This window comes from Aplidium turbinatum, chromosome 6 (genome assembly GCF_918807975.1).
Source record: "Aplidium turbinatum chromosome 6, kaAplTurb1.1, whole genome shotgun sequence".
NCBI lineage: Eukaryota > Metazoa > Chordata > Ascidiacea > Aplousobranchia > Polyclinidae > Aplidium > Aplidium turbinatum.
Genome location: NC_137477.1, coordinates 5,414,886 through 5,524,507, shown reverse-complemented (window position 1 = coordinate 5,524,507; position 109,622 = coordinate 5,414,886). Strand labels below are relative to the sequence as shown.

At 37.4% G+C, this 109,622-nt stretch overlaps 5 protein-coding genes across 9 annotated transcripts; 2 read left to right on the top strand and 3 right to left on the bottom strand.

Moving 5' to 3' along the window:
* The first annotated feature begins 12,426 nt into the window (after window positions 1-12,426).
* LOC145772693 (uncharacterized) lies at window positions 12,427-24,596 on the top strand. The gene is made up of 4 exons (XM_082584565.1): window positions 12,427-12,518; window positions 21,556-21,645; window positions 23,225-23,331; window positions 23,841-24,596. Exons 1-4 carry the CDS (start codon window positions 12,464-12,466, stop codon window positions 24,036-24,038), a joined length of 450 nt encoding a protein of 149 aa, XP_082440691.1. The 5' UTR covers window positions 12,427-12,463; the 3' UTR covers window positions 24,039-24,596.
* Window positions 24,597-28,189: 3,593 nt separating this feature from the next.
* LOC145772282 (uncharacterized) lies at window positions 28,190-33,912 on the bottom strand. The gene is made up of 7 exons (XM_082584150.1): window positions 33,715-33,912; window positions 32,291-32,426; window positions 31,788-31,858; window positions 30,895-31,022; window positions 30,138-30,198; window positions 29,661-29,697; window positions 28,190-29,148 (listed from the first exon to the last, which is right to left on the bottom strand). The coding sequence occupies exons 1-7, from the start codon at window positions 33,847-33,849 to the stop codon at window positions 29,054-29,056; spliced, it is 663 nt and encodes a 220-aa protein (XP_082440276.1). The 5' UTR covers window positions 33,850-33,912; the 3' UTR covers window positions 28,190-29,053.
* Window positions 33,913-49,764: 15,852 nt separating this feature from the next.
* On the bottom strand, window positions 49,765-56,688 carry LOC145772144 (uncharacterized). 2 transcript variants are annotated; one of them, XM_082583986.1, is made up of 4 exons: window positions 56,588-56,688; window positions 55,524-55,613; window positions 53,705-53,811; window positions 49,765-52,258 (listed from the first exon to the last, which is right to left on the bottom strand). In XM_082583986.1, exons 2-4 carry the CDS (start codon window positions 55,606-55,608, stop codon window positions 52,061-52,063), a joined length of 390 nt encoding a protein of 129 aa, XP_082440112.1. In that variant the 5' UTR covers window positions 55,609-55,613; window positions 56,588-56,688; the 3' UTR covers window positions 49,765-52,060. The 2 variants fall into 2 exon arrangements, with proteins under 2 accessions (XP_082440112.1, XP_082440111.1); XM_082583985.1 differs by lacking the exon at window positions 56,588-56,688 and adding an exon at window positions 56,410-56,549.
* A 10,623-nt stretch (window positions 56,689-67,311) lies between these two features.
* LOC145772715 (polyprenol dehydrogenase-like) lies at window positions 67,312-73,078 on the top strand. 2 transcript variants are annotated; one of them, XM_082584586.1, is made up of 6 exons: window positions 67,312-67,484; window positions 69,077-69,226; window positions 69,474-69,575; window positions 70,459-70,666; window positions 71,127-71,325; window positions 72,798-73,078. In XM_082584586.1, exons 1-6 carry the CDS (start codon window positions 67,325-67,327, stop codon window positions 72,981-72,983), a joined length of 1,005 nt encoding a protein of 334 aa, XP_082440712.1. In that variant the 5' UTR covers window positions 67,312-67,324; the 3' UTR covers window positions 72,984-73,078. The 2 variants fall into 2 exon arrangements, with proteins under 2 accessions (XP_082440712.1, XP_082440713.1); XM_082584587.1 differs by having other exon boundaries at window positions 72,785-72,974.
* Window positions 73,079-79,213: 6,135 nt separating this feature from the next.
* On the bottom strand, window positions 79,214-108,931 carry LOC145772242 (sodium/hydrogen exchanger 3-like). Of its 3 annotated transcripts, none has more exons than XM_082584096.1 (21): window positions 108,558-108,931; window positions 108,167-108,241; window positions 107,529-107,585; window positions 106,893-106,985; window positions 106,133-106,447; window positions 104,739-104,899; window positions 104,150-104,406; window positions 103,246-103,466; window positions 99,795-99,997; window positions 98,969-99,058; window positions 95,719-95,789; window positions 94,229-94,368; window positions 93,034-93,139; window positions 92,270-92,405; window positions 91,707-91,844; window positions 90,274-90,343; window positions 89,404-89,442; window positions 86,863-86,955; window positions 86,307-86,393; window positions 82,790-82,909; window positions 79,214-81,932 (listed from the first exon to the last, which is right to left on the bottom strand). In XM_082584096.1, the coding sequence occupies exons 1-21, from the start codon at window positions 108,679-108,681 to the stop codon at window positions 81,739-81,741; spliced, it is 2,790 nt and encodes a 929-aa protein (XP_082440222.1). In that variant the 5' UTR covers window positions 108,682-108,931; the 3' UTR covers window positions 79,214-81,738. The 3 variants fall into 3 exon arrangements, with proteins under 3 accessions (XP_082440222.1, XP_082440223.1, XP_082440224.1); XM_082584097.1 differs by having other exon boundaries at window positions 93,034-93,136; XM_082584098.1 differs by lacking the exon at window positions 89,404-89,442.
* Between the last annotated feature and the right edge of the window lie 691 nt (window positions 108,932-109,622).

The following is a 109,622-nucleotide window of genomic DNA, read 5'->3' as shown; positions in this document are numbered from 1 at the left end:
TCTATCTTGAAATCAACGTCAAATCAAATCTACAACCTATTGTTTAAGAAAAATGGGTGGAGCTACTTTTATGAGCTTGCCTTGCAGAAAATATGTTTACAAGACCATTGAAATATCCGATATTTCGACAAATGAAGATATATGCTAACAAGTTATGAATTTTGTGTGATGGGTTGTTGCTGACACAACTTCAAATGCAAGTTGTTTTTCTAACAGTGGATGAGGTGTTCTTTCAATGGGACAATGTGTTAAACAGTGGATTGCGGTATGCAATCTAACCTTACAAACACGCAACCTTGATGCATGCAAATTGCTGTTTGTGGAACTAGGCTATTTGAATACAAGCAAATAATATTTTGGCTATACCTTATGTTAGATTGTTTTAACTTGTTAAAAACTTAATTGCAGTTTGTCAGTCTCGGTGATCGGGCCTGCGTCAGTGATTCAAAGCCTTTACAAGTATGCGAAACTGCCAGGATTAAGCTCTGCAAGAAGCTTTTCCAGTCCGAGGATAAAAATTCAATCAATGAATCAACTTAATAAAAAGTTTAGGCCTACATCGCCAATGCAGAAAATACAAAGTGACTTCTTTCAATTTAGCGATTTTTTAAACATTGTTTCACCAGTGTTCGCAAGTATCTATATTAATATTATAATAATCAGCTTCGTGCTTGTTATTTTCGTGGATGCATTAGTTCATGCATGCTGCAGCATCAGTGTGTAGCATTTATTACCTACAGAGAAAACCAGCTTAAGTAGGCTAACCAGTTACAATTTTGTTGCAAATCCTGTGATGCAATGAAAAATAGGAGAAAAGAAAGCGGTCCACTATTTGTTGATAATCTCTTTTTTTTATCCTGTTGGTATAAAATACAAACTGGTTGACAGTGGACAGTCACTGTAGGCAATTATTTGTAAGCAACGCACCGTAGCGTAATGTTGTCAATTTTGACAAAAACTTCAAGTTTTGTTATATACTGTTACTTAGCCTTGATGCGGCCTTCATGGCTGCCATGGCACAAAGATATTAACAGTCATCGACGTGAAATCTTACTGGTTAAGTCAGTGGTTTCCAACCGGGGTGCCGCGGCACCCTGGGGTGCCAATTGCAATGCTCAAGGGTGCCGCGAGATATTGCAATACGCCCGTTCTTTATTTTAACTTTAACCCGTTAAGTGCAGAATTTATTTATTTCTAACCGAGTTACAGTGCGTATTTAGTTTCGCGTCTCCCAGTTATTCCTGGCTCTTTTCTGGAGAGTCGCTTAGTGGGAAAGTCGCTGGCGGCAAGTAGATAATCCGAGGTAAGCCTTTGTTTTCTCCCTGAGGAAAACAGCGTGAAAGAGATTTTGACTCGTTACTGTGCTTTCCATAAAAACGTTTGAAACGCATCATTATTGCCCTGTTTTATAATTTTATTTTGCGTTTTACGCCTCACAAAGTCAAATTGCAATGATGGATTTAGTTATTGGATTGTGTAACCCAGCACGATTGTTTGCGAACCATTGTAAATCAACCAATTCACACCCAAGCACTGCCACCGCGGGAGATTTACTGGACTCTCATATTTTTTGAATCAAAAGAAAAAAATTAATTGACAGGGTAACGATGGAAATTTTAAGCTTATGCACAAGCAGAAGCCTCTCGACGAGTTCTGGATAAAACCTCAAACTGAATATCCTTGCGTTGGAAAGAAAGCTATTGTGCTTTTTCTGCAGTTTTCCACGTAATATGTGAGAGTGGATTTTCCGTACGGTATTAACAAACATAAAAACTAAAAAACAAGAATGACTGCTTATAGTCGAGGAAGTAATGCGAGTGGCCTTATCGAATGTGCACTCAGATATTAAGGGACTTTGTGCAAGAAGTCAAGCCCAAATTTCACACTGACGTTTGAATAAATAGGCTACATTTATTTACGCGCGCTATACTGTACAACTTATTCTGTGTTATTTCATACAGTTATATGAAATCAGAAACCTCATAAAATTGATCCAGTTTTGCCAGGGTGCCGCAAACTATTTATCTCTTTCATAGGGTGCCGCAAGGTCAAAAAGGTTGGGGACCACTGGGTTAGGTGTTTGAACAAAATGAGGTCGCAAGTTCATTTTAAATACTTCTGCGCCGCAGCTGTATATACTAGGCTACTGTAACCTAAGTAGGCTACTAAGTACAATACTAGGCTACTGTAACCTAAGTACTTAAGCCAAGTACTAGCCAAGTACAATACTAGGCTACTGTAACCTAAGTACTTAAGCCAAGTAGCCTACTAGCCAAGTACAATACTAGGCTACTGTAACCTAAGTCTTTTACTTTAGTGTTTTTCTTTTGCTTTTGTGATTTGGACATTCTTGTCTGATGCAAATAAACAAAAACAAAAATAGTAGGCTATGGCACTTATTGCGAAGTTGATCTGATAAAAAAATTCTTTAATGCAGATTCAGCATCTAAAAATATTTATTAGTAAAATCTTAGCGCTTGTAGGCTACCAGAAAAAGTGTCAACAGCTGTAGCCAAATTGATACCATATCACCTTTTTTATTAGCAGTTTATTACCCAGATAGCAAATCGGTCATTTTTTTGCATTGATTCATTTATTTGTAGGCTATTGGTTGATTTATTTGTAGCTATCAGACAAACATGTCTACATTTAAACCAAAAAAATATAAATACTTAAAAATATAAGACATAAGGGCCTATAGTAGTAGGCCTACACAAGCAGCATCGGCTCAAAAGTAGTAATCAGGACAAATCAGCACAATCACATAGTTCTATAACAAAAGCCTACTGTATAATGCGATCGGTTATGCAAAACTTGATAGACTCTTTTTACATCAAGAATGAAAGCAATGAATGGATGGCAAAGAAAAATGTCACATAGATAGCACATATAGCAACTGTAGCATGTCAGTTGTAGTGTTTGAAATATTTCGATTTATGGAAAGTGTCAGAGAACATTGAAGTTTTAAGTAGAAAATTGAAAGATTTATTACAACGTTGTACAAAGACATAAAGTGATTTTCGCAAGAGAGCTTTAAAAGTTGTAATATTTACTGCACCTTGACATTCCCGTGCACTAGCAAAAAGAGACATATTGGGTAAAATTCGAAACAAGTCATTGCAGGCAGTTGCATGCAGGCAATCCTGTTGAACGAAAAGCGAGCCGTGGCCTTGTCATCTGATGAAGGAGAGTTGATGTGGACACTGGACATCCAAATACTTCAAAAATATTTTCAACAAAATGAATCAATTATAAAAATAGTGGGCAAGCCAAACCAACTTATTTGTTTCGATATCGCCTTATTAGTAGGGCGATTTTTTGTAACCTAAAAAATTCAAAAAAGTAACTTTATTTTTGCGAAAAAGTAACCAAAAAGTAACTTTATTCAAAGACAACCAGAAAGCGAAAGAAAAAACAGCAATTCAACATGAAAAAAACATTTAAATTAGCTTCAATTTGTGCTCAAATTATAGTTGCACATTCAAATTACACACATGTAATGTTTTGTTTTACATTCTCTGGCAAAAAGCTTCTGTCAATCAAACACTTTAGCTGTTGCAGGGAAAACAAGTGGTTAAATATAGTTAACACAATTTGTTTCTGTTGAAAAGGAGCGATCTTCCTGGCGTCAGCACCACCTGACTACTCACTATAGAACAGCGAGCATTGTGTTTCGCTAACCATACCGGTGTAGCCTCCACACTAGCCATCAAGACTTTTCCAAAAAACTAGTGGTGCGGTACTGATGAGCCCAGCCTCATGGGCAAAACACGTGTCTATCGCTGAGTTCCTGCTACACTCGACTGCGGAGAAACACAATTTGTTTCATCGAAAAAATTACTTTACGACTTTTCGGTAATACACGCGATACGAACAAGCATGGGCTCGTGCAAACCTAAAATCCGTAGGCCTACCATAGTAGAAGATAGGCTATATTAAAAGTCTTGGTATTAGGCCTACATAGAATGTAAATTCATCTCTACAGTAGCGATGAAAGATAAATAAATAAGGGAATTAGGCAAAAAAGTATGCAAAACAAAGTGACCTAACAAATGAAAAGTAACCTAAAAACACAAAAAGTGACTTTTGGTAGCTTTATAACTTCTTAAATATTGACCCCACAACCATGAAATTTTGGTTCTACATTTCTTTTGATAATTGATAGCCTACAACCAAAAAAAAGTAACTTTAGTAACAAAAAATCGCCCTGCTTATTAGGCTACAAGTAAATTAAATAGCTGCAAAATAAGTGTCATAAAAGCAGCTTTCGTAGTAAGACTACATTTTCACTTATGCAGGTAGCCTATCAAAATCTCCAAAACAATCCCGAATCTCCATCAAGTTTAAGAAACAACTTTCAAGCAACAATACGTCTGGCATGAAGTGAATGCGATGATAAAATTAACGAGTTAACTTTGATGGACTGCAGTTGCACATAAAAAAACAAAACAAAGAAAACAAATTGTGTCTTTTTGCTGGGCATGCGTCTTCTGCAGCAAAGGATTGATGAAGAAACAAAAAAAAACAATAAATTAATTTCAATGCTTTTAAATTTTTGTCAACAGGTTATGGTGTTTGATATTTCGGTGTTTCTCGGCAGTCGAGTGCAGCGGGCAATGTCAACGATAAACACCGGTGCAGTTTCGCTGACGAGGCTAGGCTGGTCAGTGTCGCAGGCGATAAACCAATTAATTAGCATCGGCAACGCATGGGTAGGCTACAAATGATTGACACGGCGAGGAGACCACAATGAACATAGTCAAAGTCAGGTCAAAGACTTCAGAGAACAGGCCTGCCGCCTGTGACGGGGAGCGGCGGGGAGCGGCAGGTGATGGGGAGCGGAGCGATTTTGGGGTGGCGACACACCTGGCGTGGAAGTCCAGCTTAGGTAGCAGGGCCAGGCTGGGAGTCGAGAGGCCTGTGAAAGAACAGTGTGGATTGCAAACTCTGTAGGACCTCTTCCGCCAAATTTAGAATGGTGGAGAAGGCTAGGGAGACAAGCTTAATTTTACGCAAAGCAAAAAGGTCGACTTAATTAGCCTATGGCGGCCGTGATCATCACCAGTCAGCGCCCACGTCTTCATCACGCGATCATAGCACAGGTAGTCTAGGCCAGTGCTACTCAAGCTTTATAACACCGCGTACCGGCAGAGGTATTGTCATTCGGCGTACCGGTCACGCATTTCAAACGAAAAAACACTGACTTTAACAAGACCAATCCTGGTTTAACAATCTTTCGCTGATATTTCACCAACGGTGTGTGATTTTCGAACTTTTGCAATCCTTAGCACTACGTTACAGGATACACAGTGTGAAGCTTTTGTATGAAAATGTCTGTACATCTGTCTTTGCGCAGCTTTTAACTCGTTTCGTTTCTCCTCTGTTTCGTTTCCTCTTGAAAAATTATTTAGGCTTATTTCTAATTTCGTGTTTTGAATATACCGTAAGTGCTTTGTTTAGATCTCAAGTTTTCATTGAGTCATTGCTAAGCACAACTTCATCAACGATACATTGCGGTTTCGGCATTCTAACATTATCTATTGCTAAATTCTAAATGGAATGTATCGTATTGGGGAACAAAACGTGAACGAAATCGTTTACCACCAACACTTTGCTACTCCCAATATCACTTTTATCGTAATTTGTTGACTCTGAAAGTGGTAATTGTTTCTTATCTATGTACATGCCCATGCGACCACGTGTTGCTGTTTGAAAACTTAAGTTGGGGAAGACGGGGCTAAGCGGGACACTTTTTGTAAAAACGTAATTTCAGCAACAGTGATGGTTGGATTTAGTTAATTTCTTTTTTAATCGAAAACCTTAGTTGGTCAGCATAGTTGGTTCGAAGATCAAGCGGAATCTTTCTACTGTTATAGTACAAATCAAAAAAAAAATTTTTTTTAAATGTCCCGCTTTGCCCCAGCCGTGGGGCAAAGCGGGACACTTCATTTTTGCATGATTTGGTTATTTGGTACTGTTTAGCCGCTTCTCTCAAAGACAACTTCTTGCTTTTCCCATCTTCTATTGCATTCTTAATATTGATAGCCTATCCGTCCATTTACCTATTTCAGTTTTTCTCTTATAGCGACGAACCATTGTGAGAATTAAATTGTGTAGGCCTACCGGTACAATATAAATGAATACTGATACATATTTTACAATCTTGAAGGCTAAAAGAGCTAACAGAAGAACCACAGATACAATCTAGACTTCTAGAGTCTCATATTGCCCTAATGCAGTGTCCCACTTTGCCCTAATACAGCTGTCCCGCTTTGCCCCAAAGTATAGCCTTTAGAAAATAACATCTCTGCTGAAACCTGTAAAGTTTTAGGTAAAAGTTGCTTTTGTTATCAACAAATACTGTCTCAATGTCTAAGATAAAAACAAAGCTACCAACAAATTCGCTTATGCTAACGAATGTGGTAGCTACTTTTCCATCGCTTTTTTATAACAAACCATGCCAAAACACATTTTGCTTCCTCACGACACGCGTTGTGCTCTGCCAGTCGCCATTTTTTCACAGCAAATACAGTTTATAGTTGCCTAACTAGTGCTTCCGGTTAGAGGGAGCCAAAGAATACAAAACGTGAGAAATCGCGATGTCCCGCTTTGCCCCGCGTCCGCTTTGCCTCGCGTCCCGCTTTGCCCCGTCTTCCCTTATAGGCTACATCGCTTTAACGGCATAAAAAATACAGAAATTATGCCGCAAAAGAAAAACAACTTGAGCGTTGTGAAGAGCACATAGGCCTACTGATCAACACAAAACAATAGTAAATTATTTTCAGGCTAATCGCGTACCGGTAGTCAAGTGCTTGCGTACCGGCACCGGTACGCGTACCACAGTTTGAGTAGCACTGGTCTAGGCTACGCTTGACTCTTATAGCCTACCCGGTCTGTCCGTAAATGTATTTAGTCTTAAAACGTATAATTTTTAGAGATTTTTGATGGAAACAGTGGAACATAAGAATAAAACTTCACCAAGAACTTGTTTTCCATGATGAAGTTGCAATGGCAGTGTAGTGGCACTGAAAGATAATATTATTATCAAGGCCATTTTGACTTCACTAGGTAGCCTACTTGAAAAAAGTTTTTTTTGTGGCAGTTGAAGACAAAAATAGCGCGTAATAAAGTTGCGAAAGCGCAGAAGTTACGCCGCGCTACCGAGTAGCAGTAGCGCGTTCATTTTCATCGACTGATAGCTTGTAGCGGTAGGCTACCATTTGGCATAGTCTATTGTAGGCTACCCATAGCGGATTTCTTTAAAGTATCGGATGCCTATTAATTGCCCCCACTAGTGATTATTAATTTAGACTAATAGGCTACTGATGGATCTCGACGATGTGTTTGAAAAGTTTTGAAGTTTTTTACTTGTTTGTTTGTGACAGAGGCTCCCCTCGTAGGGCCGGTTACCGAGATTGACAGAGTGAAGTTTTTGTGTTTGTTGCTGGAGATTTGTTTCATTCAATAGGTGCCGCTGAATGGAGAGCAGTCCTGAAGTGCGTTGCTCAAGCGCACACACCGAGAATCGAACCATCGCCGTGTGATCTTGAGCCGGGCGCGTAACCACTGAGCTAACGTGGCGGACACTGGGCTAACGGTTTAGTGTGAACAAAGATAAAATAAAAAATAATTACTAGACTTTTATCAGGGATATCTAGAGAAGGGGATATGAAGGCTCGCAGCGATTGCCTTATTCTCATGACACTACCAGGGCGGTAGTTTGTAGTGCTTTAAACACGCGGTTCTTTTTAAAATGGTAGAAAGTTTTGTAGTGCAGATGGTACAATGAGCTACAGAAGACAGTTAGCAAATGTTACATAGAGCATATTTAAAGAATACTTGCTTACAAAGACAGTTGAAAAGTTACCAGTTAGCTGTTTTTTTTTTACAAAGCCTTTGCAGTAGGCTAAATGTAAAGCAAGTATATGGGTAGTTGAATTAACAAGCAACCATGAGCATGCTGTGAATATCCAGGCCTGATGCTAATAGCGCAATGCAAGTTATCATAACAATATTTATTGAACTACTATCGGTGCCAATTGTCATTTTACGATAAACACAGATTATTTACGATAAACAAAGCCCTTCTATTGTCAGACGTAATAAAAGCCTTCGTATCCCCTTCTTTAGATATCCCTGACTTTTATTTAATAAAAGACAGAATAAAGTAAAACAAGCAAAATAAGCCAAAGTGAAACATTGTAGTCGATTGCACTACAGTAGGCTACAGTAGTAGACTCTAGTGATGCAAGCCGCGCCGCGCCGCGCCGCGTACGCGGCCGCTTTTGACTTTTTCGCCGCGTGCCGCGCCGCGCCGCGTGGAAGGTTGAAATGACAAAGCCGCGCCGCGCCGCTTGCCGCGTAAACTTTCAAGAAATTAATTTTTCGTAAACGTAAACTTTCAAGAAATTAAACTTTCGTAAACGTAAACTTTCAACTTTTCAAGAATCAGCTATGAAACTTCAAATTTAAATTGGAAACACGGATCAGTTATTTTTCCCTTCGGAAACCCTAAGATGGAAAGCTATGCAAATTGCAAATGGCTTGCAGTTGACAGGGTTTTAGGGCTTGCTTGTCAGGGAAGCTGTACGAATGTTTTTGGTTAGTAGCCTAGCTGATAAGCTCAGTTACCAGGCTATAGGCCTAGCGCAACTACCGCATTATTTACTATATCAGTTAGCCCAGTGAGTTCAGGCTATAAGTTTTACTCTTGTGTGTGTAGTTCATATAGCCACTGGCATTATAATTGCATTATTGCTTACAAAAAGTGTTCAAAAGTCCTGATACTGGATCCAGGAACATTCTATTTGTCTTAGTTTGTATTATGTCTTAGAACTTAGATGCATTGCTGATAAGAGAATATGATCTGGTTAGCCTGGCCAATTAGTGCACAACTGTATTGGTACTAGGTTACCAGTTATATGCCATGGATGCTTTTTCCTACAATTGACTTTCTAAACAATAACTCGTTAAAATATTTTTTTTTAATTTTGTAATTTGCGGTGTGCGGTGCGGTGCAGTGTCAAAGTTCCAGATAAATTGCGGTGTGCGGTGCGGTGCGCGGATAGATGAGTCAGTTGCGGTGCGGTGTGCGGATAAAAATTTTGGGTTCGCTGCATCTCTAGTAGACTCAGTAGTACTGTAACAGAAGTGGCTAAACTAACATTCTGTATACGTGGACAAAGCACTACTGTTGCTTCTCAAAAAGGTTTCTTTATTGATTACCCAGCGTGCAAGAGGATGTCATCAGATAGCCGAGACAACGACGAGCTACACCAAGTTGTGTCAATTTAAAAAGAACGAATATTGCCATGCTAGCGTGTTTTATGCAAGAATCGAGTGCTGCCAGGCGCATTGGAAATGAATTAATAAAACTTGAAACAGTTGAATTATGCTAATAATATAAAAACTTGAAAGTAGACTAAACAGTAGAATTATGATAACTGCACTGCAGATATGGCTGATGACGAATACGAGACAGCAGTCGGTACATACGTTGGCCCCAGTCAAAACGACGTTGAAACGTAGATGAAACGTCGTGAATGACGAAAACAAATTAAGTTATGATTGAGGGTTAGAAACTGAAATTGAATACTGGGGCACAACTGTAAAATCAGCCATGAGAAAAATATTTACAAGCGTTTTTTAGAGAAAAAAAAATTAAGCATGTATACAAACAGGTAAGCGTCCATGGCTGTCCATGTCCCGCCTCCGAAGAGATAGGACCGGACGCCCATGGAAGCAAACCAGAATAGTAAAAAAATTGTATGTAGCCTAACGGTGTACGCGCGTGGTTGTGCGAGACAGAATGTTCTAAAGTCATACTATTAGTTCGAGTATTTCGATGAGGGAGGACGAGACGACAGCATTTGATTTGGAAGTTCGGTGATGTATATGATGAGCACGACAGCAGGTGATAAGCAGTTCAGTTAGTAGTCCATTGATGGATGACGAGCACGACAGCTGTTGAGTTGTGAGTCAGTCGATATGGGACGAATATGACAGGAAAGAGGCCAGCTTGTATAGTTGCAAGCTGTGTGACATGCAGCCATTGCATGTCGAAAGTGGCGCAAAATAGCGGCACTGGTTGGGTTGACGGCGCGGTGTGCTTCTGACGCAGAGAAGGCTTGAATGATGAACGATGCAGCAATTGCACGTCGAAGGTGTGCCGCAGGGAGTAGCGACAGATATGGGGTTAACCATATTGGTTGCGTCGGTGGCTGTGGATAGCCGTATTGAAGGTCATCTCCGTGGAGGCATCTCGTGTTGAGGTATATGATGAGGGACTGTTCAACTCAGTGCAAGTCGTGAAGAACATGGGGTGCTGTGGTGCCATGTTGAAGTGGTCTCATCAGTGAGCTTGTCGTGTCATCATCGTGGTGTTGAATTGAAGTTCCTTGAAGTCTCGCATCAACCTCTCGCAGCAACCGTGTTGATAGGCAGGTCTGAAACGAAATTGATACAAAGTAGCGACCGCTAGAAAGTTACACATAAGCAGTTCAGACACATTAAAAAAAGCGATACATGCGGGGATACAAGTAGTTACAATATGGCAGTGCCATAGGCGGCAGACGCCGGCTGATGATGGGACACATAATGAAAAAGAATAGCGATACATGCAGGGATACAAGTAGTTGCAATATGGCAGTGCCATAGGCGGCAGACGCCGGCTGATGATGGGACACATAATAAAAAAAGAATAGCGATACATGCAGGGATACAAGTTATTAAATTGGTAAGGCATGGCAAGGCAATGCCGGCTGGATAGGTAGGAAACGAGACAAGAAACTATGAGAGTCGTAGTATAAGTACGGAGTAGGCTCAGCACTCATTAAAAAAGAGCGACAAACACGAGCATAAAAAGTAGTTACAACGTCACATGACGTACAATAGTAGGCCTAGTACAACTAAAGTGATATTAAACGAATCGCATTTTGATATAAAATCGCATTTTTCTAAATGCTCACCCGCTGTAAAAAAACATTGTATTTCGTTCTTATTGTATGTCGTTTTACGCATCCCAGTTGTGGAACAAGTTTAGATCTTCTCTAGTATAAAACGATTACGTGTTGCTTACAATGACTCTTTCAGAATACTGCACAATTTGCCTCGTTATGTCAGTGCCCGTGAATATCAAGTAATGAACAATATAACAACGTTTGATGCTTTATTGAGGAAAAACATGTTTTCGTTTATTAACCGTTGCATACACTCTTCAAATCGCTTTATATCAGACCTGATGTCATCTGATTGTTTTTATCGTTCTGAATACTTTCAATTCTTCCAACGCTCATTGTATGTAAATATGTAACAGTAGGTAGCCTATTTAGTGAGCTTTTAAACCGACGGCATCCAAAGTGACTCTCTGTGACCTTTGTGCATTTGCAGTTTGTGTATTATTTCGTTGTTTTGTTTTGGATATGGACAGCTTTGTCTGACGTAGATAAATAATAATAATAAACGCCACGCAATTTATACGAGGGAAAAGAACGCAAGAATGTAATTGAGGTAGTAGCAAAATCAAACTTTTGTACCCTGTAGAAAAAAATGTTACGTTTAGCAAACAAAAGACTATAAAAATCAGAAACAAAAACAAACTCAGTGGCAGCTGATAAATAAACTGAAGTAAATTTTTGAAGTGGTTGTCGAGAGATTAGTTTGACAAAATCTGGCAACACTACAGCTAAATGCTTTAACGTCTCTGACCTGGCTATGTTTATTGTGTTCTTCTCGCCGTGTCAATTATTTTGTACTCGCGCGTTGTTGATCAAAATAAAACAGTTCATCATCCTGTTTCCTGTAATGTACCGCAAGCTCAGCGTAGGTTTGTAGTTCAGTTTGTTTTTATTTCTGACCACAACGAAAAACAATATATGCCAAACATAACAGGGGTCCTGAAAAGGTGGAAGCGACAAAATGTGGACATTGTGGTTTTATTGGCTTTTTTCTTTCCACAAGGATAATAGTTTGGTTGGTTTTGAATCTTTATCCTCAGACTGACAAAGCCTTGATTGGTTATTCCTGGTATTTTAGCATAGGTACCGTACTTGTGGACGCTCTTGACACAGGACCGGTTATCAAGATTGGCAGAGTGAAGTTTTCTGATTGTTGAAGTGTTGTTGCTGGGGAATTATTTCATTCACTAGGTGCGGCTGAATGGAGAGCAGTTATGCAATGTGTTGCTCAAGCGCACACCCCGAGAGTCGAACTTGCGCTGTATGATCTTGACCCGGGTGTGTAACCACTGAGCTAATGGGGCAGACTGTTTATTTGACTGGAAAAGCGGTGGTCGAATAGTAGGCTATTAAGCTACTCTTGTGGCATGAATAAATGGTGCAATACTGACAATCCCAGCCACTGTTTAGGTTTCTTATATAATATATCTTGTACAATATAATAATATAGCCTAATGCTTTTATGATTTGTAGGCTAGTAGAAGAATTGCCTAAGTTAAAACGTAAACATGAGGGTTATGATAGGAGTTGATGCGAGTGAAACAGCAGAGAGAGCTTTTGATTGTAAGTAATTGCTTGGCTGTCTTAGTGTTTTTCGCTTAGTGTTTTTTAATTGCCTCCTCCTTGATTACTTTGTTTGTTGGCTGTAAAAAGTTATATATCATACCGTACAATACTTCTTTAAAAAAAAATGGTTTCATCAATGTCAAGTTTACTTTTAGGCAGTGTTTTTTAGCAGGCAATTAAGTTTGAAGTAAAATGTTTCTGTGTAATACAGCGGTTCTCAACCGGTGGGCCATGGCTCACTAGTGGGCCATAAAAAGATTTTGAGATGGGCCACAGATCTATTTAAAAATTTGCCAGAGTTAGTAAAAAATTTAGTTTCATTTGTGTTACTATAGTTAATTTTACACTTGTGTGTTTTGTTTAGTTGTTTTGATTGTAGCATTAGCAACAATGAATAGTGTTACTGTAATTTGCTGCAAAATAGTACTTTCCATTCTAATTAATGAAATAATAATCTTGGTGGCGGGATGTAATCAATGCCGTCCGTTGTATAATAATATACGAACGTTGATTTTAAGCAACTACAACAGTGTAGTTCTTATAGAGAGCCACTTGGCTCCGTTAGGAGAAATTGAATTGGGAAGAAATGTAAATCAAATGTAAATTTATCTAAATAGGATAATTAGACCGGGAGCCCGCGACGTCCACCCTAGGTGAAAAAGTTACCAATTTCTATTCATACAGCGATGTCCGGTGGTATGTGGGTACTCATAATCTGGAAGTCTGCCGGGCCGCCGGTGGTGGGTGTGGGAATGGGGGGCATTTTTCATGGCCCAAAAAATGCGCTAGGTCATCTGAAATAGTTACCTCTTGAAACTTAGTTGGTTGTAAAGTAAATTGTTTCTAGATGATTGTCTGGTATGTGACAGACATTTTCGGTGGTGGGGGGGCTCTGACAGACAAGTTTTATACCCCCCAAAATTTGCGCTAGGTCAGCTGAAAAAGTTACTGAATAAAACCAACTGATTATTAATCTGTGAGCGTTAAGCTTCACAAAAACATATGTGACAGACAAATTTGCTGGTGGGTGTCCCCTGACAGACGACCTAAAGTAGGCGACCCCCCTAACTGAGCTAGGTCAGCTGAAATAGTTACCGGATAAAACCAATTGAAAATTAATGTGTGAGTGTTAAGCTTCACAAAAATATATGTGACAGACAAATATGGTGGTGGGTGTCCCCTGACAGACGACCTAAAGTAGGTGACCCCCCTAACTTGAGCTAGGTCAGCTGAAATAGTTACCGGACAAAACCAATTGAAAATAAATGTATGAGTGTTAAGCTTCACAAAAATGTATGTGACAGACAAATATGGTGGTGGGTGTCCCTTGACAGACGACCTGAAATAGGCCTAGGTAGCCTAACCCCCAGGTTTGCACTAAGTCAATTGATAGGAGGGATTTGTTAGCTGTGCTTTTGAAGTATGGTATACTAAGTAACAGAACGTGATTTATCTACTTCATTTGTCCACACAAATAAAAATAGTTTCAGTGCAAGGAACTATATCAAGCGTTTTTACATCTGCTTGGCTCACTACAATCTCAGCTAGTAAATCAACCGTTTTGTACATTGGTTTAACGTCTGCAGACGTTGAATCAATTTAAAAAAGGGTTGATTTGCTGTCTGAGATAGAAAAATCCGGTTGTCTTACTTTTAGCGAGTTTGGTGATTGGAATTTTACAGCCCTAGTGCAAGCTGTTAAATTAGTTTGAAAGGGATCATTTGCTTTTGTGTCACAGTGGGCAACGACACATTACTAACAATTCACTCCTTAAAGCGCTTGATCATCTAACTATACCCTAACCATTTAGCTATGTGATAACACTTTTTTCAAAACTCCCTACAATAAGCTACTATATGACATCACAATGATAAATAATCATGTACTCTACGTTTTTTATTCCTCCAGCTCCAAACCGTTATTCCATGAACAAGACTTTTCAAAGAGGCAGTTAGTGACAATTCAGTTTAAGCTACGCAACAAATCAGCGATCTAACGAGTATGGATAAACATTAGTAGGCTAAGTTGAAGAATATGATACAAAAACAGTGTAAAAAGCATCCTTTCGAAGAAAACATTGACAGCAAATCAACCGTTTTTTACATCCATTCAACGTCTGCAGACGTTGAATCAATGAAAAAAAAAAACAGTTGATTTGCTGTCTGGGAGTAGGCTAATTAGTGTACGTTATTAGCCAATACAAGTATTGCAACTATTTGTATAGTTTTGATTTATGTCTGGTGATGTCTGCAATACGTACTCCTAACTTTAGAAGAGTTATCAGGTGGCTTGGCTACTTTATTATTTTCAAGCCAGCAATGTTTTGCCTATCACACCAAGGTTTCATTTACCCATAATTCTAGGAGTTACTCAAAAGATTTGCAAGATTTTTTGTAACAAGCATGTTGGAAAAGCAGCAGTAACTTGGACAGACGTCGAAAGAGTGTTCGAATTTTGGAGTGATATTTTGCAGACAAACAACTATCATACCAAATGGAGGCGTGCGTCATTGATCAGTTGCCTACCATCATCGTAACTCCGCCCACCGATGAGGATGCGCCTAAGGTACCGCATAGTAACTATCACGATAAAGGATGGTATTTCGCACGCGACGTGGAAGCGCTTGATTTGAGATTAACTCGTATACAGTTATATCGCGATTGGCAACGCAAAACTATAGATTAGTAACCAACATGTTGCTAATTTAACTTTACGTTGACATACGTCTAACTCTTTAGGCTCACACATTTTTTTTTTCAGGTCAACTATGAAAGACCTGCAGAACAACATCAACTATGTTTTATTTGCTGTAGCACGACTTCAGACGATGCAAAATGTAAAGTTGTGAATGTAACAATCTGGACTTCATGGAAAAACATTGCAAGCATTCGACTACAATTATTATCATCCAATTGCTTTTCTGTCACCACACGTAAAATCATTCAGACAAGTTCCTCTGCGTTACCCACAGGTGTCTATCATCAGTCATGTCACAAAAAGTTTACCTGTACAGCAGTTAAAAGAACATTTCAACCTAAGGCAGTTGCTTTATCTTCTGCTAAAGTTGAAAAAGATGCAAAAGCTCGCTCCCTAAGTCAGACAAAATAGGTTTATTGAAATAATCCTGCATATTTTGCTGTTGTAAGCCAAAGAAATACAAAAACAAAGAAGAAAATACCGTTAAGGTGTCAACGATGGATGGATGCAAATCACTTTCCAAGAGCAGTGTTTTCTAAAAACGAAAGGATTAAATCACTAATTCGTAGTGGTGTGGACTTAATCGCCAAAGAAGCAGAGTATCACAAGTCTTGCCTGGTTCATTTTGATAGTGAGACTAAAAGCAATCCCCAAACCACCACAAACTGGAATATTTCATCTCGCCAAACTCACAACCTTCCTTTCCTAACAACATGCGAATTTGTTGAGGAAGAGATGCAAAAGCAAAGGCCAATGCTATTTTCAATATTGTTTAATCTTTACAAAGATGAGTATTTGGTAAATGGAGGAAATAATGTTGAGCTATGGTCTAGCACCACACAGAACCTTGTGAGGAAAATTTCTCATAAGTTTGGTAAAGCACTAACAATAAGTAGTCAATTTTATTTACAACTCACTTCTCTCCGCCCAAGAAGAAAAACATGCTCTGATAGGTGATTATAATAGTGCCAATCAAGATGATCAGTTTCGAACAGTGGCACTTCTCCTACGAGGTGAAATATTGAACTTACGAGCTACTCAAAACCAAAACCCCGAATCCAACAATCATAGAGAGCTTGAAGGATATGGCCCCAAAACTTCCCGAATGATTGCAACTCTTCTATACCACACTATTATGCGGGTTGAAATCCAAATTTAGTGATTCTCACACAGACACAATGGAAAGAAAAGTAGAATCAATGTACTCAGATGCTGTGTATAACGTCAGTCGAGGTCATGTAAAGCCATGGAAGCACACAATACTTGGTTTAGGAGCAATGACAGGTTCCAAGTTAACTTTGCAGATACCTAACAGGGAAGGCCACACAATTAACTACAATGATGTGAAAAGTTTAGAGCCGGAATTTGCATACTCCGCTTTAGCACAGGAAGAAAGTAAGAATCACGTTCCGTGAGAGAAGCATCTCATCATATTCAGGAAATAATGGATAAAGAGCCCATCTTGACATGCAAAATGAAGCCGCTAGATATGTATTGGTTCAGCAAAAGTAGAGATTTTGCAACTCCACTCTATGCTGATTTCATGAGCAATAACAGGGAACAGAGTGGATTGTCTACCGCTACAGTGAATATGTTACATGGACCCAATAACAAGATTACCAACCAACACTAACGTTGTTTAAGAAACACTGGCTATAGAACGATGAAGGTTGCAACTGAAATTCACCAACAATATGCCGTGGTGACGTATGACGTAGCTGTTGCACACCCCTGGTTGCACAAAAAGCCTACTCCATTTAAGCCATTGAAGCTCCTCTTTTTGACAATCTCCTCATTATGCTTGGGAATTTCCACATGGATCTTGCATTTTTCGGAGCAGAAGGAACCTTCATAAATGATTGCCATATTGTCGTAGTCAAAGATCATTGCCGAGGGATTATTACAAGGGTTCATTATAAGAAATTTTACAACAGGTGTACTGTACTCGTGTGCACGAAATTACAGCCAAGGTCATGGAAAGAAAGCTATACGATCGATTTTTGACAACTTTAGATGCAGATGAGATTGACAACTTCTAGCAAGTCATGTTCACTATTCCAACTGACAAAGCAGAAGTATGCTTGGCCAATCCAGTCGTCACCGAACATCGGGAAAAGTATGAAGAATGCTTTAACAGGTCCATGAATGGAGTGTTTGGTGAAACCTGTCAGTTCTGGACACTATACGTGTTCTTAATAAACCGACTCTATCGAGAAGTGCAGAGATGTGTCAGGATGAACGACATAAGTGGTTACATGGTTATTGTACCAATACTTCTAGAAATATATTTCGCTCTGAATTGTCTAAATTATGCAAGATGGGAATCGTTGTTCTACAACAAACTAAAAAACGCGTATCCGAAACTTGAGGGCTATACTAGATAATGGTGCTTTCTCATTTAGGCGTACCAAAAAGGATTACTCTAGGACGGCAGTCGACCTGTCTTTAGAGCAAACTGCGAATAGGGACGCTGCGTCGCAGGTACTGTAATAAGAATAATTGGCTTTCGGAACTCGAAAAGTGCCATAAAAAGATGTTGTGTCACAGTTACACAGAGACCTGCTTCTGTAACAGAGTTAACATATCTTGCAGGCTTAGAACAAGCCGAAGATTCCGGCATGCCGTGAAACAATTACGCAATCACAGAATTGTTCAAGAAAACGAACAAATGTCACTATTATGGCTGGTCGAAAACAAATGAAGTTATCATTCCAGACTGATTTGAAGGCGCAGCTATACCATCTGAGCTATTTAGTAAATCCGAGGAAAGAAATGATGAGGATGACATTGAGAATTGTGATGAACAGTGGAGCGGAGATTCCGACTCGCAAGATGAATCTGACTTGGAATTGTTTTTTTAGTCAATGACTCACCACCATTGCCAAACATTTTTTCTTATATAAGCTAAAGCTAGACTGTTCAGTGTTGGCGAAAAATTCAGACAAAAACTTTTCAAGTATCAATAAGCTACCCTTAACAGTGATTGTTATTATAGATCTAACTAACCCTAACCCAAATTGGGTAATTGCTCAATTTGCATCATTTTTATTTCGGTATTCCATTAGTAGTTAAAATGCCTGCGATACGTAATACTTATTTTCTGTTGTGCACACATAAAACAAAACACTTCTTCAAGTTTTTTTGCGGTAACTCCTGTTATTGATTTAGCGCAATACTGGGGGTTACCTAGGCCTACTTCAGGTCGTCTGTCAGGGGACACCCACCATTATATTTGTCTGTCACATACATTTTTGTGAAGCTTAACACTCATACATTAATTTTCAATTGGTTTTATCCGGTAACTATTTCAGCTGACCTAGCTTAAGTTAGGGGGGTCACCTACTTCAGGTCGTCTGTCAGGGGACACCCACCACCAAATTTGTCTGTCACATATATTTTTGTGAAGCTTAACACTCACACATTAATTTTCAATTGGTTTTATCCGGTAACTATTTCAGCTGACCTAGCTCAGTTAGGGGGGTCGCCTACTTTAGGTCGTCTGTCAGGGGACACCCACCAGCAACTTTGTCTGTCACATATGTTTTTGTGAAGCTTAACACTCACAGATTAATAATCAGTTGGTTTTATCCGGTAACTTTTTCAGCTGACCTAGCGCAAATTTTGGGGGGTATAAAACTTGTCTGTCAGAGCCCCCCCACCACCGAAAATGTCTGTCACATACCACACAATCATCTAGAAACAATTTACTTTACAACCAACTAAGTTTCAAGCGGTAACTATTTCAGCTGACCTAGCGCATTTTTTGGGCCATGAAAAATGCCCCCCATTCCCACACCCACCACTGGCGGCTCGGCAGACTTCCAGATTATGAGTACCCACATACCACCGGACATCGCTGTATGAATAGAAATTGGTAACTTTTTCACCTAGGGTGGACGTCGCGGGCTCCCGGTCTAAATCTATTAAAATGGGTAATTTATTTATGACTGAGCAGTGAGCACATAGTTTTAGATCAACGTCCAGTTTTTACAACACTTTATGATGAAATAGACCACTTTGTAATTGCCATCAAGTCATAGCCTAACTGTAAGCGGTAGCCTACTAAAATTTGTGCAGATCTGTTTTTAGAATTTTTTTTGTGAATTATTGTGGGAAGAAATTGACAATAGTTGTGTCTTTCAAAGAAGGAATACGAAATTAATGTTGAGAACCACTGTAACTACAAGTTGGTCAATAACGTTCAGGAACACGCATCTCATTGATGCACGGTATAATCTGTTTTGGAACATTTTCTGCTGTTTATTGGTTTTTAAATCTATTTTGCAGTTTTTTTCTGGCATAAATAATCATTGGGCCATAAGAATTTTTTGTGCAACGAAAATGGGCCACGAAAGAAAAAAGGTTGAGAACCACTGGTGTAATATCTATTTCATACCCTTGGGGATACTATCCCGAGAAACATCGTATGCACCGCTGATTCAGTTGAATGATGATGATTATGTGCCTGATCTGATACAGACGTTGGCGATCATGGTCTTCCAAACTTCTCTGTCATTTGCCATTCGTATAAAATCGTTCGTTTTAACTGTTGTGTTTGTGGCCCATTGATTCAAGCTGTTTAAATAAGTTAATCTTTGTCGACCTCTGCTTCTTTTTCCCTGTATCATCCCCAATAGAGCTAATTTTTCCAAATCTCCATGTCTGTGAATATGACCTACAAATTGCATCTGACGCCTTCTAACTGTTGTTATTAATCTCCTTTCTGCATTTGCCAATTTCATAACTTCGTCATTACTCTTCTTTTCAGTCCAAGATATCCTCAACATCCTTCTGAGAAACCACATCTCAGCAGCCTCTAGTCTTTTCTTCATATCTTTACTTATTGTCCAGCATTCACATCCGTAGGTTAGAATTGATTCTACATATGCTTTTAAAACTTTAATTTTGGTCTTTATTGTCATGTTGCGATTCCTGAAGACTGTGCTCATTTTACTGAAAGTATCCTTTGCTATGGCGATTCTCTTTTTAATTTCAGTGTCACTTTTGCCATCGGAAGTTATAATATATCCAAGATATTTAAATTTATCAACTTGTTTAAATTCAGTTGAATAAAACAATTGAATTTCTAACTTGCCGAGAGCAAAAATGTAATGCGTTGTTTGGAAAACACGATCACATCCTCTTATGACAAATGGAAAATTACCCAGAGAAATTCTCAAATTTCAACAAATTAAAAAAACTCTAAGTTTATTACTCATATTTGAAAAGACATAAAAAATTGGGCTGTAGGCTACTGAAATTAAAAATTGACCACAAAAATGCAGCAGCCTAACGATTGAGTTGCTTTGAGTCAAAATTTAATGTAAAAAAATAAAAACTGTAGCGGTAGACAATCCACTCTGTTCCCTGTTATTGCCGCATAGTATCGAACTCATTTCCTCTTGAATACCAGCCCGAGAAGGATCGTGCGCGCCACCCAACCAGTTGACTAGAATCGCCGAATTTAGAACTTATATAGACCAGCTTTTTTTTCTTCTCGTCTTTTGCTTTGAAAGAGAAAAAGAAAAAAAATGCCTGTATATATATTGATGTCATGACCGGTCAAATAGTCTTTCAGATTAAACAACCAGAGCCGGTTAAATAGCCACTGCCTTTAGTTAATGAATAGGTAAATTAGCAGCTGTTTTGAGTATTTTACCATGCTCTGTTGAAAGCAATGTTAAGTTTATACTGAAGAAAATACTAAACAAATATTAAAAATTCTCATGAATTGTGATAAACAAACAGCTTCGGTTAATGTGAAATTGAAGAATATAATGTGACTTATAAATAAAATACAATTCTTCACTGTCAACAAAGTATTTGCAGTCTAAGTCCAACCCTTTCTCTAGGGTCTGCTACTATTCGGTGAGTCTAATTCGGCTAGTCCGATTCGGCGAGAGCCCTTTTTGGTGAGTTCCCTATTCGACAATTTTTTTAATTTTTTGTTTAAAATTATCGGGTACCGTAGCCTAATTATCATTGCCGCTTTTACATCATTTTAACATCGCTAAACGTTGAAATAAGACCCTTACCCTAACCTCTAACCCCAACCCCTAACCCTAAAACGGCAATGATAAACCCGATAATTTAAAAAAATCGCCGATTAGGGCTCTCACCGAATCGGACTCATCGAAACGGGCCATTCCGCTTTCACTATGGTACTCTCATGAAGTGAGGTAAAGTGTAACACATCTTCTTAGAGTCCCTTGCTTTAGGTTCAAAACTCTTTCAGGTCATATCAAGCAAAAACACATGGCCTGAATTTACTGCGAAATCAAATATAAATGAGGTTCCTTTCATTTAAAATTGCTTACAATTGACTTTTCTTTTTTAGTTTACATGAAGAATATGCATCAAGAGCACCATAAAGTGTTTGTTGTTTATGAAGCTGATCAGCCTGATCTTCCTGTGGAGGCCTATACACGTATGTTCGATTTAAACTACTTTTTGGTTGGTTCTGACAATGCAAAAACCTTTTCAAGTATCATAATTGAGGATAGCTGTCTTGATGAGTGTTTAGTTTGTTTTGTTGCTTCCAATTTTCTGTTGTGTTGCTTTTGTACTTTGTAACTGGCACAAAATGAGAGCTGATTATTTGTGTGTCATACAGCGGAAAAAAGTCATTTTACTTCAATAATTGTGGACTATGTGTGAATATACTTAATTCTGTAAAGTACCTAAGCCACAAATAATTTTTGACATTGATTGTCAAGAGGATCAAGGCATTCCAGCATGACCAATCTGTAGCACTGTAGCAGGGCATCTCTCCGTGAGACTATTTGGCAGAAATTCTATTTCATCTGTTGAGCACATCTTTCCTCCACATATTTTTGTTTACCGATGTTGAATTCTCATTTTTTCACCAGACACTTGTGACATAAAAGGTAGGCTATCCAATATGTAAACAAGAAAACACAGCCTATAAACGAGCAAACAGCTAACCTACAACTTGAAATAATATGTCACAGTATAATTAATTTATAATGCATTGTGATTGAACAAAATTGTTTGAATGGCGTAACAAAATCAAAATCTCAGTTGAAATAAATCTTATTTTTATGTATATGTTTTTGTTTGTAACAGCATTATCCATTTTTTTGTGTCCAATTGCGCCAACGTATCACATTGGAGCATAATTGTGCTTTAAATTTTAAGCAACTTTATTATTTTCTACTGCTTGTTAAAACTTTGTATATACTGGTAGAAACTATGGTGTTCATGATCTATGTTCAAATGACAATATTTTCATGTTGTCTGCTGGGGCTGCTTGAAGCAAAATGTTTCAAAATTGAATTTCCATTTAATAAAAGTTATAATGGTATTGTGACATCATCTTACTTTCATTTGTAGGTCACCTTTTTTTGTTTGTTTGTTTTGCATCACATTCACAACAAGTGTGTATTGATAAAAATTCTACACTGGTAAACAGAAAGATGTGGAAAGCAAGGAAAGATATCCTCAATGGTTGAAATAATACTCATACCCACTACCCAGAGCTTTGGAACTGGAGCTAGGAGCCGGAGCTGTATGTAAAATTTAGGTGGAGCTGCAGGGCCAGTTGTTTGATAAACAGCTCCAATTAATTTCATGAGATGCTATTGGCTGATTTCACACAATTTAACAGCAACCCATCACAAAATTGATAAATGTTGGTTAGTATTTTTAATTGTTGTGCGTCTGCTATTTCTTAAGACTTTTAAACTTGGGCGATTACTGGTCGAGGGCGACTGTTAATGAAATCGAAAATTGTTCGAGAAAATACGGTAATGGAGCCAGAGCAACGGTATGAAAAAGCTTTGAAGCTGGAGTTATGCTCTGATAGAAAAGAGCTCCGGAGCTGGAGTAGTTTCATTTTTATGCCGGCTCCAAAGCCCTGCTCATGCCAAACAGTCTTGTGGTGAGATGTCTTTGTATCAGCTCAGCAACACCAAAATGTTGTATGCCCAGACTCTTCAAGTGTATTTCGTAATGGAAAGAGAGCTTATTGTTGTATGTCTTTTTAGACCCTGATGCATTTTCAAATGAAATCCAACAAGTTGTAGTACATCATGACAAGAAGCTCACAGAATTAAAGCAGAAGTATGATAAAAAATGTAAAAGCATACCAAACGTAAGTTTTAATAATCTCCAATAGATAGTTGAATGATTGCAAAGGTCACGTGTTTCTGTAAAATGTTTAGTTATATATTCATTGTTCACATTTCAAATATAATGCTTCTTAAAATAACTTCTGTCTAGCATTACTAGAAGTAATAAACCTGCATCGAGAGACTCTGAAAGTTTTTTTCTTGGACAAAAATCCTTGGACTCTTTGGATTTTTTTATCGTATCCAGGCTTTTTGCCTGGTAGTTTTGCATACTTCATGCGAGAAAGTTTTGAACCACTGACACAAGCCCAGTTAGTTAGATTTCAGAATGATGTTACTGCTTTTTGTATGCCAATTATTCCATCCACTAGATGCCTATGAGTAGAAAGTTGTTCTTGAAGTGCTTTACTCAAGCGCACCACGCACCCGAGAGAGGAACCATCGTTTCTTGATGTTTTTTCGTTCAAGTCGAGAACTTAACTGACTGAGCTGTGAAACAGAAGCCTTGCTGATACAGAATTTCTAACTTTAGCTTGACTATGAAATAATAGTCGATACCACCAAGAGCAAACCTTCTCATGGAATGGTCAAAAAGGCCGAGGATATTGAGGCGGGTCTGATTGTGATGGGCCATCGAGGGCATGGGCTAATTCGACGCACCATATTGGGCTCTGTAACTGACTACGTGATACAACACGCAACAATACCAGTCCTCGTTTGCCACAAGTGAAATAGTTCAACTGGTGATTTTTTTACTAATGTGAAGGTAGCTGTGTTGTTTCTTCATGCTAAACTTTACTTTTAGTGCGGTGCGTTTCCAGTTATAGCTTGTTGGTGCATAGTTTATCTACAGTCATTATATCGACTGTACATATGCTATAAGATATATAATATTGTAGCCTACATTGCAGGGTATGCAATGCATGCGTACTTGTTAAGTCTGCTTTTTGCACAGTATGTTAATTAAAGATTTACATAAGTCAATTTTATCTATTTTTATTTTACCATGTTTTTATATGCTTCAGCGAGACCAAAATTTTACTGTGATTTTTTGCGATAACTTTCTATTCTCGTTTTCCTAAAGTTCAGTTCCTTTACGAAGCGTTTTACCTATAAAGTCGATATCAAACTTCCGTACAAAGTCTATGTTATACTACAAAGTTCATATATCGCTTATGTATTGTTTGTTTATAGATACTGTGGTTTGTATTATTGCTCATATACCTGTAGTGTACTCTGATTCGTAGCCGTAGGTATATGGCTACTGAATACAACATTGGTGACTGGTGCTGCATTTTGCTTTGAACTCACAAAAATCACCGTGCCTGCAAAAACGCAGTAAAATTCAGAAGAACAAGGCATTAGACAAGAAGTTGGCACGGCCACTTCACCGTCATTTTAGAGAAATGAGTACCGTAGGTAGTGGGATGGCACAGCGGATAAGGATTTCCGATGTCGTAATTGAATGTGAAATATGGGTAGTCGTAATTGCTGAAGAAAGGAACTGGCCACCGTACTCATTAGTGTCGAAGGCCCAGGAGCTGAGTATGGGACCATCTAGGAAACATAAGTATGGAATAAACTACTTGCTGTACTAAAGCCCTGGTAAGGTAATTCAGAGTACGCTGGTTGTTGTAAAGAACAATACACATCTTAAGAAAACCCCTCAAAGTGCGTTTACAAATTCCATTAGAGAGATTTTCTGTGATGCCATTACCCGATTAGAGGTTTAAAATTATCATATGAGAAAAGTCTGGAGAGAAACTAACAGCCCAAAACTCTTACTTGCCTGCTTTTCAGCTGCAAAGTTTTTAAGTATTACTGGCCTGAGTGGATAAACATTGTGCTGAAAGCAACGTTGTTTTCACACATAGCCTACAGTAGTCTACTTGCCAACTAGGAGAAAGCTTTTCCTTATTTGCATAAACAAAGTATTGAAAAGATTGACAACAATGAGTCATTGTTTTCGCGTTGACGACTTACAATCGTAGTGAGAGTTTGACCACTTTGTAACTTAACGCTACAACGTCGTTTTGTGTCATCGATATTGTGGGCATGATTTTCCTCGCTTTGGTAGACTTCGCTGATTGAAGTTAAACCTCTCTCCAACCAACAAAACTGGTTCTTTTTTATTGATTCGTCTGCAAACGTTGAATCAATGTAAAAAGAACCAGTTTTGCTGGCTGAGTCTGAACGTAAGCGAGCCATCTGCTGAATTTACTCAAATTAACGTAGCCTACGTGATAACAGCGACGTAACATCAAAAACGTTTAGGGAACGTTCAAATATTACGTAACGCTTTTTTTCCGAATTTTTGACCCCCCCCCTCCCCCATGTAACGCTTTTTCACTACGAATTCAGCACAAAAAACTACCATTTCGTACTCGAAAGCGTTACGTAACGTTTTGCTTGAACCCCCTCCACCCCGATGTGACGCTAACGTAACCCTTTGCATAAACCCCCCCTCTCCCTCGAAGGCGTTACGTAATATTTGAACGTTCCCTTAGCAGAATAAAAAGCAAGCTTTGTAAAAACCGCCACCAATCCAAAGTTTACGAGAATTTTGCCAAAACGCAGCTAGGTTGCAAACTAAATGAAACTGAAATGAACACTAGAATAAAAGTAGCAAAGGAACTCTAGCAAACTTAAGCAATGGAGCAATAACACAACCAGAAAATGTCACTCAAGGGTGTTACCTACGTCACTGGTAGGCTATTGCTCGTTTTCTAGGAATAAGCAAAGCAAGTTGCTGAAAATTAAACAAAAGAGCTCCTCCGTTGGCTAAACACCTGACTTTAAGATCTAGCTTTGATGGTTCGGCTATCGGACTGTGCGTATTCCAAGAACAGCCCTCCATTCAGCGGCATCTAGTCTAGAGGGAATGTTAGTGCTAAAAGAACCAAAAAGAAATGTTAGTGCTAAAAGAACCTCAATCGTCCAAGAATAATCTCTTGATAGTAGGATAGACGACGCAAAAAAATTTAAATTTGAAGCACGTAGGCCAGTGCTTCTCAACCCCTGGGTCGCCGCTTCATTTGGCTGGGTCGCTGTAAGATGTAGTGATAAAAGGTAATGTGGCTTGAGCAAAGTTAAAACTGCCTACTACTACTTTTGTTTTTGTAATTTCCACTATTCAAACTACGCCGCAGGTTTCACCAGACGATTTTGCCACACGCATTTTGCGGCTTCAAAAACCACACCAAAACAAATACAATTAATTGCTAAAATTGGGCAATCAATCGTTTTAAACTTTATCGAATAAAAAATTAATGCATTTCCCGCACCCCTTTCAATCTTTAAACATCACTTATGTACCGGTAAATTCGTCAATTGCAACTTGTATGGTTACTATGTTCACTTTTTGTATTGCTTTGAAAACAACAACACGAGGCAAAGATATCTTTGCCTTGGTCGTCTCGTTTATGAATGAAGAGGCGTTAGAGTGGACAAAATGCTCCAGTATTTGCAGTGATGGGAGCTCCAGCTATGCTCGGATCCCGCAAAGGTTTTACTGCTCGTGTGAAAGAAATGAACCCTAATGTACTCGTCAGTCACTGTTTCGTCCATCGAGAAAATTTAGCATCTTGCAGGCTTTTAACCGAATTGGGAACTGTCATGCAAGATGTAATTTACATATCAACTTCATATAGGCCAAATCACTGAACTCAGGACTGTTTGAAAAATTATGAGAAGATTTTAATGCAGAATACAGACATCTGTTGTACTTTCCTGATGTGAGATGGTTAGCCTATCTCGTGGCAAAGTACTGGAGAAATTTGTGACCCTGCGCAAGAAGGTGAAAGAATCTTTGATAAAGCAGAAAAGTTTGCTGATCAAAGTTGACTTTTGTTTGTGGCGTATCTTACTGATATATTTTTGCAGCTAAACATCTTGAATAAATCTTTGCAAAGACCAAACATAATGTTGGTCTATGTATCTGAAAAACTGATTGCGTTTACGGAAAAGCTGAAGTTGTGGAGGAGGAGATCGCGTCCCAGAAAACAGCACCATTTACTGTTTTGAATCAGTTACTGGAAGATACGGAGTTAGGCTTTGACGATGTCCAGCTTGTCATACACAAGAATTTGATTTGATTATCCCTAAAAATGCAAAGGATTTGGAATGGGTACGCAATCCATTTGCTATTGACGTTGATACCCTGCCGGAAAACTACCAAATGGACAAAGTCAAGAATGAAAAGACTGTTGTTGGTACGCACACAGTAAAAGCTTTCCTGCCATTTGTCACTACCTGCCAGTGTGAGAACGGGTTTTCTGCGCTCACATCAAAACAAAAGAGAGAAATTGTCTTCAGCCTGAAGATGACATGAGATTGGCACTGAGCAACATAGCTCAAAATTTTAACAAATTTGTTGAAACAATACAAAGTCAAGGCTCACATTAAATGAATTCGACATTTTGTTATGTTTAATCGTGTTATATATAAGTGTGGCTCATGTTTTCATCTTTACAAAACGTTGAGCAAAACGTAGTTTTGGAAATAGGGTCGCCAAATCTTCGCTATTAATTTAACCTTAATATTTGGGTCGCCACAAATAAAGGTTGAGAAGCACTGACGTAGGCAATGTCTTTTGTAAGGTTTTGAGCAAATTATAGGCTACTGTAATTGATAACCCATCGTCATTGGTCTAGCTAGCAACTAAGATGAATAGCAATAGACGTCTGAAGCCGGCAAATCATATTTAAGTTACACCATTTCAGCTTTTTACTGGTCACAATTTTTCGATGTTGAAATGTGTAGCCGGCGTTGGTAGCCTATCTCTCAAACGTTAAACTCAAGTTCTGTAACCTTTCCCCACTCGTCAAAGCTAGGTTTTTTAACCTTTTTGAGTCACGGAACACTTTATGCATTAAAGTAATCTCGCGGAACACCAAACGAAATGTTATAATGATGCAATAAAATAGACAACACAACAATAATTTTCTCAGTGCGATATCTGGGCCTGTTTGGATGAGCACAAAGTTGATAACAGGAATATGCCATCACAGAATTTGTCAGTCCGAGGATATAATTAGAGATTCAAAACCATCCAGACAAGTCCTCGACTGGCAAATATAAAATTTCTATGCGGTGCGTTAAGTTTACCAGCATAGCCTACTTCAAGGGCAGGCCTCTAATTTTTTTCAACGGTTAAACTGGGAACAACACAGTAATTTTGGAGTCAACTGTGCTGACAGGACAATGAAGTAGCTATCACAATCAGGGTACAGTGGTAGGGTAATGTAGGCCTAAGGTTTCCAATTGTTGATGCAATTACGTGAGTTTATGATGCATTGTTAGAAATTCAAAAGCCTTAAACACACACAAGACAAGAAACTAATGAACATAACAATTCAAATTTCTCGACATATAATCAGGAAAGATGTCTAGGCGGAAAAAACCTTGTCTAGAGCTAGGCGATCGTTTCCTTGGGAGGTGCACCCGTGCACAAAGCGAGTAACATTTTATCAAAATTTAAACAATATAAATCAAATAGCCAAACAAGAATGTTGAGAGACATTGCGCGACAATGGAAACGCTGGCAAATTTACGATCTCAGCATCTAATTTATCAAAGACTACATCGGCTATGATACATACACAATTACACATTAAGTTAGAGGATTTGGCTATTTATGTAGTCCGCTGGCATGCTATTCCAAGAGCGTATTTTAACTCCTGCATCTGCTTTTGAGGTGAATCACAAAATCTTGATGCCCTCAAAACATCTTGCTCCATTCCTTCATCATTTGATGTGCAACTTCTTCAGGTCTGGTGTGAGTGGAGCAGAGGACTGGCTTGCCTCTGCGTCACCACCAAGCAACGTTCTCATTTGAGAAGCTGCAATCGAAATAAAGCTACTTTCGGTTTCGATCGAGCAATTATCTTAAGCACTGCGGCTGCTCCAAAAGTTTAAGTCATGACGGTTGTTTAACGTAAGACCTAGCTGTATTTTTAACCAGAACAAAGTTAGTCTCGCTGATGAAATGAATAGAGATCGCATAGAAAATAAATAAGAATTTGAGTTGAAATACACGAAATCAGTGGCTAACCAAAGCTACTAAGATTACAGTATGCATCTCTGTCCGTCCCGATAGCTCAGTTGGTTAGCGCGTGACTTCGTGAACGAAGAAGCTTCAAGATCAAGCGGCGCTGGTTCGACTCTCGGGGTGTGCGCTTGAGCAACGCATTGTAAGGACTGCTCTCCATTCGGCGGCAATTAATGGATGGAATAATTCCCAGGCAAGAAGACTTCAAGAATCGGAAATTTCACTCTGTCAATCTCGGTAACCTGGGAGAGTACATACTAGTACTACGAGGTAGGCTACGTATCCTACTCAACAAATACTTACAGGAGGAATTGAGGCGTGAAGAATTGGGTGCAAGATTCTACACAAGAAAAATGAAAATTCTCATAGCTATCTGATAGGAAAACCCGCCATTTTTTACGATGATTCAACATTTGAAGACATCACAAACAACCAATGTGAAAAGTAAATAGTTTGTTAATTGAAATAAAGTGAGATATGGCCAACTAAAAAACTTCTATACGCTGTACATATCTTTGTTCATAAATCAATGTAAAAAGCGACTAATTTGCTGGCTGAGTAGAAAAGTGAAAGCATATCTATTGTTCTCTACTGGCGAGAATCTCAACACAGGAGTTACGCTTTTCCCACAAAAGTGGGATAGCACAGCCTGAGTTATACCATATTTAGTTACAAAAGCTATACCATAAACCCCAGGCAAAACAATAGCGCAAACGACGCTATAAGCTATTAAAAAGTCTATTGTCAAACGCAACATGAATTGATAAGAATGCCACTTACACTGTCACCTAATTCTTTTGATTTGATTAAACCTTTTCTTATCAAATCACTCTCAAGAGGTCTGTGGAAAAAGAATAGAAAATAACAACAAATTATTAAATTAATGACATTGTTTTCCATGCGCAAGAAGGAGCATGACGCCAAGCCTTCAAAATGTATTTAGATACAGTCTTTGATAAGTCCTATCTATCAAAGAACTTGGCTATAATGTGTATTGCCAAGTCCTTCGAAAACATTTGTTGCCGAGTTTGCAACACATATGAATCTTCAACTGCTGTCTGCAACTTTACATTTGTCGTCGCATGTATCATAGCCAGGGACAGGGCTAGCTTCCCGGGTGTCCGAGCAGCAAAGCCCCTCGGCCTCGGGTGAGCTGAGGTTATTGCAAAAAAAAAAAAACGATTTAAAGTTTAAAACCTTGATATTATCGTGTTGTGCATGCATGAACCAGTATTCCATGAATTCAGTTTGCTCACTGCTACTGCTCATAACAAACTGATTGCGATTGAGCAACGTGCAGCAAGGACAGGTGTTCATTCAACGCACCGAGTGAGATTCAGTGAGTTATCAGACAACAAAGACACTTCAATAAGAGAATACTTCACACTGGAAATTTTGGGAATCGCGTATGCGTCAGTGGTTAAAAACTTCACCGATCTTTCTAAACAAAAAAAACAATTTTTAAAGTGTATAAACAAGTCGCAAGCTATTTTAAACATTGCAAAATTGAGATGTACTTTGGTTAAAAAATACTCACCTTTCGCATTTTAACTGTGAAAAGTAGGGCCAGATTTTAGCAGAAACGGCTGCAAAATCAATGCAAGTTCTTCCACTTTTATCTTTAGATCTTACACTGGCACCTCGCTGTAAAAGCAACTCCACAGCCTAGAAAACCAGTAAAGATTATAATAAACTATGCATTTAGAAAGTAGCAGCAGACAAATAGCTGCTCTGTTCGAGGTCGTTTTTTTTGCAACCAGTAACCAAAGGGAGTTGAATAAAAAAAATCGTTGTACACAAATCCATATTAGTGCTTATGGTGAAAGAAACATCTCTTACCATTGAGTTGCTTATAAGGCATTAGTGGTCTCAGTCAAGAAATCAACTCTTCACAGCGCAAACCTGGGTTGTTTTTTTCGGTCATTGACCGATTTTTTAGCAAAATGTCCGAAAAAAATACAGTCAATTCGGTCAAAATGTCCGAAAAAATATATAGTCAAAATGTCCGAAAAAAATATGTACGCGCGCAAATCGATTTCAGTGATTGCAAAGAAGCTTCTTGCCCCACTCTAACTTTTCTCAGATAAAACACGACAACGTTTCTCAGCGACACTTAATGCTGTAGGTAGTCAGACAGCGGAAATTTTGGTTTGTATCAGCTACTCGAAAGGAAATATTTTCATCAGAAAAAATGACCGAAATAAATAAAAAATGACCGAATTGTTTGAAGTAATTTCGGACAAATGACCGAAGAGTCTCAGCGAAAAAAAAAACAGGCGCAAACATGAGTAGTTGTAAAATGTAGCAGAAAGATTGGATTTATTTATAGCTGTATAGACTACAACTTTTGTAATAACCTCATTATTATTTAAAATCTGGCTATTTAAATGCTACTGTATAAACAAAAAATAGACAAACAAAAGAACTTACTTTTTCGTGTTCTTGAAAGCATGCAGCATGAAGAGGTGTCCATAATGTGTCTTTATTTTTATAGTTTATGTCTGCAATAAATAATGCAGATAGCATATTTTATTTTTATGTAAACTGCATATAGTCCATATAAGGCAAACACACAGTACTGCAACTAAAAAATTCATTGATCTCTCTTAGTAATGCAAAGGAATTTATTCTCACACGAGTCAGAAGATATTTCATTTTCTTGATCTCTCCTAGTATAATCAATTCCGGTCAGATGCTGTGGCAATATTAAGCAAAGAACCACAACAAAAAATTAGAATGCATTTTCAAGATATACTGTTTGTTTTTATTTAAAGTGCTATTTTTGCGACCCTTCATACAGTGGAAACACAAATTCTGAACCACTGTCTCATTTGAGTTGTCCGATAACAAGTAAGCAAAAACAAAAAAGTGTGAATGGCTTTTGTAATATGATAATTTTTATTGAATTAAAAGTCAGAATAAATTCAAACTACCTGCACCGTAACTTAACACAACAGCCATGATATCATGAAATCCCCAGAAAGCAGAAGTATACAAATGGCTTTGCAAGAAATCCTTTAAAGTTTTAGTGTTGGGTGATGGCTTGTCATTCAGAAATTCTTCTAATAGCTGAAAGAACAATTTAAAAAATATGAAAATTAATATAGTTGCTCCAATAAATGAAAAAAAACAAAAACAGAGCATGTCTTTTAGGTGCGCACACTCTGGTGTCACAATATTTAAGTGCGACGCACTGTGGGGCCTGGTCATTAAGGTGTTATTCCCAGTAGAGTTTATTTTTCATTAGGTGCTTGATAGTAATACTGCAGACAATGGCATACGCAAGATTTTTTCAAGGGAGGGAGGTAGGCATTTGCAATGCTTTTCAAAACAAAAAAATACATAAAAAAAATTGCCCAACTTACCTTTTGTATGTTTAATTGTTTATTGTGTTTTTTTATGTATTTTATTATTTGCAATGTTTAATTGCGTATTTTCTGTGTTTCACCTATTGGTTAATAAAAATCTTCATCCTTACACATCATGCACCTTTTTAAACAAGATGTTGCCAAGTGGGTTCTTGGCTGTACTTGCATAGTCAGGCACTGCACAGTGCACACTGATATGTTTCAAAGTGAAATTTACTTTGTAACACAGCGAAAAGAACTGTCGCGAAATCAAACATGTCTGATGAATAATTATGAGTGTGCACCTATGCAGTACGGTATGCACCTACATGACTGCACAGTGCACGCCACACCTAAACATCCTGTCACAATGAGCACAGCTATTTGGCCGGCACCTAAAAGATGTAGACCTAAAATAAATTTGTAACAACAATGCTACACTGTCAATTAATTGGATTTTATTGTTTTGGAAAGTTTGCTTGGTCCATAAAATTTTATAAATTAATAAAGTACTGGTATATCTGGTTACATTGTCCATTGAGTTTTTCTTGCAGTAAAGCTCTACAACTATTATCATATCATTTGAAATCATGGCAAATCAATCTAATTCTAATGCGTAGCCGGCTGCGTAGCCGAGTAGTGAGAACATCCGCGCAACGTTCGAAAGGACGTGGGTTCGACACCGCTCCAGAGCACGTGGCTGTGTCTCGGCAAAAACACTTAATGGCAAGGTAAAATAAAGGAAACAGCTGATTCGAAGACTACCAGTATGCCAATTCGCTGCTTCCTGTCGTCTGTTGTATTGCATCTGTGATCGCAGTATACTGTATGTTATCGCAATGGGCGCAAATAAAAACACGATAATTATTATTAATGTTAAAGATAGATCAGATATCAATCATTTCTTGCACTGATATGTAAATTTCAGTTTCCAAACAAAAACAGAGTCATGTTTACTATTAAACACATAACCAAATACTCTAGACTTACATGTAACAACAATTACTTACTTTTTCGTCACATTGCATGGCAACTGAAGATAAAACAAAGGCATTACTAGCAATATCTGTCCGAGCTAGAAGTCGAGTTAAATTCATATAAATTTCTTCTTGAGTTTTTTCGCTTTGTTTCTTGTCTTTAGTCATAATTTCAACAAGTAATAAAACCGCTTACAAAGTAGGCTACTAATGATAAGGAAATGAACCTAGAAACTTTCGAAAACCTCTAAGATTTGTTTTCTGTTTTGTCTACTTTAAGTCATACTAGCAAACAAAAACAAACTAGGTAGTGGCTATTTTTCCCGCAGTGGTGTTGCCAGATAAAGAATTCAACCCTAATTTGAAAAAAGTTTAAAGCCGTTAAAGACAAAACGTATTGCCTAATTTATGAACTTTTGAAGTTCTGGGCAGAAAACAAAATTTTTTAGGCAACCTTAATTGTGACAACACCTGACGCAAAACAATGTTTTTTGAGTGGAACTAGTGTGGAAAAATAGCCACTTCAAGCAAAATATGCTAAAGGAGAAAAGAAGCATGTTTAATGTCCTAGCTCAGAAAAAATTTTGGATAGTAAAAAATTTGTCTTTTTCTATAAAAGTAACTTTCTAGAAACTTTTTAACCAAACGTTCTTGTACAAATCAATGGACAATATTATAATATTAGCAGGCTATAATGCTGTATTCTTAAACGTTTTTGTTTCAATTCTACATCTTTATATTAGTTGCTATGTTCAGAGATGTACGTATGCACCACAAATTCTACGCCGCATACTTGCAGCGTAGACTTTTTGTTTGCGCTAACGCTTGCGGCCACATTTTTTTGGATAGTTTGCGCTTGAGCATGCGCCGTAAAGTTTTCGCGGTTTTTTAGCGCATAGCGTCACCGCATACTTTTTAATGTCTTAGATGTTGTTTGCAATTTTTTTTGTCAAACTGCGAAATGTTAACGTCTTGCAATTGCCCATTGTTCTAGTGTTGTGTCACAGTGTCATCTATTGTTCAGTCAGCTGGAGTTTGTATATCGCACTACTGCCTTTGACGCTAGAGTTCCACGTGGAGACTGAAGTCTTGCAGAAAAAAAGAAAGAATTAGTTAAAACAACTTAGGCCTACTGAGAAATTACTTAGTAAATTACGGGTCAGAACAGGAATGTAATGTAAGCAAGCAAGTAGGTAGGTTGGGAATGTCGCTCCATGTAAAATGTAAACAATGACTTGGCTTCGTAGTGTGAAGTTTTTTTAGTCAAGCAGTGTTGAAGGCGTTTGTAAGCAATTGTGAGCACTTTGATTTATATTAGTTAAGTCTTGCATTTTGGGGCAAATCAGAAACTTCTCAGGCAATGAGCAGTGCAGCCTATGTATCTAAACAAACTCAAATATTTGGTCTCCGACCGTGATTGCTTGCATGATGTTGTACTCTGTATGTTATATGTAGTACATTACTTTGCCGGTTATTCTTGTTGTAGACTATGTAGCTACGTAGCGACAGTTAGTATATTACTAGGAACAACAGTTAGTATAATACTAGAATTTTCTTGATAGGCATATGCTACAGTTTCTTACACTACACTATTGTATTCAGGGAATAACTTACGGTAATACTAATTTCCAAGTGAAATGGAGCATGATAATACAAATCCATGGCCCTACATGGAAAAGTATTTTAAGCTCTCTTCTTCGAAAGGCAAAAACTTATATTTTCAATGCCAGATGTGCCTTCCGGCCAAAAAGATAATTTCTTGTAACGAGAAATCGCAAAGTGGCTTGAAAAGTGTGTTGTTTTGAGTGGTTTATACCGTGTGAATGTTTGGCACCTAGCAAACAAAATGAGTTTGCGCTAGAGTATGCGCTAACGCTGACGCCGCCAACTTTTTTTACAAGTTGCGTTGACGCATGCGACGTATAGTTTTTTGAACGTTTGCGCTGACAGCGTCAATATTTTTTGTATGCGCGTACATCACTGGCTATGTTCAATCTTCCCTGAATTGCTACAACAAATTTCTCCAGTTGTTTCAGTCAGGTTACCTACAAGCAACTGGTTCTTTCTGCTAATTTCTCTATTATTTTTACATCAAGCTTCTAGGTTTGGTGCAGGAATATCTAAAGAATGGGAAATGAAGACTCGCAGCAATTGCTTAATTCTTACACTACCAGGGTGGTAGTTTGTAGCACGTTAAACATGTGGTTCTTTTTAAAACTGCAGAAAATTTTGTGGTGCAGCTGGTACAGTCAGCTACAGAAGACAGTTAGCAAAAGTTAAATGGAGCATATTTAAAGAATACTTGTTTGAAAAGACAGTTGAAAAGTTTCCAGTAAGCTGTTTTTCTTTCTGTTGTTTCAGTAAGCCCTTGCAGTAGGCTAGATGTAAAGCAAGTATATAGGTAGTTGAATTAACAAGTAACTGTGAGCATGCAGTGAATATCCAGGCCTGATGTTAATAGCGCATTACAGATTATCATAACAAGATACGGGTGCAACCTAATTTGTACCATGAACAATTCGTACCGTCAGTTCGTACCTTGAAAAGATCAAGAGAAAAAATTATAAAAAATGCCGAAGCTGCTGATTGCAGTTTCCGCAAACATTTTAAAAGGGTTAGGGTATCGGAGGGGTGCAACCTAGTTCGTACCCTGAACAGTTCGTACCCTCAGTTCGTACCTTGAAAAGATTAAGAAAAAAAATTAAAAAAGCCGAAGTCGCTGATCGCAGTTTAATAACACAAAGCCGAAGTCGCTGATCGGAGTTTCCGCAAACAACTCCAGGGTTACGGTTAGTGGAAACTGCGATTAGCGGAAACTGCGGAAAAATATTTGCAGAAACTGCGATCAGCGAGGATTAGGGTTAGAGCATAGATTACTCGATGGATAGAGTTAGGGTAAGCAGAAACTGCGGGAAAATGTTTGCGGACACTGCAATCAACGTGGGTTAGGGTTAGAGCATAGATTAGTCTATGGTTAGAGTTATGGTAAAGGTTAGCGGAAACTGCGGAAAAATGTTTGCAGAAACTGCGATCAGCGAGGGTTAGAGCATAGATTACGGTACTCTAAGGTTAGCATGAGGGTTAGCGGAAACTGCGATCAGCGCCTTCGGCTTTGTGCTATCTTTCTCTCGATCTTTTCAGGGGGAAAATTTTTAAATGTTTGCGGAACTGCGCTCAGTGACTTCCGCTTTTTTTAATTTTTCTTCCCGATCTTTTCAGGGTACGAACTGTTCAGGGTACGAACTAGGTTGCATCCGTATCGGAGTATCGGTTAGGTATCGGTATCCGCAAACTGTTCCAGACAATTGTTCACCTAATCAAACGTCATATAAAAACCATTCAGGTCTACTGAATGTTAGCGTATTACGTCATGGAATTTTTCCTAAACATGAGCAGAGATTGCACCATCGTTCGTACGACTTGTGTCAAACCTGTTTAAACATGAAATATTGGTTCACCAGCTTTGAACACCTGTTTGAATTGCGTGACAATGTCTTTCACTATTACGTCACAGTACTGTGAATGTGAGTTTGAGATATTGCTATCTATTCTGGTCATTCGTGAAATGGTTGCTTGAGAGTTAGTCGCACATTTAACTGTTTGCTTAGTGCTTGCTAGCTAGACAAAATTTCCGTCTTTATCTAAGTAGTTTGTATTGTAGTGACAGTTTTTAGAGGTGTACGGCGTTGCATCTCGATTTCGATAGCCGCGGGCTAATTTTACAGGAATACACTTTTTGAAAAGACGTTTCAAAGAGTGTTTCTTTTTCGGTCATTACATACAGACGAATGGATTCGGGAATCTTACGTTACAATTTTCCCACGAAGAGATTATGGTTTACCCAGGGATATCTATAACTACGGGATTGGAAACTCTGTGGAACTGAAAATCATTTTATACACCAGTAGGGTCATTTTTCTTTGTGCGCTGCTGTGATAAATAATCACTTAAATTGACCTCAAAGGGTAGCAAGTAGTAGGCTAAACGAACAACCAAAAGTGTAATCATTAATTCACCTGTAAATTGTAAGGTCTATGCTTGCCTGGTTTGTTTATTTGTTTGTATTCCATTAGTGCAGTTATGTTGTATTTTGTTTGCTGCTTAAAAAAGTTCCAGAATGACTATTGGTTTTAGTTCTGATGACGTCGTAAACGGATTGGTTTCGCACTGGATCGATCAGTGAACAAGTTGATGATACAACAGCATATTTCACTGATTGCTGAACACTCCTCATTTACTTCTGATCCGATTTGCAGTACGCACAATGCTAAAGAACAACAGTAGGCTGTTTCTGGACTCGTTGCATTCATTCATTTTTTGGATTCATCGTTTTTTTTTTCTAGCAGCGTAAATGTACTTTTATACATCAATTAAGTTTATGTGAGTGTACATTTTGTATTATTATTGCAAAATCTAACTTTGTATATCTTTTAGTCGGTATTTTTATTTTGTTAATCTTTCTGTAGTCCTAGTATTGTGATGACCCTACTGATGTATAGCACTGGATAGAGTTTCCAATCCCGTAGTTATAGATATCCCTGGGTTTACCGTTGTGACCACAAACAAACAAACTGAAAAGATTGAGAGAAAAAATAGAACATCGCTGATTGCAGTTTCCGCAAACATTTTAAAAGGGTTAGAGGTTAGGGTTGATCGAAGTTTCCGCAAACATTTTAAAATTTCTGGAATTTGGCCGAAGAGTTTTTGTTTGTTTGCGGAAAATTTTTAAATGTTTGCAGAAACAGCAATCAGTGACTTTGGCTTTTTATAATTTTTTCTCTCGATCTTTTCAAGGTACGAACTGACGGTACGAATTGTTCATGGCACGAATTAGGTAGCATCCCAAGATACTACTAACAAGATACTAATATATATTTATTAAACTACTATAGGTGCCAATTGTCATTTTACAATAAACAGAGATTATTTACGATAAACAGAAGCCCTTCTATTGTCAGACGTGATAAAAGCCTTTGTATCCTCTTCTTTAGATATGAACAAAACGTTTTTGAAATTCTTGTGCGCTTACCTCTGAAAGCTTCTTTACTGGCAACACCAGTTATAAGCAATTTGACAATATAAATTACTGGATTTTTGAATGGAACATCACATTCACTTCAACAACCGCGCCACAACAGAAAAGCTTCCTACGTTCCCAGAGATACCGCAACAAAAAACAGCGTTGCACATTTTTTGTGTTTAAAAAAAGGTTAAAAGTGTTTAAAAACATAAAAATTGAATGAGGCTGTTCACTAGGCATTTAGTTAATAAACAATAAATATTCTTCCAGTGAAAACTAAGCCATACTACCACAAGACGTGTAAGGTGATAATCTGCTTTTATTCCAAATGCTGTAATTTCTATACAATATTTTTTGCGTTCTTCTGGCAACCACAGATGAGGCTACCACAAGATGTTAAAAATAGATAGGCCTACCCGTTTTGTATCCAATAATTTGTCAGTCAGCAAGGATGACTTTATCAAAAGGTCTAAAATATATCAAACTTGCTTGTTTCGCAGTAAAATAGCAGACAACAGAAACATATGGACGATATTTACAGGACACAAAGTTGAAAATCACCCACTCAATTTGATTGAGAACGAAGAAGATATTTTAAAAAACAATAAGTAATTATTCATCCAGTAAATTGGTCTCCAAAACAACCTCTACTTTAGGAAAGCTAAATGTTAGACTCTTTACTTTTGCGCAAAACTACTTTATTAATACTATTATAAGACTTATTGCGTTGTTTTCCCTGTGTTACGCGTATCGTAGCCTAATTATTAATCATTCGGACTCTTCAAGTGACTCGCGCGCCTTTTAAGTTCCAGCAGAGATCTGAAGGCTTTGACGTCGTGGCGCACTGCTTCCACCAGATAATTTCAATTTTTCTCTTTGTTTGGCTTAGTTACAGGACAATCGTGTTTTCTGTTACCAGGTTTGGCCGTGTTTTTATTTGTCTGGAATAAATGAGACGATTGAAGTTTCACCATCGACAACAATTCTCTGTTGGATGAAGGTTTTTTGATGCAAACTTTTATCGAGTTAACAGTAGGCCTACCCCTTTATATTGCTGCAGTAGTTGTTCAGTAGCAGCAGGTTGTTTAGGATCGCAAAAGCGTTGTACTTGGACCACTCAGTAGAGTTGACAGAGGCTACTTTTGGACTCGGGATAACTTTAGGGGCCCGGAAATTTGAAGAAACTACCCCGTATTCTTTCGACATTGTGCGTTTTTCTTAGAAGTGTCTTGATTTGGGCCAAAGGATTTTATTGGTATCAAGCCCAAAATATCTTCTCAACGGCCCTGTGATCAATCATCACGACCCAAGGGGTGTGTTGGTCGTCCGGCTTATAATATAAATGGACAGCTATAAGCAAGATCGTGGGCTAGGGCCGTTGAGAGCATAATTTATGCCCGGTTGTCTAAGCCTACCAATGATATTGTCGGGTTCCAAATCAATACAGTTTTATAAAAAAAAATATATAGTAGGCTAACCTACAGTTTGAGAGTAGGCTACAAGGTTTCTTCAAGTTTTCGGTCCCCTTTGAAAGACTGCCACCACTAAAATCATCTCGTGCCACGGTCCAAAAGTACTCGAGTCAACACTACTGTGGTGAGCACACTAGTCTTTACAGCGTCCGCTAGGTACATATTTTGTGGTGACCCCGACATGATTTGAAAACGCAACCTTCTGCCATAAAGTAGCCTATGTAGCGAACGCAATATAGGCTACTAATGTGCCCACGATCTTGCCTAGCCAAGTAGCTATCCACGTAGATAAGGCTATTGGCCGTCTGGAAAAACGATTAAATCCCTGAGCTGGCGAGGTGCGAACAAAGCACGAGGCCTTGCGTGTTGTGCGTGGTTTGATCAACATTGTAACGTCAGTGAATCGAGATGTTTGCAGAACTAAGCAACTTGTTTTATTGACTGGTGGGCCCGAAAGTGGAGAGTTTCACAGTTAGGCTAGATATCTACAATAACTAGTTGTCAAAGACTAAAAACTTCACAAATGACCCGTTATCATCACAATGCCCTCGGTTCCAAATAAAAGAAATGGAGTAAAGTTCCAGCTTTTATTCTCAATGGTTATAGGCCTACTGAGCAGTACATAAGATAAAGAATTGAATACAATGGTTGGTTGGTTTTGAATCTTTATCCTCGGACTGACAATTTTGAAACCAGGGTATGAAGGTCGCCATGGCTTAGCCTACACACTTATTTACACAAAATAATTGTGTAGACCATGGCGACTGTCGTACGCAGGCCATGCTAACGTGTACGAATCAAACACAAAAGCTTCAAATTTTCTGGAAAAAATCTCTATTTCCAACTGATATTATAATAACGTACGGTAACCTACCATAGAAAGAGCATGGCAGAACCGGGTCAAAATAATATTTTTTGAAAGCCATCTAAAATTATGCAGAAAATAGGAACAGTGTAATAGTGTATGGTGAAAACTGAGTTATTTCCGCACACAAAACTGTAATAGAAAGATTTATTTTACTCGATAAACAAATAAAACCTAACAACCTCACGGCATTTATAACATAAAAAAAACTAAACTGTAAACGTTTTCGGCCATATGTTAACCCTTATCAAGTAACGAACTGACTGATATTCTATATTACCCAAACTGATCTACAAACACAAAATCAAAAAAAAGAAAAGCATAATAATGCAACAGCATGACACCTGACACAACACCATGACATGACACATCACATGACACTTAGCCTAATTGGGTGAAATTCGGTGAAGCATTTACGCAAAATTCTAAAAGATTTAAAGGGATGGTTTCCCAGCTAGAAAGCTACGTATATTACACGTTGATTTTTGGTTGATTTTAGGTAGCATGGTATCTTAGGTAGAATTCAGGTGTTATTAAGGAGTCTTTGTACACCAACTAAAATTCACTTGTTTAAAAAACATTATTTTAGAGACATGTTTTCGCTATCATTCACTATGACTAGTGTGTAAATCTGATTCAAGAAGTTTTATCAGCGATTTTTTTGTGAATAAAATTCTTGTAAAAATAACACGTGTTTCCCACGTATATTATACGTGTTCAACATCTTATGGTTATTTGACCAATTTTTAAGATATATAAGGTGAAACCACACCGAAAAGAGGGAATACAAAACAGAAAAAAAATCTTTATCCGAGCAGAAGGATGTTTTACCAGAATTTTTTGTATGTTGATTACATGTTGTTTCCACGTATATTACACGTTTACATCTGTTGAAAATTAGCACGTGTTTTCCACGTATATTAAACGTGTTAAAACTCTTTCGTTCATTTGGGGAATTTTTAATCTATGTTAAGTAAAACTAGGCTCCAAGAACGGTATACAAAACAAAAGGAATTATACACACAAGTAGAAGGGTGTCTACCCCGCTCTCCTGCATTTTCGTGATGTAGATTACGTGTTTTTTGTAGATGTCTATTACACGTTCTTATTACGTTATGTAAAAAGGAAACTTCGTGACTTTCATAGTCGCAAATTAAAGTGATCCTTTAACGATAGTTTTTAATGTAAGTTTAAGTGGTCTTGCTTATTGATATTAAACGATTAGCCTACAATTAAACAGTAAAAAAATGTCTGCTCCTAAAACTTATTGAGGATTACTTGTATTTGTAGAAGTTTCTTTGTAGAAGTGTATTTGTAGAAGTCTTTCACTACAGCCAGTTTACCAGATATGAAGTTTTGGATAAAAAAGAAACGCGGAAACATTGAATAACAATTATTTGTTACAGGGTTGCCATATTGGCCAATTTATCGCCAAAATCCAGAAATCTGGCGATTTTTGAAGACGTTTAGCTTTAAATTAGTTCGATTTGGCTCTTTTTTGGGAAATTTTGAGAACCGATTTGGCTAAATTAATTGCTTTTGGTGATTAATAAATATGTTAAAACGTGCTTGAATGTCTGGGAAGATTAAAAGTGGAACTGCCTAGACTCCAGGCTCGATTAAAATAGACTCATCTGTTCCAGAGAGAGAGCGAGAAACATCTTGTTTTGTCTGTTGCGAAAAATAGTATACGGTACAAATATAAACCGATACAAATATATTCAACAACAGACAAGAAAATGAATTTCCGTAGTTTTGTTTCGAAGTCGAAAGTGTATTTTTCATCAGTTGAGGGACTGAGTTAAACATTCAACCAAAAGACTTGAAATCATTGTAATGTGTAAATTTGGCGATTTTTCTCTGCGTTTTTTTGATTTTGTGACAAAACTACAAAAGTTTAGCTACAGAATTATTTTGGATCTGGCAACTCTGATTAGTTGGTTTAACTCGCTTGTGATAAGGATTATGTAGATTCAAAAATCTTTCTGGTTTGCAGCGTGGTTAGTAATGTGATTCACCTTAGTAGTATTGTAAAGCTCCATCTTAAATAAAATGTCGAATCTACGACGCTGGTGATCTGGAGATGTACCATAGATATTTTCGAGTAATAACATGTTTTGTGTAGGCTAAACTAACAGTTCAAAGTGGTGCTTGGGTTGTACTAAAATGTGTAGGCAGGACATGTCATGGTAGGGGGTAACAATGAATGGCATGGTATGCCCTGCCTGCACATTTTAGTACAATTTACTCCAGAGTATAATGAGGCCATGCCTGCAAGAGGTCAATATCGACTATAAATCCTATATCAGTATGTCACCAGAATAGCTAGTGTACCTTGTATATACTTGTATATCATGTAGGCTACCGTAGGGACTGTTTTAAGCCAATGTTGCTAACAGACCAACATCTCAGTCAGTCTGGCCTCATCACATACTTGTGACACTTCCTACCCAGATTTTGCACCAAAAAGACCTCATACCATAATGTGGTTGCCAAAGAACCACACCTAAGGGACTTGCACCAAAATGTCTCAATTCTATTAGGCCAAGACGTAATCGATAGTTAAAAATTGTTGAAAAACTGTTTTTAATCTGTTTAATTTAGAAATATTTTTACTCTTGTAATGGATAATCGTAATGAAAAGTGTAGACTTTACCAAAGAAGGTGGATAGCAAACAAATGTGCATGTAAAGCCAAACGGCGACGTTTTGATGAACAGAAACAGCAGCACAGTGAGCACACAAATGAAATTCAAGGTATCAGTAACCAAAACCGTAATCGCTCAGTGTCATGAAATCGCAAAATACACAGTTGTTGAATTTACAAGGAAAATACTGTTCAAGTTGTACCAAGTTCATGGACATTTATAGAAAAGGTGAGCACCATTAATATTAAGTTCATTGACGACATTGGTGAATTGTTTGAAAAATGATTTTATCCAGTTTGTGTCTTTGTTCAACAACATAGTAAAACCAATCCCACTTTTTGACAGGTGTTGATCTAATGATCTTGTGCATTTTTAAGCCAGTAGGCTAAAGTATACCAAATTTGCTTAACCTGGTTTATAAATGGCATATTGCTATTCCTATTTACTTTGCAGACTACCGTACCAACTTAGGTCAATGTTATTGGCCACCATTTGGAGCAAGCAATCATGTTAAAAAATGCTCATTTGTGGATAAGGCGAAATGTACCGTACAATTGTACATTGTGTATAGGCTATGCAATAAGAGTCCTTGGTTATAATGGTAAGAAATGCTATATTTTTATATTGCTACAAATTTGATGTTTATTGCAAGAAGAGCGTTTTGTAGTCAATTTCTTTATGGCAAGTATTGATAACTTTTGCATGAAGTGAATTACACTGGTCTACAAAAAAGAATTTTTTTGGGAGTGGCTATTTGACCAGCTCCGGTCTTTTAATCTGAAACACTGTTGGACCGGTCATGACGTTTTTCTTTATCTCATTCAAAGCAAAAGGCAAAAGGAGAAGAAAAAGTGCCTATGTAACATCTAAATTTGATTGTTTTATTGAACTGAGTCAGTGGTGCGTGCGATCTTTCTCGGGCTGGTATCCTCAGCGTTGTGATTTCTATACTACCCAGAAGCATTTAATTTTAAACTAAAATTGCCTGCTAAAAAACACTGCTTAAAAGTTAACTGAACATTGATGAAACCATTTTTTTAAAAGAAGTATTGTCACTTTTTACAGCCACCAAACTAACTTGTTGAGAGCAAAAATGTAATGTGTCATTCGGCAAACACCGGTCACAATGTCACATCCTCTTATGACGAACGGAAACTTACCCAAAGAAATTCTCAAATTCCAGCAAATTAAAAATATTAAAAAAAAGGGGGCGATCAGTTTAAACCCGTATCAACGTATAGTTACTCTGGGATCCGCGTAAAGCAGATACGAAAGCATCAATAAATTTGAAAAAAAATGGGAATACTATAATATTAACGACGACCTTTTAGAGTAGATGTTAATTCAAACAGAAAAAGAAAATGAGAAAAGATACATTGCCTGGAAATTCAATGATTAAAAAAGTATGACAAAGTCCAATTTTAAACTCTTCTGTTGCATATCACGATTTCGTGTATTGAACCCTCTTCAGTATCATACAACTTTATCAACAGCATGGTACAGTAAAATTTACAGCAGTTCACTTAAGATTAAAAAATGACTAAATTAAAAATAATCTAACTTTATTACTTATATTTGAAAAAGCAAAAAAAAGCTACTTGAATTAAAAGTTGACCACAAAAATGCAGCAACCTAACGATTGAGTCAAAATTTAGTTTAAAAAAAAAACAAAAAAATGCTTACGGGTAGTATCGAACTCATACCCTCATGAACACCAGTCTGAGAAGCATCGTACACGCCACTCGCTCAGGTAAACAAAATTGTTGAATTTAGAAGTTATATTATATATATAGGAACTTTTTTCTTTTCCTCTCATCTTTTGCTTTGAAAGAGAAAAAGAATACGTCATGACCGGTCAAATAGTGTTTCAGATTAAAAGATCGGAGCCGGTCAAATAGCCAATGCCATTTTTTTGCTCCATGAACTTTGAAAACTGATTTAGAGTAACTTTTGGGTGCTGAATTCCAATCTGACCTCAGATTTATCCTATCACGTCAGGTTTGTGAGATATGATAACAACAAATTGTTACTTTTGTCAAAAGTGGAAGATTTGGCGTTGCGTTTACCACCAATATGTGCAGTGCTATAATGAAAGTTTAATGTTAGACTGGCCAAAACAGCCTAAATAAGGTTACTGGAGCATTGACATTTGACATAGGCCTGCTTAAATCTTTGTGGTTTCATGCAAAACATTGACGGGGGAGGGAGTCAGTTATACTTTTAGCCTCCCTTTTAGCTTGTTATTACTGCCTTGTTAATAATGTTGCTTAGAAAACAAGTTAGTATCAAAATTGTAGTTGGTGGGTGTATTTCAGCTACTTATGCACCGCATGGCCTGGATATAGCACAATCGTCATCGTCATGTGAGCGTCTGGGGCCGAGGGTCTATCCTTTTACCACCCCAGATTCATGATGTTCCCGGACTACACTGGAAGGCTACCAGAGAGCAGCCAGTCTTTGGTTTCATCATCCATGACATGCAGACCTTCCACTTCGTTAGGTGGCTTGAAGATGGAGTAGCACAATGTGCGTGTGCAATAAACGCAACGTCTAATCTACCACTTTTGACAAAAGTAATAATTTGCCGTTATCATATCTCACAAACCTGACGTGATAGGATAAATTTGAGGTAAGATTCGGATTCAGCACCCCAAAATTACTCTTAATCAGTTTTCAAAGTTCATAGAGCAAAAATCGTGTAGATCATTGTTATTGATAACTAGGGCCCGCAAAAGTCAATAAAGTCAGAATTTTTTAAGGACCTCGTCTGTACACAAATCAAAGAATAAAGTTGTTTTAAGCACCTAGGGGACTGTTTCTAACAAGTTTATTGGTCAAACTTGACAATAAAGTCAAAATTTTCAATAAAGTCAAAGTTTGTCAAATTATGGCTTTTAACAAACTTTTTTGTGTTTCTTGAGAGTAATTTTTGTCAAAATCCTCGTAGACGCATAGTCTTGTAAATCAGGAACTGTGACACAATTAAGCCATATGAACCCATGAAAGCAGGAAATATGTCACAATGCCTTTTTGGATCAACAGCAACTGTTATCACAAATTGTCCATTAGAGTGGTTCAAAAAAATACAATTTTCTCGGAATCTTCCTCCACAAGGCTTAAAATGTGCCATTTCCCCATAGAAGTGCCCTTGCAAAAAATTAGACTGATTGGAAGTCGTTTAAAGGTCAATCAGATTTTCACTTTTTTACCACATTCTGCCTATGCCAAACCCTATCGCACACAGGCCGATATTGTGTACAAGAATTACAGAGGGGGAAATGCCCGCTATCACCTTGAAAACCACAGCAGAGAATGAGCTAGACTTCTATATGATGCAGAATTAAACTTAGTGTGTATGTAAACAGATTTATTAACTTAACACCCAACAAAGCAAAAATCTTATTTCCATACTAAACTATCGGCAATTCGGCATCTACCATTATTATTGAAAAACACTCGAAACCGGCAGTAGTCTCATCAGTCATCACTTCAATCATTTTCATGAGACTCAGAAACAGTACCAGTACCTACTGCAGTTAGTAAGCATCCACAGGAAAAGGTTTCCGGTGCCAACCAAAGCAACCCTTAATCTCAACAAAGCCTGAAATGAGACTGTGACGAAAACAGTGGCCGAATGTCATATCTGATTTAACACCACAGTCCTTGATGCTAACATTGTATTTTAATTCATTTATCGTGATATGGATGTCTCTTTGTGATAAAAGCAAATTGTATTATGCTTAAACTTATTTAACCTGTCAAAATAATTGAAGTGATGACTGATGAGACTACTGCCGGTTTCAAGTGTTTTTCAATAAAAATGGTAGATGCCGAATTACCGATAGTTTAGTATGAAAATAAGATTTTTGCTTTGTTGGGTGTTAAGTTAATAAATCTGTTTACATACACACTAAGTTTAATTCTGCATCATATAGAAGTCTAGCTCATTCTCTGCTGTGGTTTTCAAAACAATAGCGGGCATTTCCCTCTCTGTAAGTCTTGCACACAATATCGGCCTGTGTGCGATAGGGTTTGACATAGGCAGAATGTGGTAAAAAAGTGAAAATCTGATTGACCTTTAAACGACTTCCAATCAGTTTAATTTTTTGCAAGGGCACTTCTATGGGGAAATGGCACATTTTAAGCCTTGTGGAGGAAGATTCCGAGAAAATTGTGTTTTTTTGAACCACTCTATTGTCCATTGTTTAAGTTATTCATTGTTACGTATTTAAATAGTTCTTATAAAACACGTCTTCTTCACAAACGTGGTCTTTTCGAAGATCAACAGTTTGGATTTTAGAAATAGCTTACTGACATTTTGTAATACAAAAATGCCCAAGCAAGCTAAATCGTCTTCTGCAAAAGTTAGTCAGATTTGGCGAGATTTTCCTGCTGAATTTAATGCAACTCCCGGGGGTGATTTAAGGTAAATTTTTGCGAGTTTATAGTGAATTGAGATAAAAAGTATTTTGTTGAAAGTGACAGAAAAAGTAAACGCTATTAAGCTGGATTGGAGCGACAACAAGCATTGCAATAAAGGCAACTTTTATTGAACAAGTCCCTTTTATTGAACACGTTTAGGTCTGAAATCGACAAAATGTTATGTTTGGGTAACTGGTATCAATTCAAGAAAGAACTGTGGCCAGTGTGGCCTCTACAAATTTCGTTAGGTCAAAATAAAGTCAAAATTTGATAAAAATAAAGTTAAAAAAAAAATTTTAGGTCAAAATAAAAATGGCCCTATTGATAACCTATATTATTTAGTTTAGCCTAAATGTTTATATTTCAGATAACTATAAAATTGCTTTAGCTATGTCGGAGAAAGAAGAATACACTTCGAACTTGGAAGAAGAGGATCAGATCATCAGAAAGCGTACAAAGAGAAGAGTAGAAGTCCTAAGTTCTTCTGATTGGGTAGGTTGATAATAAACAATTGTTAAAGTAGTTTAGAAAAATTTATTTATGAAATTATAAATTTAATGTAGTTCTATAATCTATATTTATGGATTTACAGTCACTAAACTAAGATATCAACAGTCTGTTTCCCCTATTAGGGTTCGTCAGTAAATACCTCCCGACGAACCCTCATAAGGGGAAACAGACTGATTGCGATCTAACTTTAGTGATTGTAAATCTATAAGTATTGTTCAAACCTGTCTTGTGTTATTACCCAAAAATTTTAAGCTACACAGTTCCATATATGTAGAGAGTGATCAACGTAGGTAGCACAGATGATACTGGCTGAGGGAGAGACTCTAAGAACAATTCCGTGACAGCACATGTACAGTACAATCTCACAGTACACCCATTGTTCGACCATATAACTGTGCGTAAGCATTAATTGGTTTTGCGTCTCTCCATCAGTGAGTCTCAACTGAACTGTGCTACCTAGTACCTACGTTAATCACTTGAAATGTCATAGACTAGCTCGGCTGTCTTATATGTATATAGAACACTACTTTGCAGTCAGTGTTGGACCTATTTCAGTCCGGATTGCTTTTTTTTCTCTTGAGACTTTATTTTATTAACCTCTATTATTAATCATGAAACCCCGTTTGACAACTGTTTTTTTTTTCTCGCTAAGACATTATGGTACATAGCCTCTATTATAAGCTAATTTCTTTCAATATACATATGCCCTTCTGGGATTTTAGAAATCTCCGAAAAGGCTGTCTCCGAAATGGATTCTCCCAATAGTACCAGGCCGATTTTTTAATGCTAGGTACTACACAGAAAACATGTTCGTTGTAGTTGAAATTTACGGTAAACTTTTCATTTTTTGTTTAGATAGTGATGATGATGAAGAACATCAGACAAAGAAAGAGGCTTGCATTGAACACTTCATTTTCCTTACCGATACCGCCGCAATAGACATCAGCCACATTATATTCCCTTTGACAACAATTTCAAATCTGTAGAGTGCCAACCTTTAGCTGTTGACATCAATTGTGAGCGCTCCTTATTTTATGTTATATTGTTTGATTGAAATACAACTACTGCTAAATAGCTAAAGAGATGTATTGTACTCTTAGTCAGTTTTGTACTCTAATGTACTCTTGTACTCTAATACACCAAAGTATATCAAATTCATTTATTCTTTCGGCATGATACATCATAAACATACTTTGCCTAATGTTTTTAAAGATAAAAAGAAAGATTAATGAATACCTTTTCTTTTTCAGAATATTGGCTTACACTCAACAAAGACGGAAAACTATCCTAACTTCTTGGTGCAAGCACAGACTTTTTTTTTAATTCCCAAAGGATCTACACAGGTAAGGATAACAACGTTTATCAGCGATTAAAGAGTTGCCATTTACGCCTATTTATTTATTTGATTAACGCATTGTTATCTTCCCGAGTAGCCTACACTGTTTGCACTGTTCTGTTTTTCAGAAACACAAGAAAAATGAAAAGAAAATCATGTCGGAACAGGACCAACTCTGTGAGCCGGACGAGGGAAGTGAGCCAATTTGCAGCAAGATCTGGTCCTGCTGACCTGACATTCCAACCTCGTGTAGACTGGCTCGTCTCTATGCCGACGACATTACCATCACGTCCTCACTCACAAACACTAATACTTGAGTAGTTTTCGCATTACAAATAAATGTTCTTTGATACCGGTATGTAGTTTTTGAAGTTGAATACGTAGATAGTTGCAGTTGACAAGGACGATCTATACTGCTATTGATAAAAATAATGGCACACAATACGCATAAGTTTTATAGATAACAAATACACATGTATTAGATTGTTGATTTCAGATACGCGGAAATTAGGTAAATGTGGGTGTAAAAACATGTAAAATCCACCACCAAATGTACGTGTAATACACGTGAAATAGTGTCGACACATATACGTGTATTACACGTTAAAATTAACGTATAATACACGACCCAAGATACGTAGAATCTACGATTCTACGTGTATTAGTGTTGTAAGATACGTGGAAATTGAGTAGAATGCGGGTGGAATCCACCACCAAATACACGTGGAAAACACGTGTATTAGTGTAGTCAGATACGCGGAAATTGAGTAGAATGCGGGTGTAAAACACGTGAAATCCACCACCAAATATACGTGGAAAACACGTGTATTAGTCTTGTCAGATACGCGGAAATTAGGTGGAATGCGGGTGTAAAACACGTAAAATCCACCACCAAATATACGTGGAAAACACGTGTATTAGTGTTGTCAGATACGCGGAAATTAGGTGGAATGCGGGTGTAAAACACGTAAAATCCACCACCAAATATACGTGTAATACACGTGAAATAGTGTCGACACATATGCGTGTATTATACGTTAAAATTAACGTATAATACACGACCCAAGGTACGTAGAATCTACGTGTAATACACGTGAAATTTCTAGCTGGGTTGGCACTAAACCACGAGGCTTTGCTCATAAAATTCTGCAATTCTTGCCTCAATAGGCAGTTGTTCGCTGCAGGCGCCTCCTATTTGCTAAATGTCTTCACGTAATGTTGCGTTATTGATGTGTGTCTTTTCCTTGCGCAATTAGGCATCATGTGATTTTGCCAAAATTACATGACGCCTAATTGCGCAAGGATTTGCCTCTCCTCTGCCTTGCCGTTGCATTCTTATGCTTTTCTTTTTTCGATTTTGTGTGTGTAGATCAGTTTGTAATTTCAATTTATGTACAACATCAGTCAGTTGGTTAGTTGATAAGGCCTATGAGTATAGCCGAAAACGTTTGCAATTTTTAGTTTATTTTTATGTTGTTATATTAGGCTATGTTAAATGCCGTGAGGTTATTAGGTTTTATATATCTTTGGATCAAGAAAATCAAGTCTTTACCAAAATCGATAGTAAATACAGTAGAATTTGCCCAATTTGTGACCTCAAGGGAATTGAAAAAAAGTGAGGAATCGGGCGAACTGATGAATTATTCAAACAGATCAACACTATAACGACTCATACATGACCAAGAAAAATGTGACAAATAATGCGAACCGACGAATTAAACGATGACAAATTCTACTGTATTTGAAAGGTTCAACAACAAAAAATTAATCAGAAGAGATGGAGAAAAGCGGTAAAGACAATCGCTGCGAAGAGAGAATCGGTGAATCGAACTAGTTGGAACAAAACCTAATTTGGATGATGATGACGATGGATGCACATTGCACAGTTTAAGTTTAACCTACCTAGAAAAAAAATCGTATTTCTGTAGACGTTGAATCAATGTGAAAATGACGGATTTTGCTGTCTGGGTTGTTATAAAGTCAAAAATTGTAGGCTATACTGTATTCGATCATCAATGCTAGGCCTACGGTAACGTTTGCACAACTAAAAAATAAAGCTATAATCCAGTTGAACGATAAAAACTACAACAGAATTCGTTAAGAGCTGTCATTTATGACACAACAGAGTTGGAACATTTGAATGATGGAGTACAAAGTTGCTTATGGAGCCAAGAATCGTTCGTCGGATCAGCCCATGTCCACGAGTTCCCATAACAACTAATCCAACTTGTAGTTCGTTAGCTTTCTTTACGATGCTCATATCTACTCCTGCACTCACAGTGTCAACTATCACTTCAAACTCAAGCTGAAACGAACAGCACACGTATTCAGTAACTAAAAGTTCAACATAGATTTTGAAGAGTTGATTAGAGGTAGGCCGACAGAATTTGAAGATGGCAAGAAGGTAGTAAGTAGGCTACTTTTGTCTGACTCTCATTGCTTATTCTGATGATAAACTCGTAAACAGAATCCAGGGATATCTAAAGAAGGGGATACGAAGGCTTTTGTTACGTCTGACAATAGAAGGGCTTTTGTTTATCATAAATAATCTGTGTTTATCGTAAAATGACAATTGGCAACGATAGTAGTTTAATAAATCTTGTTATGATAACTTGGATTGCGCTATCAACATCAGGCTTGGATTTTCACAGCATGCTCGTGGTTGCTTGTTAATTCAACTAGGCTACCCATATAGCCTACTTGCTTTACATCTAGCCTCCTGCAAAGGATTTGTTATAAAAAAACAGCTTACTGGTAACTTTTCAACTGTTATTGTAAACAAGTATTCTTTAAATATACTCTACGTAACATTTGCTAACTGTCTTCTGTAGCTGATTGTACCAGCTGCACTACAAAACTTTCTACGATGTTAAAAAGAACCACATGTTTAAAGCGCTACAAACTATCGCCCTGGTAGTGTCATGAGAATAAGGCAATCGCTGCGAGCCTTCATATCCCCTTCTCTAGATATCCCTGACAGAATCAGAGAAAATTTTCTTTGAACTTTAACGTTTCAATTTATTTACTTTTTTTTATCAAGCTCAATAGAGCCAGCACAAACTATAGGCCTAAGGCTCTAGGCAAGGATATCTAACGAGGATATGAAGGCTCAGAGCAATTGGTTATTCTCACGACAGAAGCGCGGTAGTTGGTACCGCGATAAACATGCGGTTCTTTTTAAAATTGTAGAAAGTTTTGTAGTGCTGCTGGTACAGTCAGCTCCAGAAAACAGTTGGCAAATGTTATGTAGAGCATATTTAAAAAATACTTGTTTTGGAAGACAGTTGAAGGATTAGCAGTAGCCTAAGCTGTTTTTCTTGACAAAGCCTTTACAGTAACCAGTAGGCTAGATGAAAAGGCGTAAAGCAAGTATACGGGTAGTTGAATTAACAAGTAACCATGAGCAATTGAGCATGTAGTGAATATCTACGCCTGATGGTAATAGCGCAATGCAGGATATCATAACAAGATTTGTTAAACTACTATCCAAGCCAATTGTCATGTTGCGATAAACAAAAGCCTTTCTATTGTCAGACGTAATAAATGGCTTCGTAACACCCAACTTCAGATATTCCTGGCTGTAGGCTACAACTAATTAATCGAAGCCTATCAAAATATTAACTCGGGTTTGACGACCAAAGCTGTAGTAGAACAAAAATATATCCCAACTTGATGAACCCTTAAAGAAGCAAGCCGCCATTCTCAACGAAGTTTGCGATGCGTTTTAACAGCACACTCGATGGTTGCTTACCTCTTGAATAGCTTTGCATTTAAGGAAGTATATTTTTTTCATTTCTGCTATATGTGTATCATGCTGTACATATATATCATGAATTTCCTCTTTAAAAATATCAGGATCTGCAAAGAAAACCAACAAAATATCTCTATACAAAGCGGCATTAAGATTGGCGGTCAAGGTTTTTAAGAGAGTAGCAACTATGTTGAATTTAACGATAGCTAGTAGGCCTACTATAAGTGTAACACAACTTTTAGTGTTTAGATCCTATTGTAATTTTTTTCATTTTCAACTGCTGATAGACAGATTGGCTACAAATAAAGAACAAGTGAAATTCATCCAATTAAAGTACTTAGGTGTAGATTTAAGAAGTGAGTTGCATGATGATTGCGATCTCACTAGACAAGTTCGTTTCTTTTATTGCCCAGCAAATAAATTGCTAGATTACCCAGGTTTTCTCTGGTCCAAAAAACGTTATTTCGATCATATTGTATGCAGGGCCGGATTAAGGTTTTGATAGACCTGGGGCTATATGGTAATCTGAGGCCTATATGTCATTCCCCTTATTGTACCAATCACAATTAAAATTAAATAACAAAAATTATACCCGAAGTAGGCTATAGTATTTACTTATTAAACACATTCAAGTGACAGGTTTTCTGGATTTAGACGAAGCAAAGCTGTTAATAACATCATCGGTGTCTATTTTTTTCCAAAATTTCGTTTTCAATGCAGAGTAGAGCTAAGGAATGTAACCTTTTCTGGCGCATGGATGACCGCGGTTGATTCTTTAGCCTACTCTTTTAAGCACTGAAAATGAGCGCTCGCCTGAACAATTAGAAATCATCAGACAAAGATACATTCTTAGTACAACAGATACGTTAGGAAATGCGTACACAAACTCATTTTCATTGATGAATCAAAACATTTGAGTTTCTTTGCTGCATTCGCTGTTAAAATGGTGTTGTTTTAGCAGTGCAGAAAAAGGAATCATCTCTTCAGACAGCTTCTTATTCAGCTAATTTTTACACCAATGGTTCTTAACCTTTGCTCTATCGCGCCTCCCTTAGCAAATGGTCCATTGTTTCAAGCCCCCCTGAAGTTAGCATTTGTTTTATGATTTTCGTCCTTTATTCTTTCGATCCTGATAATAAGCATGTCAGTTGCTCTTAGTAAGTTGCTATCCGTGGGTCTATTTTTTTAGTGGGCCTGGGGCTGCAGCCCGGTCAGCCCCCGCCTTAATCCGGCCCTGATTGTATGCATATATATGCGTGGAAGCCATATATGCACTAAATTTATGTGTTCTATAGTTTTCATCGTCTTCAAGTGACGTATTTTTATAGACTGCCTTGTCAAATAAACATTAGTGAGCTTCAAATCTCTTGTGGTATAAACTACATTTGAGGCCTTGATAATAAAAGCTCTTTTTGCATCCACTGAAACACTGAGAAATCTCAGCCAATAGTTTAAATTCGTGGCTCATGCAATCGGCTTGTTTCTTATCATCACTGTTACATGAAATCTACAAACAATCTAGGGTTACCGTATCTCGAATAATATATAACCTTATTCTGAAAGTATATGCCTAATGTGTCTACTTGTTTATACGGGCATATATTTTATAGTGCTTGTTGCATACAAGTGAATTTGTTGAATTGTTCTCTTCACCTCAAATAAATCGCAAGGTCTGAAACATTTCAATAAAAAAGTAGGTCTATTAAATAAGAAAAATAGTACAAAAAATGAAGTTAGGACTAGAAAAAAGACCTGATTGAGGAGTGTCAACTATGTACTGCATTAATTTAGCTGCACTTGCATAACACGAAAAACATACGTTTGTAGGCTTCAAATGGTAAAGTAGGTTGGTCCACCAAGTACAGAACAAAAACTTTGTGTCTTGGAGAATGTAAATTTTCCATGTAAACTGTAATGTAAACTTGAATAAAAAAATATGAATGCAAAAGTTAACGCGGCCTCTTGGAGCACATAGGTTTGGTTTTGAATCTTTATCCTTGGACTGACAAAGCCTTGATAAGTTAGTCTTGCTAGTTTTGCATACTTGTACAGCGTACAGGTGTTAGATGCAGGGCTAGTTACCGCGATTGGCAGAGTGAAGTTTCTGATTGTTAAAGTTTTGTTTCCAGGAAATTATTTCATCCATTAGGTGCCTCTAAATGGAGAGCAGTCCTTAGAATGTGTTGTTCAACTGTAGATGACTATGAAAAAATATACTGAGGTAGCAGATACAAAAAAAAACAACTAACTGTTGCATCACAAATGACGCATAAAAACTACTACACACATACATGATGAAAAAATAAGTGTCACGGTTGCTACTGATAACCATTTCAAGATCATGAAGCTGGCATTTGAGGCAGCCATTCACCAAAAAAAAAAAAAACTTCATCCCAAACTTGAAATGCTAAGCAGCTGTGACAGCGTTTGTTACATATATAATTCTACATGTTTAGCTTAAACCAATAACAAACTTTCTGCCCTGTCAACTACCCGCATTAACTACTGCACCAAAGTGATGAGACAATAGGCTTTGTTAACAAGAGAAACAAAGTGCGGTACAAGTTTAAAACTTTTGTTTGTGTTTAAAATAACATCAAAAAACAACAACAATAATGTCACAATTTACTTTGATACCAGTGCACACTGCACAGCTAGCCCAAATGCACAAGTTGTCAGTAAATGTAATTTATTTTACTACTTACAGTCAAATGCTTTCTCAGCTGTTTTACTTGGATCAACTGCAATTAAAACCTTCATACTTTTTGTAATACTTAATATAATCATAAGGTCTTAAAACTACACACACCAATGAATTGCCTTAGCCTATTTATATAGATTGTCTGAGAGCAAATGTATACAGCATGTAAAAAAATCTTATACCTTTGACAGTATAGAATTAATTCAGGTGTTGAACCAAAGTGGAAACACTTAACATCAGAATAGTTCAGAACAAGATATATAATACCATTGCAACGGTTCAATGTTTAAGTGCTTGAAACACAGCCATTGACAAAAGCAGCAAAAGGTAGCCTAGTTGATGGTGCCTACAACCGATGCTCAGCAACATCACTTCTGTATTTCTCTCTCATAAAATTGCGAGCCGCTTAAAACTTACAAGCACCCAAAACGGTATCTCTAAAGGACCTACACAATCCATTGCCAAATTCCTTTCCTTAACAGATCATGAAATAAATAAAGTACCATACCTAATTTCAGTCCAATCTTTTAAGAAGTGGCTATATGATATTTGCGACGTTAGTGTAAACCTTAACCTTGATAACACCTGCCCCCCAAAAAAAGCTTTTTGATTATAACCATGGCAACCAGCGTCCTGAATATAACCACTTCAAATGTTTTAACTACATTCATTCAGCGGCATCTAATGGATGGAATAATTCCCCAGCAACGGTTACAACACTTCAACAATTGGAAACTTCACTCTGTTAATCTCGGTGACCGGGCCTGCGTCAGTGATTCAAAGTCTCTACAAGTATGTGAAACTGCCAGGATTAAGCTCTGCAAGAAGCTTTCCCAGTCCGAGGATAAAGATTCAATCATTCAAAGCCTGTCAAAATCTCTCTTCAAACAATCAATGACCATTGACCAAAACAAAAATGTGGAGTCGTCTGAAACAGTGTTGCCAGATAGACATTTCATCTCAATCGTTTTCTAAATCCTCCAATCAAAATTATCATTTCCTAGCTCGTTTTTCGCACACTGTGTTTTTGTTGTTTCTTGTCAACTTTTGGATGATGTTTGTCTTAACAAGATCTCTAATCCACATTGGTGTGATGGTGCATTTACCCTGGAGTAGAGTAGATAAATGTCTATTGGCTGTTGGGAAAAATAAAGATGTACGACATGATGTACGATAAATCAAAACACAATACACAGTAAAACTATTGAAAAGATCATAATTTTAAAAAAATGATAATAACATCACAGTAACGGAACAAGTGACAATTCAAGGTTTCCAAGTCAAACAGCCACCCCTAAACTTATCAATGATAATTATAATTGTTTAATTGAGACCTTAATTGTTTTGTAAGCTACTCTCTAGAGTCTAGATCTTTAAATGAACTAATCTCTTAAAAGTCAGAACAAAAAACTGTCAAAGTGTACAAATCAATAAATATTTTTTTTACTCTTGTCAGTTGAATCACACTTGTAGATCAATCAATCAATCAAGTTTATTTTCGGTATAGATTACCTCCACATTCATTTCATTTACAGTCCTTCCGTTAGCTCAGTAGTTACGCTCCCAGCTCAAGATCACGCGGCGCTGGTTCGACTCTCAGGGTGAGCGCTTGAGCAACGCATTTCAAGATTGCTCTCTATTCAGCGGCACCTAGTGAATGAAATAATTCTCCGGCAACAACACTTTAACAATCGGAAAAACTTCACTCTGCCAATCTCGATAACAGGCCCTGCGTCAAGAGCCTACCCCTACATGTATGCGAAACTACCAGAAATAACCTATCAAGGCTTTATCAGTCCGAAGATAAAGATTCAAAAACCAACCAACCATTTCAACGTACAATAGCAGAAAATATAACATACGTGTATTTCTTTTATTCATAAATTGAAGCTACACCATAAAGACACCAAAAAACATGCGGTTATTTTATCTAAGTCAAGGTGTCCGCATGGGATTATTTACTGTGTACAATAGCTAATTGAATTGGTAGTACAAACAAAAATGAAGTATAATTAAATGAAAAGGAATAAGATTGACTTTTGTTAGTTGAATTATATTTGTAGAAGGAAAAAGGTGATTTCGATCTACAAATTATCTTCACTGAAATTTATTCAAATAAATTGTTAGTTGTGGTCTGTGGACCGTTTGCTGTGCAGACTGTATAGTACAGGCCTGATGTACTGTATAGTACATCATTGTTGACTGTTGACATCATTGCTGACTACATTTATTTGGAAACAAAACCCACTCAATTACCTTTCAAGCGTGACGTATTTGTCAAGTTAATGACTTTAGCTACCGAAGGCATATTTATGTATAAAAACCAATTGTTTAAACAAATTGACGGCGTTGCCATGGGATCTCCATTGAGCCCTACTATTGCTAATTTTTTTCTGGCACACTTGGAAACAAAACTATTTAAAAAGCGTCTTACATTTCACCCAAAGTTGTTCTTACGGTACGTTGATGACATTTTTGCGGTATTTAATAAGGAGACGTCTTGTGCGGCCTTTTTGGAATTGCTGAACTCTCGACATAAAAACATCAAATTTACAATTGAAAAAGCACGCGAAACTTTGCCTTTTTTGGACGTTGAAATTAAAATTAATGCTACCGAATTTGATACTTGGGTTTGGCGCAAACCAACCCATACTGGTTTGTTTTTGAATTTTGATGCACTATGCCCATCGAAATGGAAATCTGGTCTGATCATGTGCCTATTAGCTCGGGCTAAAATGATTTGCTGTAATGATGCTCTTTTTAATATTGAAACAGAGAAATTAAAACAAATGTTCTATAATAATGGTTATCCAAAATTATACTTTGAAAAAATATTGAATCGCTTTATCTCCACGAATTCCGACCAACAAGAAAAGGCTGAAAATGAGTTAAATATGAAGCATTGTTTGTCCATTCCGTTTGTGGGAAAAGATTCTAAAACGTTTGCTCGAAAAATCGGACAGTTTATGAAAAGTAAATTTGATGTGGACGTTTTTCCTGTTTATAAAACATTCAAAATCCGTTCGTATTTTCAACTGAAGTCCCAGACGCCTTCGCCTCTCTGTTCAAATGTCGTATACAGTTTTACATGTCCGTGTGATTCGGCATTGACATACATCGGTATGTCCACCAGACATTTGACCACGAGAGTACGGGAGCATTTGAATTTTAGAGACTTAAAGAAAAGTGCCATCAAAGACCATAGCATGGAGTGTTCCTTTTTGCACAAATCGAAAATTCTCTGCTGACTCATTTAAAATTTTACGCAAATCCCAATTTGACACAAAAACTCAGGAAGCGCTATTAATCAAACGCTACAACCCAAATTTAAACAAACAATTATTTGCTGGTGGCGCGTCCTTTCTACTAAACATTTACTAAGTTAGATGGATCACGTTCCCTGTGGTGCTAATTCGTTTGTAGTCATGTAGTTGCCTTTTTCTAATGTAATTTTGTTTTCCGTCCGTCTGTTTGTTTTCCACACTATTGCTTTTAACCGCTGCGTATTTCTTGATGCTTACAATTGGTTAGCTAGTTACCTTCAAGAAGTTGAAATTTATTGCATTTTATTAATATTTTCAGATTCCTGATGAGGGCTTAGGTTAAGCCGAAAACGTTTGAATGTTAAACTATTTTGTAAATATGTAAAATATATACTGTTGTAATGCTCAACCCTGTGGTATTGTTGTGTCTTGCCTGTCTCTGGTACAGGGTGGCCAGATTGGCCTTTTTAGGGCCAAATTTCTCGAATTTGGCCTTTTTTAAAGTCTATTGGCCTTAGAAATTATACGTTTGGCCTTTTTCTAAATTTGGCCTTAAATTTGGCCTTTTTTAAAATTTACTCTTGAAAATGCATAATAATCAATATTTCTCATATATCGTAACCTTACCAGATGAAACCATATTCACCATTGTTCAATACATGTTCTATGCTTGTTTAATAGTCGTAATGTGACGCCGGCGTCGAGTCAGACTGCGCTCACCCGCTAAGGCAGCCAGTGGTGCCAGATGTCACCACTGTAGCGGATTAAAACTCATCCGCTACAATCCTTTTATACTTGCTACCTTTTGGGCTACTTTCAGAATTATTTTTGCTACAATTCATTAAAATCAAATAAAAACATTAAAAACAAGTCATAAAATATCGATAAATATGAATATTATAGATATTATTTTGGAATTATAATGTCAACGCTCAAAAGTAGGTAGCCTAGCCTATACAGAAACTTAATGTGTTCACGTTTCAATCGATCGGTAGTCTAACACTAGTGCACAACCGCCGGCTTGCCAGCCGAGTACTGTGTAATGTGCAAGGTGAATATATTGCCAAAGCTAAGCAACATTTTTACAGATGAAAAAACCAAGAAATACCTAAATAAAATACCAAACTCCACTTTTAAAGTTCTCTCACTAAATATGTCTATGAAGTCACTGATTCAGAAAAAATAGCAGGAATTGATCTAAGTTTAACCATAGCGTGCCATTGATCACATTGGTGATGTGGTGAAGTATCATTATCATGGTAATATTTTCACTAGTTAGGCCTACTGCAGCAAAAACAAAGCCTAGAAACAGAACACAAATTCAACTATTGGAAGTTGTCAGAAGAATTCGTTCTCACTTGTTGGACCACAAAATGTGTTGCAAAGACTTCATTAAGTGCACCCCAAATATGATTGAATTGCACAACAGTTCAGGGCCGCAGCCAAACCGCAGAGCAAGGGGGCCAACTTTTCTTTAGGGGGGGCCAAAAAAAGAAAAAAAACGGAAAAGATGAGCAAAATCATTGTAAATGTTGCTGTTGCTCGAAAACGTTGGGATTTTGCCAGGGGGGCAATTTTTTTTTCAGAGGGGTCGAGGCCCCCTCGCCCCCGGCTGGTTACTGGCCTGCAACAATGAGAATTTGTATATTTCATCAGAAAATAAATAAACCAACTATTTAGAAGAAATTCTTCAATAATCCAATAAAATATAAGCAAATTTGTTAAATATAATTGTGTATATATTTCATTATTTTTAATATAAACAGGTAAATAGCCTATCCATTTGGCCTTTTTTATCTAATATGTTTGTTGTGTGCGACGCGAACACAACAGGTGCGGTAGTTAATTGCGCCGGAGACGTCACGATTTTCCTAATCCACCCGGCAGGACTGAGCACTGTTAAAGCATAGATATCTTGGTTAAAGCACGCCAACTTGAAGAAATCACTCGGTTTCCAATGACTGCTTCGCAGCAATGAAGTTTATACGGTTTTTCTGTCAAGAAATAACACAACATAAGACACTAGTCACAATTCAGCAAGCACAACAGTCGAACTGATAAACGTACCAAATTTGTTGACAAACAGTTCTCAATCCACTGTACGGTACACAAGTTCCACAGGTTGGCCAATGACGCACTGAATAAATAAATTCGCGATGTTACCTTACACAATTGTTACGTAGGCTACCGTACCGTACAACCATAACGCTAGGCCAATAATCATTAAAAAACAAAGAAACGTGGCAATTCACTTGGCCTAGTTAAGATCGGTTTACGAGAATTAATTTCCATTAGGCTGACAAATTATTGGTCAATAATTTAGTAGTGAACATGAATCCACAATTCACGACACAAATCAATTGATCATACAATTCAGAATAACAAACATACCGGTAGTATGACCGGATCAGTAATGCCAAATGATGCACTTGTACGCGAAGTCAAGTCAATTTATTTTGTTTTAACAGCGCCATATATTAACATATAATCAGAGTAAAATGTAATTGTCAAAACAATGCATTGTACAACTGTTGGTTAGATTATGGCGCAATCAGGATGGTAGCGAAAGACCATAAGCAGTCATCTAGTCATATTAAGGATTCTATAGTGATTGACTCTGCAATATTTAAGTTTGAAGTATTAGCCTAACAACAATTTATGCACATCAGAGATACGTTACGTTTGTTTACGGTAGACAGTCAACATTCAGTTATACAAAACATTATTACATCACAAGTACGCTCACCAGTAAGTTGAACTTTGAGAGATAGCAAGCTGCAAATATGGAATTCAGCCTACACGCAAATAAGTATTACCATAGCAGTTGTCAAACTTAAGTCCTGTAGAAATACATAACAGAGAAGCAGCTAACAAAGCATAAACATCAATCAATCAACTTTCAGTCACAAACTACAGTAACTAACAAGTTCGGCTAGCTGGCAAACTAGCAGCAAAAAACGAAAACGTTTCGAAAGTTCCATAAACAATCTCGTGGTGAGTGTTGCCATTTGCAAATCAGCGATAACATAACAATGATAGAGAAACGACGCTAGGTGGCGAATACACAAATTAACGGGAGTAATGCGGTAAAACAAAAGGCAGGCCTTTCAAGGACCTGTTGAAAATCTAACAACGTTTTTTGTTTTATTTTGTGCTATTTGTTTTTTTGGGTTTTGTGGCCGTGCTAACTACTGATATATATAGCCTACTACATAATTTTTCATTCAGGCACGTTTTAAACCTTTCAAGGTTTTGCCACCTTTCAAGGTTTATATCGATTTTTGTAGTTAGTATCTTTTTCCTCCCGGACGCGTTAATGACGAAAAATAAAATAATTGATGATTGATTGAATATTTTCCTTGTTTTGGCTTTTTTTTGTATTATTTTGCATTAAAACCTTTTCATAGTCTGGCAACCGTGATTACAATGCTTATTTTATCTTGTTTGAGTTTGGCTTATTTTTGGCCTTTTTTCTACCTATTTGGCCTTAAGTTGGCCTTTTTTCTAGGTGAGTTTGACCTTTTTTACAAATTTCAGTCTGGCAACCTTGCTTTGGTATAAAAAAATTAAAATTATATTTTAGATCACCTTAGGGTATTTCCCATCAGTAAAAGTTTAAACATTTTTAAGTTGTCAGTTTTCAGCAGAGATGCCAGTTTTGCAGTTTTTCTGCCAAATTTAAGAATTTTGGCAATTTTTGACTTGTTAGGGTTTGGCAAAATTTTGGTAGTTATTTCAAACGTTTTTAGCAGAATTTAAAAACTTTAACATTTTTTGAAAAAGTGAAAAGGATGATAAGTGAGCAATGTCCAAAGCTGAAGTACTCCAGCCACCCGCACCAGCCACCCGCACTTGCTGTTGTTTCTTTGGGCAAGAAACTTTACGATAATTGCCTCTACCCAGTGATCGATTTCGAGTAATGGGTAGTACCAAATTTCAGTCATAAATAGAGTAGACAACCGGAAACAGACATTGCAGTCGGCTGCAGCGTGGGTCAGGTGTACGTCGGAAAGCGTACACCGATGCATAGCGCTCAAGTCCGCTTTCCCGCAATGCAGGATAAAGATAAACAAACAAACAAACAAGTAACACTAATTTTGCCTGACTTTAAAATGTTCAGTTAGCAGCACTGCATGATGTGCCTTCAGTTCAAGATACAAGATTTCTCCCACTGCGCTTGTGAAATGTGAATGAGTTTTTTTTCAACCTTTTGCGTTTATATATTCGCTATAAAAAGTTGAATAGAAGTTAACCATTAATTTGTACTCTTATTTTTGCATTGAAAAAGTAACAGCCAACAGTAAGTGCAAAAGCAGTTTGCAAGCGATAGAAGTTGTGATGCTTATTGCAAACTTTGTAGTGTTTCTGCAAAGCTTAGTCCCATCAGACATGAATGTAAGAGGTGGGCCCATACTTGAATCCAAGCATCGAGGAATGAGAAGATAAGGTTCTCATTATGCTTAGTTTTCGGCACTAACGAAAGTAGAGTGGCTAGTTCCTTTCTCTCGGCCGTCTTGACTTCAAAATGTGATACCAACCTCACAACAAAAATGTGTGGGGAATGATGAAAACAGCAGAAATAGAAATTGCAGTTTGCATGACCTGCCATTGTTTCATTTTTAACCTACTGTGAACCATTTGAGCAACATTATGGTGACACATAGACTAGACATGGAATTAATCTACTAGAAAGATTGAAACTTCCTTCGACACAAAGTATGTCAGTAATTTTGGTTTGTTTATTAGTGACAATGATTAAGCAATTAATGCCGCATTTTGACTTTAGTTATCATTTCAGAAGCTACATCAGTGGTTCTTAACCTTTTTGTTGACACTCTCCCCTTCATTCATTATAACATGTTTTGCACCTCCCCCCAATTGTTTGGAACAACGGTAACGCTGAAAGTAATTTTGATGTGGTTGATCATGGTAGCTTACATATTAGTAAGGTAGAAACTTGAAATTGGGTGGCGACGATGTCATCCCCTGACAATGTCATACCCCCGATGTTGTCCCCTCATACATCGTGACAAGCAATCATTTACACCTCCAGAAAAAACTTAATATGCCGTCACATATGAAGTTTTTTTCTGGACGTTTAAATGATGAGGCGGGCTGTTGGATTTCAGCTAGCTAAGCAAGTTTCTCAAATGTTTAGATTTGACCATAATTTTGCTTTGATACCGGTAGTATATTATACTTTAGTATTTTTTTAAATGTTTTTCTTATAGGCTTGAAAAGGGCTGTGTGACTAGCCGAAAACGTTTGCTTAATGTTTTTTTGTTTTTGTATTGTTAAATGTAGTGTTGTTGCTGGGTTATGTCTGTTTATGGTTAAATGTCATTAGTAGTTAAGCTTTAATTTCTATATCATTGCCACAACCTCAATTTGAAACTTAGTGACACCATGGATTGCTTTAAAGAGAACAGTCTAGTTTTCAAAGCATTTCTATTGTGGGCTCTTCATTTTTTTATTTGATTGACCACACACAAACATTTTGTTCCATTTCCTTTTAAAAGAACAGCAGTGTTGTTTTGTTGTAATTTTATAACAAAATAATTTGTGAACTATTTAGGCATACATATGTTCAGCATGACGTAATTGTAAAAATGATAAGCCTATGCAATATATTGTTTTGTTTCAATGCCAAGTTTGTCTTGAGTTAATTTATTTATATAAATATTAATTATTTACTGTGTCTAATTGTAACTTAGTGGAATATTGACCTTCTTGATTTGGGTGTGTAAATGAATATTTAACCTTTTGCTAATCATTAACTAAAGAGCACCATTGCTCTGCATGGTGTAGCTGCCAAGTGATCAAATGGTATGTTTAAAAGTTGATTGGTGAAAGACATTTGATACCTTCCATGTGATTTTGATTTTAGCTTAAGGAGGCTGTGTGTAATTCTGATTAGAAATATTGGAAACACATGTTTGAATGTAATACGATTGTATATATACATTATACGAGTACAAGGCATGGCGTTATTTGTGGCGTTTATACAAGGCGTTATTTGTGGATTAGTTTGAATATATACCTGTTAGACTGTTTGTATTATAATAGTTAATTGTCATTGTCAGACAGGCTTGTTAGTTTATCATGAACAGTCACTTCATGTACAATTGTACATAAGAGACTATGTTTGAAATGGGTATAGTATAAATAAGCTTTATGCTTCATAAATAGAATGCTTTCAGATAGCATAGGTGTTTTCGTTGTTCATGTTTAGCTTGGAGCCAGCTTTGTGAATGAGGAGTTGCACTTTATTATATGAGTTACATTTATTTTGTTTCTTCATCATGATGCTTTTCTAACATTTCATTGTACACCTATGAATTGTTTTTGATTTGAGGACTTTAGTTTTTTTTTTATTGAACATCTGATGTCACTGGGCACCAGTGGCGTACCGTGACCACTTTGACAGGGTGTACAGTGACGGCAAAGCAACAGCGGGGGGTCTAAGGGGCCTCCCCAAGAAAATTTTTAAAATTAACATTGAATTTGGTGCGTTCAGACTCAGAGCATTTTCAGCACAAATTCTGAACATGAACAGAACTGACAAAAAAATGTTGTTGGAATGGAGAAGAATACAAAATAGATATTTATTTGACAGCGCATTGAATGAAAGACTTAATAATATCAAACATTAAGTTGCATTTCTAAAGTCACATACTTCAGTTCACTTTTTATTTCCAACCATCAAAACGAACAATATTACTTGCCATAACACAGCAGGAGTCTGAAAAAACGCGAAAGTTAAAGCGTGCTCGAGATGGAAATGATTTACTTCATGCAAGGATTAGGCATGGTCGCAACACTTTGAGAAATGTACAAGCGAATTAAAAACAAACAGGTGAAAGTTAAAACAAAAACAATAGCAAAGCAACTCGATGATAAACAAGAAAAGAAAGTCGATTGCTATGTTGGTCGGCTGTACTTTTATCCGCCGTACTACTTAGTAAAAACGAAAATGTTTAACACCTCGACTACAGAAGGAAAATTCATCTATAGCATAATTCAATTCTTCTTGTTTGTGCAATAAATGTTTGAATTACATTGTCGTAGAAAGCTTGCTTTTGCTTCAGTTCTAGCAAAAGTTGTTTCCAACGCTGATCACCTCAAACTCTAATCCAACAAGCTAAAACTTGCTATTGTCTGGGATTCCCCCAATGACGCGCCAAGGTGTGCAGATCAGCGAGTGCACAGCCTGGCTGACCTAAAACCATTGCTGTTTTCGCTGCCTTGTGACGTCATTTTTTTTATTTGTTTATTTTAAATAGCAGTCGCAAAGTTGTCAGTGCACACCCAGCGTAAAGGTAATGACCGAAAAAAATTAAAGGCAATGACTTCAAACGTTGGAGTATTAAAATTAGAAGGGGAAGAGTTTTGCAATTGAAAAGAAAGCAATCAGCATGCAGCAAGATGTTAGAATATCATGAAAGTAAAGAACATCGACAACCGATGGAAATTTTCTTTTTTTCTGGATTTCTTGGGGTGTGCAGTGCACACCTTGAACACCCTGAATATACGCCACTGCTGGGCACATCTAAAGCTTTTGCTTTCTTGTTGTTCTTGTTGACAGATACCAAAAGATGTTACTTTATCTAACAATTGTGGCTGTTTATTTTTACAGTGCTGTAAGCAGAAATAAAAATGTATCAGTCAATTGTAAGGTTGACTGCCAATCTTCAACTTTTAGCTGGTATTTATTTAATTGGCGCTTACGTGAGCATAGTTCAGATAATGAGAAAGATTATCAATTTCTACCAACAGCTCTTTATAAAAAGCAGTAACGTAGCATGTACCCCTCCAGGTAAATTTAAGAGATGGGCAATTCCATGTTGCATTTGCATAATTATGGAAACAAAGTGTAAATGTAAACTTACTCTGTTTTGCATGATGTTTCATGTCTTGTTTGTGGTACACATGTTTCACAATAGAAACATCTAATGTTAACCTACTGCAGTTATTCAGTGCAATTCAAGACTAACCCTCTAATGACACCTGATTGTAGAATAATTTTTATTGGGATCAAGACATTCTGCAGTCTGCACTGGTCAATGTGACATGAGACAATTAACTGTGACCGACTTGTCCCAAAGACATCTCACCACAGAGTACATCTCATCACAAAACTAATTGACGCAAATTCTATTCTATCTTGCATTGTGCAGATATTTTTGTTTACCAGTGTTACATTTCTATCACAATTGTTATTACTAGACAGTAGACACTTGTTGCGACGTAAATTCATCCATTTTTTTCAAACAAGACAATGTAAGCTATTTTACTAACAAACATATAAGCCAACCTACAACTCAAAGTAGAGTCATGTCACCGTACTGTTGTAATAATGCCTTGTGTTGATATAATATGTGATACTTTCAGTATGGTAAGTTGGATTCACAGTTCTCAGCAGCTCTAAAATACTAATTTGATCATTGATCTTCAATACATTTTTTGCGCCATCATAAAATTTTTACAACATTCCCCATAATGAAGTTACTTTAATTTAAAGTACAATCAAGCTACAATAGAATATGTTGATGATGTAGTCTTTTGTCTGTGCATAGCTTGCTCTTTTTTTCAAATATATGTTGGACAACTTTTGCATCACATCAAGTGTCTACTGTCTAGTGAAACAATTGACAAAAATTAATCGTTGGTAAACAAAAGTATCTGAACAAGGAAAGATAATATGCTCAGTAAATAAAGTAGATTTCACATCAAATAGGCTAGTCTCATGGTGAGATGTATCCTGTGTTGAGATGTCTCAGCGACAGGTCGGCTGTAATCAATTGTCTTGCATCAGCTCGGCTGCGTTAGGATGTTATGTACTCAACAACTTCTCTTTAACAAACAGGAACTTTATCGGCAGCCATGTCTGAGTGTTTTGCTTGTTGGGCTCGCAGTCGAGAGCCTGCATGTTCGACTCCAGCCACCCGCACTTGCTGTTGTTTCTCTGGGCAAGAAACTTTACGATAATTGCCTCTACCCAGTGATCGATTTCGAGTAATGGGTAGTACCAAATTCAAGACATAAGTAGAGTAGACAACCGGAAACAGACATTGCAGTCGGCTGCAGCGTGGGTCAGATGTACGTCGGAAGGCGTACACCGATGCATAGCGCTCAAGTCCGCTTTCCCGCATTGCAGGATAAAGATATGAAAAACAAAAACAAATAAACTTTTCGTTAACCATCACCGTATTGGCTCAAAACCTCAACAAATGTTCAAAATTTAATCAAGCTTATTAGGACAAAAAAAGTTTTTTCAATGCAAGGATTTCTACAGACACAGAATTTTTCAACTGTTTTTATTTATACCTAATCTTCTTGCTATTGTAAAAATCACCTGCCACTTACAAATTTTATATTATTGTCTACCAAACTTTAATTTTTCTATAGTTGCAACAACTTTTACTCATAGAAGAGGAGTGGCTGTTGTTACTGGTGGGACTTCTGGGATTGGGCATGAAACTGTGAAAAGACTGCATGATATTGGCTACACCATTATAGTTGGATCCAATTATTCTGCTCAGGTTCCAGTCGATGGAGGTGAGTTAGATGCTGTTGTTTGTAGGTTAAATTCCTGACATTATAAAGTGATAAGTATGTATTGAAAAAAAAGATTTTATGCTGATATTCAGAATAGATTTCCCTTACACTTTTTATTGATAGTCCAACTAAAGATACTAGCTGCCATACATAGCTATAATTATGTGTAAAACAGACATTATACATCACATAGATGCTATTCAAATAGTTTTCCGTCTTTATTTCAACATTCGTATGAATTGTGCAGTTGAGTATTTATACTTGGACCTTGCTTCTCCGTCTTCTATCAAGGAGTTTTCTGCTCTCATACGCAAAAAACATCAAGATATAGACCTTCTCATCAATTGCGGTACAAGTTATATTTTTACTTAACATTCTTTGCATTGTAGTTGACAAGACACCACTTAAAATCTTGAATTTTTATCTTGACTAAACGTCATTTGAAAAAATTCTGTCTTCATGTTTCATTAGTGTTGTGAAAGTGGTCAGATGGTTTTGTCTGGTATTACGTTGTGGGGGTTGAGGGCAACTTGCAAATATGCAAAGCTGAAGCCTTCAACTTCTGTTCTTCGGTACTTGCCAAATTTTGCTAGACCATGAAGACTTGCACTACTCGACCGGACAATGTTAATGTCGGTAAATTCGTGTTGTGACGACTGACCATGCCGTGATGAAAAACTGTGATTGTTTGATCTGCAAAGGAAATTATCTCAAAATCAAGCTTCATGTGTGCGGTAACACAAGTAGCTCAGTGGATAGAATAGCATGCAAGCAACTAATTTAGCTTTAACAGCGATTTGTAACATTTCTTGTCCAGGGAATCTAGGGTCAACCCCTTAATAACTTTGGAACTCTCGTCTATGAAACCTACACGCGAGTTAAATGATGGTGAAAGAGCATTTGGCATTCCTTTTAGACCCCCATGGTTTTCACTGGGAACCCCGAAACACTGCTCTACGAGTATGAACAACTTCCACGATTGAGTTTGAGAAGATGCTTTTCAACCCTGGAGATAAACGTTTCGTAACCAATCATGCAAAGACAACTATTGGAAAGAAAAACGAATGGAAAAAGAAATAGGGGCAGGTCGCCAAGAATTGCGACTAATGATATTTAAAACTCTTCAGGACTTGATTACAAAACTGCAATTGAAATATAAAAAACTTGGCACTTCATTATTTTCTACCCTCGACTTTATGATGATGAATCAATCATATAACTATATTTTATAGCTGGAGTTATGTTCGTCCCTTTACGTTACACTGAACTTGGTGCGAATCTAGAATTTTCCATCAACTACCTGGGACATTTTATGTTGATTGGTTTGCTTCAAGAATTACTGACCACTGCTACCAGAACAAGAATCATTAACGTGACGTCATCTACGCGCGTCATAAGTGATGGTGACTTCAGTGAAAAAGGCGTTCGCCCTAGCAAAAGGTAACTATCTGTGTTGTAGCCTATCACTGCTTATGCTGGAGGGGGGGGGTAATATCTTGTTGGTGCCAAGGAGCAACTTATTGATTTCTAATTAGGCTTGCTACGACGACAGTTTATTGAAAGCATACGACCTAATCAAAACTGCATTTTTTGTGTATTCTGTTAAAAAATCCGCCTAAAACTGTTGCTCTTCTCACATCAGTCAGTTTCTCTGTAGCAAAATCTCAATTCGGCAAGTTTTGAAACAGCATTTGTTTTCAATAATTTTTACACGATGATCCGTCAGTTTACCCATTTCGATAACGGTAACTGGATCAATTCTTTTGAACTTTACGGGTTAACGTAAATATACTGTAAAAGTGTGAGAGCACATATACTGATATTTTAGACAGTCTTGCGAAGAGTAGGCTATAATATGGAAGTACAGTAGATTGATGCAAGTTTTCAATCTATTTCGCAGAGATTACAAACCTTACGCATCGTATGCCAGAAGTAAACATGCGCTGGTGTTGATGACTTACAAACTTCAGAGGTTATGGAAAGACAAAAATGTTGTTTCGATTGCATACGACCCTGGGACAGTGAACACACCATTGTTTAACCGAGCTAGTTTTGTTGCTAAGGTTTTCTTCAAGACGTTAGGACCAATATTTTTACGGGTGAGTACCAGGGACCAGGCTGTGCGCAGGGGAAAGAGGTTTCCTTCTTGACGGACTCTCAGAAAGCCAATTCATCTGGCACAAGTCTTTACCAGATCTGGTCAAGTCATCATTATCATTCTAATAAAGATTTGCACCAGATGAAGTGACTTTGTAAATAATTAAATTAAATACATGATCCGAACTTCGTTAATGTTTTACGTCAAAAATGAAGTGTATGAGCCGATTTCGGTTATGCCAATTCCTTGTGCAACAAAACATTCGGTGCATCCCAGTAGCAAAGGAAAGTAATTTAAATTTCTTGCAAAAATATTTGACTTATTTTAATTTATTTTAATTTAGTGGCGCACTTTGACTTAGAGAACTGCATGTGTTTTTAGGTGCCTCCATGGTTTAGTTTCCATATGAATAAAAATAATATGATATATTTTCTGCTTTTGTATGCCGCCATAGACTTGATTCTTCAGAAGATCATCTGCTAACACATTTGTAATTTAGTTGGAAATTTATTGTTTTTTCTTATCATTGGGAAAGGAAAACACGTTCTTAAAAGACGATTAGCCTAATTTTGAGTTTTTGTGTCCTCATGTAAGCTACATGCCCTGCAGCTCACTAACGTTTCACTGAAGGGTAAACGTTTGCTTTTAAACTGTAGAAACGGAAATACTTTATTTTGTATTTGTTGAAGGCATAATTATCTTTGTTTTCCCTTGGAGTTATAATCATCATTCATTTGTCCCTTCTATAGTAAATGAGACCTGGCATATGTATCCGCTAGCAGAAGTCCGACAGTTTTGGAACCCTTTTGCCAAGCTTCCCGGTTGTTGGGGTTGATTCTATGCAAGTTCCTTACACTGATGTCTTCTCTCACCAACTCCTTTTTGGTCTCCCATGCGGAAATGCAAAATCCCATGCAAAAGTTGGGGTTATCGCAAAAGAGAATCCTCAGCAACTATTTTACTAAAGTCGGCGCGGACATATGAGGCTGCTTCTTGCTTTTGTCCACTGCCCCATATAACGTTTTGCGCCATCCTTGTGACAATTACAAAAGTTTAAATAGCTGTAGTGTATTCTCAGATATTTGAATTTTATCATGGGGTGTGCGCTCAAGCAACGCATTCTAGGGACTGCTCTCCATTCAGCGGCACCTAATTGATGGAATAATTCCCCGGCAACAAGACTTCAACAATCGGAAACTTCACTCTGCCAATCTCGGTAATCGGCCCTGCTTCAGAAGCCTCTACAAGTATGTGAAACTACCAGAAATAACCTATCAAGGCTTTGTCAGTCCGAGAATAAAGATCAAAGCCAAACCTATATGCTCCAACCAATCATATCCTGAGGCTCAGTTTTGAACAGTTTAGGCTACAAATGCATCCAATCGGTGTATAAAGTCATTTGAAAAGCTTCCCGGTCCCAGTGTTGTTTGAGCAGGCCTAGCTTAGCTAACATAAATTAGTTCACTCTTTCAGGATCCAAGAGAACCAGCAAACGATTTAATTAACCTGATTGACATTTCGCCGCCTTCTTTCCGATGCTATGAAGGATGGAAGGAGAGGTTTGTAAGCACAAACTGTCCAGCGTATGATCTGCAGGTGCAAGACGATTTATGGAAACGCAGTTTGGAGTTAACTGGAATGGAAAATTATTATCGCTAAAATGAACGCAGTTAGAAATGTGCAATTTACCTTGCTGCATTTTAAATGTTTTGCTGTACGCAATTTTATAATTTCATGTGCAATACAACAGACCTAGGCTATATTTAGCCGGAGTGTTCTTTTATCCAACCCAAACAGTTTTGTCTTGCTACAGCCTGAGAACGCGCCAAGCGTCATATGTCTATGATCCTACATGTCCTTGGCTACACTCATCTCAATTGGAACTAAAAACGGAATAGCCTATGTAGGGGAAGAGGGGGCAAGAAGTCACAAAATTTACTAATTAAACCATGTACACTCCCTGGGTGGGAATTTCATAAACATTTACGAACTAAGGTTTACTGTTGTACTTCGAGTACTTGAAGTCCATATAATACTCCACATGACTATATTCTTTATCCAAATTTTTCAACATTTTAAATGAGCACTGAGGTGAGACTTTTACCCCCGCCTCAGGGTTAGTTGTCACAAACCTTGGGGTAAATTGTCACATGCAGTTTGTAACGCATAAAGTTTATTTAAGATAGAGTACAAAGGAATGAATAAGATAATACAGATAGGCTACATTAAAAAGCCAATTATACATGGTATTCACTTTACAAGTAGCCTATGGTATTTGTTGTTACTTAATTGGCTTTTGTGTGGAGTCCAAAACTACTGCACATTGTACTCAGATAATTGAGAGCAGTGAAAGCTAAACAAGTTTTCTCCTCGTTTTGTTTGTCCACAAACTAGAGTTGGAAGCTTGAAGACAACATCCTCTAGTGGTAAAGGTAAGTATCAGGATTTTCAGGAAAATGAAACCGCATGTTTCCAAATTTATCAAGGCATTTTTTCCGCATGAAGTTTGATCTACTCTGATCTTTGGTGACTTCTAAAACTGTCCCAACGTAACATTGTGCGGCTCAATCACTTTCGAATTTCACAAGAATGTGGTCGTCAATATCTATGTTATCAAGACTAAGTGGTGTCTGGACACAACTTTCATCATCTGAGTCTTCATCGGTGGCATCATCGCACAAGCTGTTTCATCTGAGCTTTTATTGTCATCACTTGATGATTCTGGTGCTGGATTTTTGGTCTTCTTTTGAAACTTTATTACTCTTTTAGCGGCTGTTTTCTTCCCTTTTGTTTTGCTGTTCTTTTCTTCTGCCATCCTTTTCATAACAAGTGAGTCTGTGTATATCTCTTATTTTCCCTTCTTCCTTTTCCTGGACTTTGCTAAACTATCCTCCATAGTTGTGGTCAGCACTTGGTGGTGAGAAGTATAACCAAGCTGGGCGTCCTTCAGGCTGTTGTTGTTAGCCTTATAGCTTGGAATGTAACGACTTAAGGTTTTGTAGTTAACATCATTGTTTCTGAAGCTCAGGCACCGCTTCTGCAGCAGCCTTCGTCGCGTCTTTCGAATACCGTCCACGTTCAGTTTTCCTTTGGCAGTTACGCATCTACAAAAATATAGCCTAAGCTACCGGTTTTATATGTTAAAGAAAAAAATAGGAATTATTGGTAATACAGTAGTTTACCCTAAATATAACAGAATTTACAGAAATACACTCTGATTGAAACAATAGGATTCATGAATTATTACTATTGATCATCGGGGTAAGTTGTCACAGAATGTGACAACTTACGGTACCTCAAAGCATCTTTAATTTCAAAATTCTGGTCAACATGCTTCAGCATTTTAAACGAAAGTTTATCCATATATTACTGACATTAGTCACTACTAACAGAAACAAAAAGATTTCGTATACTGTATATTCAAAAACGTTTAAGTTATATCAAAATACCTACCTTGGGCAATTCGTCTTAGTAAGAAGCAGAAAATCACTACTAGTCCAGTCGTTGAAGCGAAAAAAAGGGTCGAACCTTGACTTAATTGGTGTAAAGCTGAAACTTTGCACATTGCTTCTGTTGATTATGTACATTGACCAAAAAAAAATCCCTGTGAAAATCTTTTGGTGAAAAAAAGTTATCCGCTTTTTTTGAAAATCCGCCAATTTTTTTCTCAAACTGGCGGATAAACAAACTTTTCAAACAAAAATTTAAAAACAAAAAAAATTTTCTACAAAAGGTTTTCCAAAAGGTTTTTTCTAGTAGGCCTATTTAGGCTATCATCAAGAATAATATATTAAAAATCTAGGAGAATCAGAGCACCGGAAAGTTGTCATTTTCAAGATGGCCGACAAAACAGTGTAATGACAATAATTCACTTAATATTCATGCTAGAGCTTTAATTCTGGCGTCTATCCCTAAGCTTAAGGTGGTAAAGAATTCATTAAAACAATTGAAAATGAAATTAACTCATTAGTTTAATGGAAAGACTTATATGAAACAAAACCAATAACGTGAAACATTGGCTGTACAGGAATGGCAGACCACTTATTAAGTTATTTACATTCAGTTGAATACTGAAAAGTTTGGGTGTTCATTAGGACAATTATCGCTTCTAGTACTAGTTGCAACGTTCATCTGATGAAATTGAAAGTAAAAGCTACAACAAACAGGATGGTTTATTGCTTTACTGACGTTTCGCGCACCATGAGAACGCGCATCCTCAGAGCGAATAACATTCAAAATAAAACTTCACAAGGTTATATACTGTAGTGCGGTTGAAGGCAAGAAAAAATAACAGATAACTTAAAATTGAACAACTGGCCAATGATGTGTGAGCGGTTACTTTCCACGTTAGATTACGTAAAAACCTCCATCAATTAGTCCTGGTCATCATCTTCATCCAGTAATGACTGATTGTACGTATTGTTACAGGCATCAAGTTGCACTGTCCACATGATGCGGTACAGGGTAGATTATTCTGCCTACAGCTCCACCTGGCAGTGCTACAGCCAGTTGTACAGTTGCTGTAGGTTCTATAAGAGGGAATCTGGGTCAGCATCCATGTCCGACTCTGTTGTCACAAACTGACTGCCTTCCAGTTTCCAACCCCACCCGTAAGTTTCCATATCACCTCCTGTCCTAGCCAGACCATTATTTGGTAGTAAACCCTTAGACAGTGAAATTTTGTCGATGACTCAGTAGGTGGTAGGCGTTCTGGGCGTTCTGGTAGGCGTCACAAATGATTGGGAAGAGACTACTTTTTTATTAGTAATCTGTAGCAATGACGAGAGGGAATCCGTCCGCGTGCCCCCAAAAATCACAACCATTGCTTGACAATCTTTGTTCACAATGGATGCTGCTGTCTGCTTTGGAAGAAAGAAGTAATTGGCACAGTCTTTCAGAGTAGCAGCACCCTTTACCAGCTTGTGAAAGACAAATTGCTTATCAACACCAAAGATTCTTGATGCTGTGTCACATCCAGTGTAGGCATGTAGAAAAAGTAATTGGGAACATAATTCTTCACCCATCACCATTTTCAGTTCGTTTATTTGATACACTTTGTCAGCATTTTCCTTGTCGGAACGGAAATATAGATCTTTGTTTGCTTGTTGCGCATAATGAAGAAGCAGGACCAACAGATCTGTGTCTTCTTCAATCAACGTTGTCGAGTATGACATTACATTAACAACAGTAGCCTTCACAATCGGAACATCAGCATCCCCTGGGACATTGATCACTTTGCAGCCTTTTGACTACCCTGAAGTGTTTTACTGATCAAGTCGATCATTTTTCGTTTGTTTATGCCTACATTAACGTCATTCTCGGCCACAACACCATTCACAATATTCCTCAGGGTTTGATTCTGAGAAAAAGGTACATAACCAGCCAGTGATGTATTCTGCGCTTCAGGATGCCTTCTGCGCTTCAGGATGTCTTCTGCGTCTTCAGGACCGAGATTGAGTGTCGGTTGCGTAGCGAAGTGGTGAGAACGTCTGCGCGACGTTCGAAAGGATGTGGGTTCGACACCGCTCCAGAGCACGCGACTGTGTCTAGACACAGACACTTAATGGCAACCCAAAATAAGGAGAGAAGCTGACTCGAAGACTAAGCCTATATGTCACTTCGCTGCCTCCTGTCGTCTGTTGTAGGCTATCACATCTGTGATCGCAGTGTCATTGTATGTTATGTATCGCCTTGGGCGCAAATGAAACACGATTATTATTATTATTTAGGAGTGCGTCTGTGCTTGAATAGTGATCATTAACAGTTGGAACACCATTATTGATGAGCCTTGCCGCAGTTTTAACTATTTCTCTCTTTTGTGACTTTTCATCATCCTCATGTCTTGTTTTTAGGTAATGAGATCGGAGGATTTCGGATGTCTTCTCTCTCATAGTGACAATGCAATGAAGGCCCTGACCTTCAGCTATATAAATAGATTCACCACACTGTTTCTATAATTGGGTCTTCAGATATTTTGATCCTTAAGGAAGGCAATCATCATTTGCTAAAAACTCCTTCATTTTAGATCTGAGGTCTGATATCGTTAACTGTTCTTCATCATTCCGTTCAAGATGGGAACACATCTTTAGAAATGCCTGGTCCTGTTCCTCATCCTTAGGTCGCCCAGATTTTAGACGTTTTGCCTCAGGTACTCTGCCGCATCGCAAGGGTACGTTAAATCCACATATAAAATTAACACTACAAGAATGATGGTATAAACAGTCTGCAGCATGCAAATCGCTACCGTAATATTCAATACGACCTTTCATGGCGCATGACCATTGACCAATTGTCAGAACGTCTCTCACAACACTCTAATATAGTCCTTGCAAAAACATCTGTTTTAACAAAACTAAAGCCAGGTCTGTCCGTGAGAACTCCAGTCCCACAAAACAAACAATGAGTCTTACTGTGGAAATTGCCATCAAAAATTCGAACACTTTGTTTCCCCGTGAGGCAGGACCCACTTTCCTCTCTGTTCGTCTTAAGCTGCAGTGTATATCGATTGGGTTGGTATAACGTTTACGACAGTCTATGTGTACTTTTCGACCAGCTGTCGCAACAGTATTGTCCCCTCTATTAGTACTAGCAGCATTAATCCTATCAGCACCTTTTTGACGCAGTATAGCCTACTGGAGGCTCCAGAAGCTTGAATTTCCTTGTCACAGACGGTAATTTCTTTGCAGGCATTTTTTCTGAACTCTTTTTCCGTGTATCCGTAAACTTCCTCCGGCAATCACGGTGGACCAAAACTTTGCCAGTGTGAAATAATTGCAGTATAAAATTTACTTTTAAATGAGCACCAACACTAACTATAATTTCATAAAAATTGAATAATTCAGTAATTGTATATCCGCCATTTTGAAAAAAATGGCGGAATTTCGAAAATAGCGGATAACTTTTTTTCACCAAGAAATTTTGACAGGAATTTTTTTTTGGTCATTGTACATAATGAACAGAACCAATGTGCAAAATTTCAGCTTTACACCAATTAAGTCAAGGTAAAACCCTTCAACGACTGGACTATACAGGTTATTGTCTAGATTATGTTCACTTCTGTTGCTTAAAACAACATGGCCGATCTCAACGTGTAACCAAGGAAGTAGTGCTCGCTTTTTATGATGTCAGAAAGTAGTTTTCTACATTGGGTGCGCTAAACTCACGCTTGTGACAACTTACCCGTGTGACGTTTAGCCCCTCTCTCCCCTACATAGTCATAGGCTAACCAAAGGCTCATCGAAATGTCCTCCATTCCTGAATATTAGTTTTAGTTTCCTCACAAGTCTATACAGTTTATACTATTGGGCTTTCAAGTCCCAGAAAAAAAAATTACAGCAACAAATAGGCTTTAGCAAATTGGATTAGAACTACTATTTGAATCTTAACATTGGCTAGGCTACATTTTGTTTCGATCTAGTATCCTGGTGCAGCAACCTACATCTTTCGCGAGTGCATATTAATTAACAGTGCGGCCACAAACAATTTACTGATAAAATGCAACAATGAAGAATAAGGCAATTCGATAAAAGATGCATAATAATCAAAAGAGATTTACCCGATTCCAGTATAGGTAACTAAATTTTATATTTCTGTGGTAAACTACATCAAATAAGATTTTGATAGTGGCATACAAGAAGTGTTGTGCTACGTAGTTTTAGGCATAGGCTACTTGCTAGTTGCTTTATTACAAATTTTAGTGAAAAGGCAACTTCATTTAAATTCGAGAACATTCGCAATCATACTGCCGTTATGTTTAATGCCGTATCGTTGCTTGGTTTTATCTGCTGATTGTTCAGTGCAAATTGTTTGCGTAAAAACATTGGAAGATGGAAAAAGGTTTTCCATGTAGCCTATCTCAGCTGCTGTTTAATTTGACCACAGCATTTTACATTCGGTGTTTAGTATTTTAATTACGCTATTCAGAAAAACTAAGCGAAAACAAACAACAAATTGACCCCATTACAGTAAAGTTCACATATTCAGTAATAAATGCATTCATACATGTTACATAAGTCGGACAAATCTCTAGTCTTGAAGCGTTTTGTGTATCAAAGTGAAGAAAGGTTGCACAGTTGCTGTGGATAGGCAGTATTGATAAGATTTAAACAAAAATGTGTGTATTGTACATTTGTGTATAACAAAGCGATGATTTGCATGTAACAGCTGCTTAGCATCCCACCACAGACTGAAATATCAAGACTTAGAGTTTGTGAATTGAATGATTTGCATCAATCTTAGAAAAGACATCAATCTTATGTTGTATCTAAGCCAAGCAACTAAGTGCCAATCATTCAAAAAATTGCTTAGTTCTTTATGGTATTAACTGGCATTCGCCACGGTGCTTTCCAACACAAGTTACACAAAAAGCGAGGTAAAACAACTCATTAATTTATAAAGAGACTAAAGGGTCTTTAGCGATCCCAGAAGTCAGCTTGACTCAGCCCTCGTTGGAAACCTCAATTTGCGAGACAGGTGACTTGCAAAACAAAAATTAAATAGGGTGATGCTTGCGACCTATATACACAATTACACATGTCTTGTTGACGTGCAAGCTTTAAAACTGACTGGAGACTGACAGCCTTTCGCTCGACAGCAACCGGAGTTATAAATATAGTCTTCATCTATATTTTGAGTGACCTTGGGATGACTTTATGCTGCTGTGTACCATTTGTAATGGAAATTTAAACTCGTAAATAGTGAAAGGTGTTTTTAAAAGTTGAAACCAGAAATTTGCAGTGAAAGGAGATTTCTTGCAACAAACATTTTGAAGAGATATAAAATGCATTCAGCCTGGAATTTGCTTTTAAAATTACATCAGCCTTAAGTCATTATTAAAGCGTCAAGCGTTGGCAAGGCCTGTTTATGTAGGTCGCCATGGCTTGTCAAAAGTATTAACTCAATGCACCGTGCAGGTAGACAAACAATGCGCTGGAAAAATGGACAGTGACGCGAAAAATACTACAAAATACTGAAGCAGGTACTGTAACCTGTTATGCGATTTAGTGTAAAAGGTTATTAGCTAGCCTTCATTTGTGAAAGCTAAAATATGATTAATAGGAGATACCTCGTTAGCTCTGTTCCGGTTTGTCGATGTGACGTGGAATTATAAACTGTACAATGATCTGGCAACACTGGCACATGAACAAGGATGCAGTCCAAAGATTGAACATATAAAGTGAATATAATCAGCCTGGTTCGGTAACTTACATGCTGTGGTCATTGAAACCGATTGTCTACACCAGAAAAAAAAACAAAAAACAAGCAAAACAAACGCATTATAAAGAGTGTGTTGATTATACAGTGATAGCCCACACTACACAGTACACACACATCATCCTGCGTTTTGCATTCTTTCCAAACATATTTCATACAACATACAAATATCACAACTTCACTACTTCTTCAGCATTTTCGAATTGCCGTACTTGGCAGGTGAATGGAACATTCACAGAGTACATTTTTACAAGTGATTTCCGTACGTTAAAATGTAGCTGCTATCAAATTTAGAGCACATCGAAAAAAAGCGTACCAACAATAGGGTGGTACTACACACTAGCGTCATCCTGCGTTTTGCATTGTTTCCAATCATATTTCATAATTACAACAATACATAATAACATACAGACATCACAACTTACTGCTTCTACAGCATTTTCAAATTCCGTCCGAGTTAGGTGAATACATTTTATACAACTGATTACGTTAAAATGAAGGTACTATCCTATTCAGAGCATATCAAAAAAGGGTTGGGCTACCACCAACTGGGTTGTCAAGCACCTTTCTACAGGTAAAAACACGTTTTACATTTAGTAACAATCGTAATATCAGTGCTTTACATAAAGTAATTGACGTTTTTAATAATGGCGTAAAAGCACAAGTAACAACAATTAAAAAATTCATGGCCTAAACTTCATTTTGACATGGTTAGGAAATTAGCACTAAAGAAACATACTGTGATAGTGTGATATGGCACAAGCAAGTACTTTGGGGACATCAGATGGACATTATCAAGAATAGGGATTGCTTACAACATACAAACATAAAAGCGTTATCGGAAAAAGTATCTCAATAGAAAGACTTCATAGATAAAGCCGCCCCTGTGTTTTCGCACCAACTTGAAGCAAGCACCGTTCAATTCAATTAGAAAAGGATTTTTTCACAGTAGAATATATTTTGATATGCGTGCAGTGGAAAGAGTTGACATATTATGTACTCACGTGAAAAAAACCTGCTTGAAGATGAAAATGGAGCACCAAGTGCAGAAGCTAGTCAATAGTCATACTTTGATAGAAATTGCTATATATTCACTGCTAAAGGTCAATTTTACCTGAATTAAAAAGTTAAGTTTTTGATCGAGTGATCCCAGTTGCTACAAGTGGGCTCCATTTTTTGCAGCTTGGACAAGCGCTCCAAGCTACATTTTGTCTTCAGAAAACCTTTCAAACGTAATAGATGGGGTCTCAGAATTAACCACGTGATTTGTGTCGTCACCGTTTGGAATGACGTTCGCTTGACCGTTATTAACCTTTCCCTTCCTTGGCCAAAGCTCAATTCCATCAGATGTGTCTACTTTTTGGCTCCTTTCATCACGGCGATTAAAACTGGATCCTAGGAAGCAAATCACGCTTTCTGTTTAATTTTTTTCTCTCATTGCGATATTTAACAAGGCTATGAAGTTGGAAGGATTTTAGCCTATACAATTTTTTTATCTAACTACAATAGTTTTTACTTTCCCACCTGGTTTTACGTTTTTCTCATCAAGTAGATAGATTATATAGAACCATGTTTTAAGTTAATTTAAAGTAAGTGTGCCTTGTTAAAAGACACAGTGAAACTCTGCCAGATATGAAAGTCCAACCTGATGGGTCGACTACACAGCTATGATGCAAGCTCACCAAAATAATGATGTTTTGCACAAGATCTAATTTTAAAACATTAAGCCATATCAAGAAAAGTGTCAGCTATGATGTTGGGCTACAGTTGTTTTAGTCAGTTGCTAACGTATGTTCTCCTGACAATCAACACGTGCAAAGAGCATGAAAATAAATCCTAAAAAAATAGAGATAGTGGGTGCAGCAGAAGGAACAGTTGTGAAGATGGAGAGAGAGTGATGAGAAATTCCCTGCAATGAGTGCAGGACATGGGTACACGAAAGACGTGTCATTACAAAGATGTTACAACAAATTTGGCAAAGCATTTTATTTGTGGAAAATGTGATGAAGAACGGAATTTGTTGAAAGGTGACGATAGGTCTCTGCCAATGCATTAAAACAGTGACAGATTTTTGGTACAAAGGTGATCAAATAGGAAATGGTGGATGGGAAGCGGTGTTGACTGTTGGTGTTACAAAAGTAAAAAATGCTCTTGTGGACAAATAAGCAGATGCAATTACTTTCAGGCCAAAACTCAAATCGTTTCACATCAAAAACTTGTTTTTAATTTTCTATAAAACACAAACGACATACGTGGATTGTTGCTAGGCGAATCACGAGCTGCACTGCCCTGCTTTTGTTTCCATGGTAACTCCCGATCAAGAGCAACAGCCGAATCGAAGTCTCCTATGTCTGTTGTTTCGGTCGGGGGGTCTGAAGAAGGTGGTACATAGGATGTAAGTTCAATTTATTTCGCCAAGAAAGCAACACGTGACGTGCTTACGTCACGTGCAACACGTGACGTATGCAGGTTGTCTTAATGTCACTTGCTTGGTCAGAGAGCATACACTGAGTGTATTTTTATATTTTACTTTCTCATCAACAATACCTCTATTTTGAACAAACACGACTCTGATAAATACTGCAAAGTGCACACAAAAAAAACAATACTATGCGTTTTGTCAACATTTGTTAAGTCTACCGAACCATCTTCTGGAAGTTTTTAATTCCTAAACTCACTAAGTCGTTAAAAGCTACGTTAGTAAAAAATTACAAGTTAAAACAATAGCTACTTATTGCAAATCTTTTATCTTCTGAACAAGCTCAAACATAAACAAGAAATCATGGTGTAAAAATACTTCATTGGAAAAATAATTTATAAAAGTCATTTGAAAATAACTTCGAGCAAACCAAAAACACAAAAAAAAGGTAGCAGCGTTGTGAGTCTTGGGACTTCTGCTTGGTTAAATGGATCCAAAAAATAATAGTAACCTCTCTCAGCAATTTGAAAATAAACAAAATAGGGGGATAAAGACTTCACAATAGACCAATCTACTTCCAGACAACTCAAAGATAAACTCAAAAGATTCGAGTGGATGGACATGATGACAGTGAAAAAATTTATGCAAAATTTTGCAGAAGTTGAAGCATGTTCGATTAAGAGCGTGAGTGAAAATCATCAAGCAAGGCCAAGGTCAGCAAAAGCTGTCCTTGTTATATCGTTTCAACATCTTCAAACGTTGAAGTGGTATAAAAAGGTAAACTTTTGCTGGCTGGGGCCACAAAGATTATATGGAAAATATAGCAATGGCAATTCGAAAATTGTCTGTACAATGTCACCATGAACCAAAAAATCTAAAGGTCAACTCCACAATTTTACAAAGCAAATAATCTGTTGTTTGCAAACATCGCTTTATCCATGTCTGACTGAGTTACTGATGAGCTGGGCAAGTAAAATCTTTTTTTTTTCAATAAGTTATTGCGGGATGATTTTAAGTAAAAGTTCTGGACATAAAAAGTAAGTTTTAAAGTCTTAATTTGATAAATTTATAAAAAGCCAATGCTTCATCGTTAGACCAATAAAATCAATTTTGTACGATTGACATGTTCAGTCCAAATGTTTTCTTTTAATTGTTGAGAAAAACTGATGCTTTAACCATTTCTTGCTCACGTCTGCTTCTGCAGAATATTTTTTTTTCGATGATTCGCAAACTTCTGGCCATGGGCACAAACTTTAATACTGAAAATGTGAAACATCGCTTTGTATTACATTTAAACTTTGTTTTTGGTGAATGTGATATTTATTGTATTGCCTTCTTATACAGCAATAGCCTTCAGACGATCCATTATATCTTCTGTTGAGGATTTCAATGTTTTTTTGTTGTTGATTTAAATTTCTTCTTGGTTGATGCTGCTTTCTTTCGAATATAAAACACAAGAAACAATGGTTCACTCAGTCAAATTTTCGTGAGGTCGATAAAGTCAATTTTTTTAAATTTAAAAGTCAATTTTTTTGCATTTTTAGGTCAAAAAAATGCCACACTGATGAGGCTTGCATGGAAGCCAAAGAAGGTTCGACCTATCGCTCACCAGTAAGCAAACAATGTAAAACAAAGACAACTTTGCTGGATGGGTATATTTTCACCCATGTGCTTTTACACATAGCTGTGGTACATTACAACGCAGCCAAACTTCCTTTTCAAAGTAACAATGTGGAAAGAGTTCTTCGTACTGCAGCCGATGAAAGCCAAAGTGCTTCTGCTTGCGCATTTCCCAATAGTTCAACTAATACAATGTTTTTAGAAACAATTTACCATTTTTTCAACACAATAACCAACTTAAACCGAATCAATGTGAAAAAAAAATATGCATAATATAATTAGTTAAAAAGCCAGTGCGTCCGGTTAGCTCAGTTGGTTAGCACACGACTCGAGATCACGCGGCGCTGGTTCGACTCTCAGGGTGAGCGCTTGAGCAACGCATTTCAGGACTGCTTTCCATTCAGCGCACCCAGTGGATGGAATAATTCCCCGGCAACAACATTTCAACAATCAGAAACTTCACTATGTCAATCTCGGTGACCGGCCCTGCGTCAAGAGCCTCTACAAGTCTGCGAAACAACCAAGAATAACCTATCAAGGCTTTATCGGTCCGAGGATAAAAATTCAAAATCAAATCAATATGCCAATATCAGTGAAGTAGGATACAGCAAGACAAAGGCCTGGTAAAGACAAGCACAAACTTAAAAAGCTTTGCTTGTTGTTAAAAGTGGTTTTTGATATTAAAATGTTAAAAACAGAAATGCAACAGGCAACGACGTTCCTATAATCATGAGGATATGAGTTGTAATGACAAAATTCTCAAACATGATTCTTCTATGATGCAAGGACAAAAAGACAAAACCACCCATGCAAACATATATACATTGAACACATATGACCTAATGTTGATCGTAAAATGATGTTTAAGAAAATATCTAACTATCTACAATTCGTCAATGCAACTTGAACCCAACATTGCCGTATAATGGAAACACCAATTATTGAGCTAAAGCACCAGAAAAAAAATCGAATTTTTATTACGCGGTGAGTTAGAAGTAAACCTTAGTTACCTTACAAGGTTAAAGGTTTTCGTGAAAGTCAATGCCCGAAAATAAAAAGCAGACCAGGCAGCCAGTATGACAAAAAAAGCTGACCAACCAAAAAAATAATTTCGTCAACCCTAACAGAGAATATAAATTTTTATTCAGTAAGTTTTTCCATTACACGGCAAAAAAATCTATTTTGGTTAATTGTTGTTTAGTATAGTACAATGATAAGGGTTAAGCAAGTTCATTCTAAACAGTGTGAAATTTGCAACATTTTTTCGTAACTTTGTTACATAAAAAAAAACTTAAAAAATTAAATTCAGCAAACAAATGGCAGGTATTACTATCAAGGCAGAAGAGTGGCACCAGCATAAAAGCTATAACTGAACTACAGTTATTATATTCTTTTACAACAATGACAGAAAGGGGCTTTTAATAAAAGGAATATTTAGGTTGAAATGAGTTTTGTCGTCTCATTATGACGTCAGAGTTTCTGATACGTCACGGTGACGTGGCTTGTTGTTGCCACTTTTCTGCTTTAAACTTAGAAAAATACAATCAAGCATGCAAAGCTAATGATGACGAAACAAAACTGGCAACACAACACAAAGCTGAAATTATATGGTTTGTTTTCGTGTTGATTCAACCTCACAAAGCATGAAATCAACGGCAAAACAACGCAACTTTCAACTGGTTCAACACAAAAAGCTACAGACTTTCTGCAGAACGACTCGGTTGTTTCACCTCCTGTCTCTTCGGGCAAGGCTTCAAAGGCACTCATAAAACCAAGCGGGTTTTTGGCGTTGAATTTCCAGTTTTTTTTAGATCGTTCTTTAAAAGAAATCAATTTATCAAGAAATGCAATTAAGCTGATAAACTTTCTGCATCCCAGAAAAAAAGCGTCGGCTTTTTATAAACAAAAATGCACAGTGGAAGTTGCTACAGCCTCGACAAAAAACACAACAATCTAGCTGGTCCCACTAGTGCGGTTGTGCTGGGGTGAGCATCGACCAAATAAATCCTTATGTCAAGAAGCTACATTTTCTAATTCCATCAATAAACAAAGATCAAAGAATGAAAATGAGTTAAGCAAAGAAATTGCATGAAAACATACGAAATCCTAGCACTGAAAACGATGTTATCATTAGACTTCAAAGGTGTCCTACTTTGGAGATACCAGAATGGCATTTTTATGAGTACTATGATAATTTGATAATAATTCTTGCTTTACAACATTTTCTCCGCTGATACAAACGTTTCTTACAACAACGTTTAAAAACGAAATAAAATCGTCTCTTACCTTCAATCGGGGGCGCCGCACTGAAGACGATCCCGACATCTTCGTTTACTTTATCCACGGACCCTCTTCTTGGTTCCGCTCCAAAAGAGGGAGCTGGAGGAGGAAGAGCTTGATTATCATTGATTAATAAAAAAAAAATTGAAATCTCAACAACATAGAGAAAACATGGAGAAATGCCATCAGACAAAGTAGACATTCGTTGGCGTCCAATCTTCACAACACTGGGAACAAAAGAGGTTAAATCAATCAATCGTACAGCATAGAAAGAGATGTAGGTCCTTAAATTAGTGTACATCCGCAACATTTCCAATACAGAAAACAATCAATGCATAACCTAACCACTTAATCTACTACTAGACGACAAAGCTGATAGTTTCGTAAGGGAAGAGTTACCATGCACCTGATCTAATGGTTACTCACTACATTTTGGCAGCACTGCCAGAAAATCATTCCTTTAGCTAATGAAGAAATTATTCATAATCACTATTTTTAAGATTTTAATCTAAAAACATTAAACTTGTCTAACTAGCATTATCGCAAACCAAATCACAATTGTCAAAGTAGCTTTAACAAGTTGTTCCACTCTCAATAAGACCATCAGAAAGTTCCTATTAACTGTTAAGTTATACTATCATATAATGCAAGTTAGTATCGCTACGGTACTTTCTAGATATCTTGTACTGTAAGTGCGTGCTGATTGAATACTATGTGATGGTACCACAGTTTAGCAACTCGTAAGTAATAAAAGATATTTTTGTGAATAATGTATATGCAGCAAGTAACCAAAAAGAACCAGTTAAAATCACAGCCACAAAAACCACTCATAAATTAAAAAGACAGAAGGACTTGCACATCATGCCACAGCACCACAAACTAAACATTATTATCAATTCCACAGATGAAAAGATATGATCATTATTTTTATTGATCAGCATCGAACGTTACTTAGTGCGTGACCAATGTTAATAATTTATGCCAAACAAGCTACAAAACGAAAGTAGGCGAATAATTCCTTATACCAGTTATTCTACCATAACAAGTGCTTAAAAGCGACAATTAGATCAGTAAGTCAATTAGTGAAATGCAACACAATGTGCAAAACACTTCATTTGTTTCAGAAACAAAACAGGCATCATGTTTTCTAACAGGGGTCAATTCTCATTGAAACTGGGTTCAAGATAGTCTCAAATGAAAGGAAATCTTTGCATCATGGAGACATCACTTTAAACCTATTTGATGACTGCTGTGGCGCTGTGCAGTGATTTGAATCATGATTGTACACATCACGCATACACACTAGCTTTGGTTAGTATTCTGTTCACTCGATGTCACATAGTGTGCAATTAGATAGCATATGATTCAGTTTAGTCCAAAAAAATATTCCAAAATTTTACATCACCAGCAGGGCGCATTTCCAATACAGAATGAATGTATAAAACAAATGTATAACCAGGGAACGATAATATGAGTGCGACCGGCTGTCAGGCCGTCAGGGTTGTGGAGTCGGGCAATATACGACTCCGACTGCTCGGATTATCACTGGCCGAATCCGGACACGCCAAAATTCATCCGACTCCACAGACTGTATTACTATAAGCCACTTAATCTACAACTAGATGCCAAAACAAAACTAATATTTGCTAAGAGTAAAACCTGATCCAACGATAATCCACTACCACCAGGCGCGGATCTAGGACTTTTTTTTGGGGGGGGCCAGAAAAATTGAAAATGAATTAAAAAGTAAGAAAAAGATAAAACAGATATGAACAATCAGTGGCGTAGCCAGGAATTTGGGGGGTTTCGACGACCGGCGGGCGAAGCCCGACGGCGTGTTCGCCAAAGGCGACACCCAGCGGCGGGGGATCTGGGGGGCCTACCCCAGAAAATTTTGAAAAATTACTTTGAATTTGGTGCATTCTGAGAGCATTTTCAACAAAAATATGGGTATAAATATTCCTGTAAAATGGTGCTGTCCGGTGGCATAGCAAAAGGATAAGATCGTGTTTTCTTCGGCATTTTTTCGGTAATAAAGCTAAGTCTCTATGTTTTCTTGTTGCTAATTCCTGGCTGAGATGTTTAAATGTTTGGTATTGGCAAAACTCGCTCTTTTAATGCAGTTTTGCTTAAAACTAGGCAAACTTTGTTTTAGATACATGGAGACTGAAAGCATCATTCTCAATATCGTGACGTCACACGCATGCCAAAGGGGAGGTTGTAAGTCCGCTGTGGGACTAATATCAGCTGTTTAAAAGCATATCAAACCATTCAACAATTTCTCACAAAATTTCGGGGGGGCCCGGGCCCCTTGGGCCCCCCCCATAAATCCGCGCCTGACTACCACTACATATGGGCAGCACCTCCAGAAAATTATTACTTTTTTTTACATTGATTCTATATCTGCACATGCCAAATCAATGCTAAAAAAAGAAATAATTACAGGCTGGCCCCAGTCTACTCCGCTAATTTATGACATCAACACGAAATTAGTATGTTGCATTGCTGAACAAAGATTACGTTGTGTAAACGTGATGGTGGTCTTACCCGCTAGCAAACCAGCCCTTTCGCTTCTTGTGCTTGTCACTGAGAATTGTATGAGCACATGAAGAATGACAAGAACATTTTCAAGTGGACAAAAAATTAGTTTGAAAGGGGCTAAGGTTCAAGTAGATATTTTACTTGGGGAATACTTTTGTAACTATTGTAGTTTACAGCAAAAAAGTGTAAACGTCTAAATGATACGTTGAATTAAAGAAAGCTGATTTTATTTACACCTTTCGTCACGGAAATAAGGCTTCCATTAAATGCTTATTCAAATAGAATCATCACATTTCTGCTGCTCTTGTCCACTGAGCATTCTTCGCTGGGTTTTGCAAACTTACAGACTTTCTACTTGGCCTCAGAAGAGTTAGCTCTGAGTTAAACCAGCTTAATTAAACCAAGCCACGATAAAAAAAATAAAATAAACTGATTCCTTTGTTCAGTTGGTTGCATTGTAGATTGCTTGGTCACTGTTTTAAATAATTTGTTAAACAAATAAGTCTCTCTCATTTAACAATGCAAAACTGCGATACATACGTGAGACTCCGTGTCCGACAATGTGGTCAAAAAGGGTTCATTAAAAATTAATTCAGTTGCGATAGTAATCGCCCCGTTCGTTTTAACGAAAGTAGAAACATAAAATAAAAATGAGGTATTTCTAAAACAAAATGTGGTGGAACCATGCTGCGTAGTAGAAAATTAAACCTTTCAGGCATCAACTAAAAAGATAAAACTGTTATTTTGGACAGTTTATGACATTTTGACGACAAGGGTTAAGCATGAACAACATGGCGTGGTTTCAGTGAAAGCATGAGCTTCAACTAAAAAATGCGGTTGGATGTTCTTTAGCAGCAACTGGATCTGCATATTCACCTGAAGCATTTGGCTTTAAAGTTTTCTTCGACACAGAAGATGAGAGACCAGATTTTGAGGAATTTCGACTCTGCAAAAAAAATGTGTCAGTCACTCCAAAATATATTTGCAAATTTAACAAATCCTCCATTCATTTGCCACATATAGTTGAATACAACAGTGCTTCTTTTATAGCCTCAAAGTTTCCATTCAATGCAATACAGTTTAATACTACCATAATAATTGTCATTCAAACCAGGTTTGTGCTTTCCAAAACACCACATACAGCCAATCAACATTAGCAAACCGCTAATGGTTCTGCTTAGATTGGCCACAATACAACTTGCGGCTGCCTGCTATGATACCAAAACTACCAATGCTCTAACGCGGCAGCCATGTACCAGCGGATAGGTAAAACTGAGTAAGTTTGCTTAAGCGTCACGCCTGGTTACAGTCAGCACAGAGAGGTAATTCAAACCAGGGATGATTCAACGTAAGGCTGAAGGAGGGATGAACTATCGAATTTAAAATAAACAATTTAAAGGAGTTCAGATGTTTGAAATATTAAATTCCCCTTAGACATTAATCCTTGACCTAAATGATAGTGTTGGACGACGTACGAAAGGGCGTCGGCACGGCACCCCTCGATAGGACGCGGCTGTTGCTTTGGCAAGACACTTTAGAAATCGCTTAAAGGCCTACTGAATGAAAATTTCAAACGGGAATTAAGCATTAAAATGCGTAAACTGAACATTCAAGAATACATTTCAAGAAAAATTACCGAAAAAAAATGTTTTCAATGGCGCTGGCAAGGCCCAAAGTCCAATGTTTCATTTATTTTCAAAATAACCAAAAGTGCAAACACTGCTCGAGAATACGTCACAAAAGACAGCAATAACAAAAGCCACGTTACCACATCTGATGTTTTGAGCAAACTGTCTGATGTTTTGATGTTGAAATCTGATGTTTTGATGTACATACAGTCATACATACATAGCCTACAGTCAAATCACCCGCAGTAACAATTATTGCGAGATCAGCTGATTGCTAGTCTCTAGTGACGCAGACTGTACAGTCGCACGCTTTGCTGCTCAAGCCCAATCTAGATTTGAAAGCTCTGACAAAAGCACGCGCGCAATGGTGGTCAGACCGCAATGGGGCAAAAAAAATTTTGAAAATCGTTTTATGGTAGCATGTTGAACAGAAAGAACGTGGAAAATCGCCATGTCAGGTTTTTCCTTTAGTATCCCTTTAAAAGCTGGACAAAAAATTACTTTCTCACTTTTCCTACGACATAATCGAAACGTTTAAAGTCGTGTAATATACATTCATAATAAACAAGTTTGTTGAACCCCTGAGCACAGCCGGACCAAACACGACGACCTTGATTGAAAACCACATACAGCAAATCAATAAGAATTATTTCAAGTGACAGCTTCATGCATGTGGACCACCTTGTGTCTCGTGTGTTTGTGTTTATGATGTCTTCTTTGACGTTGTAATGACATTTTATGACGCAACAAAATCTCCTGTTCTTCCTTTTTCCGATCGTTGTCGTCGTCGATATTCCCGCGTGGATGACGAGTTCGTTCCTGCAATTGTTGTCGAGATTGGTCATCAGCGCATCGATTTTCAAGGAAATGTTTATGAATATTTACAATGCACTTCTCATCTCAGTGGCAAATGCAGACAAGGAAGTCGTGTATCACCACACAAAGTTGTAGAATTCTTAAAACATTGAAACATTTCAAAACTAATCAAAAAATAAAGGGCCCAAAATGTCAGTGGTTATAGCACTCAAGATGAAAAAAGTTCAGTCTTCAAAACGTTTGCTGAGTTTAGTATTTACATTTTGGGCTCTTCTTTTTTTGAGTAGATTAACCAAGCGTCCCAACCATTATGCTCATGAATTTGAAAACTACTTTAAAAATTGCCAACGATTTCTCTACCAATTTACTTCGTTTTTCTCCTATTTTTTAAGAGTTTGATAACTGTAGTTGAGTAGCTATGAACTCACCCTTCGCCTTGGCTTGTACATGTTTTGCTCCAAAAGGTGGTGTACATCTGCAGCCTGGGATGACTTCATCGACTCCTTCTGCTTCAGATGTACAGCGTTCATATCAATGCATGCTTCTGGGGCTGAATGTTCTCGTCTGGCGAAAGATAGCAGAATACTAATTTTATTTTTCAACAACTCCCATCCCTGAGCGAGAAAGCAGAAAAGTAAATTTCACTGCCAGTATCATGGCTGCACGACGAGGCATTGCCAATCTAACATTGTCAAACGAGAGAAGAGAAGAAGAACTGCCAAAATGGTCCCAGACAGCGATTCAGCCGTTTTTTGCATTGGTTCAACGTCTGCAGACGTTAATCCAATGCAAAAAATGACTGATTTGCTGTCTGGGGAGTTTGTTTTGTACGATATTTAAAATCACTGAAAACTGTTGGAAAATTCAAGTCTGACAATTTTCCAAAGTGAGCAAGTTTGTAATCATTGCTTGTCATGTGATCTGTGCCCATGCCAACAATATAGTCGTTACTTATATTATCTTATTCTTAACTGTTGCATTCACATAGTACCGATTTATTAATTGTATTGGAGTGTTGGTGCTGATTATAAAAAATAGTTATTAAGTGTTTGTAAAATCATGAGCTGAGTTTTTACACTTTCAGCTCTACTTTTCTAGTTAGTCAACAACAAGATCTTTTTAAAAAGGTCTATATTCAGCATGATGGCTTTTTGTTCTACCAACGCTAATTAATAGCATGCTTATTGCTTACATAATGTGGTTGAACGAAGCGTGAGAAAAGGACTTCCGGATCTCCATTGGAATGAGAAGATTGGTGATGGTGGGAGTCTGTCTCAAGTCACTGCTGCTGCTGCCTCCTTGAAACAAATACGATTTCTATATTAGAATGCAAAAAAATATCTTCTTGTTTATTTTGAGCGAGGGAATAGTTTTCTCATGCTTATGAACGAGAACAATGACGCATTGTATCTAATCCTCAACACAAGGAACATTATATGATGATAGTTTTCTCGGGCGAAGGAACCTGTTTTGAAGTGTCCATTCTCAGCTGTTGTTGTAGAATGGAGACTCTAAACCGCCAACACCAGAACCAGTCATCAAGGTCGGCTGGTTAGCATTCCGTTTGCAACTTTAACAAGATCGTAACACGCTGACACTTCCCTTATGCTCAAAATCTTACTCTGCATATCGTTAGATTACATAATGATTGTGCATTTGCTTGCAAAGATTTAGGATGTATTGCACAAGGACTACACAGGTCAGATACTAAACTAATTGAAACAAACGAACTGTTTTAATCAACGGGACAAGGCAACGACAGCAATTTTGAGAAAAAAATTCAGTTCACCCACTGAGTTTTTATTTTAAAAACGTTTTAAATGTATCTGCCTGGCGGTTGAACATCGCCACTGGAATGCGAACAATCCTCCAAAAACAATAAAGCTTTATTTCATTCAATTTAAATAGAATGGTATCCTGCTCGTACTTTGTTCGAATAAAAATAAGCATTAATGTGATAAAACTTCTTGCACGAAAACAACGTTACCTACTGGAAATCAATTGCTGGCAAGAACAAACCTTATACCAACCTGCATAAACATAAACAATATTGTTGATGTTAAGAGGTCAGCCATAATCTATGCTGAACAAACAAATAGTTTAAAACGTGGCTAAAAAAAAAACTAGTCAAAGATATTGCCACCAGACTAAGGTCTTTTACGCCTTCAATTTCTGTCCATCCGGCACATTTGTATTAAACTAACAAAATTTGCCTTTTTACATCGACTCCATGTCTGAATGGATGTGAAAACAAAAGAACTTCATTGGATGGAAACATGTTAAGGTTGCAACGTTTCATGAAACAAAGATTCAGTGGTGTGCGGTTAACCGATCAACTTCGCCAATTAGTCGGTGAACCGATTTGCTTGAAAAATTCAATCAACTACCTCTTTCAAAGTCCTCTACCAGCTCGTCAGCATCTCTCTTATTGATTCTGTGGAAGGTCTCAAATATCTCCTCATGTCGGTTCTTGTATGGTTCTCTCATGAACCACTTGACAAGGTACTTGACGTTGATTTCGTGAAGGCTACAAAAAAGATCCACAAGTCATTGCCACATTAACGTTTTCTGGATGAAAAGGTATAAACACTGCATTTTTCAATCCTAACCAGCGGTACTGTGTAATGTAAATTTAGTGTAGTGCACTACCCTGCTGTTTTGGGACGTACGCATGCGACAGTTGCGACACACAGCAAGTTTGGATTTAAAATCAAACAATTAACTACAATAATATTAAAACTAGAAATGAGACGACAACGTTGGCAACGTAAAAAAATGCTTGACAACGTTGCAAATTTAGGCGCCGATCCAGCCAACAATTAGTTCTTTTATTGTGGTTTCAACGTGTAAGAACGTTGAACCAATGCAAAGATTGTTTCGTCAGAACTGGGCTAGCTAGATAGGGAAACGCAGCTGCTTTATTTTAATCGAAAACGCTTCATGGAATGTTGATTTTGCGTTAAAACAACAACGTTACTGGAGCCTAGCTAACTTCGACAAAATCTGTCATTTTTACACTAATTCAACGTCTGTAGACGTTAAATTAGTGTAAAAATGACAGATTTTGCTGTATGGGTAGCTTCTTCTTCTTGCGTTTGAGGCCGCCACAGATCACGTTGTTACATCCAGGCGCAGCAGCCAATGGATTGTGTATTCTTAACTTCGGCTTACCAACAGTGGAATCGATCAAAAATTTAAATTTGATGCGCAGCCTCGGATCCTCGAAGGTTAAGTGACAGCCCTGCAGTGCAGATTCAGTACTTGTCGTTTTGTTAAAAGTTCAAACTCTGTTATTGATTAAAGTCACTTCAACGCTTGAGAATATATGTGTTGATCATACGAAAGATCACGTTTTTTTAACACACAAAATCGTGTTCTTAGGTTTGCTGCAAGGTTCTGCAGCACTTCAAAGAGCTAAACCCTAGTTTCAAAACCGATGCTGATCAAGTTTATCGATATATCATTGCAGCACAAATTGCTTGAAACAAGGCACACGCAAAACAAGAGTCACAATACATAGCCACAACTCCAAGACCTGTAAAATATCATTTTGAGTGGTAATGGAATATATCCTTGTAATAAAGTTAATGCATCAAGTTGCGCATACATAACACCTTACGAGTCCTATTTGAGACCAATACCACGAAAGTAATTTTTCCCTTCAGATTTTTCTGTGTGTTTTTTTTTTCTATCTTTTAAGCAAAACGGAACTCATTTTGTACGACCCATGAAACCAGCGAGGAGAAACAGTTTTTTTGTGCGAATGTTTTATATTCTGCCTATTTTTACAAAAAACACCAAACCTACGGATAGAAACGTTAAATAGACGTTAAAAATTGCAACTATTTCAGGGTAAGAACACGATTAAGTTGCTTACCGTTGCATCCAGTGGTGGTGCCCATGGTAACCGGTGATGTCTTCAATCCCTGCCATCATGTGATCGATCAACTGCAAGTGACAACGGTGTTATTGTAACAAATTTTATGTCTAGGTTTTTTTGCTAAGGTTCATCATATATTTTTAAAATCTTTAAATTCCCTTTTCGGATCTCTGAAGCCTGACTTTTACGGAATGCTTCATATAATATAGATTCCTTGTTTGAAAAACAACACAAATCCATTCATTTCGTGAGCATTGTAACCGCACTAAATGCAATTGCACACACTTCTACCAACATAATAATTGAAGTTAAAATTTATAAAACTCAATCGTTAAGCATTTCTATGATTTGTAGACTTAGAAGAACTAATTCTAGTCAAGCAAGGTTGAAAAAAAGAGTGAAGTGAAAAAATTCAATTCTACAAAATGTCAAACCGCAGTAGCAATGAAAAATCGGGTCTGCTACTATTCGGCGAGTCCGATTCGGCGAGTCCGATTCGGCTAATCCGATTCGGCGAGTTCCCTATTCGGCGAGAGCCTTTTTCGGCGAGTGCCCTATTCGGCGAGTTTTTGAAATTTTATTTTTGAAAGGGAATTATCGGGTACCGTAGCCTAATTATAATTGCCATTTGCTAATAACGGCAATTACAATTAACGGCAATAATAATTACAATTGCTAATAAACGTTGAAATCGTGCAGAAAGGAATAAAAATAAAATGTTTGAACTATTAAATTAAAATTCGTTATGTCAGTTCAGTTGAGTTGTTTTTATTTCTGACCATCATATGAAAAACAATACACGTCAACATAGCAAAGGTAGAAGCGACAAAACGCGAACGTTAAAACGTGCTTAAATTCGTCATGTCAGTTCAGTTGTTTTTATTTTTGATCATGATATCAAAAACAATTCACGTCAACACAGCAAAGGTGTAGAAAAAGGTAGAAGCGACAAAACGCGAACGTTAAAACGTGTTCGTGACCGAAGTAAGTTATTGAGTTGAAAGAAATTTGGCACGGTCGCAACACCTTCAGAAAAATTTAAGAAATGAAGGGAAAATGAAAAAGAAAATGTTACAAAAAAAAATCATGTTTAATCTCTATAAGTTAGTACTTTTGAATAGTTAAAATGATTAGTTTGGATCAACAAATGTGTGGCCTACAGCTTGGATTGAAAGGAAATTATCGGGAACCGTAGCCTAGTTATCCCGACCAGCAGAAATTGCCGTTTTTACATCGTTTTAACGTCGCTAAACGTTGAAATCGTGTAGAAAAGAGAACTTTGCTGACTAGGATACGTTGAAACTGGGAAACATTCACAGAAGCCTTTCGATTTGTTTCAAGAACCCATTTAGCCTAACAGTTCATTTGTGCATTGATTCAACGTCTGAATACATTATCTTCAAAATGCATAATCTTAAAAATGCAACGTATCGAAGGACTTCTGTGAATGTTTCTCAGTTTCAACGCAGGCCTTAAAACTCGTGTTTTTTTCCGGCAGCCATCGTGGCCTACCGAGAGCTCCTTCTCGGCGGCCAAATCTGCGTGCTTGGAGGCCAAAATACTGTACAATAACGATAGCACAAGTAAATAGCATTAAACTTGCAACAATGTTAAAATGATCACTTAGCGTTGTTGAAGTCTGGGCGACGTCCTGCAATAGAATCGTTGTACCACGCATTAAATGCTTTATCAGGATTGTAATCCGGTATTTGCGGGACCATCTAACGACCCTAAATTGTTTTAACTGCTTGCAGCTCAGTAAATTGTTTCAACTGCATACCGCCTTTCATAAAACCTGACCATTTATTCCGTTATGATGTCACCATTGAGGGTGGAAGTCACTAACCCACAGCGTTCTCAACTATGAAGACACGTGTTTTACCCACGGATGTCAACTAACCTAGTTCTCCGTTTTAACAACGATTCAATATCCGACAACATTGAATCGCTATAAAAACGACAATATTGCCAGCCGATGTAAATTAGCACTTCGGATTAACACTTCGTTAAAATAAACATCGGAAATTGCAAACAAGACTTACAGCGCTGGTGATCGCAGCTGGATATATTCAATACAACAGTGGCGACTATGATGCGCTGACCTAATTCTGCGTCACTTTTTGATACTACATATTTTCGACATTTAATCCACGATCATTCTATTGCGAAATTAAATAATTGGCTAGAAGAAACCGGCGGCCAAACGTGGCCGACGGAGGAGGTAGCACAGGCGGTCATTCAACCACTACTTAGCGGCTATTGCCGCGATGGCCGCCGGCTGCTTTAAGGCTTGCAACGTATCCTAGTCATCAAAGTTCTCTTTTCTACACGATTTCAACGTTTAGCGACGTTAAAACGATAGGCCACACATTTGGTTAGTCTTTTCATTCTGTTACTACAATGTAAAAATGAACTGTTAGGCTAACTGGGTTCTTGGAACAAATTTTTGCTGGTAGGGATAACTAGGCTACGGTACCCGATAATTTCCTTTCAATCCAAGCTGTAGGCCACACGTTTGTTGATTCAAACTAATCATTTTAACTATTCAAAAGTACTAACTTATAGATATAAACATGATTTTTTTTTTGTAACATTTTCTTTTTTTTATTTTCCCTTCACATCTTAAATTTTTCTGAAGGTGTTGCGACCGTGCCAAATTTCTTTCAACTCAATAACTTACTTCGGTCACAAACACGTTTTAACGTTCGCGTTTTGTCGCTTCTACCTTAAAAACAACTGAACGGACATGACGAATTCAAGCACGTTCAGCGACGTTAAAACGATGTGAAAACAGTTAGGCTGCGGTACCCGATAATTCCCTTTCAAAAATAAAATTTCAAAAACTCGCCGAATAGGGCACTCGCCGAAAAAGGCTCTCGCCGAATAGGGAACTCGCCGAATCGGACTAGCCGAATCGGATTAGCCGAATCGGACTCGCCGAAACGGGCCATTCCGTGAAAAATCAACGTAAATGTCTCACACAGCACAACCCAGACAGCACACATCCGTCATTTTTTACACTCGTCATTTAAATCATCACGTCATTCGTCACGTCATCGTCACGTCATTTAAATCCGTCACAAATCAATGTAAAAAGCACTGAATTTGCAAGCTGGGGGTGCTCTCAGTTGAGCCGAAATATGGGGTGCTCTCAGTTGAGCGATGAAATTCACCGAAAACTCGATTTAGATAATAATTAATGTAAATTTCATCCCAGCATGCTGCTTTATTCCAGTTTTCTTCCTACCCGCATGTTGACGTCTTCCAGCATTGTCATTTCGTGATTGGTGGCAGTTTTCACTTTCAGAAGCTCAACAATCGGCCGTATAGTCGAACCCTGCAAAACCAGATCACAAGTTGCCATCGGTTGCACTTCTTGTCATAAATCAACCATGCATGGCAAACGTGAGATCCCGGATGTAATGATCACGTGGATGCTTCGTAGCATGGTACCTTCCCAGATAGCAAAGTCATTTTTACAGTAATTTGACGTCTCCAGACGTGGAATCAATGCAAAAATGACGAATACTGCAGTCTGGGGTGGTTTAAATTGTTGAAATATTTACTGTAGAATATTTGTTATTGGTAAGGTATCTCATTGTTTCTTAGCAACCTGTATGACATTGTTTAAAACCACTACGGCCAAAGTTCACACGAGTTCATTTGAACCATTTCGTTTAATTGAAAATTGAAGTGTATAAACTTTCAATAAGTCTGGATGTGGATAAGCCGGAATTTCTGGATAAGCCGGAATTTCTGTGTTGGATAAGCCGGAATAGTCTGGATAAGCCGGAATTTCTGTGTTGGACAAATTTACATTTCGGCCCAAATCAAAATTGCATTTCCTGTACAATTTATTGATGAGTTTTGTAGGTAGAAACAAAAGTTATTAAGTTTTGTTTTGTCATCTATCACCATCACAGTCACACTGATTTGATCGTGGAAAACTTCATCGTCGGACCGAGAAAGCTTCTTTAAGAACTTAATCCTGGCAAGTTCACATGCTTGTGGAGGCTTTGAGCCAGTGAAGTCGGCTTGCTCATCAAGATCGACATCTTTATCATACGAATCACCTGGATGAAAGAAGTGAAGAGGATCGCGACAATACAGGCGCAGATCATCGACTTGATGGCTGGAACGTGTTCCGCAGGAGTTAGCGACACAAGGGAGAAGGCTATACCGCCCCGCAGTCCCCCATAAGCCATCACAAACTGGTCCACCTTGTTGATCTTGTCCAAACGCACCCGATTGACGATAGCCGTCAAAGAATACACACCTGGACATGCAAACAATACAACTTAGTTGAAAATGTAGGCTATGTACATTTTGCTTATTCACACGAACCACCAGCTAACTACATTCTAACCACGTTATCTAATGTGATTTATAAATTAAATACCATTGGAATTGCATTGAAAAACAGAATAACATCGCTTTGTATCTATGTCTGCAGACGTAGAATCAACGTTAAAGGGATTTTGTTCTCTAGGTTAGCCTCTGCTTAAAAATGTAGAAGGTTGCCTCGTGGAGGAACTTAACTTCCAGTTTGCCACCACAAATGAAACATCTAGCGACGCAAAATCGACATAAAAACATCAAAGCTTCTTTAAAGGTCGCATCAAAGCTACGACGCCAATATTCATTAGTGACTCCACATTTCAAAAATAAGCTAAAACATTGTATGGAGAATCTTTGTACGTAAACCGGCACTGCCCAAGTCCATAGAGTGGATGACTTTATTACCAAACAAACGATGATTAAGAGACAATAACGTAATTAAAGAAGGATAACAGAACACCGGATCTCTTTCATATTGATAGAGAATTAATGAGGTAACCTTTATAAACAATAAGGCTCAGGTATTATTCCATTCATACATTGTATTATCAATTAGAAAGACCTTTCTTTTTTAGGGTGAGATTTCGGAATTGACAATCGGAAACCTGACCTGCATTAGAAACCATGCGACGGGGCAAACATGTCTTGACCTGAAGAAAAAGTCTGCAAATGTTGAATCAATGCAAAAAAGTGGTCAATGCCCCACCTTTCATGCCGATCAACTAAGGAATTTATCATTACATTTGTTTTTTGCGTGAATCGTTAAAGTGTGGATATTTTCCAAATTGACATAAAAAAAATCTGTTATTGGCACTTCGTGAGAAGTTACCAGAATTCTAAAAGTCGTTTGAATGCCTTTTGCCAGGGGTTCTTAACCAGGGACGCATGCACCACTAAGGAGTGCGAGACCTGTTCCTAGGCGGTGCGGGGATGCTGAATTATTAAGGTTTGTTATGATACGACGTAAGAAGCAAAGTTGTTTTAGCAAGTTTCAACAAAAATTTCGAACTGTAGGCAACTATTACTTTTCCGGCAATCCTAGGAGGGGGTGCGAGCACTGGTTGGTAATTTCAAGGTGGTGCCGACAAGGCAAAAGGTTAAGAACCACTGCCTTATGCCAATTCAACTCAACTTTGACGTCACACAACCAATATTAACGTGTTAAATTTACGACTTCGCACAAATTGCTTGACAACCGATGATCAGAGTGTCTCTGGGTTTATTTTTTGCAATTATATTTTCTATCGGTTTCTTCACACGATCAAATTGTGAATACGTGACAAACACGCAGCGAGTATTTGCTCTAGCAAAGAACACACGGTTTTACAAAAGATACGTCCATCGCTAAATGCACCCTGACTTTGCAGTTCAACGAAACTAACAAATAGTCACGCAAACTGAAGTTCAGCAACCTTTATGATTTTCACAAGTCTAGCTTTTCGTGCCCACCTCACGTATGCACCTCACACCTTCTTGACAATTAATTTGGATGTTGAGGTCGTGAAATACAAATAGTAACATCAAAAACCGTTTGTTATGATCACTTGTGAAGATTTATACGAATTTTAGATTGAACTATGTAAACACTGTAGTAGGAATGTCTACTTTGTTTAGTACACAGCCATTTAATCGCATGTCATTCAATCATACACCACTTAACGGTTGTTTGCAAAGGGCCATACTGGGACAATGACCATTTTGGACTCTTTAAGTCGGGAACAGTGTAGTCCGGGAACATCGTGAGTCTGGGGTGGTGAAAGGATCGAAATGGCCCGTTTCGGCGAGTCCGATTCGGCGAGTTCCCTATTCGGCGACAGCCTTTTTCGGAGAGTAAATGACATAAACATGACGCAAAGAAGGTGGATGACTTAGGATACATGTCAATTTTATGTGAACAAACATTTTAATTTAATAGTTCAAACATTTTTCGCTAAATTTCATTTTAATTTATTTTTCTTTGTCGGAATGCAAAAGAAACGATATTGTGGAATAAAATACAAAATTCTCTAAATAAACAGAAGGCGTCGTTGGATTTACAGAAGGCTTCGTTGGATTTTCAAAAAATTGCCGAATAGGGAACTCGCCGAATAGGATTCGCCGAGTAGTAGCAGACCCAAAAACGATAGACCCTCGGCCCCAGAGGCTCACACGACGACGACGACAAACTCTTCAATCTTCATGTTATAAAAGCCCATATTGAACTATACACGTAAATAAAAACTATCAGAAAAATACTGGTAACATACTAAAATAGTTCGGGCAGTTAAAATGCCACCAGGCCAATTATTATCAGTGCAATGAAATAACTAATTCTATTCAGTATAAAAACGTTTATAAGGATTTTGCATTTGCGCTCATTCGTTGAAATAGAAAATAAAACTAAAAGTTCTGCTTCAATAACACTTCGTGCTCATCCTCAGAACAGAATATGATGCGACAGAGGTTTCGCACCATTTTTACTTGGTGACAATAAGTATTTCTAAACTTAGCAATGGCCCGTTTCGGTGAGTTCCCTATTCGGTGAAAGCCTTTTTCGGAAAGTTCCCTATTCGGTGATTTTTTCAATTTTTTTTTTAATTATCGGGTACCGTAGCCTAATTATCATTGCCGTTTTAGGGTTAGGGTCTTATTTCAACGTTTAGCGACGTTAAAATGATGTAAAAGCTGCAATGATAATTAGGCTACGGTACCCGATAATTTTCAAAAAATCACCGAATAGGGAACTCTCGGAAAAAGGCTCTCACCGAATAGTAGCAGACACTCTAAACTTAACGCAATCTTTATTGTAAATCCATCTTATAAAAAATTACTTATCTTTTCATGTACATTCCTAATAGAACAATCGCTTTGCTGCAGTTGTATAACCAATGAGGTTGTTCAACGTTCATGTGAGATTATAAAACTAACATTTTTGTCCTTTGAGGTTTTCAATATCGAATCGGACTCATTACTTCCCTTCAAGGTATAAAAGGGTCAATCACTCACTTTTTGATCTTCCTCGACGGACTTGCTACCTTGGCGTAGTATAGAGGATATATGTGATTTGTTAAGACCAGACAAAGACCAAGTTCGATACAAGCCCTGGATAGCCTTATTCTGACTTTCCGGGCATAAATCTTTTCATAAAGGTCAATAAGTTAACCACAACTTACTTTGGTTGTACTAATATACGTTAATATGTCTCACCTATGAACCTGTATACGGTGATAAACAGAAGGGTCCACAAAACCAATCCAGTGTTCCAGTATTGCCAAAAATCACTGACTGCTGCTATGCCAAGCAACATGAATATAATTGTCTCTGCAATGTTGGCAAGCATTTTCATTCCGTACTTGACCGTGGTGTGAGATCTGGTGGAAATATTTTGTTCCACATATGAGTTCATAGTGAAAGCGGCAAAGACGATTCTGGAAAAAAAAACGGGAAAATTTTTTTTTCAAGATGAAAGCACATACCAGCGGCTATAGACAATACGACTATAAAGTTAGAAAAGCAGCAATTTTTGCTTCTTCGATAATTATTTTTCAAGTCCAAAGACGTTGAATTAATGCAGAAAGGAGCTGATTTGCTTACTGGGTGGCTTTTCACAAGCGTAAGAGAGTCAGACCGAAGCTTCAGAAGAGGTTTTCCCAGTCTCAGAGTAAACAGAGAACGGTAATGTGATCTGAGCCGAACTTCGGCATCGAGTTCTTCTTTCGTATTGTCGCTAAATATCAGGGCACCGGCCGACTAGCCATTACCTGGTGTCATCGTCCACAGAAACTAAACCTCTGGCCTTCATACAGTAGAGAGGTCTGTGCAGCAGACAATCCTTGATTATATGGCCTGCCGTTGGTATATCACCACATTAACAGGCAGCACTCTCTGTCAAGCCCCAACGCAACATGTCTGCACTGAGGCGTCCTACACCAGTGAACAGGCGGTTACGCCATGCTCCAACCGACTCCAATGGTTGGGATGACCATTTTTGCTTGAAGATGGCGGTTTTGCGTTGCGTATCAAGGCTTCATGCCAATTTTCTATCTAATTCATTGAACAGTTAACATTGGGCTAACAAAGGCGATATCACAATAGAAATAATTAAACTTACGCTATAATGCCTGATAGATGGAAGACTTCGGCTGTGAGATAACTCAAATAGCAGACAACGAAGACGAAAGTTGGCTCGATGATTCGATTGTGAACAGTGTACTTGGTAATGAAAGCACCAAGGTAACCGAATGTTATCCCGATAAACAAGGCACCAATTGCCACAACGAAAAATGATAACAAACCCAAAACAATGTCGATGGGAAGAATGTTCTCTTGACCAATTTCAATGTAATTTTCAAACATCTTGAATAGAACCTGCAGAAAAAACGAAAAAGAGCGCTTTTATTTTTGCAAATACAATGCAACGCTATTAATTTTATTAAATCTATGAGATAAGAAAATAATTAGACTTCATTGAAGCAAAATGTTCCCAATAAATCATCAATTTCCGTTGGATGGAAATTGTTGATCGTTGAATGGGCTAGTTTCCTATTTTAATTAGATTACCTTGACATGTTCTAGTCCAATTTGAATAACATCGAGCTCAGGGTTTATTAGGCTTTTTGAATACAGCTTAAAAAAATTCACTTTTGGTTTGCAAACAGGGTCAATTTGAAAACCATAGTAAAATAATTAATCATACTTACAACAGCAACACCATCGTTTAAGAGTGACTCGCCAAAGACGCAAATATAAAGTATCGTGTTCACGTGGATTTCTTCAAACACGGAAATAACAGCAACAGGGTCCACTGCTGATATGATGCTCCCAAACAACATACAGTGTAAAATATTGAGGTCTTCAATTCCTTTAAAAAAACAAACATATCTAAAATTATTGGCATAGTGAAACAAGCATAAAGTACTAAAATAGTAAAAGTGTTAAGTATACAAAACATAAGCTTCGCCAATAAATAACGTACCATAGAACTACTGTACTTAATGTTAACAGCAACAGGTTATAGCTTATATATTTATCAATTTTGTTCAAGGGATGCGCAAAGTAAAATGCTAAAACATTTTAGTTGTCACTGGGACATATTTTAACTTGGAAAATTTTAAACTTTATTTTTGTTAAACTTTACTCCATTTCTAACTTGACGGTTTTCCGACATTCTTTGAAATTTTGATGCACGCATATCGGTTGAAATGTTGCAAAACAGGCATTTCATGCAGGTTCAAAGAAGTTGTTATTCAAATTACAGCATACCGCGTCGGCTGCATAGCTGAATGGTGATAGCTGGTTCGACGTGCAAAAGAGCACTGGTTCGACACCACTCAAGAGCATCCAGCTGTGTCTTTGGCAAGATACGTAAAGGCATGTCTGAAGATTGGCTTCCTTTAATTACCGTCTATTCAATGTAAATCTTCAACTACCTGGACAGTGGACATGGCAGTATACCGCAGGTAAAAGCACCAAGAAACTCGTATTTTCACGTTCGAATGATGATGCAACATTGTTTAAAGAATTTTGGACAGAATAACTTTTCAAATAAAGAGCCTCCTATCTGCTAAATGTCTTCATGTAATTTTGCGGCATTGATTTGTGTTTTTTCCTTGCGCAATTAAGCGTCATGTGGTATTGCTGTTTCATTCTTATGCGCTTCTTTTTTCGATTTTTGTGTATGTAGATTAGTTTTGTATTCAATTTATGAAGAACATCAGTCGGTTGGTTACTTGAAAAGGGCTAACATAAGTAGTGAGTACGGCCGACAACGTCTGTAATTTTTAGTTTATTTTCATGTTATTACATTATGTTAATTGCCGTGAGGTTGTTAAGTTTTAAAAATTTGTAATATTAATGGTTAATAATAATGAATGGCGCGCAAAAAGATACGCAGCCCGGAAATTATTCTTTCATCAAGCAATCATATCATAAGACAAAATTTTAAGGTGGAAATGCTTTTAACTTCAGTGACACCTTTGTTGTAATGCTCGTTTCATACTGAATTCCGTTGTTACTTGCTTTGCAGCGTCTTCAAAGTTGTTTCACATTAGCATAGTTGTGCGATTTATAAGGAGGATAAAAACACCACACAAACCTGGCATTAGATTTATGTAGTAAACTCCGTACAAAGATAAACCGATAGCTATGGTGTTAAAAATAGTTCCAATAATTGCATAAGTAAGTATAGTTCCGACGTTTTCAAAGAAAGCTTCTTTGGGCATAAAATATCCAGCTTCCATTACTATGGGTGGTAAAATGAACAGAAAGAAGGTATCAGGATTGAATAGAAGCTGTTCAATGCGATGGTGTTTGTTGATTGAATAAGCAACCCCGCCAACAACCAGGCCAACGCAAATCAAAACACAGCTCTCGGGAACTCGTGATACAATTTTGTGCATCATATGAAACCCTGCAAGCAAAAATAGTATTCATGAAAAATTGCACCCTTACAACTAAAGTGCACTTAGTACAAAAACAAGGTTAGGAAAAACTCGGCTTTGAATAAGTTAGACAATGGACAAGGACATATGTATTAATTCCACAAGTATATATAATATACAATAAACTTTAGAAAAGTACAGCAGCTTGTGAGAAAATTCTAGACCAAAAGTGTAAACAGGCAAACAGATTAAACACCACACTGTTCCTTTGCAGTAGCAAAAAGTTCAATTTACTTTAGTAGCTCACCCAATAGTAACATTACATTTTGTTTTTGGTTCACATATAAAAACTAACAGCAGATTCAGTTACTGCAGATGACAACGTCAAGAAAAATTACATTCACAAGTGATAACCTTATCTAATTACCATAAACAGCCACACTAACGCCACTTTAAATTTAAAGGAATACTTACCTATCTTGACCAACCCAGCGACTACAATCCATAAAGAAATAATGTAAGGATTTGCCACCCTTGACCAGTTGACTGAAGCAACATGAAACCTCTCTGGAAATACAAAAATATTTTTAAAAAAAATCTAAAATAGTTTTACAATTCAAAAAGTGGCTATGGTCACTGTGAATTCCTTACATCAGAGGATAACTTTTTCAAGTACAATTGTTGTGCATTCAAAGTCGTGTATCTTTCATACATGATGAATAAATTAGCCTATAATTGAGATACTGCTTAACATCTATGACACTAGTGTTGCTAAATAAAGAATTCTGCTCCAATTTTTAAAAAAAACTTTAAAGCCACTAAAGACAAAATTTGTAATGTACAAAATTTTGAAGTCCTAGATAGAAACCAAAACCCTAACCCTAGCAAAACCTGTCACAAAACAATGCTCTGATCGAAGCCATGGCAACCAGTGCAATAGATATACCATAGCCACTTTGTATATATATATGTGTACAATGTATTATATCAGTATTTCATCAAAAGTAAACAATTTGACAGTATATAGTGCTTAATCTCAAATTTCAAATAAAATACTTTCACATTTTCAACCTTGACTTCAAATATCAGCTCAAATTAACCTAACATTACCTTCGGTTTCAGCATGATCATTTTCTATTGTAGGGTGACTTTTATTATGGAATTTCACTATAATAAATACAGAATTTTACAAATCATAATTGTAAAAGTTACCAAAGGCATAAATACCAAATTTTATTGTATCAATACTACAGCATTTAAACTATGAAATAATGAAAGACAATAGATGCACCAGAGCAATTTTTTTCTGGCATGGCTTAAGATTGTTTTGTCACATATGATGTCATCAAAAAATTCAAAAGGTGCTATATCTAAAGCAATTTCATTCTGTCAGGTATTGCTAACATTTAGGCTAAAACTTAATCAGAAGTGGTTGAATTAAAAACTAGTGATATTATAATAAAAAATTGTGATTTTTTTGTATATATGCATCCCTATATGCAGATCTGTTCAGTTTGTTTTTATTTCTGATCATTGCAATGAAAAACAATATATGCCAAACACAGCAAAGGTCTCAAAAAAGGAAGCGACAAAACATAGAGATTATAACAAGCAAGATGCCAAAGCAGGATAATCAGTTTAAAATATGACATGGTCGTAACATCTTAGTAGAATTTTTTAAATTTAGAAGAAAAAACAAAGGAAAAAAATTTTAGACTAAACTTCTAGCTGTGCAAAGGCTACCGTACGTTGTATTGGTGCAACCTTACTGGAACCAGAAGATCGAACATGTCGAATAACATCACCCTTTGAATGCCATTTTGCTGGAAAATATGAATTAGAATAATAATACATTACTATAAGTACCGGTATTGCCAATTGAAATCATTAAAAATATATCGAACAAAAAATACATAGCCTACATTGGATCGATTTGTTTGTAGAAGACTTTGACCTACCACTGAGAAAGCCTTTTTTGTAAGTCATAACTAGTAGCCTAAGCTGTTACTGTACTTCTGTTTTAATTCTAAACTTGTCACACCAAGTTCAAACCTGGTTAACTAAATCACAGCACCTATCAAATGCGTAGTTTAGCCGGCAATAACAACCTAAACACTCTCAGCCATCTCTTGTACTCACCTTCATATGATGTACTTGGCTTTGCTTGAAACAGATAAGACAATATAAAAGTGCAGAATACCAAATATAACCATGGATTTCTGGATAACTCTTTAAGTACTTTGATAATGGGCTGAAATCGCATTCCTGCAGCTATTGTATCACCAGTGATTTTCTATTTTCAGTTTTCCAGAAGTGGGATTGATCATCACAACAACAAAAGCAAAGTTGAAGACTGGGTCATGCAATGCATTTTGTGGACATAAAATTCTTAATCCACGTAAGAACTGATTTTTGACAACAGCAATTCAATTTCCTGACGAAAAAAAACTGGCGCATCAAGCACTATCCACTTGCACCCTGCAATGCACTGAGTTCTGATTGCAGCACCAACATTCCAGTGCAGAGGTTCGTTCAGAATCCCAATTGTATTTGATGAGAGAGGAGCTTCACACAATCACACATGTGTTTATCGCGCTGGTGCACAGCAGAGTGGATGAAAGCACACCGTTTCACATCGCATAGGTGGCGCTACAAAAAGTTGGAGCGATTGATGCAGTGGGGTCAGTTCATCAAGTTGCTTCAAACAAGAACTTAGGCACATCAGTTCATGCAGGTTGCTTATTTAACTCTTTCAGGTGACCTGTTTTGAGCGTGAAGGTTTTTAAATATTATATGAACTACTAGGGCTACCATATCTCCTCTTTTAAGAGGATTTGTCCTCTTTTTTGAAGAAAAATAAATTGTCCTCCGAGAACACCCAAAAACGCTCAAGTGTCCTCTTTTTTACATTTTCAGTTTTCTTGCTCATATTTTCAACAGGATTTCATTGTTATGTGACTTTTTCGCAATTTCCTACCATTTCTGTACCAATGCAACATTCTGATTAATAGATTTTCAAAAACACATTGACGTACTATTTGATCTGCTGTTCTAAACAATCTTAGACGTTCATTGAAGCATAATACATTGCTTTGCGATTGTCTTTAAGTAACCAAATAGTGGTCAGCGATGAATGCGAGTGGAGCTGCAAATCCACTTGTGAGAAAATTTCCTCATTTGGGGAGATCTGATCAATCAATTTAT

Bases quoted from the DNA above. Each gene is read 5' to 3' on its own strand.
- LOC145772693 (XM_082584565.1), top strand. From the start codon at position 12,464: ATGAGGGTTATGATAGGAGTTGATGCGAGTGAAACAGCAGAGAGAGCT. The intron at 12,519-21,555 runs GTAAGTAATTGC...TTTCTTTTTTAG, and splicing joins AGCAGAGAGAGCTTTTGATT to TTTACATGAAGAATATGCAT. The intron at 21,646-23,224 runs GTATGTTCGATT...ATGTCTTTTTAG, and splicing joins TCCTGTGGAGGCCTATACAC to ACCCTGATGCATTTTCAAAT.
- LOC145772242 (XM_082584096.1), bottom strand. From the start codon at position 108,681: ATGCGATTTCAGCCCATTATCAAAGTACTTAAAGAGTTATCCAGAAAT. The intron at 104,407-104,738 runs GTAAGTATGATT...TTTTTTCTGCAG, and splicing joins TAAACGATGGTGTTGCTGTT to GTTCTATTCAAGATGTTTGA. The intron at 99,059-99,794 runs GTGATTCGTATG...CTGGTTTTGCAG, and splicing joins TCTTCACTTCTTTCATCCAG to GGTTCGACTATACGGCCGAT.
- LOC145772144 (XM_082583985.1), bottom strand. From the start codon at position 56,491: ATGATTATATTAAGTATTACAAAAAGTATGAAGGTTTTAATTGCAGTT. The intron at 53,812-55,523 runs GTATGTTTTTCG...TTTTCTTTGCAG, and splicing joins ACCATTTGAAGCCTACAAAC to ATCCTGATATTTTTAAAGAG. The intron at 52,259-53,704 runs GTAAGCAACCAT...TGTTCGTTTCAG, and splicing joins AATGCAAAGCTATTCAAGAG to CTTGAGTTTGAAGTGATAGT.
- LOC145772282 (XM_082584150.1), bottom strand. From the start codon at position 33,849: ATGACTAAAGACAAGAAACAAAGCGAAAAAACTCAAGAAGAAATTTAT. The intron at 31,023-31,787 runs GTAAGTTCTTTT...CTGGTTTTCTAG, and splicing joins GCTTTCAAGAACACGAAAAA to GCTGTGGAGTTGCTTTTACA. The intron at 29,698-30,137 runs GTAAGTGGCATT...TTTCTTGTGTAG, and splicing joins CAAAAGAATTAGGTGACAGT to AATCTTGCACCCAATTCTTC.
- LOC145772715 (XM_082584586.1), top strand. From the start codon at position 67,325: ATGTATCAGTCAATTGTAAGGTTGACTGCCAATCTTCAACTTTTAGCT. The intron at 69,576-70,458 runs GTACAAGTTATA...TATATTTTATAG, and splicing joins AGACCTTCTCATCAATTGCG to CTGGAGTTATGTTCGTCCCT. The intron at 70,667-71,126 runs GTAACTATCTGT...TCTATTTCGCAG, and splicing joins GGCGTTCGCCCTAGCAAAAG to AGATTACAAACCTTACGCAT.